Source organism: Halichoeres trimaculatus, unplaced genomic scaffold, assembly GCF_033239565.1.
Source record: "Halichoeres trimaculatus isolate MK-OKI-2021-1 unplaced genomic scaffold, fHalTri1.1 fHalTri1_scaffold_5, whole genome shotgun sequence".
Taxonomy (NCBI): domain Eukaryota; kingdom Metazoa; phylum Chordata; class Actinopteri; order Labriformes; family Labridae; genus Halichoeres; species Halichoeres trimaculatus.
The window spans coordinates 37875233-37986411 of NW_027437183.1; the positions used below are offsets into that span (position 1 = coordinate 37875233).

The 111179-nt window shown below is 41.5% G+C and overlaps 3 protein-coding genes across 5 annotated transcripts; 1 reads left to right on the plus strand and 2 right to left on the minus strand.

The window, feature by feature from the left end:
• Window positions 1–63177: 63177 nt before the first annotated feature.
• Window positions 63178–87792, minus strand: ccdc125 (coiled-coil domain containing 125). Its single transcript, XM_074670194.1, has 12 exons — window positions 87645–87792; window positions 81943–82195; window positions 81422–81480; window positions 79087–79173; window positions 76178–76255; window positions 75562–75647; window positions 73289–73371; window positions 72994–73106; window positions 71529–71633; window positions 71288–71438; window positions 70848–70966; window positions 63178–67714 (listed from the first exon to the last, which is right to left on the minus strand). Exons 2-12 carry the CDS (start codon window positions 82193–82195, stop codon window positions 66359–66361), a joined length of 2490 nt encoding a protein of 829 aa, XP_074526295.1. The 5' UTR covers window positions 87645–87792; the 3' UTR covers window positions 63178–66358.
• A 1494-nt stretch (window positions 87793–89286) lies between these two features.
• Window positions 89287–104323, minus strand: rad17 (RAD17 checkpoint clamp loader component). 2 transcript variants are annotated; one of them, XM_074671148.1, is made up of 17 exons: window positions 104183–104323; window positions 103872–103945; window positions 101852–102079; window positions 100083–100151; window positions 99257–99395; window positions 98956–99095; window positions 98422–98474; window positions 97537–97662; window positions 95365–95434; window positions 95173–95284; window positions 94904–95098; window positions 94446–94543; window positions 94089–94235; window positions 92986–93114; window positions 92657–92777; window positions 92435–92492; window positions 89287–89989 (listed from the first exon to the last, which is right to left on the minus strand). In XM_074671148.1, exons 2-17 carry the CDS (start codon window positions 103902–103904, stop codon window positions 89809–89811), a joined length of 1899 nt encoding a protein of 632 aa, XP_074527249.1. In that variant the 5' UTR covers window positions 103905–103945; window positions 104183–104323; the 3' UTR covers window positions 89287–89808. The 2 variants fall into 2 exon arrangements, with proteins under 2 accessions (XP_074527249.1, XP_074527248.1); XM_074671147.1 differs by having other exon boundaries at window positions 101852–102082.
• Window positions 104287–109837, plus strand: ak6 (adenylate kinase 6). 2 transcript variants are annotated; one of them, XM_074671150.1, is made up of 6 exons: window positions 104287–104524; window positions 104611–104687; window positions 106966–107058; window positions 107200–107258; window positions 107401–107546; window positions 109214–109836. In XM_074671150.1, the coding sequence occupies exons 2-6, from the start codon at window positions 104651–104653 to the stop codon at window positions 109401–109403; spliced, it is 525 nt and encodes a 174-aa protein (XP_074527251.1). In that variant the 5' UTR covers window positions 104287–104524; window positions 104611–104650; the 3' UTR covers window positions 109404–109836. The 2 variants fall into 2 exon arrangements, with proteins under 2 accessions (XP_074527251.1, XP_074527252.1); XM_074671151.1 differs by having other exon boundaries at window positions 104287–104687; window positions 109214–109837.
• The last annotated feature ends 1342 nt before the right edge of the window (window positions 109838–111179 follow it).

A 111179-nucleotide genomic window follows, 5' to 3' on the forward strand; every position in this document is an offset into this window, starting at 1 on the left:
CAGTGACAGTCTGTCATTTCCTGACTACACAGGAGGACTGGCACCAGTTTAACACTGGCCTTCCACCAAATCTGTGTTTGACCCGTCCTCGCTCATTATGGAGGTATACAGCTCCATATATTAGAAAATACACCTAACAACAAGTATGGACTGTTAGTCAGGAAATCAGAAGGCTTGTTAGGCTGACCAACAGGTCTTCTGATGTTCTGACTGGCAGGCCTGTCGATTAACTGACTAATGAGCCTTTCAATTTTATGACTAACTGGCCTTCTAATTTTCTAACAGACATTCTGATGATGCACTTTGGCATTTAGCTAAAAATAGGAGTCTTGTGTATTTTTCTCAGAGGACTCAGGATTAATCTCTGAACTCTGGAACTAAAGCAGAACAGAAACACAGGGAGAAGAGCCTGAGGAAGTCAGCACATTGACTCAGTCTGAAACCTTCAGCTTTGCTGCCCCGGCAGAGCAGAGACAGCGTTAGAGTAATCCCAGACAGAACTGCACTAACAGATTGTCTTTGGGGTCAGGTTTAGAAAAGGAAAGAAGATTCATTAACACACTTCAGACCAAAAGTAGAGAAAAACAACTACGTTCAGGGAAATATAGAGTAGTTGGTTCAATAATCAAATCAAATCTAGATGCTGAAACAAGGAGCAAAGGAGGTGGCTCAGTGATGTCTGCGGTACAGTACGGTACAGTACGGTACAGTACGGTACAGTACAGTACAGTACAGTACAGTACAGTACAGTACAGTACAGTACAGTACAGTACAGTACAGTACAGTACAGTACAATGAAATAAAATAAGATAAACTGGATAAAAAATGTTTTGATATTTTCAACAGTTTTCAGTGCCTTTGAGCAATCAAATTCCATGCCATGTGTCTGAGTCCATTAACATCCCCCCCTGTGGCTGAATAACCCCTCTCTGATGTTGGAGTGCCTTCAATCAGAGGAGGAAGAAAGCTTGGCTGTATCAGGGAGGATTTACTGTGACCCGTGCTCTGACCCCTGACATGGAAGTCAAATATTGTTCTGGGTCTGTAAATGTGACTCTCACACAGCCTGTTCTACCACATATTGACGGCTGCATTGATTGGTTTGTGTCCGATGAGCAGAGAGATGAGGAGGCTAATCTAAAATCAAGAACTGATGAGCTGCAGCAGGCACTTGGGTGAGCATGCTTTGATGTAGAGATGTTTGTGCACGCTGCTTTTCAATGTTCCATGTCTACAAACACATTAATCACTATTAACATCAATCTGAGCTAACAGGAGAGTCAATACGTGTTAGGAAGTCTTACCTTCACCTTTACTGCTTTAACCAATCACTGAGTCCATGACAGATACAAAATATAAAAACAGGTCCCTTTTTCACATCAACACTCCCTGTTTGTCTTTAAATGTGATTTATAGCTAATAGTTCTGAGGTTTTAAAGACCCAGACTAGACTTGGCAAAAATTACGCGGGTCAAAACTATATGGGTTGTTTGAGATTTGGATATTGTGATACATGTGGGGAAAAAATGTGATTGAAATAGAAATAGAAAATACTTTATGTATCCCGAGGGGAAATTCAGGAGTCACCGCAGCATGTAAAAAAAACAAAAGTAAGAAAGTGTATAGAAAGTGCAAAAAGGTCCACAAGAAAATAGATGACGACAGCCCGTCCACCACTCTCCAGCCCAGCCAGTCTCCACCTCCACAGGGTCCAGGACTGAGCCTCCCCAGCAGTCTGTTCAGTCTCTGTCTCCTGGATCCTGTCTGCTCACAGCAGGCGAAGCTCCTACAATGTGGCACCGGTGTCCGATGTCAGCTCCGTCAGCCACGTCCGTGAACAGCACGATGCCGCTGAGTTAGCACAGCTAGCTCGTCCATCCCCCGGAGCGAGATCCCACGTTCCCAACAACAATGGATGGAAGGACAGGTCCACGTCGTCACCTCCCAGCTCACACCTGAGAACCAGCACGTTGTCCTCACCTCCTCCTCCTCACCTTGAGGGACATCATCAAGCTTTACACCAGTTAGCATTGACATGCTACAGGCTGCTAACAGCTAATTTCACTTGTAAACAATGCAGCCATGGTTACATGTAGGATCTCCAGACAAACACAGGAGAAAAAAGTAGTAAAAATATCGCCGAAGCCACAAAAAGTTTGGTGTCCATGACCGACAATGAACCATACAAAGTGATGATCCACTCCAAATACAAAGATGACGTAAAAAGGGGCGAAAAAAATTACAAGAGACGGACAAAGACGAGAGAGCTGCTGCAACAGGCAGCTACTTGGGCAGAGCCTAGCGACGATGATATTCAATTCATTTCAAATATGTACTCTTAAAGGGGCTGTTAGAAATTTCTTAGTGATCTTAAAAAGTCTGCCCGAGCAGGTCACACAGGACCAGATTGGTTTACAGTATGTCTAAGTCTCCATGAAAACACCACGCCTGCTGATGAAGTTCAGTACAGAGAAGAAAGAACTGTGTTTTTCTCTGCTTATAATGATTTCTGTGATTAATTTTGTAGTGATGGTGGACACTGGAGCCTAACTGTCGGACAGAAAAGGACAGAGGAGCAGAAGAAAGATAAACATAGCTAGATCACGAGCTAAAGGCTAAAACATGAGCTAAAGGCTAACACAGGAGCTAAACTGTTAGTGACAATGTTGATTCCAACCCACAGTCAGCAGTTATTCTGCAGTGCTCTGTTCAAACTTAAGACTCTATCAATAAAATGAAGAGTGAGGTTATGTTAGCTCTGATTGGTAGATGACTGGCAGGACACCAGGATTCACTTACGTTACATGTTACAGACTTGTCTTAAAGTACCGAGCTGTGAGTAGCTCTACATATGGACAGCTACTAAACTACATACAAACTGAGAGTTAGCTTGTTGTCACGTTAGCCTACAGATAGGTCGTAGCACTGGGCTGCTAGTTGTGCAACATATAGCCGACTACTGACGTACAGTACAAACTTACAATGTTGGCTTGTTGTCACATTGCATCAACAGCACTACCTAACTGTACTGATAAATACCCTACACTGTCACCTAGTATCTGGTAAAAAGTTGTCTTGATCAAAGAAAATTTGTTCCAAAACAAACACACAGAGCAGATGCTTTCATCCAAAGTGACGTAGAACACAAGCAAGAATTTAGACAAGAATGAAGATAAAAATAACTTAGCTTTTGGTCCCTTAATGCTTAGTACAACAAGCTATGATCAAACCTGGTTAATTGAGGTTGGATAAAGAAGACAAACTTAATAACACAGCAACAGGCGTTGCTGTTGTTTCAACGTCAAGTGTGACCCTGTTAACTGGTGACTCTCAGCAGACCATCACTGACATGTTCAGCTGAGAGTCTCCAGTTAGCATGGTCACTCTTTGCTCCAAAACACCTGTAACAATCAGAACTGGATAGAAGTCGACTCCATGGTAAAGTATCATTTCAGACAGCTGACCCCAGAACAACCAGACATTTTCATGCTGCTAACAGCTTTAATTTGATTTTTACAAATCAAGTACTCGTCTGAATGAATGGAGATAAACACTGCTTCCTTTGCCAGAGTGCATGCACATATTTTTGACGCTGTTGTCTGTAAATTGGTCTATAGTATCAATAAGTTAAAATAGCTGACAAGGTAACCAAAGATGAACTGATAGAGATGGACTGCAGTCTGTCGGAGAGGCAGGACTCAAACCAACAGAGTCCTAAGTCCTGGTTTCACAACACACTGCTGCAGCACAGCAGAATTTATCTGGATTTTAAATCTAAAAGATCAGATCAGAACACTTTATCACGTTTGTTTCAATCCAAACTTAGTTTCCTGGAATTGTAACTTAAAATCTGGTTTCTGACAGTCCTCGTGAAGGCACATGAAGATATATGAGGAAATCTGTTTTTCTGGTGTCCTTGAAATGAGAAGTCTGATGATTTTTAATTTATCTGTCCTTTCTTCTCCAGTTTGTGTGGTTGTAAAAATGATCAGTGAACAAATCTGTGGAACAATACATTGAGTCCTTGTCTTTACTGAGCCCACAGACTGATGTGCTCTGCCTATCACTGAAAATGAACAGAAGTCAGAAAGTTTCTGTGTCCTCGGCAGCAGTGGACGCGTTTATGGTGGACAGCCACTGATTTATCTGCTGAGCGGAGGCTATTCTGACACACAGCTCTATAAATAACAAAGCACACATCCATAGGCAGCTTTCAGGATGTGTGTGTGTGTGTGTGTGTGTGTGTGTGTGTGTGTGTGTGTGTGTGTGTGTGTGTGTGTGTGTGTGTGTGTGTGTGTGTGTGTGTGTGTGTGTGTGTGTGTGTTTCATGTAAGAGAGGCTGGTTGCTAGGAGCACAAAGCAGCTCAGCCATTAGAGACTGATAGAGTTTTACCTCCAGTCAGCAGCAAAAACCATAATTACACATTAATTGGGGACTCTATGAAGGCCCTACTGTGTGTGTGTGTGTGTGTGTGTGTGTGTGTGTGTGTGTGTGTGTGTGTGTGTGTGTGTGTGTGTGTGTGTGTGTGTGTGTGTGTGTGTCCCATGTTAAAGAGGAGCTCATCATCTTTATTTAGAGCTTGTTTTTTCTGTTGTTATTGTCATCAAAATGTCGTCACTGTCGTCCTCTCGCTGTTGTCTTCGTCAATGTTGTTTTGATTGTTTTCATTTTTGTTGTTGTCAATGTTGTCCTCTGCCTTGCCATCGTCGTTGTTGTTGCTGTCACCATTGTTTTTATTGTTGTTGTTGTCATTGTAAATGTGGTGGTGCTTTTTGTTGTTGTTGATGTAGTATTAGTTGTTGCTGTTGTTTTTTTCATAGATGTTGTTATTTTTGTTGTTTATATCATTGTTGTTGCTGTTGTTATCATTGTCTTTTTTGTCATTGTCGTTACTGTTTCTGTTGTCGTTGCAGTAATAATTTTTATTGTTGTTGTCTCTGTGGTCATTAATGTTGTTGTTTTTCTTGATGTTGAATTTGTTGTATTTGTTGTTAATGTTGTTGTTGTTGTTTTTGTCTTGTTGTTGTTGTTGTGCATGGAGCAGTGTCTTTGAATTCCTCCTCTGATGAACGCTCTGATAGTTTGATGCAAACAGCGAGGTGCTCCGGTCTTAATGTTTGTATCTGTAGATCAAAGCTAAGCTAACAGCAGCTCTCATCCTCCTCAGTCAAATCATCTTTATTAAACCACAACCTGCAGGAGAGCGCAGGCTCGGTGTAGCACGCAGCTCCCTGCCTCAGGTTTCAGACGGCCTGAGAGGCAGCGAGGGAAAGAGCAGTGTTTCCTCATTCTGTAAAAATGTGTCTTTGTTGGAAAATGTCTTTAATTTGTGTCACTGCTCTGTGTGTGTCGTACAGGATCCTGTTTCCCTTTGAAGGAAGAGCAACTTCAGATGCAGGAAGATGGAAAAATTGCAATACTTTTCTGTAATTTTGCTCGGCTATTTTGAGTCAAATTAGATCAAGGGCTGCAGCAGCAGAGCTGTGTAACACAATGAGACGCGTTGGTTTGTTGGGAGTGGTGAATGCACCTCTCCACAAGATCAAACAGGCTGCGTTCAGCGTGATTTGGTGAAATGTATCTGTTTCTGATGAAATGACAGCAGGCTGAAGGAAAAATGTCATAAGTAAAATGCACCAGATGATTCCAGATGAGTGTGTACGAGCCAGCTGAGGTCATTAATACAGAGAGGAAAGTTGTGTCTGCTTTATTCCTGGAGTCCAGGCTGTATCCTGTGACAACATGTATAGAATAATTATCTCATTGTCATCCAGAGGGGGAAAAAATCTCGCCTTTTAGATTGTTGAACAATCAAATCTCCATGCCAACTAATTGATGTCTTTCCAGGGGAAGGAGCAGGAGGCAGCTGTGATTAGCATGTGTGGCAGGCGACCGCAGCTCGGAAATCTCTGTGACATTCAGAGCTCAGTGAGAGAAGCAGCTTATTTCCATTTTAGCCAAGCTCTTATAACACTCTGCATTCTGGGGGTTTTACACAGTCATAGAAGTGAATTATCATTTTAAAAAAATGATTAAGTAACTATTGTTTAAATATATGTTTGAACCTCCAGCTTACATATTCTAAAACTTTGTTCAGAGAACAAAGATGAAACAGAAGCCATGACGGACAAAAGCAGGGTTGAAACGAACCAACCAGAGCTATGAATCACAAACTTCAGATCAGACATGATCTCATCTCCTCACATCAGGCTAAAGGAAAACTTCCTCTGAGGAAAAGTTTTAGAAATAAAATTTGGTGGAGTAAAGAAACAAAAAAAATTATTATTTTAGTCCCATTTGGAAAAATTCTTCCAATATTTTAAAATCACGACTTCCATGAAAATCTTTGGCAAAAAATACTTAACAGTAAACTCTCTGAATTAACCTGTTCATAGTGACCTGTGCATATTTACCTGTTCATGTTTACCTGATCATGTTTACCTGTGCATGTTCACCTGTTCTCTTTAACCCTTCCTCAGTCCCCTCAGCTGCAGACTGAGGTTTCAAAGACAATGGGGGCCTACTGTCAGACTCGGTCTGAGCTCGAACAATAACAGCAGGTAAAACACTGCTGCATGCTGGGTGAGGTTAGCCCGGCGTAAGACTGCCCTCTGCTGCACAAACCTTGTCAGAGTCTGTGAGCACAGACTGTCAGGATGAGGCTGAAGCTGCACTGAGACTGAGGTGGCTGCTGCTAACAGATGTGTTTGAACAGAAAGGAGTCAGAGACACAGAGCTCTGCAAACCGTGTGTGTTTGGCTTTGATTAGACCCAGAGGTTTGAAGATAAACCTGTGTGAGACCCAACATAAGGTCTGCTGCTGGACTGAACCTGGTGGTGAATGACACGGTTAAAACTTCTCAAAGTCCCAAATAACTTGTCAACAAAGCATCCATTAAAAAAGACCCTGAAAGATCAAACCATTACTTTTGATAAAGTGAGATCAAAATTAAGGTTGGTTAACATCAGAGAAGAAATCCTGAATGAAAGATTTAATTTTGGAGAAAATGAAACCTCTTGAGTTTTACAGTGAAAGGAAACGATAACAGGAGAGTTGGTCAACAACCTGCATCAATGTTTTTATTTGTCTAGGTTGCTAACAATAGAATCTCAGGTCACTTTGCATGATTGGGGCATAGAGTTGAAGAGAGTCTTTTTTTCATCAGTGTGGAGCAAACTGGAGCTGAGAACAAAGACAGCAGCGTGTTGTGACAGAGAGGAGATCTCCACACCCTCACAGCCACCCCTAACATCTGGCTGCTCAGTCAGGACAACAACAGGCAGGGCATCCTGAAAGAGGATGAAAGGATTAGTCTGCTCCAACAGCCACATGGACAAGTGTGAAACATGACAGCACACAGAGAGAAGGAGGGGACAGTCCACTCATCCATCACCCAAGGTCCAGAGTCAGTCCAGAGAGGGTTCGCACAAGAAGGAGGAATTCAAACAGTGATCACTTCAAATCATCAAACAGGACAGCTTCCCAACAATGACAGCGAAAAACAAAGAATTAAAAAATAAACTTTTCCTTCCACCAGTTACCAGAGAGGGGCTGTTTCCCAAAGCCCAGGTACCTTGCCTTGCCTTGCCTTGCCTTTGAAGGCAGTGCCTCCAAAGCCACTTCCTTCTAATCCAAGACAAGTGTCCTGCCTCTGCTCAAAAAGAGATGCTAATGGAACAGCCTACAAAGGCATATTTTTTACCATCAGATACCTGTCACAAATGTTTATGTAATTGGAGTTACATTGTCTTACATGACACGTGTTGCACTGTGGACAGTGCTTGGAAAGTTTATACAAACGTGGGAGTAGACCGTATGCTCAAGCTGCTACAAATATTGTCATGGCTTACTACTTTTGTACACTTTTTGCTTTTTTATTGTCACATCATAGACACTCTGAAGGTGCAACTTCTCAGTAATTATAGTTACGAGAGTGACACATAAAAGAGTTAAGTGTTGAACATGGTATAAGTTGTTATTTTCAGAGGTGTATTTTGTTACTTACATTTGAATTGGAATTTACAGCGCGCCTCTGCTGGAGCGTCTCTCTCTGGTGCGTCTTTTCCTTCCATTTTCTCCCTTTTTCGTAGATTTGCGCATTGCATGTTGGGTATTTATAGCCACGGCAAGGCAGCAAAGGATACACCTGTGTATCCTTGATCAATTAGCCACATGCTAACCAAACGGAGGACATATGCCTCCAGAGGACATGAACATTGGAACAGCACTTGGGCAGCGACTGATGATGTGGATGTCTGCCCACGCCCACCCCACCCCTACATCAGACCAAGGCAAGGCAAGGTACCTGGGCTTTAGGAAACAGCCAGGGTGTCCATTGAGTATTCCGAGTGCCCAACCTAGGTAGAGTTGTGGTTCACAGGAAAGATGGGAAATGATCCTGCACTCCAAGTGAAGCTTTGCTTAAACAAAATCTGTAGTATCTACGCTTCCCCCAGGGGTTTTAAACACTGTCAGCTATAAAAAGAGCACAGGACTTATAAGCTAGCTGGTGTGTTAGCTTCTGTTTACCTTAACAATCATTCTGATCCCAGTACTGATAGCAGCATGAGTCTTCGCAGTCCATAGGAGGTGTGCTTATCTACCAGGACCTGCTGTGCTGAGACAACATTACGTCACATGTGATACAGTCCATCGGTGCTGATTTGATGGGTGCTTCAGGGCAGGTACACCCACTTTCTCCCCAGGCCTGAGAAAGCTAATGAAGCGGGGGCCTTTGTCCCCTCCTTCTCCAGACCATCAGCACCTGATCATGGCACCACCCGGACCTCTCCTCAGTCAGGCTGCCAGGACAGGATGACAGAATGTGTTCCAGATTTGCTGGACTCTTTTGCACTGAACGAAGAGGGGGTCTTCTATCAGTCTCCATCTTTGGAGGTTTGTTGGTGTCTGGGGTCCATCCTCGACAGAGCTTAGGAGGAACTTCATCCAATGCCCCTCCATAATCCAAATGTCCTTATTCAGGTCAACTCTGTACAACAGTTCTGAGCTCTGTACCGGCTGAGTTGACCATTGAGATGGTGTCCCCACCAATTTCAAGCCAGAACTGGTCTTGGATGTGGCGTTGCTTCAGGACCAGGCTTCTGGATTTTGATGGTTTGAACTCCATTCTAGTCGCCCTAGTGAGCTCTGCTGGATCTTTTAAAGTCCATCTGCCCACGGGACTGACTTCACTGTTGTTGTCAAGTCATCCACAGAGGCCTTAACTGGGACCTGTTGGATGCTACTGGAAAGTGCCACTCCCCGTCTTGGCTTCTGCACTGAGAGGCAGCTGCAAAAAGAATTTGGTCATGACTTCCAACCTCTGCCAGCTTTTAGTGAAGTTACCAGAGGTGGAGTGCATCTTGAAGTGCCTGAAGTATCTCCAGAGAAGCACCTGCATTTTCTGAGGGTGTGGTAGGCTTTGAGCATGTGGTCAGCTGACTTGTGCAGTATTGTGCTCTAAGCAGTGGATAGATCCAGCCAAGGGACTGCTAGGTCTCCCTGGTTCCTCTTTAAGTCCTCCAGTGTCATCTTGGAGATGGTACTGTTGTGTTGGATGCAGCCAGGGACTCTGGGGACTCTGGGTACTGTTTTGTTCTTTAAATGTTTGATATTTTTTTATCCTCTGAAAAAGACAAAATTGGAATCAAAAATCCATCGACTAGAATCTGAACCCATACCTTTGAAATAGTTCCCAGCCCCCCTCACAGGACTAAGATACAGGTGGAGACTCATTATCCATAATTACATTTGACAGAAACTCCCCATTGTCCTGGAAACAAGCAGGATGAAAAGAGTCTCCTCCATATGATCTTTCAGACTACAATCAAACAGGCAGCAGAAAGCCTCTGGTAGATAGATCTATAGTGATTAGATCCATAATATTTTCTTAATAACCTGTAGGAAATGCATGTTCTGTAAGTGTCTGTATGTCCTGTGTCAAAGGGCTGGGTAATTGAGCATCCAGCTGATAAATATTCAGCAGTGAGGGCTCCCAGCAGCTGATTGACTGAATCCAAGAACCAGCAGAGCAAACAAAGCGGCCGTGAGAAGGCTGTATCAGTGACGAGCTGCTTGAAAAGCCTCGCCTCCCGTCCTCTCAGCCTCCTTTTTTCCTCAAGATGTCTTTTAATGTATAAGAGCAGCTTTACTACAAAGAAGATCCAAGAGAGCACCTGCGTTTGATTTCTGGGCCACGATTTCCCTCATTAAACGAATATTCAATTAGACGGGCTGTCCTCTGCATTGTGGGCTAAGATGTGGGTCAAACACTCAGGTCACTTTGAAGAGCTTGAGCACGCCGTCCTCGGCCTTGTGTTTGATAGACGACAACAGGCTGAAGATTACCATCAAACACTCAGGACTGTTCTCCAGCTAAATGAGGGACAATGACTTCCTGATGAAATGTTCCCGCTGACCTCAACAACTTCAACGCTTTACACACAAACACAAACCTGACCAATAAAAAGCAGCTTCTGTTTGATCCTCTGAGTAAGGACTGTAAGAGGTAAAGAGATGAAGAGCAGACTCTGAAAGACTCCTCTTCATCAGCAAATAAAGGACGCAAAATCTCAGCAGGAAGTCAGAAATCATCCAGGGGACTTGACAGAAAAGAGAACATAGGATATGATATCAGACCATCCATGGCACAGACTTCTGCAGATTAATCAGCGGCTCGCTTTAGCTTCATCTAACGTTCCAAAAAGCACCAAACACAGCAGACTGCCACATGAACCAAGGTCAACAAACTAAGAGTGGCAGTTTGTTTCTCATTTAGCATGGACCTGGACATGAGGGATAAATCCATGAGATGCAAAACACACAAAAAAAGAGATCCATGAGAGAGTTAAACATATGAAACAGTTCCACAAAACATCAAACATGAGAGCAAAATCTATGAGCCATTGAAACATGAGAGCCAGATCAATGAGAGTCCAGATCAATGAGAGACAGATCCATGACAAATTATAACCTGAAAACATATCCACAAGAATTCAATTCCATGAGACATCAAACCAGCCAAATACACTGAAAATCCAAACAAAAGAGACAGATTTTTACAAGACAATTTAAAATGAAGTGATACATAAGAATTCAAAACACTAGGGGCCTGTCCGTAAAAATTCAAGTTAAATGCATGAATCCATAAAGCCATCAAAACACAGGAGAGATATATCAATAAGATACCAAAACATAAAAAACAGACCCCTTCAACACCAAACATGCTAGACAGATCCATTAGAATTCAAAACATGACAAAACAGATTCATGAGAATTTAATACATTAGAAACAGATCCATGAGAATTCAAAACGTGAGGGCCAGTTACATGAGAAAATAAAACTTAAAAGCAAGATCCACAAGAAAATAAAATATGAGAGCCAGATCCATAAGAAAATAAAATATTGTAGCCAGAACTATGAGAATTCAAAAAGTGAGAGTCAGCTCTATGAGAATTTAAAATAAAAGAGCCAGATCTATGAGGATTTTAAAAAAATGAGAGCCAGATCTATGAGAATTGAGAACGTAAGAGCCAGATCCATGAGAAAGTTAAACATGAGAGCCAGTTCAATGAGAATTCAAAACATGAGAGCAAGATCCATAAGAATTCAAAACATGAAAAACAGATCGAAGAGAATTCAAAACATGAGGGTCAGATACATGAGAAAATAAAACTCAAAAGCAAGATCCATGAGAAAATAAAACATGAGAGCCAGATCCATTAGAAAAAATTAAATATTGGAGCCAGAACTATGAGAATTCAAAACGTGAGAGTCAGCTCTATGAGAATTTAAAATAAAAGAGCCAGATCTATGAGGATTTAAAAAATGAGAGCCAGATGCATGAGAATTGAGAATGTAAGAGCCAGATCCATGAGAAAGTAAAACATGAGAGCCCGATCCATGAGAATTCAAAACATGAGAACAAGATCCACGAGAATCCTAATTTAAAAAACAGATCCATTAGAATTCAAAGTATGAGATTCAGATCAATGCAAATTTAAAACGAGTGAACCAGATCCATGAGAATTTAAAATATGAGAGACAGATCCATGAGAACATATATAATAAAAGCCAAATCTATAAGAATTCAAAACATGAGAGCCAGATCCATGAGAAAATAAAACACAAGAGCCAGATCTATGAGAATTCAAAACGTGAGATCCAGATTAATAAGAAAATAAAACACAAGAGCCAGATCTATGAGAATTTAAAATGTGAATGCCAGATCCATGAGAATCTCAAACATTAGAGCCAGATCTGAGAATTCCAAATCTGAAAAACAAAACTACAATATGAAAAAACAAAAACAGATCCATGAGAATTCCAAACATGAGAGCCAGGTCAAAAACAACAATAAAATCCATAAAAAATGAATTGTTAGACACAGAGGAGATTTTTGAAACATGACAGATAAAGCCAAGACACATCAAACCATGAGAGCCAAATCCATTCACAATTAAAACAAAAGACACAGATTTTTATGAGACACTAAATGACAGAGATCTGTAAGAATCCCAAACATGAGAGACAGATCCATGAGGATTCTTGAGCATGTCCTGACTGACAGGAGGGCATCTCACCTGGGTTAACCCAGAGTTAGGATGAGTCAGGATCAGGGGTTGTCAATGAGGCAACCAATAATGAGGCTTCAAACCTCTGTTTCAGGGACCAGTGGATGACATCATAGGGACTAAATCCATGTATCACAATCTATGATGTTGTTTTTACTTGTTCCTCTCTGAAACAGGAATCTAACAGATCCAGATCCATTCCAAAGTTTAGTACCAGCCTTTCTCAGAGCAGATGAGCGTACACACCTCAAGGTGCTACAGAGTTTGAGAGCACGTCCAACGCTCAAGCATGACAAACAGGTTTCACTCAGGTCAGCAGACTGGGAGCACACTGGGAAGAGACTAGGTGTAGACTGGATCCTACATGTCCCCTCTGGAGTTAGAGGCTCTAGTTCTTAGTTTGGGCCCTTCTTCAGTCTCACTGGTTGAGGGGCCTCTGGGCTAAGGGGGACACGCAGCAGTGACTGATGGGTATGGACTGACACACATTCGTGACGGGGGGTGCAAAGGGTTCCTCTGGGCTGGACTCTCCCCTCTCCTTCTGTCACACTGATGTCAGGACCAGGACTCCTCTGAGGCAGTGCTTGGTCTCGGCCCGCTCCCCAAGGTCGTGTAATCCTCAGCCACAATCTGCTGTCTTACCACGCTGAGGTAAACCGATATCCCAGCATGCACCTCTGTGTCTGCCTCGTCACCATGATCATTGAAACTCCTCATCAGCACTCATCAATCCCAGGTCGGCTCCAGGCTACAACGTCCGAGGAGGAGGTGCTGCTTCACAGGGACATGAGGACTGAGGTTAGGGACTCTGTGAAGTCTGACACACTGAGGAGGGAGTCAGGTCTCTGTCCCTCACACTCACACTCAGTGGTACCAGGACCAAAACCAGCCTACAATCACTCTTAATTCTCCTCAGCAAAAGATGGAGGACTGGTCTGAAACAGTGGACTCTTTTGGGTCTTGGCAAGATACGTTTGCAAAACATTTTGCAGGTTTGTTTGTTTTTGTTTGTTTTTAAAAGATGGCTCAGCCTTCAAACACAGGTCCAGCTGTACACATCCTGTCCTGGCTGAGGGACGGCATACCATCTCTGGATCTCTACATGCCTGCAGGAGACCTGCATGAAGCTGGCCTCCAACCTCATGCAAAATTTGGGGAAAAAAGTCTGTTTGATTTGTGCTTCATTTGTGCTGGTTAGGGCTGTAAAAATTCTTGTTTGTGCCTCTATGGTTTTTAAGTTATTGACACTTTAATTTCTGGCGATGATGTCATCCAGCCAGGTGCTGGTTTGTGCAGTAAATACTTTGGTTTGTGCTTCTATGTTTTAAAGATATTACGCATTTTATTTACTGGAGATGACATCACTGCTGGAAATGCTCTCGCATTGTTGTTCTTCTTTTGTTTTGGCTGTGGTCAAACAAAATTGGTCTCATGCTACCATGTTAGGTAAATCCCAATTTTTGTTTTTAACTTGTGTACCTTTGAATGTTCCTTTGTTTTTTTTCATACCCCAAGCACCTGGAATGCCACCGCTGCAGGACGAACTTCAGGTAAGCATGTTACACTGTTGTACCAATTTTTACCTGGACAAGACAAATTATTGTTCTTGCAGAGAGACATGTCTTGGAAATTTTTTCTTTTGTTTAAAGAAAAGTTGTTTGTTTGGGTGTAAAATTTCAAAAAAAAAAGCTGAAATGCATGTTTGCCTCACTAAACGAGCAAAAAGTTAGTTTGTAGCATGGTCTGTTTCAAGCTAAGAGCTTCATATATATATATATATATATATATATATATATATATATATATATATATATATATATATATATATATATATATCAGTTAACAGTGTCTTGGATAATATGAGTGCCTCTTAAACATTTGTTGTGGGTTAATTCAGAGGTTCTCGTGTAAAGTGAAGATGAAGGATGTAAAGAGTTTTGTTGTATATTAAAGTTAAAGTTGTTGAATACACATGCTCTGAACTAGGCACAGGGTAATTTTATTCCCTATTTAGGTTTTTGTACAGTTTATTGATACAAGCCTTGTCATGTGATTGATTGATTGATGTATTTTTCAGTTTTACAGAAACAGCCACCAGAAAAACCTCCTTAAGAACAGGCATGGTTTAGCAAGAGTTTTTGTTCAACTTCTGTCCAGCCTTGCAACACAATGGTGAAAAAAAAAACACAATCCTGGATGCAGTATAAAAAAGTCAAGATAAAACTGGAAATATTTATTATTAAAGTCCCTTTTGTTCCCGTTTAGTTTGGAACTTTTCAGCACATTCTCGGTGCTTGTTCTGAAAATGTCTCTCACTGTAACATGTTTTAAGTTCAACAACAGTATAAAAGTATCATCCTGAACTTATGGATGGCTGTGCAACAAAATAAACAGAAACAAAACAAACAACAAAAAAGTAAATTAGAAATAAAAGAAGGAGTCACTTTTGTTTGTTTTAACGATATATATATATATATATATATATATATATATATATATATATATATATATATATATATATATATATATATATATATATAATTATTTTTATTATTATTATTATTATTATTATTATTATTATTATTATTATTACTATTATTATTATTATTATTAATTCATTTAATCTTTTTTCTTTGTCAGGGCCAGAGGGAGCCACTACAAGGCAAGAGGACTGTAGAGCCACTTGCTGCTCTTGGTTAAAATGGATATTAAAAATGTTCAAATAATAATTTCTTCTTTTTGTTGTTTTTTGTTTGTTTGTTTGTTTGTTTGTTTTTTATCTTTTGTTTTGTTGTTTGTGTTTGTTTTGTTTTTCCTCCAAGTTTTAGACATGTGGTGAGTAAATGGGAGATAGGAACCTCTGTCGTAATTGGGCAGATCACTTTGCAGCGTGACAACACTGCAGCATCCAGTTCAATCTTTTTTTTTTTTTCAATCTTCAATTTAAAATTAAAAGTGCTCTGAAAATGCATCACATGGCCACTGTATTTATGGGGTCAGGGGAGGAGTTTCTTTATTTTTTTATTAACTTCAAAGTGGGTCCTGAGATGGAAAAAGTTGGGAACCACTGGTCTCAGATATCTCATGCCTACATAAGCAGAAGATTCTGACAGCAAGGAAGGAGAGGTTGATTTTTCAACTTAAAATAAGAATATTTTTTTACTTCAGGGTTAATATTGTTCAGCCAGCTTAGTTTTTGTTACCCGTCAGTTACAACTCCAGGCTTATTGTACCCGAAGGTGTTATCTGGACTAATCGGGTGAACATTCTTTCTAATGAGACATGAATACAGTGGAAATGAGAGTTTTCTGAAAGGTGTGTGAGCTCAGTTTAGAAAGTAGGAGTGATGTGTTTCACACCTGAAGGAGCCAGACTGAGCTTTAGGATAATCATCCCCTCATTCAGGATCTCTGGGCAAAAGTTCAACAAACAGTATTTACCATTCAGAGCAGCAGGGTGGTGCAGCCCCCCCACCCCTCTGCTTAAAGAGAGAAAATCAGGTTCGTGAATTCACACAGTCAGACATTAGACCTCACAAAAATCGCACCTGTAGATGGAAACAGCCTGAGAAGACCTGACGGTGTCAGTCCTGTTGCTGTGGTTGAGTCCTGGTGACAAACAGAAACAAATAAAGAGGCGAGAGGGGAACATTAAAGAACACTGCTCCAAAATCAAATGTTTCAAAGACTGGATGAGGAGAACGTGACATTTAGACTGAACAACTGTGCTCACAGCAGACGATAAAGGAGGCCTCATGTGGAGATGCACTTATTTGGAAAAGTATATTGGTGAAATGAACCTTTATTAAAGAGCAATATTCTCCCTATACCACCTGCCAGTCTCATAATGACGGAGGAATCAAATGAGAGAGGCTCCTTTCTTCAGCGGCAGACGCTTCTTTTCATCAGCAGAGCACAAAGATGGAGGAGAATAACGCACGGCACAAAGAGCCTCACGTCTTTACAAGGCTGAATATTCTGCAGCAATAATCATATTTAACACAAGAGCAGGCGACAGAAAGGAGAGGCAGACAGAGGAACAGGTCAGGTGATTCATTAGCTGCTGAAATGATTAAAACCAGCTGTCTCTGACACGCAGCGTTATATCTCTTTGTTTGCTGCGTCAGGACAGAGAGGATAATGTGGAGAAACATGTCTGAAACAGAGGCTTCCTGCAGAATACAGCACAGTGCACACACACACACACACACACACACACACACACACACACACCAAGCTCAGACGGATTTAACCTCAGGGAAGAAAGCAGGCTGCAGCTCAGAAAAACCAATCCCTGAAGTGAATTCACCTTCATATTAAGAGAGCACAGGAAGTCAAATCCTGCTGCAGGTTTTAAGGAATTGTTTGTTCTCTTGATTTGCACAGAGTACAGTAACAGTGAGGATCATTTTAATCATGTGCTGAAAGCTTTTAGGATATGAAAGAACAATCTGACAGAGTGGACACCCCCTGATACCCCAAATCATTAAGAGATGAGATCCAACTGTCTGAGTCCTTCCATAAATTAAAGAGATGAAATGACTGCGCTCCATTAAAAACTCATCATGTGTTTTTCTGTCACAGTCCGCTGTGCAGGTACACGTCTGTAAAAGTGAGTATCCCTGCGTGAAAGGCCTGGAGGAGAGTTCAAAAGATTCAGCTTCAAACTGACCGACTGAACATCAGCACTGTTAGAAACCAGCATCATCCCTCTCTGTCCGCCTGTCAGTTTGTTGTTTAACACCAACATCGGCAGACAGGCACTCTCATGTCACTGGGCTCAGTTTGAGGGTGCAGGCTTTACTGCAGGTGTGGCCAAGGCCCTCTTTAAATCCCAGGAATTGTTCCATTGGTCTTCAATTATGAATCAAAAATCAAAAAATCACTTTAAAAAGGAAAAAATGGAAAATAAAATGAAAACAAACAAAAGAAAATCTGTCCGTTTTTCAATATATTACATTTAGATCAAATAAAGAAGTTGAAATACATTACATAGATTTTGATTTTATTGTTTAATTTCTCAGATCATCGACACCTAGAAGTTATAGCTCCTCTGTCAAGGAAAGATGAAGCTGGCTTGATGGTTTATGTGTGATGGACTGCTACATTTCTATGTTTTGAAACTTAAGGGGAACCATATGGTGAAAACAAACGTGCCTGAAAGACCAAGGTACCTTTAAACCAAGCATAAATATTAGAAAAATAGAAAATAGAAAAATGTTACAAAGACAAATTGCTGTCATAATTTGAAAAAGGCTACAGTAGTCAATACTGATCAATTATTATAAGCTACAGTGTGTGCTGTCTATTACAGTAGTAGTGTCTATTTGACCATATCTAAAGTAAATTTTGTGTCAACAGAGTCAAACGGAAAAACTTTTATTTTGAAGAGTAGAGTGAAAGGAAGCACACTTGTCAATCAGAGAGACCGCCCACCAATAAAACAAAACATGGAGTAGTAAGTTTGTTTTTTGGTTATAGAACAGAAAACTAGGAACTGGGCTGAATTTCTGTTTATTTGTTTTGTTGACAAAACGAAAAAATAAACCATTTTTCTGTTTTTCATTTTTTGGCCAAAAATGAAAAAAATGAAATAAAGACTTGTTTCTGCGTCCAAGAAATTGAGTTGAAGTTCTGTTTTTTTAAATTTTGGGCCAAAAAACAAAAAAACAGAAAAACAACCGTAATTTTGTTTTTTGTTTTTGGCCCAAAAGCGAAAAAAACGAAATAAAGACTTGTGTCTTTGTTTCTGAATGTGTCGGTCATGCCCAGAAAACAAACAGTCAAAAGGTACCTTCGTCCGGAAAGATCCTGAGGATGTTTTTGGTTGTCATGTTGTCATCCTTAAGAATCATTCCTTTAGCTTGAATAAACAAAACGTATTTGTTTGTTTTCATTTTTAATGTTTTAGTTATTTATTTATTTATTTCTATCCCAATCAATAATTGATACACAGATTCTTCTTTCTTTCTTCTTTTGTTCTTTCCAATTTAACACCAAATTTCATCCCTTCACCGTATTTTAAGTCATAACAAAAACATGCCACAAAATTCTATCACAATGAAGAAATGTATAATCCAGTTTTTGTGTGAATGTGTGCTCCACAGCACCCCCTGGGTGAAAAACACAGCTCAGCTTCAACTCCTCCTACTGAGCTGTAGGCCTGACATTTTTATTTATGTATTTATTTATTGCATTACTGTCGTGAAAGTCTCTTACAACATGGTGAAAACCAAACAGGAAGAATTTGACAAGTAAAAGGGTACGTGTTAAACAAACTTTCCCAGTTTTTTCTAAAAGCTCAAAAAATAACTTTTTTTTTTGCAAACTATAAACCTTAATAGTTCTCTTGTTGGATGAGGACCAAAACACACACACACAACACACACACACACACACACACACACACACACACACACACACACACACACACACACACACACACACACACACACACACACACATAAACATTGGTGCATATACATGGTGGGGCTATATTTTTATGTTCTTGTATTTTTTTTCTTTTTTATTTGTGTTCAGACATATTTTCTAGGCCTTCATGAAGCACTGGTCAGGTCATGTCCTGGAGTTAAAGGGTGCATCTACGGCGCTACGTCAAACCCTAATGTCTCGCTGTGAACTAAGAAGTCACTATACCTCTTTCTTATGAGGTCAAATCTGCTTCAAATTTCACACACACCATCAAGGTCCACCTCCCAACACATGTATGAGCGTGAATCTCTGTTACTGCCATAGCACCACCTTATGACAATACATAGTTCTATCTTTGTGAATATATTGTCCAATCTTTACCAAATTAAACACACATGATGACATGATGATGCCAATCTGGACTGATATCTGTGTGTATGCACCTATGTGCGTATATATATGAATATATATATGTGTATGTGAACATACATCTGTGTATATTACTTTTAATTGGCTAAAAGGGTGAAAGCTAACAGACTATGCTTCTGCTCAATCCTTTTTGAATATTCAATTTACTTCTTTTGTTCTTTTCCTTTGTTTTATTGGTATTTGGCTTCCTTTATTTTTATTTTCATTTAAATTATGTTGCAAATAGCTGGAACTGGGAAGCTCTACTCTATTGCATATTCGAAATAAATTGTTAAAATATATACTCCAGGATAGCTGTGCAACAAAATAAACATATATATATATATATATATATATATATATATATATATATATATATATATATATATATATATATATATATATATATATATATATATATATATAAATTTATAAATTTATATTTATATATATATACAGTATTAGTTTTTCTCCTCTACCCCTTCATTCCTCTGAGGTTTGAAGCCAAACATTGACACCATGGCCACAGGGGGCTGATGCCATTCCTGCAGCTGAGCTCATCCAACAAAGACTGAGTTCAGATCTGTTATGTCTGCTCTGAATTTGGCACGAGAAGTTTTTCTTTTTGGCTCTGAAAATGGCCTGCTTTCATATGTGATCGCTGTGAGAACTGTCTGTGTGCTCACAGGTTTATAGGATAAACACAAACCCTGCAGTGTGCATGCCAGCCCAGTAGCTGGCAGTATAACCTGTTAATAACACACCACTGAAGAATACTACAGAGGACACACTGGGAAATTAGTAACTGTGATTTTTTTTTATAGTCCGCAGATTTCCACGTCTCACAGAAGGGTCTGGCCAGTTTCTGGAGTCTGTGTTTTGATGGCGGCTTCAGTCCTCAGGATATGTTGTCAGGTGACAGTGAGGAGGTTAAATCAGTGCAGCTCGAGTCGTCAGACCTAATGAGACCCAGATTTACCTGGAACAATATGAGTCCACTGAAAATCAATCCTGTCCAAAGGATGACGGAGGAAGTCTGGTTTTTGGAGAGAAGATTAGCCTGACAGCTAACGGTCAGAGTCAGACTGTTACAGGCTCACTACATGTGAATGTGTGTCGTGCTGCAGACAAGGTCAGAATCTGTGAGTGTGTAACAAACGTGTGGGAGTGAGCCGCTGCCATTATCTTTGTCTCTGCCAGCCGAGCGCGCTCTGACCTGACACTCTGACAAATGGAGGGGAAAACTCTGCCTGAGATGTAAATCCTCTCCGTGAACGTCGCAGTCTCTTCAGAAAGTGAGGCGCTGACCCGTGACGTCCACCAAGATCTGACATGACAGGAACGGAGGGATTAAAGAGACAGAGGGATGCAGAGAAAGAGGGAGAAGAGGAGGGGAAGGGCGAACTGCAGCAGGACGGCTGAGTTAAAGAGAATTATGACTGCAGAGGATAAATGAGACGTCAAGGCACCGACATAAAACTGTCAAAGCCTCTTCAGCTGGGGCTGTGCAGGGACAGAGAAGGTGTGTGTGTGCATGTAGAAAAGTGTGTGAGGGTGGGGGAAGAAGAGGAGAAGGGTTCAGGTTGAAGTAGCCCCAACCTAACCAAGAATAGACGTCATGTCAGATCTTTAAAGAGAGACTTTTCATCAGTTACGGAATAATTTTATCACGTTTCAAATTTTATAAAGTGCTCCATAAATTTATGAAGCATCCAGCATCACAAAGTTTAAACTCAGACTCCTTCTTTAACATGTTGAACAGGAGAGAAGCTTTAAGCTGGTTTGAATTCACAAACCTGAGCCAGAGCTCTGGACGTCTTTGAGAAGTCAGAAATAAATCAAGAATAACACAAAACCACTAAAATATATTTTTCTGTTCAAAGAAACTAAATAACTGTCATTTTGAAATCAAACAGTAATGTCAATGTGATTCACTTTTTTTCTTCTATTTTTGAAATTCATGGATAACAACAGTCACCACACTTTTAGCCTTGAAAAGCATAATGCAGGTTAAATGTATTAATAACTGAACTCGTAACATTGTCTGGTAATAACTGCAGAGTAAGTCATTGATTTTATATGTTATACACAAACCTGGAGAAAGAAGAGACTGCTTTCATTTTAATCCTCTTCATTCCTGTGATGATCTGCTGCCATCTAGTCCAGTCTTGTGCGGCATGCTGTGCCTCACCCCAGGACAGGTTTGCCGTTTTCGGCTCCACGGCCACAGTTCTCCACCTTTTTTTGGGGGGGGGGGTATCTTCAGCATTGTTCACAAACACAAGCAATAAATCATTCTGTAGTATGACCAACACAACAAAGGATGCTGTTAACATTAAAGGGGACATATCATGCTGATCCCTGATTTAATACTTACATATAAAATAATAAAGTTGAAAACAAGACCTTTCACCCCCTAAATTTTAAAAAAATGAGATATTGTTTTTTTTCTGATATCCTAGAACGAGATTTGATGCCTCTGAAAATAGGTCATTGCCAGTTGGCCGCGAGATTTCAAACGTTGTGACGACACGAGGATCCTTTCTTTTTATTGGAGTAATCTGATAAAGCAGCTCCTCCCCTGTGATGTCAGTTAGTCACACAACCGCCACCGAGGGATACACCCACCAAGAGCCGATTATAAACGTATAAACTATACATGTTACAGTACCGGATTGACTCACCACACTGAAGCGTCCTGAGATGATCTGTGTCCAGGTGGATTTTCTTCCTCCTGAGCTGCAGAACCGTCCGGGTCTGACTCGGGTCCAATACAAAAGGACGTATCCTACACTCTGCCATTTTATTAGTGCTATCAATGCCTTACGCTGAAGTTTTGGCAAACAGCAAACTCGCTCAGTCTGCCCCATCCAATATGGCGATTTTGTAAATACTGCCATGCTGCAAAAACCGCCCCCTGGCTCTACCCCCTCCGCCCCTCTGATAGAACCGACCAATCAGAGCACAAAGGGCTGTGACGTTGCGAGGTTACTGGAGGTCATTCTCCAAACGGAGCGTTTCAACGAGATCTTCAGAATGGCCTAAAATGAGGATATTGAGAACGCTATTGTGGGGCAATGAAGGAACTAAATGACTTGTACTGAGGGCAGAAATGCTTTATAGGCATCCTAGTCTGGCATAGTGAAAAGGAGAAACAAGCATGATATGTCCCCTTTAAGTGAACATGACTGTTTTTTTTTGTACATAGTTCCTCACAGTTTTTAGCCTTTAGCCCTGGTTCTCCTGACCTCATAGAAGTATAGAAGTTCATATTGCAGTGAAAATTGAGTCCACATCGAGTAAAAATGTGAACAGAAGCAAAAAACGTCCTAAAAATCAAATCAGCTTATCTTAGGTGCAGGAATGTGAAGATTTTGTAAAGATAGAACCATAACACTTTTTTTCATTTGTTCCTTATGCCTCAGGGTACCTAAAAATGTGTTGTATATATTCCCACCTTATTTTTTAAATGTTTTTTAATGTAATTTAATGTAATTTTAATGTCCTGGAATTCAAATTCTTTATTTTGGGACCTTAAGCAGATATGAGATTAAAATGTGATTAATTAGATTAATTAATTACAGATCCTGTAATTAATTAGATTATTTTTTTTAATCGCCTGACAGCACTAGTTGAAACATAAACAGGGCTTTAGTGACTCCTGAAAGCAGGAGGCCAGACAAAAGTCAGCACCTTGTTGGTTGGGGTTGGACGTGGGACCAACAACCCCACCCCATAAAACTTTTCTCTGTTACAGAAACTACAACAGAAGCTTCAATTCAATTAGCTCTAGATGTAAGTGGACTGTGGGGCGGGGGCAGAGAGCCTCACTGGGGTCACCAGGAGGACACAGTCCTTTATCGGTGTTTGGATGACAAGTCCCCAACACCTCAAAAGTGCCCATCTGTGACATCTGGTGCCCCAGATCCTACCCCCTCTGCCCCACATGTGTAGTGGCATGGTGCAAGTGGTCCCCACCTCCATCCAAGACAGGGATGGGATCTAGGGTCTGAGGAGAGGGATGAAAACCCTGGTTAGGGTAGTGGGTGAGGGGTCCAAAGGAAGGGGTCTGGGGTTTTGGAGGTGCTCTTCCCAGTGTGTCCTCGTGTCTCCAGCTGTTATTCCTCCTGATCCTGCTCAGTTCCTGCTCTCCACCTCTCCTAACAGGCTGTGTTGGGTAAAATGAGTTACTACAGTTGGGCACAACATTACTTTTCCCAGGGACAGGTTTGACAGCACTTCCTTAGCTGCAGGAATGCGCAACAGTTGCGGGCTCTCATTCCACACACAGGCTGGTGCTCCCACCCTTTTGTCATTGCTCTGTGGTATTTTTCAAAATAAAGAGCACAAGAGACTTACCTCCTCCATAGTAGAACTTTGTGTAGGCCTATACACATAAAGGGAATGAGATGGAGTTCTGCCTAAAGTCCAGCACCGTAAAATAACGTAAAAGTAGCGAGTAACATAAAAAGTTTCTTTCTATTTAGGGTAAGTAGGGACTACTTTTTCAAGAAGTAACGTGTAATGAGCAAACACTACTTTTTAAAAGTAACTTCCCCAACACTGCTGACAGGCTCATCGTTATGATCCTGAGGATCCTCATACGTTCAGGACACAGGTGTGACAGTCTGATCCGTGTTTATCAATGTTCAACAGAACCAGAGGGGCTCCCCTCTGCGACTTCACCTTCAAATGATGGTTTTTAATGAGGAAGTAAAAACAAACTTTAGTTATTTTTCTTTTGAATTTCTAAACTTTTGCCTTTAACCTGTGATCTGCTTTGTAAAGATACTGTGCTGACTGAAGAGCTGCACACACTGAGGATTAAACAGAAACCATCACAGAAACATCAGACAACACTTTGGTAACCAGGAGCGTGAGTTGGCAGAAATCTAAACCAGTGAGCTGGACTCTGAAGAGACGGTTAGTCTGTGTTTTACCTCAGTGGGTAAAGATAAAATTCAATCAGTTTCCATCATCAGAAAAAAAAGATGAAGATTATTGATGATGAAGACGAAGGGAACGGTGGGCAGAGGGAGTGGGTGTGAGTGGGTGGGGGTGATGCTGTGGATGAGACAGCTCCCTCCTGACGGGCTGTGTGTGTTTAATGACCTGGAAACATCTCATTTCATCTGATTAAAGAAACTCACACATTTTAACATTTTACCGTACGGAGGCCGCACAGCATTGACAACACACTGTGTGTGTGTGTGTGTGTGTGTGTGTGTGTGTTTGTGTGTGTCTTGCAGGGTTGAACACCCATATATGCATGAATGGCTGACAGTTTTGTATTCATGTGTGTTCACATGTGTGTGCGTTCATGTGTGTGTGTGTGTGTGTGTGTGTGTGTGTGTGTGTGTGTGTTGCTCAGAGTGCTGCAGGTGTTGTGAAGCAGAAAAGTGCTCGTCTCCTCCGTCCTCTGACGCTCCAACAGCTCCGCTGCCTGAAGAAGAAGAAGGAACTTTCTCTTTGTTTCCCCTCAGTCTGTTCACTGGACCGTTCCTCGCTGTCACACTCCGTCTTCACACAGTGTGTGTGTGTGTGTGTGTGTGTGTGTGTGTGTGTGTGTGTGTGTGTGTGTGTGTGTGTGTGTGTGTGTGTGTGTGTGTGTGTGTGAGAGTGTGTGTGTGTGTGTGTCCTCTATAGCGTGGACAGTGTTTTTCCTATCAGCTCTCACCATGCGTTGAAAAACAAAAAAAAGGTATAAACCTGTAAATGGAGCTGCAGATAAAGGCCCAGCCTGGGTCTAACTCAGAGGATGTTTATCTGGATTTGGGACGTCATCAGCTCCAGAAGACTCTCTGTCATCTGTCTGTTTCTGAGGAGAGGAAGGCACACAGCAGCATCTGAAGAAAATCTCTTCTTTTTTTCCAAAGATGCTCCAGTTTCCTCTCTTAGAGCTCAGAGTAGGGGCTCTGCTCCTCTTCCTTTAGACCTCTTCTGGACCTGGATATGTAAAAAAATATATGTATATATCTCGATATTTTTAGGCTATATCATAATACAGGATATAAATCTTGATATTCTGATCCTCTTCTAAATCACTTGGCAGTTCAGAGGTCTGTTTTTGGAGTGTTATTACTCATTTGTGTAAACTCATGATGTTGCCACAGAACCTTGTTTGTTTTCTGAAAACATCGCAGCTTACAGTATTTTGGTAGTCAGCTGTTAAATAACATCAAGCTCCTCTCTGCCATCAAGTTTCCAGCAGTTCACAGCCGAGTGCCGTGACTGAACGGCAAGCAAGGGTGGAGGAAGGGGCAGTGTGAGCAGAGAAATGAAAGTGAAACTCAATAACTATGGAACCCCAAAAGATTCACAATAAATAAATAAAAACAACATTTTGAAGTAATACCGATTTGATAAATAACTGACAAAAATGAAACATGGCCATTAAATTGTGAAATAAGGCAATGTTATTATGAAATGTGTTTTATTATTCCTTAATATTGAAGTGTTATAATTGAATATTTCATAATGATCATTTCAACAAGATATTTGTCAGTTATTTATCAAAATGATGTTTATTTTAAAATGTTTTCTTTATTTATTTGATTTTGAATCTTTTGGGGTTCCATAAAGAACATGTGGTGTGTGTTAGACGTTGTGGACAGGTGGCAGAGAATCCAGCAGGGATCATACAGGTAGCAAAGCAAGCCCAAATGAGCAACTACATGTTAAAAAACAAGCTCCAAGAACCCACAACCAGTGACCGATGAGACGAGCGAGCAACTTTTTTCCCATTCATTATACAAGAACAGCCATGCTCCTGTTGATTGCACAGGAGAGTTTTTCAGGGTGGGCGAGGGGAGAGCACTGCTCGCTGTGAGAGGATCGGAGGCTGAGCAGCAGAAAGTGAAACTAGCGAAACACCGAATGGATTTACGTTTCGACATCTGAAAATGTTTAAGTTACTGTTTGTACTTGATGGTTGCAGTTTGGTCATTTTATACATCTCATGTGCAACAACTTGCGATACATCAAGTATATTCAATACATCGGTCAGCTCAAGGTCAGCCCTTCAGAGGATCCTGAGGACATCCACAGGGCTGTGACTTCTGTTTCAGATTAACTCTTCAGACCAGCTGTCTCCTTTGCTCACAGCGGACTCCATGCAGCTACACATCTGCTGACCGAAAAGAGACGATAGATCTGAGCTCCATGAACCTCGTGGGTCCAGATCTGGGGCCTGTGGAGGCCTTTGGAGTCCAGGGAATTTATCGTCCGATTCCTAAATGGTGAACATCTGCACGTAACCTTACTGGTTTCAGTTTATAAGAGCATTCACAGTGACAGTAAGGACAAACGCTGATGCACTCACTGAAAGTTGAGTGACACACACCAGCTCTGGCGAGCCTCTTAGCTAGCAGGAGGGTCACCTGGTGTGGTCTTCTGCTGCTGTAGCCCATCTGCCTCAAGGTTGGACGTGTTGTGCGTTCAGGGATGCTCTTCTGCAGACCTCATCCTGATCCTGTCTATTTCCCTTTGTAAACCCTGGAGATGGTTGTGGGTGAAAATCCCACACATTGTCAGATACTCAGACCATGCCACGTTCAGGGCCCAGTTTGAGTATACTCAGACTTAATTTGCAGTTGCTCTGTGAGCTGATATGGAAAACTTTGCTGGTGTGTCTTTGTTGAAAAGCAGTCCTTCCTCCTCCTCTTCTTCCAGCTCCTCAGCAGTGGAATAAGCGCCAGCTTCCTGGCGGTATCGATCAAACATTGTGCTTCAGTGCACTCCGGAGAGAAGGTCTCCCTCCATCAACATCAAACCATCAGAGCAGAAAACCTGACGTGTCCAAATGATGTTTACACTTCTGCTCTGATGTCTCTCTGAGTGATACAGCCGCCGTCTCTCCCTGCGCACACCAAAGATTAATGATCCTGTGCCGCTGCAGACCAATAACATTATGTGACATTTACAGAGGACTAAAAAGCAAAGGCTTAAAGACGGCAATTTACAAAGGTCGGCTATTTGTTAGTTTACAGGCGTACGGCTCTGAGAGACAGGAAGAGTGTGTGTTAGCATGAAGAGCCTCTGTCACTGACTGAGACTGTCTCACAGTGGGCTGCGGTCACAATTACCTCTGAAATTATCATATATGTCACTGACATTTCTCATAACTCACACTCACAAACACTGACGTGTGGATTAAAATGTATTTTAAAGAAGTCTTCATTCTGACGAGGAGTGTGAGCACACTGTGCAGAGGAAGCTTCAGGTGTTTCTCTTCAGCCCTGGTTACTGACAGCCTGTAGAGCATCGTCCCGAGAGTGACTTTTATTCATTCATTCAGAAACAAAGCTCATTCAACAGAAATCCACAACACACAGTGTGAACATGTGCCCCACACGTCAGGACCACATGTGGAGTCTGCTGGTCTGCTGGGACAGGGTCTGAGTTTTACAGGTCTGCTCTGAGTCTGCAGGTGGAAATACATCTAGAATCTGATGCAATGAAAAATGTGAGGAAATGATTCTTACAGATATATTAATTATTTATTCAATGAAGAACCTGGTTCATTCTCTGGATACTATGGACACCCCTCAGCCAATCAGAACCTGTTATTCCTTCCAGCTCATTCTATAGAGGGATTATTTATATATCAACACCGCCGGATGGGTGTGCAACTTAATTGCAGAAGCACTCTGGAGTATAATGGTTTGTCAACTGACGTGGAGGAGTTAACCACCAAAAAATATATTTTTTAACTTAATATTATCACTTTGATGGGTGGTAAATGGCTCCCAGGTTTGTGAAATAGCAGTAAGTGGATAGGAGAGATTGGCAAGTGGACAGATATGAGGTGGACAGACGTTTTTAGAGGAGGAACATAAATATGTGTCACTAAATCAGAAACCCTCTTAAACAGACAGGGTCTTAGGGGAGTGAGACTTGATCAAGTCTCAAGTCTAAGGTCATAAGTCAGTCATGCCACTAAGTCTCTAAAAATGAGTCTTATGAGCTTTTGCTATCTGCTGCTGTCCAGTCTACTAAGAATACATCACAGCTATATCTACCAAAAGCATTCAAAGCATTTACTGTGTTATTACCACTTCTATCTGTTAGCAAACAGTATCAGTACGGATCAGTTGTTTATTATATGATTACTTTACACAGGCTATTGCAAACTGAAGAAAACACACAATGGGCTCTATTTTCATAGACCAGGCGCAAGCGCACCTGCCCTGCGCTGGCACTTTCAGCGCTCCCTCCGCACAAAAGGAGGAGAAAAGCCGCAGGTGGGTTTAACACAGCAAAGCGCTGTTTTTACCAATCAAATGAGCGCCTCTCCTCACCAGCGTCTGATTGGTCTGAGTGATCCCCAGCACCGCGGCAACAGTGTGCTGGAAAGACCCGGTAGCGGAGAATGGTCAGAGCCGCTGTCCCTGCAGCAGGAGACTGGACAGCGGGGCACATCGGAGGACACGAAGCGCGTCACCTTGTGAGCCAGCTCCCTGGACAGATGTAATCTGTTTCTTTGTCATTAATAGGAGAACAAAATGAAGAGACAGTTACACAGCTGGCTTATCCATTCAGAATACTTTTGATCCACCTGCACTCCTGGTTTGTCATCACCAAATAGCAGAACCTTTGGTGATATACTGTATACTCTCCCAGTGTCTCCACCTCATCCTCCTTACAATAATGTACTCCATCTTTTTAGATCACGTTAAAAATAAAGACTAAAACAGAGAAAGATGGGAAATCACGGGTAAATCCTGAGTGACAAACATTTATTTTGTCTCTTTTTTCTTCGTCTTTTCTCTCCCTCTTTTCTTTGAATTAAATGAAATGAGAGAATCAGATAAATACTCAGTATCAGATGTTAAGGCTGTTTATTGTTTAATTGTAAGATGTGCATCAAACTTCCAGCTGCCGTCAGGTTAACTTTCCATTATGACAAACGGCTTTAATCTGACATCAGATGTGATGGGACAGTTAATATAGATATAAATGTATATGCTGGTTCAGACAGTTACATTAAATAGTGATTGCTGTGATTGTTTATTGCATTAAAATGTTCCTGACACTCTGGAAACCTGCCTCTGAGGCTTTGTTAAAATGTGCGCACATGTGCGCCTGTCACTAAATTACAGCTGCTGAGGGTGCCCTCTGCTTTGCGCCGAGAATAGACCAGGTTGGAGCTGGCGAGCTTTCAGCGCATTTTCTGCGCTGTTCTTGGCACGAAATTGTCACTGCGCCAACATGAATCTCGCAAACTTTCACTCATCTGTTCAAATATTCAGGTACAAAGCTAGTAGAAAGCTAAGTGAATGTTGGGCAGCTAATGCTGAGCTAACCATCCATATGCGCTAATGTGTCTGACCTATCAGGGTGAGTTTCAGGTGCCTGATAAAGCTTGACGTGGTGGATCCAGCATCTTTGATCTGGGTCCTGCAGGCTTTGCAGTTAGCTCTCCTTGTGTTGGTGTCGTCCTGTTTGGAGTTTTTATAAGTAAATGTAGTGACAAATGGTACAGCAGCAACTGCAGGTCTGCCACCACTCACCATTGTCATGAGCATGAGTCTAGAGTCTCTGTGTGCATGACTAAAGTGTGACTTAGGGCTTTACACTAAATAACCCACACACACACACACACACACACACACACACACACATACAGCTCGTTAATACTCCTGAGGCTATGAGATGCGTGTGTTACAGCCGTCTGTTTCCTGCTAGCACTGGTAGAAATGTAAAATGTTTCATCAGGGTGTCAGAATCATCACTCTGTGAGTGATGTGAACAAACTCTGTCTTCTTTGAAATCACCTCACATCACTGGAGAAACAGGACGTGCTTTAGTTAAACATTGTTAGTGTGTTTTAAATAGGTTTACTGAATGGTGTTTATTAGTTTTCACACTCAGTATAACCTGCACACACAGGCTCTTTCCACTGTTAGCATGTTCTCCTGTATCCTTCATTTCATGTTGTGTCTGACACGTGTCCCTCATGCCTTAACCTGCTCATGCTGCAGGAACCTGCAGAGTAACCTGCAGAGTAACCTGCAGAGTAACCTGCAGGCTGAATGGCATCCTGACAAACAGCTGCTCGTCCTGACAAATATTTGTTCACTCTGGCTATCAGCCGTCATGTCCCTGGATCGCTCTCCAAACAGCTTATCTAAACACCTGCAGCAGGGCAGCAGCTGATGGCTGTGACTGAACCTAATGGAGCAGCTAGAGACAGGAAGGCTGGAGGAGGAGGGCAGGAGGTCGGGACACAGAGGACACACCACCAACCTCAGTCTGCGTGACAGAGCACGAGGGGAGGAGGAGCTGCACACACACACAGTCGATGCTGTTTTCACTCTGTGCTGAACGTCATTACAGCTGTTTTTTTACAGTGCAGAGTCACATGGGTACGAGTTCTCCTCTCCTGCTCCTCTTAAACTGCCTCAGCCTCAGTCCACCCCATTGTTACCGTGGGGTCAGTGTTGCTCCACACAGCCCTACCTGAGAAATGAAAATCCCTCAGCTTTAATCCTGTATCATCTCTCCAGTAAAGCCCTGCATGTCATACAGCTACCATCTGTCCCACAGAAACCTGACCTGGACCAGATGACCTCAGACTCCAAGAGACCTCCAGATCTTAGCTCAGAGCCCACTCTAGGTCACTTCCCTTTGTTTTATATTTATTCAAATGAAATATGTCACCAGGTTTGTTTCATTTTCATTGTACTGGCAGTTCATGAAACCTCCAGAGTAGCATGACCTGAGAGAGCCACCCACTGCCACATCCCATGGATGGAGCTGTTTGTAAAGACGGACTGTCCAAACTTCTCCTGACTGTTGATCAGGTCTGATCTGGACAACAGGAAACCTTTGGTTAAGATTATTTCTGACTTTTCCAGCTGCTCTGTGAATGTGTGCATCAGTAGAAACATGAAACTGTGGGTGTGCTGGTGGTTTAAGCAGACTGAGGCTCAGGTTACTTTGATAGCACCATTTGGGTGCTATATATATATATATATATATATATATATATATATATATATATATATATATATATATATATATATATATATATATATATATATATCAGTGGGGAACCCTCAGGGACTTCTAGGCCTTCAGAGAAGGCCTTAAAAAATCTGGACCAAAAAAATATTCGTATCATATATCTCTCTATATATAATTTCTCATTTAGTTGAATAAAATACATTTAATACATCATCTTAGTTTTAAAATTAAGTGTACTGCAAAGCTCACTTCAGTAATGAAAGGGTTACTGTCTTGAAACATGTTATCTCTATCAGAGCCCAGTTTGCTGGCTCATTAAGTGGTTAGGACTTCACGAAGGCCAAGCTATGTGTTTTGGTTTGGAGAGAGACAGAAAAATTGACCAATCACGATTTGATTTTTTGGGGGGCGGGACAAAAACTGAAGAGCATAGGCCTTCGTGAAGTCCGAGCAGTGGGCAGAGTGGTGAGAGCGGTGAAAGGAATGGCAGAAGGCGAGAACGAAGTTGTGGCTAGCTTGTTAGCATTTTTTCAGCGTGTGCGAGTAAAAATTTCATGTGGTCGTGCCCGTGCGAGTGGATATGTCTTAATACTTTATCTTTCACGGGCACTGTGTAAGACATTGTGGTTTTAATTCTCCCTCTCTTTCACTGGCTCAGTCAGTCTCCTCCACCTGAACTCTCCCCTGTTCTAAAGAGAGATAGTGGAGCAGATAACTGTAAAATTTCAAGAGAATCGTTCAAATGGTGATGCAAGCATGAAATTTGGTACAGATACTCTCTTAGGGTCACTCTTTTGAAATAAAATGTTAGACACGCCAAAATTCAAGATGGCGGCCATTTTCATAGATGGACGCCATTTCTATCAGACGATTCTTATTTCAAAAGTTCAAATGGTGATGCAAGCATGAAATTTGGTACAGATACTCTCTAAGGGAAATTCTTCTGAAATAAAATGTTAGACACGCCAAAATTCAAGATGGCGGCCATTTTTTCAGATGGACGCCATTTCTATCAGACGATTCTTATTTCAAAAGTTCAAATGGTGATGCAAGCATGAAATTTGGTACAGATACTCTCTCAGGGACACTCTTTTGAAACAAAACGTTAGACACGACACAATTTCAAGATGGCTGCCATTTTCATAGATGGACGCCATTTCTATCAGACGATTCTTATATCAAAAGTTCAAATGGTGATGCAAGCATGAAATTTGGTACAGATACTCTCTAAGGGACACTCTTTTGAAACAAAACATTAGACACAACAAAATGTCAAGATGGCGGCCATTTTTAAAGATGGCTGCTATTTTTATTATATGCTCCTTTTTTCAATAGTTCTTATGGTGATGCAAGCTTAAAAGATGGCACAAATACTCCTTCTGAGCCACTCATTTGAACAAGGAATGTTAAAAATAGTAGTCATTTTTCAGGATAACCACCACCGTACTAGAAAACTGGTGTTAAGAGTGCTCGTGAGGTCCCTTTACAAGGAACCATTTACAGCCACTCGAAACTTCAAAACTGTAAGCCAAGAGTGTTTATTTGACTGTGTTTTGTCTAACTCCTTTCCCTTGACCTGTCCGAATTGGTTAAACCTGCCAGAACTGCCCCCTAACGGCATAGCTCACAGAGTTCATCAGAGTACACAAGCTCCCTTACCGTAACAAGGTAACAGTCACAAGGGAGGCTTTGTTTTTTTTTGTTTTTTTGCTTTTTATGCTTTCATATATATATATATATACATACTAGTGCTGGGCAAGTTAACGCGTTATTTTTACGCTAACCCGTCAATCTATTAACACCGTTGAATATTTTATCGCGCATTAGTGCATGTTGCTCACATGCTTTTATTTTGTATGTCTGTTGCTGACCGCGATGGAACCGGAAGTGAAATTGGCGGAAAAACATGATGAGTAACCAAAATGTATATGTGTATCAGTCTGCGCGCACGGCGTGCCAGATATAAACAAACGCAGGTAGTCTGCCAGGACGAAGAGACACGATGAGAATTAGAGCCTTATTTAGCGGTGTAAGTAATGCACTGAAAATTCTCTAAATAAAGCGTGAATGCAGACCGATATCAGCGTTTTTTGGTGGGAGTCAGTTTATTTGTGTTTTTCATCAAGTAAATTATGGCCCCGTCTGAGTGTAGAGGAAACTATATATATATATATATATATATATATATATATATATATATATATATATATATATATATATATATATTTTTTTTTTTTTTTTTTTTTTTTTTTAAGAGCAAGAGAGAGAGGGGAACAGAGAGACACAGAAAGAAAGAAAAGATAACTACACAAAGACTGAGCCATACCAAGGACTAGGGCTGCACGATTTGGAGAAAAGGTGCGATTTGCGATTAGGTGGACAATATTGCGATTGCGATTGTGCTTGCGATTTAATAAAAAAAGTTGTGTCATGATGAGTCTACAGACTTGCTTGGTTATCATGGAGAAAAATCTGAATTGCATGTGCTGACATTGCGATTGCGATTGCGATATCCTCTTTTGCGATTACGTAATTGCATGTGCTGACATTGCGATTGCGATTGCGATTGCGATAATCGTGCAGCCCTACCAAAGACTCAAGCTGGCTGCTTACTCTTCTATTCACACTTGCAGCTGCACAGTGCTGTGCAGGTGAACCCCAACCTGAAACATTTGCACCTTCCAACTTAAGCTGTTTGATTAAAAAAAAAAAAAAAAAAATTCCCTCCAAAATAAGTGCCTGTATTTTAATTCTCTTACCTCTGTAGCATAAAACATATATAATTTTTTCAGGTTATTATTATTTTTCTTCATAAAATTATTTTAATAGTAATAACAATTATTATTATTATTTAACGTCTTTTAATGTATTCTTTTTAGCATTCATATAATTATTGTTTTTACCATTAAATTATTAGTATTGTCATTATTATTGATGTGTTTGAAAACAGAGCTTTTAAAGCAAAATGGTGGCCATCTTGAAAAATGTCCGCAATCTTCAATTTTTGTATGTCTAGCATAGTTTTTGTGTCCCTTAAAGAGTAGTTGTGCCGAATTTTACATTTGCATCACCGTTTGAGTTTGAGTTGGAATAATGAGCGTTCAACTGAAATGGCAGCCATCTTGAATAAAATGGCCCCCATCATGAAAAATGGTCACCAATTTGTATTTTGGGGTGTCTAAATTGATTTTTCATGAGTGTTAGAGAGTGTATGTGCAAAAACTCATGCTCGCATCACCAATAGAAATATATAAAAATAACAAGTGTTCAACAAAATGGCGGCCATCTTTAAAAATGGCCGCCACCTTGAATTTTGGCATGTCTAACATTTTGTTTCAAAAGAGTGTTCCTTAGAGAGTATCTGTACCAAATTTCATGCTTGCATCACCATTTGAACTTTTGAAATAAGAATCGTCTGATAGAGATGGCGTCCATCTATAAAAATGGCCGCCATCTTGAATTTTGGCATTTCTAACATTTCGTTTCAAAAGAGTGTCCCTTAGAGAGTATCTGTACCAAATTTCATGCTTGCATCACCATTTGAACTTTTGAAATAAGAATCGTCTGATAGAAATGGCGTCCATATGAAAAAATGGCCGCCATCTTGAATTTTGGCGTGTCTAACGTTTTATTTCAAAAGAGTGTCCCTTAGAGAGTATCTGTACCAAATTTCATGCTTGCATCATCATGTGAACGATTTTTTCACTTATCTGCTCCACTAAGAGCGCTGTCGTGTACACACGCAGCTCGTATGTGCATCACACACCAGAGACAGACAGAACTTCATACCGACACACGTTTCACTGTTTTAGAGTCAGCCTTCTCACTTCACGCTGCTCTAAACTCTCCTGATTGAAGAGGATGCTGCGTTAGAGCAGAGCTAGGTTAGTTTAACTCACGACATGTCAACACCAAAAAAGAAAGATAGAAAACAGCTAAGGCTCTGATCAACTCTTCATCAACAAGTGCAGCAAAGTGATCTGTCTCCGTCTCTGAGGTCTCCTGCAGCATCTTTGTATCAAACCAACTAAGAGAGAGGGGGTGGATGGTTTTTGAGTTTTCGATATAACGCCCAAGTACGGGACTTGATTCACTTTCAAAAAATATTAGCGATCACAGGAGTATTCTTTAAGTGGGGGGACAATCGGGAGAAATCACAAGCCAGGAGAACAGCCAGAGAAGGGGTTTAAAAAATGGGAGACTCCCTCCATATTCAGGAATGTTGGCAGTCTGTCAGTACTCTCCATGGGTAAAAGTAACGAGTTTATGTATGACACAGATTGACAAAGATAAAAACTTAAGACATTTTCTTCATCATTTTAGGTTATTTTAGTATTTTTTGTAAACTCACTTAATAATGTTAGTCATTGTTTTATGTAAAGCCTCTTTTTTATTTTTATTTTATTTATTCAATGATAATGTTTTTTGTTAACTACTTTTTTCCGCGACGATTTCTTTTCTGGGCTGTGAGGGCTGAGGTGAAGGCCCAGCTGTAGTACTCACGGTTCGCCACTGATATATATATATATATATATATATATATATATATATATATATATATATATATATATATATATATATATATATATATATATATATATATATATATATATATATATATATGATAAAGTATATATATATATATGTCATCAAAGAGTAAGTTGTGATTACCTTGATTATAGTACTGTTATTAAACATACAGTGATGTTAAGGAACGACATTTAGAGATATTATTACACAGTACATCAAGACATTTATAAACAGTATTTAGAGATGTAATTTCTCAGTATTTGGTCATTTCATTACACAGTATTATTGCTGTTAATTAAAGGTGTTAATGTACAGTCTTTAGAGTTGTGAATTGTTAGTATATAGAGTTGTTAATAAACAGTTACAAGAGCAGTTAGTACTGAATTATAGAGCTGTTTAACTTGATATAGAGCTATTACTGCTTACATTATAAAGTTGTTAATGAACAGAATATAGAGATGTCAGAACTGGATTATAGAGCTGTGAAACTGTTTATGGAGATGTTATTACCGGATTATATAGTTGATAATAAACAGTTAATAGAGCTGTTGTTAGTTGGTTATAAAGCATTTAAACAGTATATACAGCAGTCATTTCTGAGATTATAGAGTTGAAAATAGACAGTTAATAAAGCTGTTATTACTGGATTATAGAGGTTTTTAAACAGTATATAGAGCTGTTATTGCTTAGATCATAGAGTTATTAATTCACAGTGTATAGAGGTGTTATTACACAGTTGGGACACTTCATGTGTCCTGCAGCTCAGTAAACACCAGGTCCGCCTGCTCTGACCTTTCCTCTGCTCCTCCTGGAGCTGCTCCTCTTCAGCAGCAGATGCTGCTTGCTGTCAAATGGCCTACAAAGCAAACTGCACTCCTTTAATCCCATGTGTAGCCAGCATTAAAAATTGGATTGAGACGGATAAGATTAGATTATAGCCACAGGATTTGACAAAATGTAAAAGCCTAGTTTGGGCTTTAACATAATCTGCTTTCACTGGGAGGGAGCATCAATCCTCCCAGCAGATGCCACGTACACTCTGTGTCCGTGTTTTCTTGTTTTATCTGCTCCTCTCTTTGGATTCGGGCTTATTTTTATGATAAATACTGTTTCTGTCTTTTCCTGGACGACTTAGAGGCTTTTTCTGTTGTTCAGCAGAAAAGATTCACTGATTCTGCAGCTTCCAGCCTTTCGGCTGGTTTTTATTTCTCACAGCGAGAAATCTGATTCACAAAAAGCTCAGCCTCAGTGTGGGTAACCAAATTAGAAAGAGTGCTTTTAGAAAATTACATTCTCTTCTTCATGTGGATCAGTCTGCTCTGTGTCTGACTGCTGAATAACATCCACATTCACATGGTCCAAAAAGCCCTGTTTGGGGAAGATGTCAGAAAGATAGTGAGGGGTCAATCCTCTTCTGTAAAATCAACATTTTCAGGTTAAGTTCATCGACCGAGCTCTAAAAACACCATCTTTGTTTTTATAATACAGATAAGTAAATAAATAACTGAAAACTGATTTTCTCCTTCCACCGATAATATTAACCCAAACTTTCTCCAGCTGTGAAAATTCAAGCATCAGAGTATGTGTTACCACATGTACTGATAAATGATGAGACTGTCAGGGTTTGTGAATTATACACAGCATACACAGTATTGTTTTGTATTTTTGGTTTGTCTCTTTGTTTTGTTAAATTTTTGTTCTTTTCCTTTAGTTTTGTATTTTTGTTTTGTTTTGTACATTTTTGTTGTGTTTTGTCCCTTGTTTTCTTTGGTTTTATTTTGCCAGGGTCTTTTGTTGCTTTGGAGTTTTTTGTTTTATTTTTGTTTTTTTCTTTGTTTGTTGTTTTTTTTTTGTTTGTTTGTTTGAGATTTTTTGTTTTTAGTAGTTTTTGTTTTATTGCTTGGTTCGTTTTTTTTTGTTTGATTTTTTTTTTGTTTGATGTTTCAAGTGTTTTCAGTATTGTTCTTTTTTAATTTCTTTTTTTAAAATTTTTTTTTTTAGTTTTTTTATTTTATGTATATAAGTTTTATTTTTATTTTTTTGTTATTGTATAATAATTTAAACTTATTTACCTCTGTCTCTTTTAGCGTTTCTGTTTCATTGACCTGCTGGTACACATTTATAGTTTAAATACAAAAAAGAGGAAAACAAAAATGAAAAAACAAAGCACACCATGACCACACATCTGCACCTGTCTGACTTTTCCTGTAAAGACTGCCCCTCAAACAAACTTGGTTTCAGATTCTCCTGCAATAATCTACTCTCATCCCAGCTTATCGATAGCTTCTCCTGGAAAGATCGACTCTAAAACTAACTTTCTATCAGCTTCTCTTGCCAACCTGCACCGTCAAACTATCTGAATGCTCAGAAACGAGACAGCTTGACTGTGTAGAGGTTGGGAAGACGTTTCTCCTCTCATCCAAAAGGCTCCATCAGTTCTGAATAACTATGACCTGGATGAGTGAGAATCTACATCTACTGTCCAACTGCGTCACCGTCACATGTTTAATGTCTGCACCAAAGATTTCTCATGATGACTCAACATTCAACAACTAACTCCAGCATGACAAGCTGGACCTTACCAGGACACCAAGGGGCTCCTCATGTCTTACCTGCAGAGACAGAGCCTTTTTGCCGCCTCCCGCTGGCTGGTGCTGTGTAGGACAGTCTGGGTTATTATGTCCCAACTGTGAAATCTTTCTCTGGGGACTAAACACACATCTCAACCAGAGTTAATGAAGACTAAATGGTAAGAGACAATATCTTTACTGCAGCTCATCCTTTTTATCCTTCAGGTGCAGAACATCCAGCTCCACCGTTAAAAACTGGACCTGCACCACAAACCAGATCTTAAAAGTCCTTTCCAGTAACAGTCTGCCATCCTCCCTGTGGAGAGTGTGGAGGTGGTGCACGAGCGCCCAACTGGAAAGTCGACATGGGCTATAACACTGACTGTGTGTGCATGTGCGTGCGTGTGTGTGTGTGTGTAAGGGGGTTGGCAGTCCGTGCAGAGGGGACTGTGTCACAGTAGATCTCAGTAATTCGTCCTCGGCAGATGCAGGCCAGATTGAGCTGCAGGATAAAGATGTTACCAGAAAGCTCTCTGTGTGTGTGTGTGTGTGTGTGTGTGTGTGTGTGTGTGTGTGTGTGTGTGTGTGTGTGTGTGTGTGTGTGTGTGTGTGTGTGTGTTTGTGGTAGAGAGATGGAGAGATTGTGTCCTCCTGTATGCTGACTGCATCACCAGCAGGCCACTTTAACAGGCTCCTACTAAGAGCTGCTTAAGATCTGTACCCAGATAGGCTGCTTTATAACCACACACACACACACACACACACACACACACACACACACACACACACACACACACACACACACACACACACACACACACACACACACACACACACACACACACACACACACACTGTTTGATAAAACCAAAGTGTTCCCAGTTCCTATTGCAAAAGAGAAAGCTCTGAACAGGATGTTGTTTAAGAAACCAGCATCCTAATGATGGCCTCAGTAATGTTGTAAGGTCCTTTGCAGTGGCTCCTTGTAGGTAAAATAAAATATTATTGGAATAAAAAAATTTTGTTTTTCTTACAGAGGGTATTAATGATTAAAGACACAGACACTAAATAAAATAAGGTGTTAACATTTTGTTGAATTAAATATTCGTCACATCTGTCAATAAAGCCTGCCACCGCTCTACATCACCTCCTACAACATTAACAGCCCACCAACTTTCCATGCACCTGTGACTAACCTCAAGTTTTACAGACCTGGTAAAAAAAAAAAATCTACAAAAAGACTAATCTGGAAGAAAATACAGATTTTAATTCTGTGTGGATGGATTCATTTAACTGACAACAAGCTGGTTTATTATACATGCTTGATATGTGGCAAAACATCAGCAAACAACAAGAAATGATGAGCTGAGCAGTATTATCAAAATACGTTAATATTTTTATTATGTTTTTTTTTTTTAGTTTTCAGAATTTTTTGAATTAAAAATTTTAGCAAATTTTAGATTTTTTAAATTACAATTTTTTTCTCTCTGTTCCTCTGCACCTTCTTGTGTTTCCTCTCCATCTCTGAACAGGGGCGTAGCTACAATTAGGCAAACACAGGCAGTTGCCTGGGGCCCCAAGATTCCCAGGGGCCCCCAAAGCATCTCTTAAAAACTGATTTATGAAGTTCTCTTCAATTGAAAGCATTTCTTTTTTCTAAATCTTACTTCACATGCTTCAAAATACATCAAAAGGCTTAATCTTTAATGATTTTTTGGGTACTCCCCCTCCCTTCTTATTCAATGGGCTATTCCATGTTACAACATCTGAAAATTTGATTCAGGAAGAAAGTGGTAAAAACACTTTTTTCCCACTTTTTTCTTATTTTCAACCAAGTTGGAAATAAAAACAATGTTGCTCTGAGATCTGAGATAAACATATCAGACTTTTAGGATTTTAAGGACTTTATCTAGCCCAGGAAACAGGATCTTTTTCTCAAAATCAAACTTTTTGAGTTGGTGATACACATTTTTGTACAAAATCTCTTTATTGGAAACATAACTCACTGGACAGGAGGTCAAATAAAAATACATTAACTTTAAAATAATTTCTTGTTTGTTCCTGTTACTCTGTAAATTCCCCACTGTGGGACAAAAAAGCTGTCAGTTGACCATAAAAGATTTCAAATCCAGGACAAAGTGGACTAAATTATGGATTCACTTTTTTCAAAATCAAACTAAAGTACAGAACTTGAGGAAATGCTTTTAGTTGCGTTAAGTAACCATGTACAAGATTAGCACTGTCTCATGCCTTGATTCTCAGAAAGAGACAGTGGACCCAGGGAAGGCCAGTCTAGCTCTGAGGAAGATGAGTTACAAGAACATGGAGGGCCCCATTGACTGGGTTTGCCTTGGGCCCCCAAACCACTAAATACGCCCCTGTCTCTAAAGATCCTTATAGATAACGTTAGGTTGCACTGCACTGGGCCCAAGGGAGAAGAGGCTCACTAGGCCTGGGACACCAGATAGCCACATATGATGACACTTGAGTTTGAGAAGTCTCCAACTTTCCACACTCAACTTTCTGACTGTTCTGAGTACAGCTGAGAAATCGAGTTTCACCATGTTTGTTCAAAATGTCAGTGGACACACAATCATGTTCTCAGATTAGAAAAGAGCTGAAGACACCATTCAAAACACAGCTAGAGTTCAAGTGTGTGTGTGTGTGTGTGTGTGTGTGTGTGTGTGTGTGTGTGTCTGCAAAGTGGCCCTCACGTCTGAAGGATTGGGGTTAGGTTTGAGGAGCTTTTCTTCAGCCGCTATGAGCCGGGGATAAAAACATCCACACTTTCTCTCTGTGTCTTAATCCACACGCAACTCAGCCATTTAGACCCCACCCCACTCAGCCCCCACACCCACCAGGGGGTTATTTGTGTGTGTGTGTGTGTGTGTGTGTGTGTGTGTGTGTGTGTGTGTGTGTGTGTGTGTGTGTGTGTGTGTGTGTGTGTGTGGACTTGAGGCAGGGTGGGTAATAGCTGAACAGATGTGCATGAAACAGGACTCCATACACACTAAGACATACACATTCTCACACATAGACAGATGCACACACACACACACACACACACACACACACTTTGATGCCAGGTCACTGTGAAACACACTGATCAGGATTAGGAACACTGTGTGGCTGTTTTTCTGCCTGTGTATTTGTTCACTTTCTGTTCTGTGTGTGTGTGTGTGTGTGTGTGTGTGTGTGTGTGTGTGTGTGTGTGTGTGTGTGTGTGTGTGTGTGTGTGTGTGTGTGTGTGTGTGTGTGTGTGTGTGTGTGTTGAGATTAAGAGGAGTTGCAGGAATGATAAGTTGTTATTCTGATGTGAGGATGATGTGAGGATGAACAGTCAGGGTTGGTTTTACCGCAGCAGGATGTGGAGGGTCAGGATGGAGAGAAAGGGGCGGGGCATATGACCAGGAACCAATCAGATGAGCTGTGTGTAACCCTGACTTTGCATCCTTCCATCACCAACACTCTATTTGTGACACATGAATTTAATTTAAACTGATCTGTTTTCCAAACAAAGAGAGGATCATCACATTTAAAAGTGCAGCGCTACCCATCATGCATCTGAAGCTCAGAAACTCTTAGCGTCAAAGTTACCTCTTGATATACACAACTTCTTTGTGTGTGTGCAGCTCCAGCAGAAACAAGCGAATGAGCGAGCATGGTGTGTTCATACACTCTGACTCTGGAGACTAACTGAGGTGGTTTCTGTTTCCATTAGAGCCCACAGTCAGATCCAACTTTCCCTGTGTGTGTCCCTGGATGTCCACAGAGATGTTAGACAGGACTGACTGGGATCAAACCAGTCTGTCACTGGGAGAAGACTCAGGGTTAGTGGGTGAAGCAGAGATAGAGCCTGAGGGCAGCAGAGCTCTGGGAGGCTGCCAGGCCCTTCACGGGATCTAACATGAAGATTATTCAGGACAAAGAGCAGACACACACACACACACAAACACGCACACACGCCAGTCTTTCACCAGTAAAAATGAATATGGCCCCATTTACACGACGTGCAAACAGTGAAAAAAAACCTGTGTGTTTGCACAGAAACACTAAAAGACTGAAAAAATGTAAATGTAGCAAGCATGCCAGGCCTGTAGTTGGTGCTGTAACTGTTTTGTCCAGAAGCAGCTTTTGGTAGAGGCCAAAACGCAACAAAACTTTTGCGCTATATCCTAAAACTATTGTGGTGTAAATGACTTCAAAAGAAGAGGACAGATGTACCTCTGATAAGCTCCAAGTCAGTGACACTAATGGCTTCTCGAGGTGGATTTGAGAGTCCCTCCACCAACTGGAGAGGGAACAGGTTTCACATCAGAGGTCCGTGACATTAAATCAGCCCATCAAGTTAAAGAGGACATATCACGCTGATACCTGATTTAATACTTACATATAATATAATAAATTTGAAAACAAGACCTTACACCCCCTGAATTTTCAAAAAATGAGATATTGTATTTTTTCTGATATCCTAGAACGAGATTTGATGCCTCTGAAAATAGGTCATTGCCCATGTTGGACCGTCGTGACGACACGAGGATCCTTTCTTTTTATTGGAGTAATCTGATAAAGCAGCTGCTCCTCTGTGATGTCAGTTAGTCACACAACCGCCACCGAGGGATACACCCACTAAGAGCCGACTGACTGAGTGCTGGATGCAGGGACTCTGCTCTGCTGAGCAGCTCAGCTTTACATGGTGAATTTGCAGTTAAAACACTAGTTTTAGCAGACGTTGTAATACTTGTGAGACTGTGATATTTGCATGCTTGTTCTGACATGCACTGTGAACCTGGACCACAATAATGCTGTGGTAATAACATAGTGAGGAACTGACGGTAGAGGCGATCTTTAGACTACACTTTCAGCATGATGGATAAAACAGACAGAGAAAAGTGAAGGAGCAGGATGGAGCCCTGTTATAGAAATAGTTTATTGGTGAAGTCTGCCTATATTTCCACGTATAAACTCTACATGTTACAGTACCGGTTTGACTCACCACACTGAAGCGTCCTGAGATGATCTGTGTCCAGGTGGATTTTCTTCCTCCTGAGCTGCAGAACCGTCCGGGTCTGACCCGGGGTCCAATACAAAAGGTCGTATCCTACACTCTGCCATTTTATTACTGCTATCAATGCCTTACGGTGAAGTTTTGGCAAACAGCAAACTCGCTCGGTCTGCTCCATTCAATATGGCGATTTCGTAAATACTGCCATGCTGCAAAAACCGCCCCCTGGCTCTACCCCCTCCGCCCCTCTGATAGAACCGACCAATCAGAGCACAAAGGGCTGTGACGTTGCGAGGTTACTGGAGGTCATTCTCCAAACGGAGCGTTTCAACGAGATCTTCAGAATGGCCTAAACTGAGGATATTGAGAACGCTATTGTGGGGCAATGAAGGAACTAAATGACTTGTACTGAGGGCAGAAATACTCTACAGGCACCCTAGTCTGGCATAGTGAAAAGGAGAAACAAGCATGATATGTCCCCTATAAAGGAGTTCAGCAAAGTGCTGTTTGGTACGAGGAGCCTTTGTTTTTAGGATTTAAGAATCTGAAACTATCCCACCTGCTCCACTGTCACACCCCCTCCCAAGCTCCAGGCCTGGGAAGACCGAGCAGTTTCCTTAGCTGCTTCCACCCCCTGGTTCTCCTTGACAAAACTCATCTGTGACTGCACCGACCTATTCAGCTTCAGAAAACTCAGAAAAACTGATTTGTGCAGAACAACTTTTGATGCGTGAAAGCTTTGTTTTACGCTGTGTGATCCCCAAGTTCTGTCTGCTGTTTGGAGTTTTTCCATAACCCTTCTGTGTTTAGAACTGTGTCTTTGAGCATCTGGAAAGGCAATACGCAAATAAAATGATGATGCTTTTATTATTACAGTTTTTCAGACTGCTTAAGCACGATTTTGAAAACAGGGCTCGGAATTTTAAAACACTACACACAATTAGCACAACCACACACACAATACACAGAACACTTCAGATCCTGTGCAAAATGAAACACTCCTGTAAAAACTATACACACATATTTATAAACCACGTTATGTTACCATATGAAACACACACATTTCATGAGGCTTAGTTCTGTTTGAACCACTTACACACGGCTGTGTTTAACTTCAAACACTTTTAGCTATTCTACCTCTCAGTGATTCCATTGTTGTGAGTGAAGTACACAGAGAAAGTGCAAATAAACAACATGGTAAATTTACCAAACACAACACAGGATCAATGCTGCAGACTATTGGAAATATGTTTTATTTCTCTTCATATAACCAAAATCATTCAACACAGACAATCACAACTAAACATATTCTCCTCCTGCTTCAGGTCCTCCTCTACCTCTAGCTCCTGCTCGTCCTCCACGGGCTCCCCCTCCCACCCTCACTCTTCTTCCTCTGACTCTTCCATTTTGGTTGAAAGCAGGTGAACTCACCTGCTGCATTTTTATACTGCTAAAACCTGATTGGTGTGTCTACAATCAATCAATCACGCGTTTACACATCTGATGTGTGTGTTTAATCAACTGGCTCATGGATGTGCTGATTTGTCAATCAGAGCTTTGGAATTGGAAGGATGTGACATCATGATATGCTTCTATGCCTGATGTATACAAGTGTGTTCAGTGTTTCACAAATTGCTGTGTGTATTGTTCTGCAAAAAGTGTGAGGCTGACTTTGTGTTTGGTGGGAATCTGGTCCAGTGTTTTGCTCCTTGAGTGTACAGTTCTGATAATTTTGTAATTCTTTTGTTTTTAGTGTTTCTGCAATCATTAAAAACTGTATTAACATTAACATTGTACCATCATTCTTCCATCTCTGTGACCTTCACACTGACCTTCTCTAACTCCAAAAATGAGAACATGTTCAGGTATTCTGCTTAGCTTCACCTGCTCCTCTTACAGCTCCTTATCCACTTCAAGACCCTCTTTATCACCCATAAAGCCCTCTGTAACCCCGCCCTCTCATATCTGACCCAGCTCCTCAAACGCCCCTCTCCATCTCACCACCTCAGATCATCAGACGCCTCCTCACCACCGTCACCATGACCAAGTACCACACCTCAGGGGGCAGAGCTCTGAGCACTGCAGCTCCCTGAACCCCCTGAACTCTGTCCCTCCAAACATCCTTAACTCGGACTCTCTTCACTCAGTTAAACCTCAACTTAAAACCTACCTTTTCAAAATAAAAGCCTTCAACAAGTGACCTCTACCTGATCTCCTTCTGTGTCTCATTCTTCTCTTGTACCTGTTGCACATTATTCAGAGCACCTTTGAGTGTTTCGAAAAGTGCTGGAGCTCCATCAGTTATGTTTGGAAAGTTGTTAGTGTGGGGATTGGTGGAGGTAGAATAAAATGCTGAGTACATGCTGGGCATCAGGACTAATTCACAGTTCAAACTGTTAATCTGTGAACCTCCGTCTGAAAATGCATGGCACCACTATAGACTCCTCTCTGACATGAAACCTGAGTGGACCCTCCATCCACATCCAGACTAAAAAATGCCAACCTGTGCATGGAAATGATGGTACTCTCATTTTTCAGTCTTGTTAGCGACATTAAAGGAATAATAATGAACATCAGAGTCAAACAACACAATGATCATAATCCTGCTCCCCTTTCTCACCTCTCTCTGTCCACTGTGTGTGTGTGTGTGCGTGTGTGTGTGTGTGTCATGCTATAGGACAGAGAGTAGCGTCCTGTTAGCAGTCACATCAGTAAATCTGAGCTGCTCTCAGTGTTTACCTGTATTTGCTGCAGCTGTTAGTGAAGCGCTCCAGAGGAGGAAATTCTTGACTGGTGTTTTTACTGAAACAGATGCAGAGACCTGTTTGGACCTGGAACGTGTCTGAGCTGTCAGATTATTCACGGGAGAGGGACTAAGATCAGTTGGTATTCAGACAGATTTAAGGGAGAAGAGATGCGATTCAAACACACTGTGCCCCGTGGACCAGTCCATTTATACAAGAATACATTAGAACACACACACACACACGCACACACACACACTCATCACTTTCTTAAGCTCCATCAAACAGGTTTGTTTTAATTACTGACTGACTACAATTAGCTGTGTTTGGCTATTAGCGAGTCAATCCAAACACATTCAGTAGTTTCTGTAGTAATGGCAGACACCACGCCGGCTGACAACGGTTTAGCAAAGGGAAGAGAGATCTGTGTTTTTCTCTGATGAAAATGACTGACGCCTAACTGTCAGACAGAAAAAGGACAGAAGAGCAGAAGAAAGATAAACAGGAGAGTGATTCATCCCGAGCTAAAGGCTAACACAGGAGCTAATCTGTTTGTGGTAATGTTGATTCCAACCCACAGTCAGCAGTTATTCTGCAGTGGTCTGTTCAAACTTGAGAGTCTATCAATAAAATGAAGAGTGAGGTTACGTTAGCTCTGATTGGTAGATGACTGGCAGGACATAACCAGGATGTCTCAGAGCACTGGAAATTTAGCTAGCTACCGGCGTGCAGTACAAACTTGCATTTGCTTGATGTGATGTTTCAAACTGTAGCACTACGTAACTGTACTGATAAATACCTTACCTCGTCGCATAGTATCTGGTAAAAAGTTGTCATGAACAGAGTAAATTTGTCCCAAAACAAACACATGCCTGGTTAAAATCACATCTTTATGACAGTGTGTGTGAGACTCTGGGCCAGAAGGTGGTGAGGCAGTCCAAATAAAACAGATTCTTCTCATAAAATCTTTGATATTAGTTGAATGAGCTATTTTTAACTTTCATGTTACCAAACATTTCTTTTCCATTTGACCTTTCACCCATTCAAAAAAAAAAAAATTAGTTAGCGAAATACACTTTTACTGCACATTTTATTACAGTTTTGTATGATTGCATAAACATTAAAAACAAAAGAATTACAAAATTATCAGAACCTTACACACAAGGAGAAAAACACTGGACCAGATTTCCACCACTATATACACAAAGTCAACCTCACACTTTTGCAGAACAATACACAGTTGATTAAACACACACATCAGATGTGTAAACGCGTGATTGATTGATTGTAGACACACCAATCAGGTTTTAGCAGTATAAAAATGCAGCAGGTGAGTTCACCTGCTTTCAACCAAAATGGAAGAGTCAGAGGAAGAAGAGTGAGGGTGGGAGGGGGAGCCCATGGAGGAGGAGTCTGTGTTGACTGATTTTGGTTATATGAAGAGAAATAAAACATATTTCCAATAGTCTGCAGCATTGATCCTGTGTTGTGTTTGGTAAATTTACCATGTTGTTTATTTGCACTTTCTCTGTGTACTTCACTCACAACAATGGAATCACTGAGTGGTAGATTTGCTCAAAGTGTATGAAATGTGTGTGTTTCACATGGTAACATAATATGGTTTTATATATGTGTGTATAGTTTTTACAGGAGTGTTTCATTTTGCACAGGATCTGAGGTGTTCTGCATATTGTGTGTGTGGTTGTGCTAATTGAATGTAGTGTTTTAAAATTCAAAGCCCTGTTTTCAAAATCGTGCTTAAGCAGTTGTAAAAAAAACTGTAACAAGACATATATCAAAAAGCTGTATAAGCTATGTAGGTGTTGGCAAACGTTAGCTGTCTAACAGCCATGACAGCTAGCTAAAGACACGTTCACTTAAGCCGCGTTTCCACCAAGCAGTCCGGGTCGGTTCGTCTCGGTACGGTGCGCTTTTAGCGGCATTTCCACTGACTCATCCCGGGACGGATCCCTAAAAACCGAGACGAGCCGTCCCACTTTTTTGGGACCCTTTCGTATGGGTGCCAGACTGAACCGATCCGCTCTCGGGAGGTGGAGCAACACACTGCAGACGGTTGATTGGTCAAAAGAATCGTCACTTACCCCTACAGTGGCTGCATTTCTCCTTGCGGCTCACAGACTTCTCTGAAATGAAGCTTGATTGCACTTTGTAACAGAGAGTTACATGAAAGTCACAGAGAGGACGAAATGCTGCATGTCTTCCATCCGTGCTCTTTGTTTACTGTGTCGCGTTTTCTTCTTTGTTAGATTTAATCGCGGGGTAAGCTGCTACAGCGTCGCGCTATTGTTTACCAGCTGTGGCTTCTGGCATCCGGCTTACACGACGCCCACCACGAGAGGGCACAGTTTGCTGTGGAAACGCAAACGGGATGAGACTTAACTGTCCCAAACCGTCCCAAACCGTACTGAACCGACCCGTACTGCTTGGTGGAAACGCAGCTTTAGCTTACCTTCTCTTTTGGTTTTGAAGCGATGGATGAAGTGGGATGTTTAGGTGATTGTGTCACTGATTTGTCACTGAGCTGCTGAGTTAATGATAAATAAATAAATAAATAAATAAATAAATAAATAAATAAATAAAAATCTGCAAATATGAATTCAATTTCAACTATTTCAGATTAATGTCAAGAAGACAGAAACTCAAATGTTTTGAATCAACTTTTCATATTTTTTCCTCATTTGTTCTTTTTCTCACTTTCTCTTGGTGAACTCTCCTCTCCTTATCTACAGAAAACCATCAGTGTGTGTGTGTGTGTGTGTGTGTGTGTGTGTGTGTGTGTGTGTGTGTGTGTGTGTGTGTGTTTTCCCCTTCATTACCCAGCAGCCTGTGCAGGAAGGAATCATCTCCTCTTCTTCACTCAGAGAGAGGAGCCTCAGAGGGATTTGTTTGAAATCCTCTCAGACATGCTCTGATACATCAGACGATAAACACCAGGACTCGTCTCTGCTCCCGCTGCAGCCGCAGACAGCTACTGCCCCCTGCTGGCTGAGGGCACAGCTGCTGCTTGTTTCTCAGCGAGTGTGTGAGACTTGTTTGTCTAATGACTGTTTATTAGTTTTCTCGCTTCAGCTGCTCTGAAAGCTTCATCAGCGGGACGTGAGGAAGACACACAACAATCAGTGAACTCCATTAAACACATCAGCAGTGGAGCAGCAGGGCTCGTCAAGAGGGCCACAGGTACACACAGGGCTCCACCAGCCCTGTGTGTGTGTGTGTGTGTGTGTGTGTGTGTGTGTGTGTGTGTGTGTGTGTGTGTGTGTGTGTGTGTGTGTGTGTGTGTGTGTGTCTGGAGGTTTACTTTTTTTTGTTTTACTGATTTCATTGTTAGCTGTGGACGGAGCTCATTAATAGACATCAGTCGACTTCCTCTTTCATGTCTGACTCTTTGACCAACCCCCTGCTGTCTCCTCACTCTGCTCTGTGCTGTTTTTACACTTTTACATGGTGGAGAATAAGTGAATGGGTGAATAGAGACAGTAAACATGTCTGACTTAGAGAAAAAATGTTAACATCCATGTAACCTGAACAGGTGATGCTGGTTGGAGATCACTCTACACCTTTCTGTGTCTCTATATGTTTTACGCCTCTCATGTCTCATCATCAGCTGTCACAAAATCTTCATCTGTTTGGCAATAGGAAGGTACCACACAAGCCTGGCTGTCTTGTTTATTTAAAGTTGCTATGAGGAGGATCAGTTTCACTCAGACTGCCTCGCCACCTTCTGGCCTGAGTCCCACACACACTGAGTGTGATTGTTTTGGAACTATTTTTCTTTGTTCAAGTCAACTTTTAACTGGATGTAATGCACTACTGACTGTATGTCAGTAGCGGGCTATAAGTAGCTACTACCAGCCTGGTGCTATGACGTATCTATAGGCTAACGTGTACAAGCTAACAGTCAGTTGTATAGTAGTTTGTAGTAGCTTTCCATGTGTAGCACTACTGATAGCCTGGTGCAGTGAGACTTGTCAGCAATGTGTAATGTCAGTACCAACATGAGCACTGGCAGGGTCAGGATATACCAAGCAGAGCTAAAGTAACCTCACTCTTCATTTTATTGATAGACTCTCAAGTTTGAACAGACCACTGCAGAATAACTGCTGACTGTGGGTTGGAATGAACATTAGCACAAACAGATTAGCCCTTTTAGCCTTTAGCTCATGCTCTATCTCTCTCCTGTTTATCTTTCTTCTGCTCTTCTGTCCTTTTTCTGTCTGACAGTTAGGCTTCAGTGTCCACAGTCACAACTAAATTAATCACAGACATCTTTTTCAGCTGAGAATAGCACAGATCTCTCTTCCCTCTACTAAACTTTATCATCCGGCGTGGTGTTGTCATAGATACCTAGACGTGCTGTAAATCAGTTTGGTCCTGTTCGGCCCGATCGGGCATACTTGCCATCCTTGAGACCTCAGAATTCGGGAGTTTTTCAAGGGGAGGGGGGTCATATACAAACAAAACAAGAACAATGAAATACTTGAATTTCACAGAGTTCATTTATTGGACAAAGAAAATAACAGTCCCCAGAACAAAGTAAAATCACATAGCAAATGTAATAGCTGTCCACAGTACCCATGCAAAAGATGGTAAATTAAAAAAAAATCTTAATTGAATAAATAAATAAAACCTCCCAAAAAGGCATACATTGCATAGATTGGTGGTTAATCTATGCAATGTATGCTTAATTAATAAAAATGCAAACAAAAGGGGCATACATTCCATAGATTAACCACCAATCTATGCATATCCCGTCCCCTTCGCGCTGTCCCGGATAAATGGGGATTCTTTTTTCCACTCATTCTGGAATTTACACGAGTACTTGGCGGGGTATGTGGGCGCGGCAGCGGTAAACATAGCTGTGTGCGCGTGCAAACTAATAATAGGGGAATGACATCACCGGTGAGTAACTTTAATGAAGTCTGAGTGGAAACAATATGAGTCGAATGAAATGGGCAGCGGAAAATAATAATAATAATAAGGCAAGATGAGGTATCGGTAAAAATCGGTGGAAATGTGGGAGAAATATGACACCGGGAGAAAATCGGGAAGGTGTGATGAAAAACGGGAATCTCCCGGCCAAAACGGGGGCATTGGCAAGTGTGTGATCGGGAAGCCATAGATTGCTACACAAGTAGTATTTCCAAACCTATGATGGCACTGGTAATCTCATTTCAAAGAGTGGATTAGGATCAGGCATATATGTAGAAGAGAGACTTTTCAAGACCACTTAGAAACTCCTCACAGGAACTTTAAAGTACCTATTCTTCTTCATGTTGGGCTGTAAAACCTCAAACCTGTTGACTCCTGGTCTGACTCCACTCTTTAAGTCCATTTGTTGTTGAAGTCACAATAAATACAATCTTGTTTAGATGCACTTTTTTTAATTTTAAATGTCCCTTTTTTTGTAGCTTCCAGCACCACTCAATCTGCCCTATGGTAAACTGATTTGTCACAGCATCCTGCACAAATAGGATTGTTGTGTTTCTGCTGCAAACTGCTGGAGCAGGGTCGCAGCCGGACCACAATGGAGCAGATCCAGTGTTAGATGATACATTGACTTGAATGGAAACCAATCTGATCTGGGACAGTGACTGACCCGAGCTGGATTGGCTTGTTCCCCTTCATCGTTCCTGTTCTGCTCTGATAATCTGGAGCACACAGCGCTTCAGGAGTCTACCCTAAAGCTGAGCTGTGCTGTTTAAAACTAAAAACCAATTCAAACTCAGTCAATCAGGTAAAGGCATTAGTTTTGACCCTTTCCCTTTTTCTACATACAGGGTTTATGATTTAGATCTCACAAATAGAAATGTGCAACAAAATTTCACAGGAAACCAATAAAAAAAACATATTTACAGTGATCAAAGCAAAGTTATGATGTGCACTGTGAATGACACACAATGCAAAATTAAGACGTGAAAATAGCCAAGGTCATGTGACACAGGAGTCTTTCGCAAAAACAGACATGGGTACTACTTTCCATGAAATGAAGGTCCTCCAGGAGAATAAAAACCAAGAAATGTCAACTTTTATAAACTTAGTGGGAAAATTTCTCATACTTTTGGATTTCAACACTACTAAATGATCTCTATTCAAAGTTTTGAGAGTAACAGAAAAGGAGTGATTGCTTTGCACTGAACTCATGGAGTCCCCTACTCCTGAGCATCAAACTAAGAACATCAAACACACATGAAATCAAAAGCCCCGTTTCAAGTGGTTCAGTTCGGTTCCTCTCGGTAGAGCACACCTTTTGTTGCGTTTCCTTCGACTAAAACCAGGACTGGTCCCCAAATCACTGGCCTGTACTTCCCCACTTTTTGGTTCCCTTCTGTTGGGTTGCCAGAAGTACTGATCCAACCAGAAGGTGGAGCTAGAAACACTGCTGTCCATTGATTGGATTAAAATTTGTTTGGAAAATGGCGTCACAAACAGCATGAAACTGCCGTCCAAATGAAACTGTGTCTTGCTCCTTTTCTTCCTTGAATATATTAACAGGGTACGCTGTGTCACACTGCTATGTTGTCATGCTATTATGTAACTGCTGCAGCTATCAGCATCCAGCTTTCACGCCGCCTACCAAGAAGGGCATGGTTGGCTGTAGAAACACAAATACAACCAGGCTCTACCATTCCAACCCGTACCAAACTGTACTGACTGTCTGGACTTTCTTGTGTTAATTTAATAAAGGTGTGTGTTTGTGTGTATGTGTTTTGTGTTGTTTTGGTTGAGGATGACGTGGCGTCCTCTCTGGAGAGGAGTTCGGCTGTGAGTGCAGTTGTTTGGTTCACTGGCTCCCTGCAGCTCTGATCGATTCATTAATCACTCCACCAATGAACTAACAGATAAACTGACCTTTGTACAGTCTCTGAGCACACGCACACACACACACACACACACACACACACACACACACACACACACACACACACACACACACACACACACACACACACACACACACACACACACACACCCCTACCTCCACTCAAACCAGTTGAATCGATCATTTAATGGAACATCAAGGCCGCTCAGACTATTGTCAGCATTTTGTCCTGCATGCCCTCATGTCCGGAGGGGTCAATACATTGACCTTCTCTAAAGAGTGTGTAAACAACACACATGGACTGAGCGCTGTCATTAGCCTCTTCCAGTACGTTAAAGAGCTATTTAGCCTGAAAGCTAATGAGGACACAGCGGCTGATCCATCACTCAGTGTTTGATCATGGAAAAACTAAAAACAGTAAGTGTGCGCAGACAGTCAAACCTGAAACAAGCTCATCTGTCCTCATGTTGTGATACAGTGAAATCAGCAGTCAGAAGGTCAGGACCATCTGTTTCATTCGGCACAGAAAAAAATGAAGTGCTGTGTTTTGAATATCAGATATGGATTTTGAAACAATAGTCAGTGTTTCATCCATACACGACATACACCACTATGTCTCTATGATTCTGGGTCGAGTATTAAATTAACTCTACAGGAAACATCTTTAGAAGTTAGTGTTTCAGCCAAAAAAACACAATGAGATCAGTTCATGTAAGGTTAAGTCTTTTTTTATTGATTTCATTTGATTTTCAGTGGAGGTGTACATTGTTCTGGTAAGGTTCACTGTAAACAGTGAACCCGTCTCTGTGAGGTAACCCCACTCCGTGTCCTAAAAACACAGTGAACGAGGCCAGCTGGAGATTCCTGCTGAGCACAAAGGCTGCAGTCAGGCTGCAGTGACAGATTACTGCAACATGAACTCAACTGGATGCACAAGAAAAGAGAAGAAGAGCCCTCAAACAACATAACAATGCTGCAGCATCACGGTGCAGCACGCCGTGCGGCCGCTCAGCCCCTACCATGTCACTGCACTCCACTCCCTCAATGGATGTCACTCTCTGCTCTGCTAATGGCCAATGACATGGAACATAATGCACCAACTAGGTCCTGAGCTGCAGCAGTAATAGCTCATAAATTCAGCAGCCTGGAGCACAGAGCTGTCAAAACGCAGCAGTGCATTGTGGGTTAATGTTTTTCATGCACTCCCCTCCTCACCCAGCAGTCACTGCTCTCTGTGCCAATCAGTTCCAGTTCGTGTGTGTGTGTGCGTGCAGCCCCTCCCCCTCCTATCTCCATGCACTCACCCAGAGTAAAAACCATTTTCTTTTTAATTAATCAGCCGATCCCGTGCGCCCGCTCTGCTCAAGCTCCAGCAGTGTGGCTCCAATCGGATCAATGAGCGCTCAGCGAGTGTCGATACGTCCCAAAGAGCAAAAAATAAAAGTCCTGGAGGTTCAAGTTGGCCCAAATAAAGTGCCCTGGGGAGGCAGGCGACCCCGGCCTGCGTCTCCTCTGTGTTACTCCTCTTTTGTTACAGTGGAAGTGGCCGTGACCCACAGAGAGGTCTGGGACATTCAGCAGCACATACACACATCATACACACACACACACACACACACACACATCATACACAGAAGGACACAGGTCACTGTATGACAGGTTGAACTGAAGAGTTCAGGTCATAACCCCTGATGTATACAGCTCAGTCCAATGCAGGTTATCATTCAACAGAGAAATGACACATCTGATCTTTTTTCCACGTCAGACAGATGTATATGAAACTCCAGAGGAACAGTTCTCATGTTCAGTTTGTCTTTGTCAGACAAACACACAAAAAAAATCAGATGGGCAGTGTAAGAAACCAGTTCAAATGTTCTGATTTAGTCATTTCATAGTCTTGTTTTTGTTCCTCTGCCACATCAGTCCATCCTTTTTTTGGAGTTCCTCAAGGTTCAGTGCTCGGGCCTCTTCTTTTCATCTTGTATGTGCTTCTTCTTGGCTCTACAATGAGGACACAGTCCATTAACACTGCTATGCTGATGATACTCAGCTGTACTTATGATGCCAGAAGAAACCAACTGCTGATCTAAACTTGAAGCATGCCTCAAAGACGGAAGGACCTGGATAAGCAGAAATATTTTAGAGTTCAAGTCAGAAAAATAAGAATTCATTGTTTGAGCACCACTGTCAGGAACCTAGGAATTCTTTTAGATCAAGACCTGTTCTTTCACTCTCACATCCAACAGGTCTCAAGGACAGAATTTTTTCATCTTCGTATTGTCAGCAAAATCTTGTCTCAAAGCGATACAGAGAGACTAGTCCATGCTTTCGTTTCCTCCAGGCTGGATCCGGCTTGAATCCTAACAGGTCAATGAGGACTCTGGTTTAGAACCCTTAAGCGCAGGTACTGACTGGCTGAGGCCTGGGGGACAGACACAGTCTCTACTTGTGAGAGTGGACTTCAACCTTTCCTTTTTGATTAAGCTTACAGTTAGAGCTGGATCAGGTCTGAACCAGCACTTAGTTCTGCTGCTATAGGTTTAGACTGCCGGGGGGAACTGACTCACAGGGCTCCTGTTTCCCTCTCTATCTGTCAGTCTAACTTCTAGTCTTAGGCCCCATTTACACGGAGACTCCAGCAAAGATTCTTCCTTTGCGTTTCCAAAAGCCACCCGCGTTTACATGAAGACGGCGTGAAAACGCCGCGTTTATACGACTCCAGGAGGACAAGTCACAACGATGTAGTGGCCATGCCAGGCCAGTAGTTGGCGATGTGGACAGTAAGCAGCACGTATGTTGCTCGGAAATCCGCCATCATTGTTGTGGTTTTTCTTTCATTTTCTGCCATTTTGTTGTGTAAGACGGTCGGCAATCCAACCATGACGCTCATTACCGCCACCTACTGGACCGGAATGGCTCAACTGGAAATGTGGCTGCACGCGCAGCCTTCACCTGAAACTGCGAGTGCGCATGTGGTGACGTCAGCGTTTCACCCTGAAACACTCCGCTCTGTGTTTACACGAAGCTGGATGGAAGAGCGGATTCAAATCTTTCCACTCTGGGAACTGAAAACGCAACGTGGTCTCATCTAAATGGAAGGCCAACGCAACGAAATGTTTGCGGAATTGACCGTTTTCGGCGTCATGTAAATGGGGCCTCAATGTCCTGTTATAGTTACTGACCATACACCTCTCTGGGAGGCTCTGAGTTTGTCTCCAAGGTTCCTCCGGATCAGTGCAGTGGACGGCCTGATGCTGTGGACCTGTCAGACTCCAGCTGTTTCACCATCATCATCATGGTCATTCTCTCGACAGTCTCAGCAGATGTCTGTCTGAGGGTTCATTTACACAACACAACAAAAGTATTTTTGCGTATTGGCCCCTTGATGACATGGAAATGGCGTTTTAGCTGGTGTTTCAGCGGACCGTGTGACCCTAGTGACTTGTGACTGCTAACCAACCATCATTACAGGTTTTGCTTAAGATCAGCGGTTAGCACGGTCACCCTTAATTCTAAAGGCCAAAATCTGTTCACACCTGAACGATGACACAGGTTGTAAAGGGTCTCGAGTTTGTTGGGGTTACTATTCAGAAACCTTTAGTTTAACAAACAACAAATACAAATCATCAGATACCTGCGTTTAAGGCCCCATTTATACAACAATGTTTTATCCTAAAACACAAAAACACAGAAACACAGAAACGCTTTTGGTAGATCTCCACTGAAGTAGAGTTGAGCTGATCATCTGGTGTGTTGGTGAATGCTAAGAGCAGAAGTGGAGCAACAGATGCTCATTTTGTTAAATGGTCGACCACAACGATCATAACAACGGTACTGTTGGACTCCAGCTTACTGTTAACACGGCAACGGTGTCGACAGTGTTTCAGAAAAATTCCACTCTGTCTCAGTTTTATCTTTTCATCCTAAAACCATTGTCCTGTAAACATCCCCTAAGTTTTCACCATTCACATGACTAAAGTGATAACCTGATCTCATGGAAATACTTGAACTGAGCAGAGTTCTGTCCAGTGATGCCAGGAACTTGCTACTAAGTAACGTGTTACTCTGATTTCACCACCTTTTTCAGTCACGAGTAATCTAACATGTTACTATTACCAAAACAGTAATCAGATTAAAGTTACTTATTCAACTCACTGTGCGTTACTTTTCCTTTTCATTTTTCATGTAAAAAAATCTAAATGCTTTTTTCTTGTGTCTCGGGGATTGACGGGAGTCGCGTGTTCATCATGTTTTCAGCATGAGGACAACTCACAAGTTATAGCAGCCAGCGACACAAAGGTAAACAGACGGGGGGGGGGGGGTTCGTTTTCTAGCTGGAAACACAGTCACTGTTTTGAGTTTGTTACAGCTAAAGATGATAATATGGTTCGTTGTTCACTCTGCTCTGGCAGTTTGCTTAAGATATTTGACTCAAACATTTAGGAATCAATCAGAGAGAGATTCGCGCTCTGCGGCCATAAACGCTTGAGAAGTTGTTTGATTGTTACCTGGGGAAAGGTGAGTCCCATCTTTCATTGTAACTCCCTCTATTCCAAGAGCTGAGCCCTCTGTTTAGCACAAAATCATCCACTGAGGAGCAGAGCAACATAACGTAGGCTACAACGGAGCACCCTGTGGCAAGCAGGGGCGTGCCCAGACTTTTTAGACTGGGGTGCCCCGAGCAGGGTACTGAGGTTTATGTGAGCCCACACTCCAGCAACATTTATTTTTGTTTGTTGTATTACAAATACAGGTTCAAAAGACTACAGCTTTGAGAAAAATGAAACTGATAAAAACCAAACTAGACCAAAAAAAAAAAAGAATTTAAAAAGAAAATAATTTAAATAAAAAATTTCGCAGTGCACCAAAAATAGTACTGTAAATGCATTCATTAGTTGTATTTTGAAATTCAAAATGTGTAAAATGAATAATTTTGTTTTTAATCGTAAAGTACACGTTTTACAACTACCGATGTCTGCATGTTACTTTAAAACAAAACATGTGGGCTCATGTCATAATTCATTTTAATTGCATTGGACAATTTTTGCCAATTTATGCAGCTGCAGGTGTTGCTGGCAGCTGCTGAAAGTAACTAACAAAGTAACTTGTAATCTAACTTAGTTACTTTTAAAATCAAGTAGTCAGTAAAGTAACTAAATTACTTTTTAAAGGAGTAATCAGTAACTAGTAATCAGATTATTTTTTAAAGTAACTGTGGCAACACTGGTTCTGTGTCCCTGTGACATAAAGGCTCCATATTGCTTGTCCCCCTGAATGTTTCAAGAAACAATATTATCAGCTGTCCTTCGTGAGAGATTGCTTGACCAGGTCATTTCACCACATCAAAAATATATTTACAACAGGCACGGGTGTTTTTACTTTTAATTCTTTACATTAAAAACACTGAATTGTACATTGAAACAAAGCTAAATCAATATCTACTGCTCACTGCGTCCCTGCTTAAAACCAGAGAAATGGTGAGTCTGTTGGAAGACAGGAGCACCATTCACTTTCCATTCCCCAGGTAATTTTCTAACAATGGCAACACATTATGTGGATTCTTTACGTCACAGTGACACAGAAATTAGTGTTAAGGATTCATGTTCAGTTCACGTATTTTCAAGAGATCAGGCTCAAAAGTAAAGATATGTACTATACTTAAACTATACTACACTAAAATTGTCAAATCAAACCTGCAGGTATGTGAGGTAATCTTTATGGAAACCACTTTTTACTGTGATTCCTTAAATTCTGTCTCTATCTGATGAAACCTGATCCTGTGAGAGAGTCAGTGAGTTAAACAGTGATTAGCTACTGAATGATATCTGACCATATCAAACCAAACTGCTGCTGAAAACCGTCTAACAGACAGAAGTTTGCAGGTTTTTAATCCTGTCAGAGTCATATTACTTGTCCTAAGACTGAGCATGCACATACACTTCCTCTCACACACAGATAGATCTGTCTCTGTTGATGTGACATGGGTTGCAGTGAATATAAATTGCCTGTTGAAGGTGTTTGCATTTTTCAATGAGCTAATGTTCCTGCGATTTGATTCCCATCGCTCCCTCTTGGCGCTCTCTGTCACTTCCATCCTCAAACTGCTGCAATCAGTGACGCTCACTGCTCCAAGGCTAAAGATGCTAATGGCCCAGATGGCTGCTGAGCCGTCCTGGGTGTGAAAAGCTGAGCTATTATCTGAAGCTAATGGGGCAGACGTGGGCACGAGGGATGATACACATGCTCTGCTAATGCAGTTCAATTCCTGCACGTCAGTGAGGGAGTGTGCATCCACAGCTGATTAAAAGACACCGGAGTGTGTGTGTGTGTGTGTGTGTGTGTGTGTGTGTGTGTGTGTGTGTGTGTGTGTGTGTGTGTGTGTGTGTGTGTGTGTGTGTGTGTGTGTGTGTGTGCCTGCTGACCTGTGATGACTGACATTTGTCTCACTCTCTTTAGTGAGCGTGAGACAGCAGAGGGAGAACAGACTACAGTGGATTAATGGAAGCAGGTTCTTTCTGGATCTTCATAACCATCTTCTGTTCCAAGGTCTGAAAAGCAACAGGGACTCTGCAGCTCTGCAGCGAGGGGGGATGTGTACAGAGAGGAACAGAGAAAATCCCATAACACATACAGGAATAACAGGCAATCTTATCCTACAGATGCACAAACCCAGTCCTTGTAAAAAGAATTTCATGTCAACCATAAACCACTACTACGTTAAAGATCCCCCAGTCCCTTGAACCACAGACCCCTGTATGAAGTTTGTCTGTGGACATTAATCTAGGTTGTGTTTCTGTGCAGCAGTCTGTGGATCATGATCCTGACCAACACCTTCAGCCATGTCTGTTCTTTCAGGCCTCCTCTCTGCCTCTATCCAGCCAAGCTAAGGCCCATTTCTACTCCCTTTTCATATGAGATATGTCTGTTATGTTGGCATTGCTGTCAGCCAATACACCCACCAGGGGGGGCAGCCCGGAGTCAAAAGTTTATGACAACAACACACTTAAGGAGGTATTGCTAATGAGCCTCTAACATAAAAGACAAAAACAGAGGCAGCGCTGTAACAGGCAGTGGTTGGTGAGGCAGTTAAATATGTTATGATAGTTCTGCCATTGTTATTTCTTCTTCATGTCTCACCAAAGCTACATAAAGGGTAGTAACAGCGACACTGTCCCCACGATTTTCGGTAGTACTGCCCTGTTTGGTCTATATTCATAAGCTTTATGGAAACACACAAAAATACAACAAAATGAACACAGAGCACAGACAGAAGGCTCCCTCTGTATCCAGATCTAGGTTTAACATTGAGCGTAAACGGGCCTTTCAGCTACTCTTGATTCCCCCTACAGGCCTGAAGCCTCACTGCACAGACAGCTGGATTTCTTGTCTTCTTCCATCTTAATGAATTTTTGCAGTTAAGGGGTGATTCATCTCTTAACCTCATTAAAGCTCCTGTGAACACTGATATATGTTTTTGACATGATATGGTGGGGAAAAAAACAGCCTGTTCATTAAAACCACAAACCTCCTTTTTGGGGTTTGGGACCAGAAAAGGCACTCTGGTGGAGTTCCTGTAATTAGTTCATTATTTTGTATGTACTTATTACGGTAATTTGTATCAGCCAAAGGACGTTTACTCAGAGGTTACAGGGTCCTGATGTGTGTGTGTGTGTGTGTCACAACTTATTCAGGCATTCCCTGACACAATCTGAAAGATATTTTTCCTTTCTTATCTCCTTAAGATGTGACTTATATCTCATGGAATTTTTAACTTAAGAAACAAAGAAATGTTTTCCAGAGTAAATCTGCTCCAACACAGAATCATCCTCCACATCTTTACACTTCGTTCCAAATTATTATGCTAATTGTATTTTTCACAATTCTTCCTACATAGTTAATTCAAATAATAGTCAGCATAATTTTGAAGTCATTAGCCATTAGAGTTTAATACAGATGTTGTTACACAAACCTCTAATGGTAACATAATTAAACAAATAAAAAAAACATAGAATGCACTGTTCCAAATTTTGAAGCTCAACAGAGTTTTAATGCATTTTATGCGTTGTAAAGAATTCAAAATGGTCATCTGTTGACTTTATAGTACTAAGGGGTCGTATTAACGGAAATCAAAAGCTACTTCAATCAGAAACATCTTTAAACAGGTCAAGTTACATTTTAACATAGGACCCCTTGTTTGATAGCAGCTTCACTATTCTTGAATCCATAGAACATGTGAGTTTTTGGAGAGTTTCTGCATGAATTTCTCTGCAGGTTGTCAGAATAGCCTCCCAGAGCTGCTGTTTGGATGTAAACTGTCTTCCCCCCGTCATAGATCTTTTGTTTGAGGATGCTCCAAAGGTTTTCAATAGGGTTGAGGTCAGGAGATGATGGGGGCCACACCATGAGTTTCTCCCCTTTTATGCCCATGGCAGCCAATGCTGCAAATGTGTTCCTTGCAGCATGAGATGGTGCATTGTCATGCATGAAGATGATTTTGTTTCAAAATGCACGGTTCTTCCTTTTGTACCATTGAAGGAAGTGGTCAGACAGGAAGTCCACATACTTTTCAGAAGTCATTTTGACACCGGCAGGGACCCCAAAGGGACCAACGAGCTCCCTTCATATGATTGCGGCCCAAAACTTGACTCCACCACCTCCTTGCTGACGTGTTGGGACATGGTGGCCATTCACCAGCCATTCACTACTCCATCCATCAGGACCATCCAGGGTTGCACGGCATTCATTCGTCAATAAAACATTTTGAAAATGTGTCTTCATGTATTTTTGGGCCCACTGCAGCCGTTTCTGCTTGTGTGCGTTAGTTAGGGGGGGTCGAATAGAAGGTTTACGCACAACTGCAAGCCTTTGGAGGATCCTACACCTTGATATTAGCGGGACTCCGGAGGTACCAGCAGCTTCAAATACCTGTTTGCTGCTTTGTAACGGCATTTTAGCAGCTGCTCTCTTAATCCCATTTATTAGTCTGGCAGAAACCTTCCTTATTGTGCCTTTATCTGCACAAACTCACTTGTGCTCTGAACCAGCCACAAATCTCTTCACATTACGATGGTCACGCTTAAGTTTTCATGAAATATCTAAGGTTTTCATACCTTGCCTAAGGCATTTAACTATTTCACACTTTTCAGCAGCAGAGAGATCATTTTTCTTTCCCATATTGCTTGGAAATTGTCGTCTGCTTAATAATGTGGAACATCCCTCTGTAGTAGTTTTTCCTTTAACTGGGCGCACCTGGCAAACTAATAATCACAGGTGTTTGAGATTGACTTCAGTGATTTAAAGAGCCCTGAGACAAAGACCATTCATGAGTTTATTTAAATTCATAAATATTTAGTCTTCATGACACTAAACTGCAGTCTGCATAATAATTTTGAATGCAGTGTATAGTGACATCATAGAGCATCAATTTGAATATCAGAACTTTATTCTCAGATCAGTTTAAACTATTTCTGACTCTTGATCTCCACAGTCTCACAGGCCAAACATTATGTATTTACCTTGATATGCTGTTCTATTTGCAGTCATTAAACCATTGTATGTGTAATTAAGTAATTTACTATGATGAATTGTTTTTTTCTACATCTTTATCCACCTTTTCACCTTTTCATCAGATACAATACAAAATATTTTGAAGATAAGAGTAAAAGTAAATAAAGATATGAAACTGAGCTAAGTGAATGAATAATAAATAAATAAATAGATTTAAAAAATTAAACTTGTTTCTGAGAGAAATTATCCAGCTTGAGTCAGACTGTAAAACTACATTTTCTTTTCATTTTTTAAAGTATGAATTGACAGTTTTTGTGCGTTCATGTCTGACATATGAGGACAAAAGTGCTTCTACAGCATCATGTGTGACATTTCAGTTTGTTCTTGAGAGAGATGTGATGCATAAAATGTGAAAGCCTGTGACAAGATTTTTTTTCTTCATATTTATTGTTCTTAGTGCAAAATAAGAAAGACAAAAAAAAACTTCACAACATTGTTTTGTAAGGTTACAGACATGTCCACTCCAGTGGACTACATGTGCCTGAGTATTCAACATAAAACAGTATGAACTTCATGTAAAAATGTATTACACTGTTGGTTATTTTTTTGGTAATTCCATGAATAATTATTTCTTTTTATGCTTAGCAAATAATTGAAACACGTTTTCACACATTTAACAAACTGACAGAGAATATGCAGAGACATGAGAAGTCTGTCAATAAATACAAAGTTTTAAACCAAATACAGTTTCTGAATTCCTCTTCGCTTCAGATTTCAGTGTGCTGTTGTCAGGTGGAAACATATCTGCTCTCTGCTCTTCCTCCAGAGCTTCAGAGCCTCTGGCAGGGATTGTATAATGGAACAACACTGCCCTCTGATGGTCAGTGTGACGGCAGCATTCTCTCAGCCAACATGTATGAAACGAATAACATACGTACACTAAGTCCTGTGGTCACATGACTGTTCATTATCAATCAATCAAACATAGATGTTCTGCAGTCCCTGTCCTTTCATATTTTCATTAATGTTTCCAATGTTTTACCTTGAGCCTAGACCTCTGATTGATTGATCCAAATGTGCGCCATTGCTTTAAATGTGCAGTAGTCTCTGCAGATACAGTAATTTAGTTTGCACTGTCACTTTAAACGGCATTGGATTAACAGTAAAGAAAACAAGAATATGACCCCCTGCTGATTTTGTAAGTTTAACCTCTATAAAGATATGATCAGTCAGAATGTTCTAACAGAGAGATGGAAAATTGAAAACAAAATACAAAACAGTTTTTGTTAATATTCTGTCAGAGATGATTGGTTGGTTGTTTTTTTTAATTAGTGAATAATAGTTGATTGGTTGGCTGGTTGACTGGTTGATTAATTGGTTGATTGATGTTTAGTTGGCAGTGTTGGGCAAATTGCTTTAAAAAGTAATTATCTATAGTTACTCATTACTTTCCCCAAAAAGTAATTGAATTAGTAACTGAATTATTCCTTCATTAAAATAATTAGATACCAGGAAAAGTAATTCTCATGTTAATTTTTGAAAACCTGTTTTTGAGCAGGATTTGCTCTGGGACATTATGTTCACATGTCTGTTCTTGTCTTTTCCATCTCTGATGTTGAAGTGGTGTCTGTTTACTCCCATCCTGAAAATAACATTAATGTAAAGCCTGTAGACCAACTCCCATCCTGAAAACGCCAGTTTTAACCCCACAGACTGCTCAGCACTCGTTCATATTAAATCTGCAGCTCTTGTCCTCTGTTTGGCTGAGTGATCCAGGTCAGATAGACCTGCCAACTCTCCTGATTCAGGAGGGATTCTCCTGACTTGTAATTTCTTCAGATTAACCCCTTATTTTCAAATCTGGTCCTGTCATCTCTAATATTTTTTTAACTTGTGCCTTACATTCAAACCTGGAAAAGCATCCAGCCCTCTCCCTGGAGTTGGTTTGATCAGGAGGAGATCCTCTCTGACTGCAGGTCACACAGACACACACAGGTAGCTGTGTGATGTTTGTTGATGAAAAGTTTAAATAAGCATCAGCTCTTTGTTAAAGACGTGTCAACATGATTGTTCTCATCATTACTTGGTTGTCTGACGCTTTTCTCCACATATTATTTGCAGCTCCTCTCTGGTACCTGGCTGAGCAAGCTATAGTCAACATAAACTGCGTTTCCACCAAGCAGTCCGGGTCGGTTCAGTACGGTTTGGGGCGGTTTGGTACAGTTAAGCCTGATCCCGTTTGCGTCTCCACAGCAAACTGTGCCCTCTTGTGGTGGGCGGCGTGTAAGCCGGATGCTGAAAGCCGCAGCTGTTAAACAATAGCGCAACGCCATAGCACCTTACCCCGCTATTAAATCCAACAAAGAAGAAAACGAGAGCGGATTGGTTCAGTCTGGCACCCATACGAAAGGGTCCCAAAAAAGTAGGTCAGCTCGTCTCCATTTTTAGGGATCCGTCCCGGGATGAGTCAGTGGAACGCCGCTAAAAGCGCACCGTACCGAGACGAACTGAACAGGACTGCTTGGTGGAAATGCGGCTATAGTAACAGATACACAGTAACGCCCTTCATTTCACTGTCGGTAACAATGGTATAACCTTCGAAATAATAATTAATTAGATTACCCATTACTTGATAAAGGAACAGCGTTAATAACACCTTTACTTTTAACCCTGTTTTTCTCAACACTGTTGGTTGGTTTGCTTGTTTCTTGGATAGATGGTTGGTTTGCTGCATGACCATTTGATTGGTTGGTTGTCAGGGTGCATAGCTAGTTGGCTGGTTGGTTGATGGATTGGTTTATCATTGGCTGATTGGTTGGTTGGTTGACTAGCTGGTTGGCTGGATGAGACTGGTGTTTGAGTTGTCTAATACACTTGTTAGTTTCCTTGTCACTCTTACTTTCCTTGTTGGAGAGGGTCAAAGGTGTTTGGTGGAGAAGAACTGGTGTGTAGATGCATGTACTACAGGTAGAACACTGCACTCTAAAACCCTCACTCTTCTTATCGGCAGCTCTCCTTCATGTGGTTCGAGTGCAGTTAGAGTGTTGATGTTGCATTGAGTTGGGGAGGACGCATTTCTTATGTTGCCACTCTTAGGGATGGTGACCTGTTCATAAAGGGTCAGAGAGATGTTGTTGAGAAGAGGTTAACTCATATTTTATCTCTTCCATGGTCAAAGACAGACTCTCTCTGAGGATGGTAAGCTCGTGTTTTTCTTTTGAACATGATTCAAAATACTGCCTTCATACTGCTGTACTGGTTGTGGGGCTGGCATCCTGCCCCTTCCTCCAACAGACCCTGATTCAGCTTGGTGCAACAGTATGATGTTTCTCTCACTTGTCTCCCTCAGGTGGGTCAGGTCCACAGCAGAGACCAGATTCTTGTGCGGGTCTGAAGCAGACATTCCTGTTTAAGGAAAATCCAAAGACTCTTGTGTTGGTGTTTAAGTTTCCATTCATTGTTCCTTTTTCCAGTCTTCACTCAGAAAGGTCCTTTGTGTCCTCTGAATGTCTCTGGCTCTTTGATGGTACTTATGTTTGCACTGATGCAATCCTTTACTGGAACTGGTCTAGTTGCTGGGTCACAGTCTTAAGGGTCTTGTAGCTGGAGGTTTGACTTTAAAAAAGACTGATGTCTCTGAGGCCCTGGTTTCTTTGTCTGACTACGGATGCTTTAAAAGTTCAAGTGGTTGTTCTGATGGTATCCTGGCCTCTGTGGGCCTCATTTGTTTGGACAGTTCCTGAATGTTAGGCTCTGTTAGATTGTCACAGCACCTAAGGGTCAGTCCTGGACTCTTACAGACTTGGTGGTTGCCTTGGCTGAAGCTGAGACTCTGGCAGCTCTGGTTGTTGTTGTATTTGAATGTTGGGCTCTCAGACTTCTGGTTGTGGGCTGAGAATGTGTCCTGGATTCTGGTGTGTCCAATGTTGCCTGGAACTGGCTCTGGTTTTTTAGCGTTCCAAGTTTGAATGGTATCTTGGATGATGCTGGATCTGAGCCTAGGATTTCCGACTTGTGGTTTTTGTTGTTTTGCTGTAGACGGGTGTAGGACTCTGTGTAGACTAGTTGTGTCTTAGACTCTGCTTTGTCTGATTCACTCTGGTGTGACTGATGTGGTGGCATCCTGGACTCTGATGAGTTTGGCTGTAGGATCTCAGAACCATGACCCTCGTGGTTGGAGAATGTCTGGCTGGTTTTCTGTGGTAGACCACATTGGTTCTGTTCTTCAGTCCTGGACTCTAAAAGACATGGTGGTCTGACATTGGTTTGTGACACTGGCAACTGGAGGTGCTGGATGTTGGACTCGGATGAGACTTGTTTCTTAGACTCAGGTCTGACCCCCGGACTTTGGCTCTTTAACAGTCCTTGTGATGGGTCAGATGGTTCAGTGGACTCTGGTGGATCTGTCTCTTGAATTACAGATTTGTATAGTTCATGGTCAGAGGTTCCCTGAATGCCTGTGTTTGGTGGATGAGACCCCAGTGGGTCAGTTCTGGATTCTGACATGCTTGGTCTTTGTCCTGACTGAGAATGGGGCACTTGCAGGTGGTTTTGATGTCCTTGAATGTTGGACTCTGCTGAGACGCGTGTCATCAGCCCTGGTGTATCAGCCTGGCTCAGGTTCTTCAATAGTTCTTGTAATTGTTCTGAGGGTATCCTGGATCCTGGTGGATTGAATGGTTGGATTACAGACTTGTGCTCCTTGTGGTTGGGGATTTGCTGGACAGTGGTCTGTGGGTCTGCTGGCGCCTGCTGATCGGACTGCTGCGACATTCTCTGAGCCTGGATGTTGGACATCCCTGATATTTCTGGTTGGTTTTTAGACTCTAGGGATTGGCTCTGGGGTTCTGGAGGGTCCTGCGCTGGCTTTGACTCGATCCTGAACTCTGATACATCTGATGGTTGAGTTTTAGACTGGTGGCTTTTTTGGTGTGACAGCGATCGCCTGTTAGTTCTTCCGGGTTGCTTTGTTGGGTTTCTAGACTCCAATGGGACCTTGGACTCTGGTGGGACCTTGGACTCTGGTGGCCGGCAGTGTGAATCTAGAAGCAGCTGTCTTTGTAGCTCCTCAGCGCTGTGGGCTAACATGATGCTGACCTTCCTCTGGTGGGCCAGGGCCTCCTCTTTGTCATTCAGCTGAAGCAGAGAGAACAGGGTCAGTGAAAAAGGGACAACACTGATCTGGGGACAGAGAAGAACTGGCAAACGTGACGGTGAATGAAAGATTCAATTAACTCATGTAGTAGAAAGTTATCGTAAATAAGTTAAGGCTTAATCCCCGAGTTCATTACTTGGATTGTTAAAAGGACTAAGGAGGACTATCTGTTTGTAGTGGACTGCAGCGCCACCCTTTGGCCTGGAGTCTCACACACACTATGGTGAAGATGTGATTCTTAACAAAGCATGTGCTCATTTTGGAAATGAATGGAGATCAGATCTTCTTTTTAACTCTACTTTTCTTTGTTCAAGACAACTTTTTACCTGATACAATGCCACATGGTAAGGTTTTTATCAACAGTTAGGTAGAGCTGTGCTTTGAAACGTGACAACAAGCAAACTTTGTCAGTTTGTACCGCAGTTTAGCTCTACAAACAGCCCGGTGCTCTGGGACAGGTCTGTAACGTTAGGAAGTTGTGACCGCAAACTACCTAAAAACACCCAGTGACCTTCAAAATAAAACAAACGGTGTCAATATCAGTTCCTATTTAGCTTGGCTGCAACAATAAACAGACATAACGAGTGGAGCCAGACCAGGAGTCAACAGATTTGAGGTTTTACAGCCCAACAAGAGAGACTTATCAAAGGAGTGGGAAGAGCAGGAACTCCTCGGTCTGTGACTCCAGCTGTCTGTCAGTCATGCTGCTTGAAACAGAGTCGAACTGCAGATGTATCTGGTGTATTTGAGGTGTTAGGATCAGGCATATATCTGGAAGGGAGACTTTTTCAAGATCACTTAGAAACTCCTCACAGTCACTTTAAAGCAGAACTGATTCATGTGAATGACACAAGCATAAGGAGCTGCATGCAGCTAAAAACTTGAAGAGGAAAGAGGAGCTGGACTATTATTTCCCAAGACACAGTGAGTCGACATTCAATACCCGTCGTCACTAAGAGGGGCCTCAGGGGGAAGGTCGTTCAATACTTCTGGTAATTTAACCCTGGTACTGGTGCCACAGGGTTTTTTGTCAGTACAACAGATACACAGAGACCACAATAAGGGCTCTAATTTTGTAGACCAGGCGCAAGCGCAGGCGCACCTGCCCTGCCCTGGCCTTCGCTGTGCAGACAGGGCGTGACTGGCGCACTTTGCAAGTTTCCTGCAGTGCCAAGAGAGGCTCAGAATGGACAGCGGGATGCATCAGAGGATACGAAGCACGTCACCATGTGGGCCAGCTCCCAGGACAGATGTAATCTGTTCCTTTGTTATTAATAGGAGTACAAAATGAAGATACAGTTACACAGCTGACTTATCCATTCAGAATACTTTTGATCCACCTGCACTCCTGGTTTGTCATCACCAAATAGCAGAACCTTTGGTGATATACTGTATACTCTCCTGGTGTCTCCACCTCATCCTCCTTACAATAATGTACTTCATCTTTTTAGATCAGGTTAAAAATAAAGACTAAAACAGAGAAATATGGGAAATCACGGGTAAATCCTGAGTGACATACATTTATTTTGTCTCTTTTTTCTTCGTCTTTTCTCTCCCTCTTTTCTTTGAATTAAATGAAATGAGAGAACCAGATATATACTCAGTATCAGATGTTAAGGCTGTTTATTGTTTAATTGTAAGATGTGCATCAAACTTCCAGCTGCCGTCAGGTTAACTTTCCATTATGACAAACGGCTTTAATCTGACATCAGATGTGACGGGACAGTTAATATAGATATAAATGTATATGCTGGTTCAGACGGTTACATTAAATAGTGATTACTGTGATTGTTTATTGCATTAAAATGTGCCTGACACTCTGGAAACCTGCCTCTGAGGCTTTGTTGACATGTGCGCACATGTACGTCTGTCACTAAATTACAGCTGCAGAGGGTGCACTCCGCTTTGCGCCGAGGATAGACCAGGTTGGGGATGGCGAGCCTTCAGCGCACTTTCTGCGCTGTTTTTGGCACGAAATTGTCACTGCGCCAACATGAATCTGCTGACACCTCCCCCGGTACGCCGTCAACTGCCCCTGGCGCGCAGTCACACCAATACGGTCTACCAAATTGTCAAATTGGCAGCACATGGTGCGCTGCACGAAATTAGCACTGCGCAGGGTGCACCAGGCTTGTGCCCCCTGCGCTGCGCCACGAAATTAGAGCCCTAAGAAATAATAAGATACAACAAAACAAGACAAAATAAGACCTGATATTATATAACACAATACCACCTGGTATAACATGATTCCAGTTGATGTGAAAAGAGACCATTAGTGCGTCCCAAATCGCATACTCAAATACTCAAAATTTTGAGTATCCTGCGTCAAAATGAAAAACAGTATGCATAGTATGCGAGAAATGAGTATGCAAAAGTACCAGGATGATGTACTCAAATCGTCCCGGATTTTGAGTATGCAGCTGTGGACACTTAACACACTCATTTCCTCCTCTGGCAGCAATGTATAAATGTAAGTTATTGATATTGTTTTTTATACGTGTTGTTTCCACCAAGCACCATCAGCTGTTGACGTTGTGTATGTGGTGTAAATTGTTTTTGTTCGTTTTGTTCCGCGAATGATAGGCTATGCCAGTGTTTCTCAAATCTGGTCCTGGGGACCCCCTGCCCTGCATGTTTTAGATGTTACCCCACTCCAGCACACCTGATTCAAATGAACGGCTCGTTATCAGGCTCGAGCAGAGCTTGATGACGAGCTGGTCACAATTAAATGTAGAAGAACAGTTCGACATCATGTCGTCATTCCCGGTAAGTACGGCGCTCGGCAGTATGCGATTTGGGACAGCACTACACCCTCAAAATTTGCGCACTAAGCCAGTGAGTATGTAGTATGCTTAGTACACTCAACTTGAAAATTTTGAGTACACAGTATGGAAGTATGCGATTTGGGACACACTACATGTCTTACAATATCATAGAATACAAAGAGACAGCACTGCATGATGCCACAAAATCAACATCACTGTAAAACCATCTCATTTGATCAGCTGTAATATGCTACACTGAGTTAGGATGAGACACAAAATAATTCAGTGTTTGTATGTCAGTGGCTACATTTGGTTTATATAAGGTGTAGACTTCAAGGGTGATCCTCACCAGGTCCAGCAGTCTGTAGAGAGTCTCTAACAGATCATCAGAGACCTTCAGCTCTAGTCCTGAGGGCAGTAACCCTCTCAGCCTCTGGCTCACACTCATCAGAGGGCTTCTGTTAGCACCTGGGGAGCAGACACACATTTGATGATCATAGCTCTGATAGATTGAGTAATATCAGTGTGCCAACCAGTGACGGCGTTAGCATGTTATAGCATGTAGTCATACTGTTACAGTCGTCTGTAATACAGCTGCAGTCCTGATGGAGAAGACTGGGACAGCCTTTCTATTCCAACTTGTTTTTTTAAAACACACTATGTAACCCCCCTCTACTTCAGGGGTGCACAGGTACAGGTATGTCACTGACTCTCTGCAGGTCTGTGAGGCTGAGCGTTGCTCTAACATCCTGATGGGCTACAACAGACGTCTGCAGGCGCCACACTGACCGTCAGATTTGCTGTGATGAGACTTCAGGATGTGAGCCTCAGTGAGCAGCAAGAAGTGCTCGCTGCGTTTCCTCAGCTGCTGCTCGAAGGCGATACGAAACGCATCAGCCACCATCAATGCCTCCTCTCTCCTGGAACGCTGAGCATCCAGCTGGAACACACACACACACACACATGCACAGAGATGATGGAATGCACATTTTTGAGCAGCTGGACAGGTGAGATGTGGTTTTTTTTTTACCTCCTGTTGAAGCTGGATCAGCTGCTTCCGGCTGGCAGCTGCAGCCCGACTGCAGGGGCAGACGTCAGCCACGCCTGCACACCTGCAGGCCCCCAACACGGCCAGCTGAACCACAGAGGAGAGAAAGACATGATCAGCTGAAAATATCTACAACATCATTAAAACTTCATCAACTACATCACTGCTATAACAACTACTAGATTATGAAAACTATATCTACTGTATAATTAAAAATACAACATTATCACCACATAACAGCCACATTACATCATCTACAGTATCATTACAACGACACCTACTCAATTATTAAAACAACAGCTACTTAATTATTACAAGTACATGAGTTGAATAATTACTGCTGCACCTGCTAAATCATTAAAGTCTCATCTACAACATAATTACAACTGCATCTGTAAGAGAACCAAGAATACATCAAGTATATCACACATGATTTCCATTTGTCCACAGTTTCAGATTAAGGTGAAAGACGTAAAATGTTTTTTTTTAGGCCTTTCGCTCAGCTTTGGTTAAACCTCCCCTGAAAGCGCTACCTGACACATTCAGGGGGAGCTCTGAAAATATGCAGATTTGTAATGTGCCTGTTTCCAAACTGAGATGGAATTGATTTTTAATGAGCCTCACTTGGTATCGGAGCTTGTTCCAGCAACATGGGTGGCACTGTTTGTTGTGAGTGACGTTACAGTACACTGCTGCACCTGAGCGGAGGCTACGTTTGCACTGGTGAATTAACTTACCTCATGCCTTTGTGGGGGATTGAACCAGCTGTTTAAGTCTTGCCTGTTGCTTTATTTCTGTAAAACTTAAATGATGGGCAATTTTGAGATTTGGGCCAGGAAAGCTACCACTGCCACATTGATCTGAACAGTTGACATGATACAGTTTAATAAGTTGCAGAGGGATGCCCTGTGGTATTTTTATTGCTCTAATTCTGACTTAAGCCAAAACAGCTTTTCTATATGCAGAGGACACTTCGCAGAGATCTTCTCTCCATGCTGCATGGTGTTGATTGCTGCTGTGACTCCTGAATTTCCCCTCGGGGATAAATAAAGTATTTCTATTCTATTCTATTCTATTCTATTCTATTCTATTCTATTCTATTATGGGGTGCTAAACGTAGAATTTTGAGAAAAGATAAATTTATGCCACTTTGAAATGAAGCCGTAACGTAACAGCACTTTATGAATGTCACAAATACCTGAATATCTGCTGGGCTCAGCTCCAACTAACTAACGTAGTCTTAAAGTCAGTAACTCTTAAACACTGAGAAAGAGAAGACATGGGAGGAGAAGCAGAGGGTTTGGGGTGTTGGGTGCAGTCCAGCTTGTGTCTGCCCTGTGGCCTCTCTCTTTATACCAGAGTCAAATGTCAAACATGGATAATGAAAGCACAAAGACACCCCCCCCCCCCCCCCCCCCCTTTCTGTGGAGGCACCTGTCTCACTCACCTCCAGGATACCTGCATCTCTGTCTGGGCTGTACTTGGGTTTGGTTTCTTGGTAAGCTCTCTGCTCCTTCACGCTCAACATTGACAGAAGCTCCAAACATTGCCTGCTCAGAGCTTCACACACACACACACACACACACACACACACACACACACACACACACACACACACACACACACACACACACACACACACACACACACACACACACACACAGTTTTTATGACCAAAAGTACAGTCAGTAACAGAGGTAACATGACCCCTTCAGGGTCATTCTTCACGCAGTGACTCTCACCAGCGTGCTCTGCTCTCAGCTGCTGGAGCTCGTGCTCCCTCTCCTCCAGGCTGTCCGTCAGAGAGCGGTTCTCACTCACCACCCTGACAACACAAACAACTGCAACTAGTGAGATCATATTCAAATCACACAAACAACAACAATGACAGCAACCAATGAAACCAGTGCAAAAACATACAACACAAAAATCCCAAAAACAATAACCTGTGCAACCATACCCCAAAAACCACGACAATAAAGACCACAGCCCTGTTCCTCATACGTGGATCAAACAATCTGAGCAATTAGCCTGACTCAGTTAGCATGATGATTGAAGGCTGAATTATGCCAAAGCAGTCTCGTTAGCTGGAACCATACATAAGTGATCAGTAGGGTTAAGTATTGGCAAGAACCTAACGATACGATACACATCTTACAGTACAATACTTGGGTCAGGATAAAATAATATCATAGTGCTGTCAGGTGATTAAAAAATAATCTAATTAATTACAGGATTTGTAATTAATTAATCTAATTTATCACATTTTGATCTCATGTCTGCTTAAAGTCCGCAAATAAATAATCTGAATACTAGGACATTACAAAACTGTAGTGCATGACTAATCAAATGAATCCACAGCAAAGAGAATATTTGTAAATACACCTTTTTTTTATCAACTGGCCAAATGTCCTCGTTTGCTGCCATTGGTGTTGTGTTGTTCAGCTGATTTTTGCATCTATAGAAGATGTTTTTCAGCAGGAGGAGGCGGGGTCTAGTGAAGCTTGTCAATCAAAATCATGCTCGTACACTACTGTGGGTGAGAGCGGTGCTCTCTTTGGATGAGAGCTCAGCATGGATATGGGGAGAAGATGTGAGATGCCCAAGACAAAGCAAGATGCTGCAAGTCAGTAAAATTCAGGCATTTCACGCTGGAACTGAGGGTGTGTCGTGGTAGTTCAGAGAGAAAGAGCGGCGCCATCGTGAGAAAAGATGAAGGGGATCATGGAGAGAATCACAGGATGGAGTGCTCGAGTTGAACGCAATCAAAAAAAAGTATGTTTTGTCTGTTTTTTGGATCAAAAACAGGAAGACAGATAAAAGAAGAGTCCACTCTTCCTGGGTAGTTCTGTTGTTGACATAGTCATAGACAACAATATTATTTGGGTCTGGAAAGATCGTTCCAGATGCTCTGGAAATGGCTGGCAGTGAATGAGTTAATCGCGTTAATGTTTGTAACGCCTTAATTTGCGGTGTCATTAATTAATCTAATTAACAGCATAAAGTGGAAGCCCCAATCATGATACCACATTATTGTGATACATTGCGATATTCTGCACAGGTAATGATATGATTGAAAACAACTTTTCTATTGTATCCTGTTTGAAATACTGAAAGTCAGATGCAGTGTTTCATACAAACAATTATCATAAAGTTTGCCAAGTTTGTCACTTAAAATACTGTGACATTAAACTAATGTTTTACAAAGTTATTGGGTAAAGAAGACGTGGTCAGTTGGTGAAACTGATAAATGTCACTTGGTGTAACTAATGTTACTCATAAAAAAAAAAAAAACCTAATACTGCACAAAACATGACTATGGTTATTATTTTATCAGTCTACTCCACTTTAGAAATGATTTTACACTAACTGACCCAAGAATAGAGACAAAACATTGATGTTCACAGCATCAAAACCCACATCATCAATTTAAGGAAAAAAAAATTTGAATATACTTTAAGTTCATATTTATTATGCAATTTATTGGCAATATACAGTGGAGCAGCTCTTCAGCGCCATCTACTGCAGTGGAGATGCAGGGGACTTTTTTTTTTCCAACTTACCTAAAATGTGAATTTTTATTTTAACAAAAATATTGATATCAAGAGATGAAAATCAATATTTTATCACAAGTTAAAGTATTGTGTTGTATCGCCGTATCAATATTTTATCACACCTCTACTAATACATAATACAGGACACTCATAAAAGAACATCAAATCCATGATGACTCAATGTAGCTCAAATGTTTTTAGGTAAAAAGCACCATTCATCTGACAGATTGCTCAAAACCCACGTATGAAACCGCATCAGAGGCAACACAAGACAGATCAAGAAATGAACGCTCCAAATGATTGTTGCTGCAGCAAAGGGAGCCTTAGCTCATCATGCTCATTAAATCAGGCTAAAAGGACATTAGCTCTGAAAACAACAACAGCAACAAAAACATGTTAACATGAGTAAGATTTAACTTGAGAGTACAGAGGAAGAGGCCAGCCCTGGCCCCAGCTCTGACCTGCTGTAGCTGTGCTCCCAGGACTGTTGACACTTCCTCATCTGGACCTGGTTGAAGCTGATCTCCCACTGCAGGCTGTTGACCTCCTGCAGAGCACCCAGCAACACATGAGTCAGCATGTTTCATCTAACACAGCTGTAAAGGTGTAGAATCAGACTATGATCAGACACCAACACACTGCAGCTAACATCGGCCACCAGGACTTTTTTTTAACTCTGCTCAGAGACTCAAGGAACAAATCCTGTAAAGGTGTGTCCTGATGTATCTTATCTGGACCCTACATCAACCAGAGGTTGCTGGGAAACATCTCTGAAGAGAGAGGACCATCCAAGCTGATTTAATTAACTTGCAGCTGCACAAACCTCCTGGATATCAAACACTTATCAATCTGTAATCAACCATACTCCTGAGACGTGTGTCAGTTCTCCTGACAGCAGCTGGACACTGGGACTGGTCTGAGTGTAAACAAAGGAACGTGTCCTCCTCTGGGTACCGTGGAATTAGACGGTGTTTCCGTGTGTCTTGGAGGGAAAGGCAGGGAGCAGCCGGTGTCTGACTGTTGAGTGTGACACTAAAGCAAACAGACCCAGCCTTTGTTTGAACAGCTGACTCTTACCTTCTCCAGAGCTTTGGCCTTCTCCTCGCTCTTCTGCAGAACGCTCTGAGTGTGACACGTGGCTCTGTCCAGGATGGCCTGAGAGGAGCACACACGACAGCTGTCAGCTAACTGCTCTGACAGACACAAGGCAGGAGTTCTATCAATTTACAGACTGGCTTTACCTCCCTCTGAGCTGGTGCTGACAGCTCCACACACACACACACACACACACACACACGCACACACGCACACACGCACACACACACACACACACACACACACACACACACACACACACACACACACACACACACACACACACAGGTGGTTAACCTCACAGGCGCTGCTGATCTAACCCTGCTGTGATTGGTTAGCTGTGTTTTGCTTTGTAAAAAACAACAGACGAAGATTGTTAGACACACTGACTGAAAACTGCAGGAGCACTGATGCCTCTAAACTAAGAATAAATCACAACAAATGTCGGTAGCACTTTAGATTACAGCCCGCGTCTTACAGTGTAGTTTCCCGTCTCTTACAGTGTAGTTTCCTCAACTGTAGGGGTAACTCTCACACATGTCCCATGACATTTTGCGGTACCTATCGGGTAGTTACGCTCTCGTCTTACAGTGTAAGTCCTGGAGTCTTACAGTGTAGTTTCCTCAACTGTAGGGGTAACTCTCACACATGTACCATGACATTTTGCGGTATCTATCGGGTAGTTATGCTCGCGTCTTACAGTGTAAGTCCTGGAGTCTTACAGTGTAGTTTCCCGTGTCTTACCATGAACTTATCAAAACAGTGTAATTTTCCTGGACATATGCTCTAACTATGCAAACCTTGATGTATCACTTCCTCTTAAGAATCAGCATGGATAAAGATTATGTAGACCAATGATAAAGTTAAAAGCTGTAATGTATTGATGAGTATGGGTTTCACATAATAATGATATTCAGACGTATAAAATATCTCTATTTTTTTATACACACAGAGACCCCACATTGTAATTCTCCTTTTAAGTTACTGATCCATTAAGATCACACTTGTCTTTGCTTACTGGCTAACTATCCAGTATTTTCTGTTATAAATTGCCTCTGTTCTTCGTTGATGTGTTGTAAGCATTTTGTATATAATTTTATTCAGGCAACTTAGAGGGCAGACCGGGGTCCTTAGGTTTTTGCGTATTTGCGTTCATGCCTTTATGCGGGCAGCCTGGGGTCCTAAAAGTTGTATAGCCCGAACGGAGATTCCGCGATTGTTTAAAAGCATCTTCAAAACATCTTATAAGTTATCAGTGATGCATTCTTGAGGAAGTACGTACTTTAATAGCTTACAAGTTATCTTTAAGGAGTGTTGAGAGGGGAATAAACATTTAGCTAATGTTTGTTTATGTGGCAGGAATTTTGGCTCTTGTTTCCCCTACGTTGCACTGCTAATGCTAAATAGCTAGTGGGCGCATCATTAACGTCTGGTAGACACTGTCTTTGATTCACCTTTTGTTATTTATTGTTTCAGATACCATACACTGCCAGCCCTGTTGAGATGCACTACTGATAAGTGGCTGTTGGACGTTGATGTCACACACATTATTCATCCTCTTCGTTCATTCAATCTCCATCCATCCGGCCATTGCTGTAATGCTGTTTCTTAAAGGATACATAAAAGACTGAACTGTGAACTGTGTATCTGCCTTTACTTTCTGACCGGAGTATCTGTGTGGATAAAGTTTTCAAGCATTATTCATCATAGAAACACAGATGTCAGTAGCTTCAACAGTTCCACTGCAACAACCCAGCAGTTTACCTGTAACTACTGGTCAACACCTGGAACTGGACTAGATTATAAAATGCACACTAGTAGAGGGTAGTTAAACATTAAGTACAGCGAACAAGTGTGCACTTTAAAATCCAGCCCGGTTCCAGTTGTTGACCAGTAGTTACAGGTAAGGTAGAGGGTAGTTACACAGTAAGTAAAGCCAACATGTGTGCACTTTATAATCCAGGCCGGTTCCAGTTGTTGACCAGTAGTTACAGTAAAGTAGTGGGTAGTTACACAGTAAGTAAAGCCAACAAGTGTGCACTTTATAATCCAGCCCGGTTCCAGTTGTTGACCAGTAGTTACAGGTAAAGTAGTGGGTAGTTACACAGTAAGTAAAGCCAACATGTGTGCACTTTATAATCCAGCCCGGTTCCAGTTGTTGACCAGTAGTTACAGGTAAAGTAGTGGGTTGTCGCAGTGGAAGTACTGGACAGTTAGACAGTAAGCAGTGGCAAGTGTTAACTTAATGGCCGGGTTACTTAAAAGGTGAATTACTATGTGGGGTCTCTGTGTGTTTAAAAAAATAAAGTTTTTTTTTTTTACATCTGCAAGTCTTATCTTTATTGTGTGAAACACATACTCATCAATACATTACAGTGTTTAGGTTCATCATTGGTCTGCTTTATTCACCATACTGATTGTTAAGAGGAAGTGGCACATTAACAGCAAAAGCATATGCCCAGGAAAATTACACTGTTTTGACAAGTTCATGGTAAGAGACAGGAAACTACACTGCAAGACGAGAGCGTAACTACCCGATAGGTACCGCAAAATGTCAAGGTACATGTGTAAGAGTTACCCCTACAGTTGAGGAAACTACACTGTAAGAGACGGGAAACTACACTGTAAGACGAGAGCGTAACTACCCGATAGGTACCGCAAAATGTCAAGGTACATGTGTGAGAGTTACCCCTACAGTTGAGGAAACTACACTGTAAGAGACGGGAAACTACACTGTAAGACGCGGGCTGTAATCTAAAGTGCTACCCAAATGTCTTTATCTAACCAACAGGTCAGTGAGGTGTGAGCTGCAGAGGAGAGACAGACAGAGACTGCATCAGTATGTTAGTGTGTGTGTGTGTGTGTGTGTGCGTGTGTGGGTGTTTCTCAACCTTCCCCTGAAGAATCTTCAGAGCTTTATATTTCCCTTCAAAGTATTGATGGGCCACTTCCAGTTCACAGCACAGAGAATCAATCACCTGAGGACAAAGAACATCAGATACTCGCTAATGTCAGGGGTCACACAGTAACAGTCAGAGGTCAGAGAGGTACAGTCAGAGGTCACACAGGTACAGTCAGAGGTTGTAGAGTAACAGTCAAAGGTCAAACTGGTACAGTCAGCATTCATAGAGGTACAGTCAGAGGTCACACAGGAACAGTCAGAGGTCACACAGGTATAGCTAGATATCATAGAGGTACAGTCAGAGATCACACAGTAACAGTCAGAGGTCACACAGGTACAGTCAGAGGTCACACAGTTACAGTCAGAGGTCACACAGGTACAGTCAGAGGTCACACAGTTACAGTCAGAGGTCACACAGGTACTGTCAGAGGTAACAAAGTAACAGTCAGAGGTCACGCAGGTACAGTCAGAGGTCATGGAGGTACAGTCAGAGGTCACACTTACAGTCAGAGATCATAGAGGTACAGTCAGAAGTCACACAGTAAAAGTCAGAGGTCACACAGTACCAGTCAGAGGTCACACAGGTACAGTAAGAGGTTGTACAGTAACAGTCAAAGGTCAAACTGGTACAGTCAGAGGTCAAACTGGTACAGTCAGAGGTCATAAAGGTACAGTCAGAGGTAAAACAGTAACAGTCAGAGGTCTAACAGGTACAGTCAGAGGTCATAGAGGTACAGTTAGAGGTCATAAAGTTACAGTCAGAGGTTTACAGTAACAGTCAGAGGTCACACACAGTTAGAGGTTGTACAATAACAGTCAGAGGTCACACACAGTTAGAGGTTGTACAGGAACAGTCAGAGGTCACACAGGCACAGTCAGAGGTCGTACACTAACAGTCAGATGTCACACAGGTACAGTCAGAGTTCGTACAGTAACAGTCAGAGGTCACACAGTAACAGTCAGAGGTCGTACAGGAACAGTCAGAGGTCAAACAGTAACAGTCAGAGGTCAAACAGTTACAGTCAGAGGTTAAACAGTAACAGTCAGAGGTCATAGAGGTACAGTCAGAGGTGGTACAGTTCCATTCAGAGGTCACACAGGTACAGTCAGAGGTCGTACAGGAACAGTCAGAGGTCAAACAGTAACAGTCAGAGGTCACACAGGAACAGTCAGAGGTCAAACAGTAACAGTCAGAGGTCACACAGGAACAGTCAGAGGTCGTACAGGAACAGTCAGAGGTCACACAGTAACAGTCAGAGGTCAAACAGAAACAGTCAGAGGTCACACAGTAACAGTCAGAGGTCACACAGGTACAGTCAGAGGTCACACAGGTAGAGTCAAAGGTCACACAGGTAGAGTCAGAGGTCACACAGGTACAGTCAGATGTCACACAGGTACAGTCAGAGGTTGTACAGTAACAGTCAGAGGTCACACAGGTACAGTCAGATGTCACACAGGTACAGTCAGAGGTTGTGCAGTAACAGTCAGAGGTCACACAGGTACAGTCAGAGGTCACACAGGTACAGTCAGAGGTAACACAGTAACAGTCAGAGGTCACGCAGGTACAGTCAGAGGTCATGGAGGTACAGTCAGAGGTCACACTTACAGTCAGAGATCATAGAGGTACAGTCAGAAGTCACACAGTAACAGTCAGATGTCACACAGGTACAGTCAGAGGTTGTACAGTAACAGTCAGAGGTCACACAGGTACAGTAAGAGGTCACACAGGTACAGTCAGAGGTCACACAGGTACAGTCAGAGGTCGTACAGGAACAGTCAGAGGTCAAACAGTAACAGTCAGAGGTCTAACAGGTACAGTAAGAGGTCATAGAGGTACAGTTAGAGGTCATAAAGTTACAGTCAGAGGTTTACAGTAACAGTCAGAGGTCACACACAGTTAGAGGTCACACAGTAACAGTCAAAGGTCACACACAGTTAGAGGTTGTACAGGAACAGTCAGAGGTCACACAGGTACAGTCAGAGGTCACACAGGTAGAGTCAAAGGTCACACAGGTAGAGTCAGAGGTCACACAGGTACAGTCAGATGTCACACAGGTACAGTCAGAGGTTGTACAGTAACAGTCAGAGGTCACACAGGTACAGTCAGATGTCACACAGGTACAGTCAGAGGTTGTACAGTAACAGTCAGAGGTCACACAGGTACAGTCAGAGGTCACACAGGTACAGTCAGAGGTCACACAGGTACAGTCAGATGTCGTACAGTAACAGTCAGAGGTCACACAGTCACAGTCAGAGGTCACACAGGTACAGACAGAGGTGGTTCAGTATCAGTCAGAGGTTACAAAGGCGCTGTCACTTATTACCTCGGTGGCTTCCTTCAGGCTGTCTCTCAGCTGGTCTTTGGACAGCTGGTCCAGAGAGCCTGCAGGGACACAAAGACAGCTCTGAGGTTTTGCTGACTAATGATGATCAATCTGTCAGGTTGATTTTTTTCTGTGTAAGCAGAGGAAGGGGTAACCCATGGTGGTGTCTGCACTGTGTTTTCAGAGAGGAGCGGGAATAGTGAGAGGAAACATAAAAAACACTATCAGCTGTTGACCTTTCTATTAACCTGTGTGTCTGCTTCAAACCACCACAGAGGCTGTCTACTGGCTTCAAAGCTCACAACAAGCAGGAATGAAGAGACACTATCTGCTGTATGTACAGTTCAGAGTGCTTAGAGCTTACAGCTACAGGCCCTGTGCAGTGGATCCACCTCCACACCCACAGCTGCTGGAAATGACCCCACTGAGAAAAGAGCAAACAGCCCCTGTGCAGTGAAACCAAACCATCTGCTGGAGGTGAGTGCATCTTTCTGCAACATCTTTCTCAGGTGAGGGCTCACCTGAGTGCTGCAGCTTCCAGCGTGCTCTCTGCAGGGTCTCTGTGCTCTTCAGTCCAGGGATCAATGTGGTCTCACCTTCCCGCCAGCTACACCTGGAACTGTCTGCAACTGTGGGCGCTGTCTCTAAGACCCCACTGAAGCTCTGACTCTTCATCCTTCTGGACCTGCGAGCAGTCTGGGTCCCCATCCCGACCCCCAGGTCCCCGTCCAGCATGTCATCATCCAGACTGCAGGCACCATCCACCTCCAGCATCTGCGCCAGGAGCAAACATGACATTTATTCACAGAGTGAGGATGGGAGGGTAAGAAACAGATTTACATTTTGTTAAAGACAGTCAGCAGACACAGCAGACTGAGCAGCACAAGCACAGCAGGGAAAAACTCCACTCTGGAGGCCTTTTTCAAAAGTTAGCATGTTAGGTCGGCTCCAGTGCCCTGGAAAACATGTGGGCCCGTGTTCACAGAGCCTCTCAGAGTCCTCTCAGAGAGCTCCTAATTTAGCCTAAAAGCTCCTAGCAAGGAGTCTTAGCTTAAGAAGCTTCTAAGAGCAGCTCTGAGCAAGGAGGAGACAGAAACTTTTATCTCAGTGAGGAGGTGTGGTTGACCACGTTGCTAGGTGTGACTCAGTTATGAAAGCTGTGATTGGTTGATACAGAGAAGGGAAAAAATGCTCCATGCTCCTAGTAATGAATGGACAGTATAATGAACTGATCACATAACTCAGACTGTTTTCAGAAATGTTAATGTAAAAAAAAAAAAGATGTTGCCTGCTCTTGGCTTAGCTCCTGTATTACAAAGAAAACTGGTTCCTGGGACCATGGCACAAGGGAAAAGGCAGACTTGGGGGTCCATTGCCCAACAAATCAATGAGTCGCTCCCTTTCCTCGCGTGCACATTGAGCATGAGTGCCAGAAGCTCTGGTAGATTCTGCAATCCCAAGAGAGAGTGGAGATTACAGCACGAAGAGAAGTTGTTCTCATACAGTGATGTAGGCTCCCACTTAGGTTATTGCTGCTGACATCAGTTTCTTTGATACTATTAACTGAACTAGAATCTCATCTGCTCATTGACCAGAGTGTTTAGGGGGTGGGTCAGCAGATTAACAGCTGTCTCAGGTGGCAGAAACTGTGTTTAGCGTGTTGGGAAAGTCCAACACCAGTATCAGTGTTCACTCTTAGGCTTCTTGAAAGTCCTCCTCCCTCCTCCTAACAGTTTTTCACCTTAGGAGCTCTCTTAGGGCTTAAGACACTTTGTGAATAACTTCTATTCCAAGAAAAACCTTAGAATCCAAGGAATTCTTAGATTTTTCTAAGAATAACATCACTAAGAGCTACTTTTAGCCGTAGGATACCTTGTGAACATGGGCCGTGGAATTCAGTACCCTCTCCAGTGTTAAGAAAGCACTGTAGGCCTATGTACTTTTTTTTCTTTCCCATCTGCCCCTTTTTTCGTTGCTAGGCGCTGCCCAAGTAGCTGCCTGTTGCAGCAGCTCTCTCGTCTTTGTCCGTTTCTTGTAATTTTTTTCGTCTCTTTTTCGTCATCTTTGTATTTGGAGTGGATCATTACTTTGTATGGTTCATTGTTGGTCATGGACACTAAACTTTTTGTGGCTTCAGCGATATTTTTACTACTTTTTCTCCTGTGTTTGTCTGGAGATCCTACATGTAACCATGGCTGCATTGTTTACATGTGAAATTAGCTGTTAGCAGCCTGTAGCATGTCAATGCTAACTAGTGTAGGGCTTAATGATTTCCCTCAAGGTGAGGAGGAGGAGGTGAGGACGACGTGCTGGTTCTTGGGTGTGAGCTGGGAGGTGATGACATGGACCTGTCCTTCCATCCATTGTTGTTGGGAACGTGGGATCTATCTCCGGTGGGATGGACGAACTAGCCCAGCGGCAGAGGGGCTGCTGGAGGGCAGAGTGGCATGGTGCTGTTCACGGACGTGGTTGATGGAGCTGACATAGGACGCCGGCGCCACATTGGAGGAGCTTCGCCTGCTGTGAGCAGACAGGATCCAGGAGACAGAGACTGAACAGACTGCTGGGGAGGCTCAGTCCTGGACCCTGTGGAGGTGGAGACTGGCTGGGCTGGAGAGTGGTGGACGGGATGTCATCATCTATTTTCTTGTGGACATTTTTGCACTTTCTATACACTTTCTTACTTTTGTTTTATTGATTGCTGCTGTGACTCCTGAATTTCCCCTCAGGGATAAATAAAGTATTCTCTATTCTTTTCTATTCTAAAAAGTCTGGGCATACCACTGGGCAGCAGGTTTTTACTGACCCATCATATGACACTTAAAATCATCATATCAAAGTTTTCATTCAGTGTCCTGTGACTCTATGTTTACAGCATGAAGAGCTGTACACAGAGTTTATGAAGGTCCAGTGAGTCTGATCAGTGATGTTTTATCAGTGTTTCACTCATACATGGTGTTACAAACCTCTGATCAGATATCTGCATCAGAATGATGTCTTTAGTTTACCTCCTTCTTCTCTGTTTGACCAAATAAATTTCACTCTGATAGAAACACAGAGAAAACCCTCTTTGATGTCACATACTGAGAGCACAGATGGAGCCAGGATTTCACTTTTGGGTGGGCCAAACAAATTTTGGATGGGCCTTACTTTAGAAAAACTGGAAGATCATTATTTCAGCTGGAGAAATTAACTCACTATTTGTGGGTTTAAGGCAGATTTGGGGTTTTTTTTTCACTCCTTTAATATTTGATTACATTTTGATAAAGATTGTGATTCAGACAGATCTACCTGTGATTGCTCTCCATGATACTGACCAAAAGTAGCGCTCTCACGCACCAGCAGGCTGCAGCACTACAGCTTTACATGTATTACAGGCTGTTAGAGTGACAATATAAACTGTTACAGCCATTTTTTTATGCACACATTATTTTCCTTTGTGTTATACAGGAACATGGGTGGAGTCTTGGAAAAGGATATGGGTGTGCTCACCAGGAGAGAGGGTGTGTTTTTTGTGACTGGATGAGCACACAGTGCTTTGACCATAGCGAACGTCTTTGTTTTGTGTTTTGATTTACTAGTAGAATAAACGGGCAAGAGCAAGAAGGCGTCAATTTGAGTTCATTCCTCCTACTAAACAAACCAGTCAACAATTCACCAGTTGACTTAGATAAGCAATAGTCGCCACATTAACCAAGGTTCAATGACAGACAAAAAAACCCTCCAGTTTTTCCCAAAAGCATTCTTAAGTCCTGCCTGTAACATGAAGCTAAATGTTTAATGACTGTTTTTTTTTTTTCCTCCAACAGGCCAATACGTTTGCTGAGCTCATCTCTTTTTATGAAGAAAGCTGACAAAATTCACTTGAAGTGACACAATATTTCAGGGTTACAGTGACTTATTGCATTCACTTGAAAATAGAGAAAAACATTCCTGTTTTTATAAGATAACTATCTCTTAACCATCCCAAACAGGATTTTTGAAATATATATATATATGTTACCATCAAAAACAGCAGTTAATATTATTAATTTTTAGTCAAACCTGGTTTCCTGAGGTTGGATAAAGAAGACACACTTCATAACACAGCAGTAGACGTTGCTGGTGTTTCAGTGGAAAGTGTGACCCTGTTAACTGGTGACTCTTAGCAGTTAACCACCGACTTGTTTTGCTGAGTCACCAATTAGCACGATCAGTCTTTGCTCCAAAACAACCGTTATCTCTGTAACGGTCAGAGGACAATAGAAGTTGGCTCCATGGTATAGCATCGTTTCTGACAGCTGAGCATGGAACAACCACACATTCTAAGCAGAGCTTGGATGATTTGTTTTCCCCTGATTCGATTCTTTTCCATTTTAATTATTTAATTGCGATTCTTCGATATTCCAAGTTTTAATTTCCTTTTTTTTAACCACAAACCGTGTGGAAAAGTTGAATGATGATGATTATGTCTACAGACTAAATAAGGAGCCATATTTTCCACAAAAATACAGCTTTTAGGATTTATTCAGGGGATCGGACACCTCAGCCTTTTTCCAATCCAACTTGTTATCAAAGTCTAAGTTTAAGGATTTAAATTTGGGAAAAAAAACGATTTTAGAACAAAAAAAAATTGTTCAATAAAATCTCATTACTACAGAAGCGTATTGCATTCACTTGAAGAAAAAAGAAAACAAATTCAGGTTTTTCAGAGTAATTTATTTTTCGATTTGTTTTTTGTTGTAATTAATTTTGTTTTTCTGATTAATATTTTTTTATTGGTTTGTTTTTTGTTATAATTATTTCTGTTTTCATGAGTAAATTTTTTTCTGTTTTCAGATTACTGTTTTCCTGTTTTTCTGAGTAATTTTTTTCATGAAGTATCGAGATACTTAGAAATCCTGCGAGAACCTCCAACCTGCTGTTTTTGATGGTCATTTTTTCCTCCTGTTTTTAGGAGTATTTTTTTTCCTGAAGTATCGAGCTACTTCGAAATCCCGTGAGAACCTCCAACCTGCAGACGACTCCCGTGGATGTGTGGTGGCTCCTGTGTCCCCCACGGATCAGAGATCATGTTCGGCACATATATGCCTTATCCTTAAGTTTCTACCGGCTTTCCAGTGTAGAAGCAATGCATTTTTTAATGCCCTATCTTCGTCTATTCCTTAAAAAGAATTACTCCTAGAAACAGGAGGAAAAAATTACCATGAAAAACAGCAGGTTGAGGTTCTCACAGGATTTCTAAGAATCTCATTACTTAAGGAAAAAATTACTAATAAAAACAGGAAAAAAGTAATCTGAAAACAGAAAAAAATTTACTCATGAAAACAGAAATAAATATAACAAAAAACAAACCAATATAATAATTATAACAAAAAACAAACCAATTTAATAATTATAACAAAAAACAAACCAATGTAATAATTATAACAAAAAACAAACCAATGTAATAATTATAACAAAAAAACAAACCAATGTAATAATTATAACAAAAAACAAACCAATGTAATAATTATAACAAAAAACAAACCAATGTAATAATTATAACAAAAAACAAACCAATAAACAAAATATGAATCAGAAAAACAAAATTTATCACCACAAAAAACAAACCAAAGAATAAATTACTCTGAAAAACCTGAGTTTTTTTTTTTTTTTCTTCAAGTGAATACAATACGCCTCCATACATTACATTGATTTTTCCCCTAATTTTATGCTGCTTATAGCTTTACTTTTATGCTTAGAAAACGATAACTGGTCTGAATGCCTGTGCATATTTATGAATCCTGTTTCTATGATAGTTGTGTTGTGAAAACAACATAACGCTACCATACGCTACCATACAATGTTTCTTTTAAACCAGTTTTTTTTTAAAAAGAGGGTATTGTCAAAGAAAAGTTTAGGGTGTGCCTGTTGGAAAGTGGGTGGCGCTGGGACGGTTAGGCCCAGTCCAGACATAACATCATCTCCTCTGGAGAGAAAGAAACTGTTCGTCAAGAAGGTCTGACCTTATTTACTCTCTGACATATGGACGCAGTCACGTCCCTGTCATTGTCATAACATTTCAAACCTGTGAAGCTCATCCAGGTACCCCCCACCGGGCGGTGTTTCACCTCCCGCTCTGTGCAGGTTTTTGTCGAATTAAATAGTGTATAAGAAATAATGAACAACAGATAACGGACGTACTTTCCCTTTAATGTTAATGATGTGAGCCGTATACAGTATGAGGGAGACTTCCTCTTACCTGTACCTGAGGTATTGACCTAACTTCTCGATCCTCGGTGGTCCACGGATAAACGGAGGAGAGGAAGACTTCACCAGAGCGAGAAAAACGTTTCCGGTCCGAAAGTAGGGCGATGATCTTCCTCCATCTTCATCCTCTTCATCATCAAAACTCACAGATACTGTGAAGAGAGACAGCAGCTGCCGCTTCACCTGTGCACCTGCACCTCATTTCAACTATAAGCGGACTGTGTTTCCGCTCGGACCCTTCAAAATAAAGTTCATGATACAGGTGACGTTCGTCTAACCCAGGGGTCAGCAGCTTTTACCATCAGAGGAGCCGGTTCTCCTCCTCTCACCTGGATTCAAGTCATTCCTAAGCCACACAATCTACTTTACCTTCTCAACAAAGACAGTACGGCGAAAAGAACAGTAAAGTATATCTACGGAAGAGGATAAGGGACACTAAAAACAAAAAGGTTCCGAAATGCATTTTTAATTATTACTCGGAGATTGCAGTCAGAATTCTTGACTAATAATAATAATAATAATAATAATAATAATAATAATAATAATAATAATAATAACGATGATGATGATAATGATAACGATGATGATGATTATAATAATAACAATAATAAAAATAATTTTAAAAATTATGAACCTGGATTTTTTTTCCAGTGGCCCTTCCTCCCCTCCTAATGAAGAACTATCTAAACAAAAAATACTTGAATTTATGAAATTGTAGACCTAAAAAACAGGATACATTTTTTATTTTTTGCTATTTTTTGCCATTTAAATGAATTTATACACACAGATTTAAAATCTGTATTTTCTTCCAGATTAGTCTTTTTGTAGATGTAGTTATCTTCCCAGGGCTGTAAAACTTGAGGTTAGCCACTGGTGCATGGAAAGTTGGTGGGCTGTTGATATTGCAGGAGGTGAAGTAGAGCAGTGGCAGGCTTTATTAACAGATGTAATGAACATTTAGTTCAATAAAATGTTAGTGCATGATTTTATTAAGTGTCACTGTCATTAATCATTAATTAAACTTTTTCAAATGTATTTTTAAAGCTACAGGAAGCTACAGCTAAGGAGTCAGAATGCTGCAGGAAAGACCCCTGGTCTAACCGTGGACTGTCACGGTGTGTGAAATATCATTTATACTATAGCTGTTAGTTATAAGTACAACTGTTTTCTACAGAGAGTATTTGAATTTTTATGTGTGAGGTTTTTATAGATTGACAATAGCCTTTCATTTACTGAAAAGATTATTTAATTGTTTTTAATTATGTCACTTTGAGTAGATGTATTACTTTGAGCAATAAATGGAATATTTCTGCCTTTCTGCAGACAAAAAAAAGTCAGTGCGATTTTTCAGTCAACCAGAATCAAGTATTTAACAGAGCCAGGACATCACTAGATTAACTGGTTAACAGTCAGATAAATGTCAAGATGCATGGCTCTTTATGTAGGCCTATACAAAAATCTCCAGACCATAAATTTTGAACGAACCATTGATGAGAATCATATTCTGATTTATTTTGAAAGGAGAGCATGAACTTCCTGCATAAAGACAGTTAGCTGTCAGTGTCCCCAGAGGGAATATTTAAAGGAGCTTCACGTGAGCTGCTTAGTCAATATTGGATGAAGGGGTGTGTGAGTATAACAATAAGACAGTGCGCATATTAGATTCACTCCTTCCTTTAATCCACAGGCTCCACGGGCTCAGAAACACTCTGTTAGACCGTCTGTCAGTCAGTCAGTCCATCAGCAGTCACCCACAGAGCACAGAGCACAGCTGAGGCCTGAACTCGGCCCAGGGAACGTTCATGTTACACAGCAGAGCAACAGACAAGAACAAAAAACAAGTGCTGAACAACAACAAATAAATACTGAGTAACAGCGTCACATTCACACCTCCCAGAACACACTCTGAGCATTAGACCAGTCCTCGCCTCACACGCATGAAGACGGCTGCCACAGGCCGAGCTGGGCAAGAAATTAAAGTCTGAAAACTTGAGCATGAAGTGTCCTTTCCTTTCATAAGAGTTCAGTCTTTTCACAGTGCTCAAATCTCCCTCCTGACTCAAAATACAAAAAAGGACAATGTCATAGTACAACAGAGTGTGTGTGTGTGTGCGTGCGTGTGTGTGTGTGTGTGTGTGTGTGTGTGTGTGTGTGTCTCAGTCACTGTTGTACTCCTCAATGATCAGCTCCTCCTCCAGCACCTGGCTGCTCATAGGTTTGGGCTGACTGGCTGATAGAGCATCATCACCTGCAGCCTGATCTTCCTCCCTCTTCTCCTCCTCTTCCTCAACGTCCAGCCGAGCTGGCTCTTTGTCTGTCAGAGCTTCCAGCTTCAATCTGCAGACACCCACACCCACACACACACACACACACACACACACACACACACACACACACACACACACACACACACACACACACACACACACACACACACACACACACACACACACACACACACACACACACACACACACACACACAGGGAGAGAGACATAAAAGCAGAGTTCACTCTTTTTGGGTAGTTTTGGTGCTGACATAGTCATAGAAAACAATATTATTTGGGTCTTAAAGGATCATTCAAGATGCTATGGAAACAGCTGGCAGACAATGAGTTAGGAAGCCAGAAAACTCGCTTACGTGTCCTATTGCACACAAAACAAGGGATGCACCGATCCAACTTTTCTGGTTCCGATACGATACCTGGGCTTTGGGTTTTAACTGATACAGATACCAATCTAATACCAGTGTTTAATAATAACCTGCATATCCTAACTGTGGGATAAGACTGGTAATGTTTTGGGTAAAAGGTAGAAAATGAGCATATGGAATTACTGAAGTGAACATTTATTTAAACTATAAAATATTTAAATGTTTACTAGAAAAAAAAAGCTTCAGAATGTACAGAAATTCCTTTTCAGTTGTAAACTTTTATACCCTGTAGACTGGAAATGCAGCAAAAACAAAGACAGTGCATCAGAGGTAGGGCTGGGACAATATGCTATTCATGCCATTTGATTCTATAGCGATTTTTGGGGTGCCGATTTAAGTTAAATTGCTATTCTCCAATGACAGTTAAATGATGATAATAATGTTTACAGACTACATCAGGAGCCGTATTTTCCCATAAAATGCACATCACCTGAGTTAGGGGTGGGCGATATGACCTAAAATTTACATCACTGTATTTTCCCTTCATATTGCGATAATGGTATCATATCCCCTATCGTATCATATATCTTCCAACATGTAAAACATGGACTCTTTTCAAAACCTGATTCTGACTCTGTTCTGTGTTATCAGTGTACCCGTCCTACCTAGCAGGTGTAAAATGTCTAATACTGGGTTAGAAAAAGGCCTTTGCCCACAATGTGCTTTTGGAAGAGAAACTTATCCCATTTCAAGCTTGAAGTGCACTGTACTGGTGAGCAAACTGGGTCTGAGGAATGAAGAATACTTACAGAAAAAAATAACTTTTTGAATTTTATTTAAAAAGGGCGAGCAATTAACAAATAACATTTTGGAGGCCAATAAATTTGTAAAAATAAACATGACCAGATTGTCGTCCTGCGAGTGTTCCTAAGTGTATGTTCTGTGTGTTTTCTGAAGCCTGGCAGATTGTCTAATGAAGCGCTTAAAATTTCTGCGCTTTTATTCCTCTAACACTGCTGCTGTAATACAAACAGCTGTAGCATGAGACAGAACATTTCACTGACGTCTTTTTTCCCGTCGCTATTGCGCTTTTCGGACAACAATCAGACTTATACTGCGAGCGGTGGCAGTGGTTTTTACTGAAGAACAGAGGGCGACAGTTCAGACTCAAGACCAGTCGGATGCACCAGAGCAGGCTGTCTACTTGTGCCTAAACTCTGCTCGGCAAAACTCATATTTTGTCGTTGGCACGTATTTGAATGATAACGAAAAATAATCGAGAAATTGCTTAGTTTTGATGCTATGATGCCCTGAAGCTCGTTAGACTGTAAAAATCTGTGATTTGGGCGCAGTATTGTTGAAGCCGCAGGGTTCAAAAATGTAGCGGCTCAAAGTCAGAAAACTACGGTTTCCGTTTGTTTCAAAAAGTTTTCTTGAGAGAGCTGTGTGTCTTATGATAAGTGAAGCGTGGCAGGGGCAACATTCTCATTAAAGCCAGTGCTTTGAAAATAAATCACATCTTGCTCATTCCTCAACTGATTTTCATGCAGTTTACTTAAGCGTTAATGTCAAAATATGTGCTATCAAGACAGAACATTTGATTACAATCAAAAAAAATTGTCACCACTGAAAAGTCATTCCTGGTTTCCTCGTTTCAACCATACAGCATCATGTGTGACCGTATGCAGCAAAATGTGAAGGTTTCCTTGTCTTTTTAGTTTTTGAGCCTTTACAACCCTGACACTTTGCCCCCACTAGCTTAGCCTTGTTGAAGACACACCGCTCAAAGGGGAGTGTCCTATCTACTTATTCAAGTCTATGGCAGCGACCCTATTTATCATGGTCATCTACTTCCTCTTTCAGCTGAACACTGAGGCGTACTGAGACCTGTCACATCCAACCGCAGTCTGATAGCAATCACATAATGTACATGTGTCCACCGAGCTATGCTCAGTCTGTTCTGGGTCTGACTGAACTCATGTCCCATTTCTTGCATGGAAACATACTCTGTGTTAGAATTTTTAAACCAGACCTGAGCCCACATCATCAGCCTGAATAACCAAAGCTTGTCCATGTGCCCCTAATAAGCCTCAGTCCAGGTGCATTATGGGTGGATAGATGTGTGCATACCTGGTGGGGCCTCTTTTCAGAGACATCTGACCCACGTCCTGGATGAAGGCGATCTGAGCTGAGACACAGAAACACACAAATGTTTGAAATGTTAGCACACACACAGCTCTGAAACTGTAAGAACATCTAAACAGATCATAGCAACACTTTTAGTAACACCAGAAAATTGAGCTGATGTAAACATAGCCTGTGTGTGTATGTGTGTGTGTCTGCGTATGTTACCTTGGTTCCTCATGGGGTTGGTCAGCTTGGCCAGGTAAGGCAGCAGGTGAGTCTGCAGACTGACAGGTGACAGACAGAAGCTCCTGAACAGAGACTGAGCGGCCTCGCTGTTTTCCCGATGCTGACCAATGGAAAAACAGTGACCTCATCATCATTAACGTCATCACCACCACATCATGTCCAAAAAGAAGAGTAAAAACCAGAGTGTGTAAAGCTGAGCACTGGTGAACCTTAAACTGATGTTCTGATGTTACTTTGAAATGCATATTTCTGCCACTTCTGCAAACTGCAAACAAAGAATAGAAGTGTGTTTTCTTTGAGTGTGTTACCTTCTTGTGAACCAGCAGCCAGTGTGGTTTGTGCAGGGGTCTGAAGCCCACGGAGACCTGCTGAGAGTTGGAGTGGAGGAGCCCCCTGGTGGCCACTGAACTGCCATAACCGCCCATGGTGCTGCGACTCTGACAGACACAACATGAATGGAACATGTGACATTGTTCATGTGCTTCAGTGACTCTTGTAAAACAGAGTCATGGTTCAGATGAAGAGCTTTTTACAGCTCCTCTCCCTTCTTAGACCCAGACCTGAACTGGCTGCAGCTGCAGACATATCCAGATGCTCTCCTTAATGCCAGACAGAGACATCAATTTTTTTATTTGTTTAATTCTGTTAACATTAGAGGTTTGTTTAATAGCATCTGCATTAAACTCTAATGGCTGATGGCTTCAAAATTATGCTGACTGTTATTTGAATTAACTATGTAGGAAAATTTGTGAAAAATACAATTAGCATAATAATTTGGAAGGCAGAGTAGTATCTGCAGATTTCAGCGAGTCAAATTTAAGACTTTTTAAGACCTTTCTGATTCCATCTTGAAAGAAATTGAAGGCCAAAAACTCTATAGACAATGGTTGGGGATCCTGCTGTATGACAATCCCAACAGACATCTTCCAGCCAACTCTTAATTAATTTGCTCTTGCCCGTTGATGCAGACTGCAAAGATATAATTAAATGTTTGCCGAAATGTGAGGGGTGTACTCACTTTTGTGAGATACCGTACTTATTACATTTTTTAACAAATTTAATACATTAATTTTAGATACATGAATTTAAGACTTTAAGGAACGGAACATGTGTCTTTAGTCCACACCTTTTTTTTGTGTTTTTTTTGAAGAATCAGTGATAGAATGAGTTCAGGATGTGTTACGGACTGCTCCAGCTTCACCTGGGTGATTTTCTGTTCCTGTCACATTTCCCTGGACCTGTGTCTGCAGTGATGAGGAGCTCTGCTCCGTTACATCCCTCCTCTTCTCCCAGGCCTCTCTGACAAATGGATTTTCAGCCTGAACTTCGGCTTCAAGAACAACAGTGCTTCCCTGAACAAGATTCAAAGCAGACACGGACACGCAAAAGGTGGTTTACTCTTAAGACTGACCGTCCAATCAGCAGTGAGTAGGTCGGCGTCAGACAGGTACTCGCTGGCCCGCTCCACATCCTCCACCTGTGAGAAGAAGTCCAGGTAGTTCTGGTGCAGGTACAGGTTGAAGAACTCCCCGGACATGTGAGAGCGCTCTATAACCAGCTGCATGCACACACACCAGACACACAGACAGACAGACACACAGACAGACAGACACACAGACAGACAGACACACACACACACACACACACACACACACACACACACACACACACACACACACACACACACACACACACACACACACACAGGCTGTGAGAGATGTTAACAGCTGCCACCTGATGACACTTCAGACCCTAAGTGTGTCTCTACCTCAGGGTCCACCAGTAACGGTTCTCTGTGATGATTGGAGAGGTGGGACGGGAGGCCGGGTCCTGGTTCAGCAGGTTCAGAGCCTTCATCACTCCCTCCTGAAAATGATGATGATGATGATGATGATGATGATAGAGAGACACACAAACTGATTCAGCTCTGAGAAACAAGTCAGACCACTGAAAACCAGCAGAACAGCAGAAAAGGCAGTGTTCCTCTAAGACTGCAGGTCTTGAGGCATCCAGAGATTTGTGTGTTGAAGCTGAAGTGAGCACTGCAGCAGCAGCACAGGGTACTCTCTCACACTTGTGGGACAGCACAGACAACTAAAATATAACCCAAGAACCTCAAGCAGCCCCTGCTGACAGACACATTCATGTGGTTGATCTGGGGTCTTTCTGTCACAGAGATCCTTCCTGGACGGTAAAGTCTGGAGCCAACTGCAGGGGCTGACTCACGTTTGCAGTGCAGGATCTTTCCCAGGGCTCTGAACAGGAACAGAGAGGCATCTTTCCCTCCAATGGCTTGTTCTTCCTCCTGCTCCTTCCCCCGTTTGGACTTCTTCTTCTGGTTTGTTCTGGAGGTAGCTTTCCCCACAGAAGTCCCTGCTCGGTCCTTCTTCATCCTCCACAGCCTCTGCTCCAGAGATGAGTCTGCAGTGTGGTGAGAGGTACAGGTTCAGGGCAGGACTACACAGAAGTTTTAGGGATGAGGATGTGGCCCTGACCTGTGAGTGAGGAGAACTGGAGGCTGTTGATGGCACTGCGGATATCTCCTGAGCTTCCTGAGCACAGCGTCTCCAACTCTGCAGGGTCTGAGACACACCTCCTCCCTCCGCTCTGCTCAGAGGATTGACAAACAAAACACTCAGACACATGAAGCTCTTTCCAGCTCTATCACCTTCAGGACATCTTCTCACCTTTCCTGCCTCCAGAGCAGAGATCCGGCTCAGAACCTTCATCATGGTGGTCGGGGCCACGGGGTTAAAACTGGACACAAAAAAACACAACACACACTCAAAGGTGACCATGTCTGATTAAGATCACATCTTCAATGCAACAGTGATGGCAGAGAGCTGACAGCTGAGGAGCTAAACAAAATACTGCTCACAGTTCTGCACTGAGTTCTGCACAGCAGGTTCTACTAAGATAACCTGTAAACTACCATCAGGTAAACAACCAGAGGAACCATCAGGTAAACTACCAGAGGAACCATCAGGTAAACTACAAATGGAACCATCAGGTAAACTACGAATGGGACCGTCAGGTAAACTACAAATGTAACCATCAGGTTAACTACAAATGCAACTATTAGGTAAGCTACCAGATGAAAGGTCAGGTAAACGAGGTAAAAATACAAGAAGAACCATCAGGTAAACTACTAGAGGAACCATTAGGTAAACTACAAGAAGATCCATCAGGTAAACTACTAGAGGAACCATCAGGTAAACTACCAGAGGAACCATCAGGTTAACTACAAATGCAAGTATTACGTAAGCTACCAGATGAAAGGTCAGGTAAGCTACAAGAAGAACCATCAGGTAAACTACCAGAGGAACCATCAGGTAAACTACAAATGCAACTATTAGGTAAGCTACCAGATGAAACATCAGGTAAACTACAAATGGAACCATCAGGTAAACTAACAGAGGAACCATCAGGTAAACTAACAGAGGAACCATCAGGTAAACTACAAATGAAACCATCAGGTAAACTAACAGAGGAACCATCAGGTAAACTACAAATGGAACCATCAGGTAAACTAACAGAGGAACCATCAGGTAAACTACAAATGCAACTTTTAGGTAAGCTACCAGATGAAACATCAGGTAAACTACAAATGGAACCATCAGGTAAACTACAAATGGAACCATCAGGTAAACTACAAATGGAACCATCAGGTAAACTACAAATGCAACTTTTAGGGAAGCTACCAGATGAAACATCAGGTAAAATACAAATGGAACCATCAGGTAAACTACAAATGCAACTGTTAGGTAAGCTACCAGATGAAACATCAGGTAAACCAAAATGGAACCATCAGGTAAACTACAAATGCAACTGTTAGGTAAGCTACCAGATGAAACATCAGGTAAACTACAAATGGAACCATCAGGTAAACTACAAATGGAACCATCAGGTAAACTACCAGAGGAACCATCAGGTAAACTACCAGAGGAACCATCAGGTAAACTACCAGAGGAACCATCAGGTAAACTACAAATGGAACCATCAGGTAAACTACAAATGCAACTTTTAGGTAAGCTACCAGATGAAACATCATGTAAACTACAAATGGATCCATCAGGTAAACTACCAGAGGAACCACCAGGTAAACTACCAGAGGAACCATCAGGTAAACTACCAGAGGAACTATTAAGTTATCTACCATTGTGAATAATTTAAAAAGCACACCATCATTGATTTAAATTAGAGCCATCTGTGAGTCATATTTTGGGATCATTTAGGGTTTTTTTTGTTTTAACTTTTTAAAAGAGAGGACATTTATCTGAAGGAGCTCTCACACTCAAACACTCAGCGGGGAGGAGGAGGGGCAGAGCGGGCATGAGAAAATTTTGAAAATTTGTACCATCAGGTAGCCCATGTAGAGAAACTTAACTTAATGGGTTGATATGAAGAGCTGGGAGAGTCCAGCAGGATCACACAGAGAGCAAAGCAAGCCCCAGTGAGCAACTGAACATTGGAAAACAATCTCAAAGTCACTCATAAGCGGTCTGTCCAACAATGCGAACAACAACTTCATTTGTCTAGTTACCTGCCTCATTCGTTTTGAGATTTTTTGGGGTTTGTTTTATTTTGTATTATACTTTAAATATTTTTATCACATCATGAATGAATTAAAGACAAACAAACAAACATGACACAGGGCTGACCAATCAGAGGTGTGAGCCTTACTCTGAGTAAATGCAGTGAAAATGCAACACACAGGTTGAATTTTAAAGGTCTACACATTTTAAAGGCCAAATTAGGTTGAAACACAAAATAATCATGATTAATTGACTAATCGAAAAAAATAACCAATAGATTAGTTGGCATTAAAAATAATGGTTAGTTGCAGCCCTATGTCAGACCTGATGCTGGTGATGTGCAGCTCCTCCTGGATCTCTCTTGGAAAAAGAAAACGTGAGCTGCTGTCCCCGCTGAGGCTGTCAGACACGATGAACACCAGGGGACATCGACTGGTCTTTACAAAGCGCCTAGAAAACACACAGAGCAACACATGAAGCACAGGGTCAGACAGAGCACAGGGTCAGGATTTACTCTGAGTTCTCACCAAGGTTGTAATAGTTAACTAAAACGAAACTGAAAACGAACATTGCAGTTAACTCAAACTAATAAAAACTAGAAAAGAAAACAAAAACGATAAGTAAACTAAAACTGTACCTTGTGTTCATAAAACTAACTCTAATTAACTAAAATCATAGACAAAATTTCCTTAGTTATAGTTTCTGACAATGTTAATAGCCTTTAGGATTTAAACTAACCCGACACATTTTCCCAACCAATTTTACAATAGTTTTCGGCAGTTGTCAGCGCCGTACAGCACCATCATAGTGACTTACTGGGACGTGCTTGTTTACTGCACTGACTGGTTGTGTGCTGTGCTGCGACAAAACGTAGGGGGGCAATGAATCAGAGCATCTGTAATAGTTTTATTGCAAGTGAGTCTGACTTTATTGTTACAGCACTATGTTGGACTTGAAAATAAACAGTATTAAAAAATATTTACTCTGACCTTTTTGAATCCTGTGCCTGGTTAATAAGGTATGAAAAAACTAAAACTAAACTGAAACTAAACTAAAACTAAGCCTTGTTGCAAAAACCAAACTAAATAAAAACTAGAATGCCTGCTCTAAAACTAATGAAAACTAGACTGTAATGAGAAAACAATGTCAAAACTAACTAAAACTAAACTATAATGACAAATCTAAAACTATTATAACCTTGGTTCTCACCTCAGGACATCGTGCAGGCTGCCTGGCTGTCTGTAGAACTGGTTTGGAAAATCCTGAGGAGACAGCAGGCAGGGTTGACCCACATTAATGCAAACACAGCATCGTAGGATCATCAAAACAACCAGACCATACAAGAGAGCACACAGTGGTCAACAAGAAACTTCAAAGGAAACATTTTCAGATCTCTGAGATCAAAATGTTGTATTTCTTTGTGTTTTTTGTTAACCTATATCTAACCAGGGAACCAAACCCACTGAGATTAAATCTCCTTTTTAAGAGTGTCACAGTGAAGAGGGGCAGATAAGAGACAGATAAGAGCAGCTGCACATACAAACAGAAGACCAGGCATCTTGGAAACATTTAAACACATCAAAGCCATCCAATCCAAGACCAAGCAGAAAGAGTTAGTCAGCCTCAAACAGTCTGCTGGTCTTCTGTTTGGGGCATTGAGTGTAGACCGTCCAGCCTGTCCAGCCACGTCAACCCTCCTCATGCTGTGCCAGGGACAGGATGAAGAGGAATAACTTTATTTACCTCCACCAGGATGACCTTCCTGTCTGAGGCTCCTCCATCACTCGTCATCTTCAAACAATTATACTTGTTAGCTCTAAGCAGGAAGTCCTGAAACTGGGCTAACTGGGAGGAGGAGAAGGAGAAGTCCATCATCCGCCAGTCTGGTTAAAGAGGAAGAGACAGAGTCACACACAGACAGTATCAGCAGACACTGTGTGAGCCCTAACTCAGCTCTGTGATAAGCACTGGCTGTCAGTAACACAAACATATGAATTAACCCACAGAGGTGTGAGCCAGGTAACACCACCATCAGGGTCCTCACCTTGATCACTGCTGCTGTAGTGGTCCAGGTGTGTGGGGTTGGTCCACTCCTGGACCCGAAGACCCAGCTCTCCACACAGAACCCGGACTGTGGCTGTCTTACCACAGCCGGAGGGTCCAGTCAGTAGCAGCACGCCCCCCTGTGGTGGAGCACAGACAGAAAACTCTTTAACTGCCTCTGTGAACAAAGGCTCACCCCCTCCACCACCCAGTTAGCAAGAAGGGACTCAGCAAGGACTCCTTCGCCCATGTGCTGCATCATTCTCAGTCCAGTTAACAAGTCTGAAACCTGTTTCTCCCACAGGCACCAAGGCCTGCTGACACCTGACTTTTTGAACTGCACAGAGAGGAGAGCTGATGTTGTTCTTCACAGCTCTGGATGAAGCAACAGGGCAGAGGGTTGGGATGTGTACCTTTCACATTTGAAACTATACAGTGCCGATGACCGGTATCTGGCAATCGGTACCGGTACTCAACAGTATCAATTTTCTGTAATTTTTTTGTGTTCACATGGTCAAAATATCAATTAGTTTAGAAACAAAGTACATGTTTTTTTTTCAACTACACAAATTTATTCTTCATTATATAACCTTGCAATGCTGTGTTCATGTCCAGCATGGAAAATTGGCTACCACTCCCTCACAGTCACAAAGATGCATTTAGGTACCTAAACATGGTACCTTTTGATTCTACATGTATCAGTACCTGGTACTTTTGACAGAATTTGGTCAGTACCTATAAAAGTACCTAATTCAATACCCATCTCTAGCAGAGAGGATGATTGAAACAAGATTCAGCTGCTGAAATGAAAGTGAAACTTCAGGTACCTGTGAGGAGAAACCTCTCAGCCAGCTCTCCACTTCCTCAATCTTCTTCTTGTGCACAGCGAGCTCAGCCTGCACACACACACACACACACACACACACACACACACACACACACACACACAGACACAGACACAGACACAGACACAGACACAGACACACACACACACACACACACGCACGCGGGCACACACACACACACACACACACACACACACACACACACACACACACACACACACACACACACACACACACATACATAGAGAGTCATCAATACAACAGACAGTCTCCATTACAGTTGAATTGAATTGTTACAGGGGAAGTTTCCAGTTTTTTAAGCAGGCTCATGCCTGTGATGAAATTCTGTGTTGAATCAATGCTTTTGTCCCTGTAAAGCAAGAATCCTTAACCTGCAGTTCTGGAGCCTCATGTGGCTCTTTGACTTCTTTGCAGTCCTTGTAGCTTTAAAAAAATATTTTTGAAATAAATATTTGTTATTTTTCTTAAAGAGGGTATTGATGATTAAAGACACTGACACGAAATATAATCATGATTTAACATTTTGCTGAACTCAATCTTCATCCCATCTGTCAATAAAGCCTGTCACCGCTCTACTTCACCTCCTACAACATCAACAATCCACCAACTTTCCATGCACCTGTGACTAACCTCAAGTTTTACAGCCCTGGTAAGATCTACAAAAAGACAAATCTGGAGGAAAATACAGATCTTAATTCTGTGTGGGTGGATTCATTTAACTGACAACATGCCAGCTTAATACACATGCTTGATATGTGGTGAGACAGAGGAAAAGAAGGATTATTCAGGATTATTATCATTTTATGTTATTTAATTCAAGTATTGTTTCAAATGTTTATACATTTTTTGAAAATTTATTAAATGTCACTTTTTTCAGTTGTTGAAAATTTTTAAAATGCAGAAATGAAAAATGAAATCTATATTTTTTGTTATCATTGGAAATTTTACCAATTTCCAAAATTCTACTAATTTTGTGATTTTTTTTTACAAATTTCAGAAATTTTAAAATCTTAGGAATTTTTTCAACTTTTTTAAAATGTTTTCGATTTTTTTTAATTACATTTTTTCTTTCATTTTTTGCAAATTTCAAAAATTTTGAAAGTTATGTTAATTTTTTAAAAACAAAAAAGATGTACAATTTTATAAATTCAAAAATGTCTCATTTAGATAACTATAGGGATGGGTACCTTTCACAGTTGAAATGATACGGTACCAATGCCTGGTACCTGGCAATCGATACCGGTACTCAACGGTACCAACTTTCTGTACTTTTGTGTGTTAATGTGGTAAAAAATATCAATTTGTTTAATAATGAAATATATATATTTTTTCAATTTAACATATTTATTCTTCAATATATAAACTTGGAATGCTGTGTTCATGTGCAGCATGGAAATTCGCCTGCTCTTTCACTTCCTCAAAGTCACAAAGATGCATTTAGGTACCTTAACATGGTACCTTTTGACTTTACATGAATCGGTACCCAGTACTTGTGTCAGAATTCGGTCCCTACCTAAAAAAGTACCTGCTTCAGTACCCATCCCTAGATAACTATTCATCAGATTTTAACTGTGGTACAATTTTATCCTGTTGATAGTCTTTATTGTGAAGATTAAGTAGATTTGTGCCTCATGAATGACTTTCACCCAGGTGAGCTGAGGGAAAATGACCCCTGCTGTACAGCTGCTGCATGATGTTATGAGGTTATGATGAACAACACAAAGTCTGACCTGTGAGCGAGGTGTGTATCGGTCCACCCAGGGTTCATTCTGGTCCCTGTGAGCCAGCTCTTTGAGCAGAGAGGACTTCAGAGCATCTGAGCTGCTCTCTCCTTTCCTCTTTCTGCTCTTCTTTGCTTCGCACTTTGAGTTTAAACCCTGACCCCCTTTTCTCCGGGCAGGCACAGAGAGACTGTCTGCTGGGAAATCAAAGAAGGATGGATCCACCCAGCTGTTCAACTGCTGGAGAGAGTCAGACACAAAGAATCAAAGATCTATCAGCAACAACCTGGGACTAAAAAGCATGGCTTCTTCAAAAACATTTTAATTCAATGGGTCAGATCAATAAATTACAGCCAAACTATTACACTAAATCCAGTTCAAACTGAGGGTTTTCCTCCACTTTACACACAGAATGAAAAGCTCAGCTCAGGCCTTTAGCTGTCACTGGAGCCAAAAGCCCCATGGACATCAATCCATACTGAAGAAAAAAGTGTTGACACTTACAAAGTAGAGCTGAACAATTAATCGATTTTAAACCAACATTGCAGTGTACTAGAATGCAATTTTCAAATCCCAAAGGCTGCAATTAGAGAAAAAAAAGGTTTATGTACACAGACATGGAGGGAATATAGTAACTTGTACTTGTTCTCCCTTAAAACCAGCAAAAGGCAAAATGCTGTTTTTTCTGGCAAAACAAACCCTGTGAGCTACAAAGATCCATCTAGTAGATCGTAGAGCCACGCCCCTTTGTCACTTTTTTCTGTATGGTTTGTTACTCTTACTGACACTGGAGGTCAGTAAAATTTCACAGTATTCCTTTTTCTTTTTCAATTAAGGAATACAAAAAAGACTTGTTTAAATGTCAACAGTATCTTTTGTTGGTTAGTCATACTATGAAATTACTTAAAACTTGTGTTAAGTGAACAATGCAGAAGATAAAAGTCCACCCCCCCCCAAAAAAAAATCGTATGCTAAATCGCAATCATAATATCGGTCTAAAAAAAATCGCATTTAGATTCTTTTCCAAAATCGTTCAGCCCTATTACAAATAAGGAGAAGGATAAAGAAAGTTATGACAGCGTGTCAAGAGAGTGGAGAGAGAAGTATCATCAAGAAATTCAGAGCAGAGGGCCACACAGTCCAGAAGAAGTCTGGGTCTGGGAGAGGTAGGAAGACAAAGATCTCAAACTGGACTCTGGAAAGAAAACCTCTAAAAAGCCCAGAACAACGGCCAACCTACCCAAGTTCACTTAGCTGAGTCAGGAACTGTCAAAGGGCCAAAGGAGACAGCCCTGATGTCCCAGAAATGGACTTGCAAGCCAAGAGCATGACCGCTGACTGGCCTAAACAAAGCCCTGACCTGAATCCCACTGAAAATGTGTAAGAGGGGGCTGAACTGAAGAGCAGGGTCCATACCAGAAGACATGGAGGAGCTTGTGTGATATGCCAAAGAAGAATGGTCTGAGATTCCTCGGGAGGTGTGTCAAAGACTTGTTACAAACTAAAACAAACTACTGCAGGCTGTTATCAGCAAAAGGACACATCTGACTGTTAGCACTAGGCAGGGTAAGGATTTAGACTCCAGTAGTTTTTGGTTTTGTAAAATAATTTGGTTTCTGTGTGAAAAGTAGGGGGAAAACCTTTTGACCTCCATGATACAAAACATGATTCATTCATAAACACCTACGACTGGGCCTGACCATGGAAGTGTAATACTGTCCTGTGGTCTGGGGGATCCAAATCTGATATTCTTTTTGGAAATAAAGGACGCTGAGTCCTGGGCCCCAAAGAGAAGAGGGAAATCCTCTGCAAGCCAAAAAGGGGACCAAATCTGACTTTAAAATCCATAAACTGGTCCCCTGGGTTCTCAAACCTTTGCAGAGCGATTAGAGCAGACAACACACACAGAGAACGCACACTGTGGCTGTGTGCTCTTCATTTGTTCCTAGAGCTGCAACATATAAACAATCATATTTTGATCATATCTTCACATAAACAGATGACAGAGCACTCGTGTTAAATTACTGACCCTGCTAAGAGGAGATTTCTCTCCCACAGACATCCTCACTGAGCTGCTTCAGTTTAACAGCAGCACCGAGCACCCTGAAACACACAGCACACAGTTTCTATTAAAACACCAACGACACACATTCACAGGGATAATACATCGCATTACAGCAGGCAGCAAACTAGAGTCAGGTCTCTCCCTTAGAGTACATTTCAGGGTCTCACTGTGTGTTTGAACTGTACCACATTTCTCAGCAGGTTAGGGTTTTAGTTTAGATGACCTAAACTGGCCTTATTAGTCATTGGGTTATCTCCTTATGTTAGTAAACTTACCTTGTCGTAGCATGAGTGTCAGTATCAGATTGCCCGCCCCTCTAAATCTGAATCAAACCTGATAAATGGGACACAGACTTGAACACTACAGAAAAACACCCCTTGGAGCTGAGTCCTGTTTTTAACTTTGGGTTTTATCTCGATAACTTTGAGACTTCCTCTCAAACTTTGTTCATTTAAATTCTGAAATCCGTTGTCTGCCGCAGATTGACTGTGTACTGCCGTAAAATGGCCGCGAAGCCTCGGACGGTTTACGGCAGTGTTTGTGCACAGTGGTGCTGTGTGGTGACGGTAGACAGCCAGGAGCCCAGGGACCGTGTATTTCACGTCTCAGTTGTCCAGGTGTGTTTGTGTGCTTCTGTCCGTCAGGTCAGTGTTGTAGTGCTGCTTGTTTCACCCAGGATAAAGTCAGATATTTTGTGTTGAAGGTGCCGGACACAGAAACACGTGTGCGCTGCTCACAGAGGCATGAAGATGAGGAAGAGACCAAACATCCTGTTAACAGGTGATTAAACTACCATTTTCTGATTTTATTACTCATCACTTTACTGTATTTAACTTAAGGGTATTGTGTACTATCTGCTAGAACAGTGTGTTTCATATTTTTAATCTTTCAAAATCTTCACCGGCTGTTTCTAGAACACGGGAAACCAATCAGTGAGTGTTGTATGTTTTTTAGGACTCCAACTATTAAACCTAAAAAGATCATATTAGTCTATCATAATATATATATATATATATATATATATATATATATATATATATATATATATATATATATATATATATATATATATATATATATATATATATAAAAGGTATGTATGTAAAGTACCCTCCATCAGTCTGACTACAGTCTGATCCCTGTACTGTACAGTCTAAGAGTTGTCCACCAGAGGAACCACATGACTGCCTGAAGAGCAGCTCTGATGATACCAAATATGAGGTGTATTTCTATGCTAATGACCAGAGCCTGACCGATATGGCATTTTTGGGGCTGATTCCGATACTTGGGGCAAAATAAAGCCGATATCAGATATATTGGCTGATATCTGATATATTGACCGATATCTGATATATATGGGCTGATACATATAATAAATTCATTGATATACACAGGATATATACTGTATATAATCACAAATCATTATAATACCCATATGATTAAAGACAGAGACAGAACACTATTAAAATAAACAAGTAACTTTAATTATAAATCTGTCAACATAAGAACTGTAGTGTAAACCAATGATAAATAAGAACAAGCTGTAAACACAATAATAAATAAAGAAGTCAAACTTTAAACAAGGTAAGAAGAAAAAAAGTCAAACTGTAAACACACAATGAGCAACTTACACAACGTTAAAACGCTGTATTATAGTCTTACATTAGATAATGGTGGACATGTGAATTAACAGTAGCATTTATCTCTGTTTATCTCACAAAAAAACAACTTTCGGGACCCAGCACACAGACACACAAGAGCAGGAGTGACAGAATCTCAGCAGAGCAAAAAAATTTTATAATTGGCTACATTTTGGCCGTGACAGGCATAATCGGCTCGGGCTCTACTAATGACGCGAACTTTTTTAAAAAAGACAAGGAAACTTCACCTCTCGTTTTGAATTAATACAATGTTTCAAATGTGTGCCTCTTGGTGTAAACATTTACAAGTCATGTCTTTTTTTTCCCAGCCGCACTATAAAGACCATTTAGCCATACCCAAGTATACATCCTCACCTGGACAACATTATCAGAGATCTATATAAAAATCAGTTGAGCGTATTGCATGCCTTTATCTGGGTTAGAAAGAATTTACATGTCTCCACAGATCCCAAGTCAGAATATGGAAAATGCTTCCTGTTTTTGATCCCATATCCTCCTGACTACCAGGAAAAAAAATATTGTCATAAAGATTTTAAGATTCCCTAATCTTTGTGAGGTTATTAGAATACTGAACACATTTTTTTGGAAAAAAAACTTTTTTATATTTCAGATATTATGTATATTACAATGCATATTACAATGCTAAAATACAGTAAAAAATTATTCAGACAATGTTTAAATGTGTTGTTAAGAGTCCCATATAAAATATGCCACCAAAATTTTCAAGCCAAAATTTGCTTATTAAAAAGTTTTATACACTTACTTTTTCTCTTCCCATAAATTGCACTTCCACTTAATGAAAAAGAGAAAGGTACCAAAGCCCCACCCTTGATCATTTGGTATCATTGAAAAGCCCTAAATGTCCTCTGTAGATGGCATGAGGAGTTTATTCAGTAGTGTGAAGTAAGTGGAAGATATTTAGGTTTACAAATGTCCTCCACAGAGGACAAATTTGAACTACTGGTAGTCAGGAGGATATGTATGTAACCACTGATTCACCTGCACAGACACCTCAAAACCATTATTTTAGACTGTATCATTACCTAAAGTTTGGACATCTTCTGTAAGCTGCAGATTGTGATGCTGCTGCAAAAGCATGGTGGGTCTTAGTGGTGTTTTTCATCAGGAACATCACTGAAATAAAGTCAGTTACAGGCTCTGCATATCCAGTGTGAATGTGCCAAAAATCCACACCAGGGGTTGATTTTTAAACTGCCCAGTGGTCCTCAAGTAATACTGATCCCGTATGAATAGTGTCATAAAGGGGGCTCTTCAGATGTGAACCTGATCCGGTCTCACACAAGGATGTTTTTTGTGACTACAGCTGTAAACAGGCAGTAGTTTTCAGAGGACATGTGGTCTGATGTGGTGTTTTATGTGTTTTTTCTCCCCTGCAGGGACCCCTGGTGTTGGAAAGACCACATTAGGGAAGGAGCTGGCTCAGAGGACAGGACTGACCTACGTTAACATTGGAGACCTGGCTCAGGAAGGTGAGCAGTGTGAAATGAACATGTATAACAAAGAAACACTCTCATTTACTCAGAAACACTGGTTCCTGTGCTGCCACTGTCTGTGTTCTCATTGGCTGCATGCTAACAGTACTTCACACTGAGGCTGTCTGTCTCCAACAGGACAGTTGTATGATGGCTATGATGAAGAGTATCAGTGTCCCATTCTGGATGAAGACCGGGTGAGTTTTCCTCCACACTCGGACCCTACATCCTGACACGTTTGTGGATATGAGGCTGTTTCTTAACACAGCTGTGAGAGCAGTGATGAGCTGCTGCTTGGATCTAGACCTGAGGTAAATGCTTCATGTGACTCTGCTGCAGGTGGTGGACGAGCTGGATGAAAAGATGGAGGAAGGAGGAGTGATAGTGGACTACCACGGCTGTGATTTGTTTCCTGAGCGCTGGTTTCATATTGTCTTTGTCCTCCGCACGGACAACACACAGCTGTACACCAGGCTGGAGAGCAGGTAACCCCTCCTCTTCATCACTCTATCATATTCAACACCATTTCAAAACAGACGGGACATTTTAAATACAGACGGAAATCATTGATTTACAAATGGCACAAACCCATTTTTAGTCACAACAGAATATAGACAACATATTAAATCTTTAAAGTCAGACATTTGACTATTTGATGAGAAGATGAGAAACAGCTGTTGGAGCTTTTTAAGACTAATTAGGTTTATTGACAGCGAGTCAACAAGACAACTGGGTATAAGAACCAACCTCTTAGAGAGGCAGAGTCTCTCAGAAGGAAAGCTGGCCGGAGATTCACCAGTCCTTGAAACTGTGTTGAAATATTGTGAATTAATTTTAGAGTGATAATCAGGAGACTATTTCAGGTATACAAAAAAAAAGAAAAGAAACCATGCTTTTTTGCTTTATATGTCCAGAACAGGGGTCTGCAACCTGTGGCTCTGGAGCCACAAGCGGCTCTTTAGCCTCCTTGTAGTGATGCTGACACAGTCAACATTTCCTCCATTTTTGTCCCTTGTGCTAACTGCAGACTGTGAACATACCACCACCTGACCTCCATCAGCTCATATTTCTGCTCATTTTCATTACAGTTTGGTCTTTATAACATCTTTCTGGTAAGAATAGCAGAAAATGTTGGTAACACAGTTGACGAAGAATTAGTGCGCCCCATGTACAGACAATCATTCTGATGAAATATTGATGAGGAGGAGCTGAAACATGTCACTCTTTCTTCAAGGTTCCCACCAAAAAGGATGGGACCTCAGTTGATTTGGGTCATGTGACTTAGGAGCAAACCATTGCTGATTTATAGGGATTTTTCAAAGGGTAACACAGTTGACAGATTTCTCTGACACACACAAAGTGAGTTAATTTATCTAAATTAATCATTTAAACAGTTTTTAAAACACCTTTGTCGTGTTTAAATGATTACTTTGAAGGATTAATACTGAAAAAAAAACCTGAATAAATGATGGAAGCTGTTAACTTTCTGTATTAAATGAAAGTGAAATATCACCAAATGACCCACTGTAAAATTGGTCATTGCTGGAAAAGAATATTTAGTAAAATTGATAGGGATGTCCCAATGTTACATTTTCACTTCCGATACGATACCGATACTGCAGCAATGAGTAATGGCTGATACCGATATTAATCTGATACGATATCAGCATTAAACATGCATACTTTTATGACTTATTCTGTAGTATGTCTGCCATGTTAGAAAAGGCTTGATTAAGTGATATTATTCAAACAAAGAACAGTAGTCAGCAACAGTAGGTATGATGAAAAACTGATCCATTTATTATTAACCAATAGGCAACAGAAACTGCTTATATCGTAGTGCTTACATCGCAGATTTTAGATGCATACCGATACGATACTGATACTTTTTTTTTTTGCTGATATCAGACCGATATCCGATATCAATATCAGACTGGGACACCTCTAAAGATTGATGAGTGTACCCCATGGACTTCAACTGTACCTCTTATTATGAAATCACTCTTTAGAAGCGTGTTTGTCAGTGGGAAGACTTTGAATATCCTGGCACCTACAGTTCATGGTATCCTGATTCCAGCAATCTGGAGAAATCTTTGTGCTTTAGGGACCAGAGCAGGCTGAAGATGACCTCTTCCTGTGTTTGACCTGACAGAGGCTACGCAGGAAAAAAGCTGCAGGACAACGTGCAGTGTGAGATCTTTCAGACCATCTACGAGGAGGCCATGGAGGCCTACAGCCATGACATCGTCCACCAGCTGCCCAGTAACAGTCCAGAGGACTTGGAGAAGAACCTGGACCAGATTGTGCAGTGGACCGAGCAGTGGATGAAGGACCATAACTAGTCTGGCTCTTCCTGCAGGGCCTGGACCTGCAGCTCTGTGGACTGTAACAGATCATGGTTTTCATTGACTGTGTGACCCTGCAGACTGATGTCTGCTGTGTCGCCTTCATATGGACTTGAATCAACACACTCACATCCCAGCAGATTGTTCATCATGACACTCTGTAAAAAGGTGTGTCTTTATATCTCAGTAGTTATTAAACACCTTTTAATGTCTTCTGCAGTCATTTTAGTGTCTCACACGCTGTCTCTGGTCCTGGTCTGATGTGTACTGGAATCTGGAGAAGGTAGGCTTTAAATGTCTCTTTCAGACTCTACTCGTCTCTTGAATATCTGCTGCTGTAAGTGTTTTAACCATAGCCTGTAGAAAATGGAGAGCGTGTACTGTTTCTACCACTGTACGATTTGAAGCCGTAATACCCCTGTCACAGGCCGTTGTGCAGCCAGAGTCTGCGCTGTAAAGAATCTGTGTGGAGCTGGGTGAGAAAAAAAGAAGTTTTTTTTTCTTTCAAAAGTTTAATCACTTCTTGGTTCCTGAAAAAACTACACAAGAACATCAGCTGTCAATCATTGTTAAACCTAAGGTCAAACACAGTTTTTAACCTCTATTAACAAATGAAAAAGAAACTTTTCAGAAAAAAAGAGGACTTGAGTACAACGCAGCCCAATAGTATCTTCATATCACCACAGTGTTTTTTTTTTTTAGTTTAATCACATTCCATGTGAAATGCCTGGATACATGGATTTTTTTTTTTCAGACAGCCACCAGGGGGAGTAGTTTTTGTGGAGACCTCACAACTAGCCGAATGAGATGATGTTCATTTTTTTACAGTCTGTGGTCATGACGTTTAAAGATATCTCCATATTCCACTGCAAGAATGTGACCAGGTCTGTTGTTGAGTCACTGATGATACACCGCTTTGACAACACACACACACACACACACACACACACACACACACACACACACACACACACACACACACACACACACACACACACACTAGAAGCATTCCTACTTGGCCTCAGAGTGTAAAAAGACACCCCTCTGTTTGTGTGCCAGGAGAAAAAATAAGTGTTTGTAGAGGAAGAGAAAACCACAGTTCCAGGTGTGATTTCGTCAGTCAACAGGTCCATGACAGACATGGAGATTAGCAGCATTCAGCAAAAACACACTGTTTAATAGAGAACAGTTAACCGCGGCCCATGTGTTTTAAGGATGCTGAAGCTTATCACCTGTGTAGGTAAGAGCCTCAGGTGTGTGCTGTCCAGCATCTGTTCATTCATAAATGAGCCCTTCAGAAAGAGAAACACTTCTCATGCACACAGCTCCATGGAGAAGTTTCCTCCTCTGTAGTTTCACTGCTTTAGTCTAACCGTAGAGTCAGGAACACTGAGATCACAGTAGAGTAAGTAACAGACCAAGCATTGATCACAAAGATGAATCTAGAAATAAGGTATATAGAGATTGAACAATACCAAGAGGACGTGGACTGTTGAAAACTAGAAAAAGACTTCAAGTAGTAAACGGGTATTCTTTTTAAAAGACCATGTTTAACCCTGCAGTGCTGTTGGATGGTAAACATGTTTATAGATCCAGTCAGCATGCCACAAACTCACACAACCTGCAACCTTCTCTTTGGACTCAACTCCCCGTTTTATTGGACTGGATGTCTTACAATTCAAGTCAGTTCAGGGTCTTGAATATTTCTGTGATGGTTACAGTGTCTATAACATCTGTAGTTGTGAAATACATGCATAAAGTGCTGCAGAGTAA

Coding starts and splice junctions, on each gene's coding strand:
- ccdc125 (XM_074670194.1), bottom strand. CDS start 82,195: ATGCTGGAGGTGGATGGTGCCTGCAGTCTGGATGATGACATGCTGGAC. Junction 81,481..81,942: donor CTGGAAGCTGCAGCACTCAG/GTGAGCCCTCAC, acceptor GTGTCCCTGCAG/GCTCTCTGGACCAGCTGTCC. Junction 79,174..81,421: donor GCCTGAAGGAAGCCACCGAG/GTAATAAGTGAC, acceptor CTTTGTCCTCAG/GTGATTGATTCTCTGTGCTG.
- rad17 (XM_074671147.1), bottom strand. CDS start 103,904: ATGTCTGTGGGAGAGAAATCTCCTCTTAGCAGG. Junction 95,285..95,364: donor CTGCTCTGGAGGCAGGAAAG/GTGAGAAGATGT, acceptor TCCTCTGAGCAG/AGCGGAGGGAGGAGGTGTGT. Junction 95,099..95,172: donor CCAGTTCTCCTCACTCACAG/GTCAGGGCCACA, acceptor ACCACACTGCAG/ACTCATCTCTGGAGCAGAGG.
- ak6 (XM_074671151.1), top strand. CDS start 104,651: ATGAAGATGAGGAAGAGACCAAACATCCTGTTAACAG. Junction 107,059..107,199: donor TGGAGACCTGGCTCAGGAAG/GTGAGCAGTGTG, acceptor TGTCTCCAACAG/GACAGTTGTATGATGGCTAT. Junction 107,547..109,213: donor TACACCAGGCTGGAGAGCAG/GTAACCCCTCCT, acceptor TTGACCTGACAG/AGGCTACGCAGGAAAAAAGC.